At 49.0% G+C, this 143,425-nt stretch overlaps 5 protein-coding genes across 12 annotated transcripts; 4 read left to right on the top strand and 1 right to left on the bottom strand.

The window, feature by feature from the left end:
- The first annotated feature begins 1,634 nt into the window (after window positions 1–1,634).
- Window positions 1,635–9,583, top strand: LOC105181093 (uncharacterized). Its single transcript, XM_019840472.2, has 7 exons — window positions 1,635–2,281; window positions 3,497–3,752; window positions 3,846–4,012; window positions 4,465–8,055; window positions 8,211–8,247; window positions 8,941–9,129; window positions 9,212–9,583. Exons 2-7 carry the CDS (start codon window positions 3,561–3,563, stop codon window positions 9,245–9,247), a joined length of 4,212 nt encoding a protein of 1,403 aa, XP_019696031.2. The 5' UTR covers window positions 1,635–2,281; window positions 3,497–3,560; the 3' UTR covers window positions 9,248–9,583.
- Window positions 9,584–11,686: 2,103 nt separating this feature from the next.
- On the top strand, window positions 11,687–14,113 carry LOC105181094 (inositol-tetrakisphosphate 1-kinase). The gene is made up of 6 exons (XM_011137622.3): window positions 11,687–11,925; window positions 12,325–12,577; window positions 12,799–12,897; window positions 12,974–13,121; window positions 13,192–13,328; window positions 13,406–14,113. Exons 2-6 carry the CDS (start codon window positions 12,467–12,469, stop codon window positions 13,982–13,984), a joined length of 1,074 nt encoding a protein of 357 aa, XP_011135924.1. The 5' UTR covers window positions 11,687–11,925; window positions 12,325–12,466; the 3' UTR covers window positions 13,985–14,113.
- A 9,305-nt stretch (window positions 14,114–23,418) lies between these two features.
- Window positions 23,419–58,161, top strand: LOC105181095 (uncharacterized). Its single transcript, XM_025296595.1, has 5 exons — window positions 23,419–23,699; window positions 49,020–49,078; window positions 49,168–49,241; window positions 51,562–53,349; window positions 53,904–58,161. Exons 2-5 carry the CDS (start codon window positions 49,033–49,035, stop codon window positions 56,319–56,321), a joined length of 4,326 nt encoding a protein of 1,441 aa, XP_025152380.1. The 5' UTR covers window positions 23,419–23,699; window positions 49,020–49,032; the 3' UTR covers window positions 56,322–58,161.
- A 21,674-nt stretch (window positions 58,162–79,835) lies between these two features.
- On the bottom strand, window positions 79,836–137,476 carry LOC105181129 (glycine-rich cell wall structural protein). Of its 5 annotated transcripts, XM_025296578.1 has the most exons (6): window positions 136,611–137,476; window positions 131,551–131,644; window positions 88,433–88,593; window positions 87,628–87,669; window positions 83,920–84,303; window positions 79,836–79,999 (listed from the first exon to the last, which is right to left on the bottom strand). In XM_025296578.1, the coding sequence occupies exons 3-6, from the start codon at window positions 88,476–88,478 to the stop codon at window positions 79,869–79,871; spliced, it is 603 nt and encodes a 200-aa protein (XP_025152363.1). In that variant the 5' UTR covers window positions 88,479–88,593; window positions 131,551–131,644; window positions 136,611–137,476; the 3' UTR covers window positions 79,836–79,868. The 5 variants fall into 5 exon arrangements, with proteins under 5 accessions (XP_025152363.1, XP_025152362.1, XP_025152364.1 ...); XM_025296577.1 differs by lacking the exon at window positions 131,551–131,644; XM_025296579.1 differs by lacking the exon at window positions 131,551–131,644 and having other exon boundaries at window positions 83,920–84,300.
- Window positions 89,816–101,824, top strand: LOC105181096 (breast cancer type 1 susceptibility protein homolog). 4 transcript variants are annotated; one of them, XM_011137625.3, is made up of 8 exons: window positions 89,824–90,138; window positions 90,593–90,804; window positions 92,481–95,505; window positions 95,881–97,234; window positions 98,485–98,543; window positions 99,663–100,317; window positions 100,960–101,077; window positions 101,283–101,824. In XM_011137625.3, the coding sequence occupies exons 1-8, from the start codon at window positions 90,047–90,049 to the stop codon at window positions 101,465–101,467; spliced, it is 5,700 nt and encodes a 1,899-aa protein (XP_011135927.1). In that variant the 5' UTR covers window positions 89,824–90,046; the 3' UTR covers window positions 101,468–101,824. The 4 variants fall into 4 exon arrangements, with proteins under 4 accessions (XP_025152361.1, XP_011135929.1, XP_011135927.1 ...); XM_011137624.3 differs by having other exon boundaries at window positions 99,495–100,317; XM_011137627.2 differs by lacking the exon at window positions 99,663–100,317 and having other exon boundaries at window positions 89,818–90,138; window positions 101,283–101,474.
- Window positions 137,477–143,425: the final 5,949 nt, after the last annotated feature.

Genomic DNA, 143,425 nt, shown 5'->3' with positions numbered 1-143,425 from the left:
CGCATTACAGTGTATACCCGTCACAACTATACATCGCGGTCACTCCGCGATGACGAGATGTCCGATAACATCCGACACACACACACACACACACACACCGATAATTATCCTGTTTGTCTTTACTCTTTTTCTTCCTCTCGTTACGAGTGTCACCCGCGCGCATTGAATGAATTCGCAACGACACTTTTTCCGTGGTTCTTCTCTGCAATAAAGTCAAATCTAACGTTTCCTCTTAGCCGAAGCGGGTTGCATTTTGTGCAAATTAAATTGCTTGAATTAAGAAGGACGAACCTCTGCTCACCACGCGGTAAGTTTCGGCCGCGGGCGGCCAGTTCTTGTCATCGCGGAACCATCTTTCGCCTTTAAGGGTCAACATTCTCGACCGTTACTGCATAAAGACCGTTATTATGCGATAGCTCTCGGCGACCGCCGTAACAGGGTGACGAAAGTCGCGATAGCGCGTCGCGTAAATTACAGCCGTAGTGACTAACGCTCACCGCCGTCGCCTCCGCCGCCGCCGCCGCCGCCTCCGCCGCCGCCGCCGCCGCCGCCGCCGACAACGACGACGACGACGACGACGACGGTGTCGCACCGAGATGGAATTGCAATATCGGAACACGCGCGCGGATTTCTCTCCCGGTAACGTTCCGTTCGTTCCAATTACGTAAGGACTTCCGTCGCGATCGTCGACGCGACGACGACGACGACGAACGATCGCGAGGAGAGAAGGACCGACGACGCTCGGCTGAACGGTCCATCGTCTTTAAAGGACGTCGACGCATTACGTACCTTTGACGTACCGTTATTGATCACGCTTAGCGGACGAGGGAGCGCACGCGTTAAAGCGGCGAGCTCCTTGGCCGCTTAGCGGAGAATCGTTGACGTCATCCGACGTCGATCGGCTTTTCGCTAAATTAGCGTCGCTTCCCTCCTCGTCTCTCCTCTTCTCGCCCTCTGTGCCATCGGCCACGGCATGCGACGCTAATTCATTTTATTACGCAGCGCGCGCACGCGACATTTTCTTTGAAGGAGGCCAATCCCGACGATTGTTTTCCCCGTGGATGCGTTTTCAGATGCCGCTGCCGCCACCGCTTTCCCCTCGCCGCGCCCCGTCGTGCGATGACGCATGCTGAGACACGCGAGAACGGTGATCCGTGCGTAACGCGCGAGTTAATCTGCGCGGCAAAAAGCGTCGGCAAATTATTCACAGGTCAGGCGCGACGAACCGCGGTGCCGGGGACTGGAGGGGAAGAGGAGAAGAGATGCCCGCGCGTACAAGGGTACGTCGCGTCGTCGTAGTGAAATTCGCCAGGATTTTCGTTGATACCGTTGACGGCAGTGTGCGCGATCTCTTTAATCCGGTTTTGCGCTCCTCGCGCGATTCATCCGGCGAGGCGCTTGCATATTTATAAGTCGCTAAATTAGAAACTGATGCTCTCTTGTACGCGGTGGTCGCGCTGCTCGATTTCGACAGCGAATCGAGATCTCGTCGAGAGAAGAGAGAGAGAGAGAGAGAGAGAGAGAGAGAGAGAGAGAGAGAGAGAAGCGGAGATTTGCATATTTATAACTCTATTTCACTTGGACGCATTTTTCGCGCGCCGCGCTCGTATGTGGAATTTCGCGCGGGCCCGTCGCGACTCCACGATTAATTAAGGATTAATTAACAGCGTTGCACGCGCGCGCGGGTGACGCGACGGGAAACGGTTTCTGCTTGCAGCTGGCCGCACGCAGTACGGGGTGTCCCCTTTAAGGATCGATACCATTGCCTATAGAGACTCCGTTGGTTGCAGCCGGCCGGGATCGCGGAAGGTTCGACGACGTGGCTGTGAACGCAAACGCCGCTACGACGGCTTGATTTTCAGTGCAAGTCGAGAAAGAGAACGGAACGAGAGTGAGAGAGAGAGAGAGAGAGAGAGAGAGACAGAGTGAGTGAGAAGGGAGCAGAGGAGAGAGGGTGAATAGATGGGCGACCACCACCATCAACCACCCCCGTCTCCGCCTCTCAACCAAGAGACTCCGGGAGCTTTATTATCGTCGGTCTCTGAACCCGGTTTCGCACCGACGTAACGCCAACGCCTCTCTCTCTCTCTCTCTCTCTCTCTCGCTTCGTATGAGTTTGTAGCTCCTTCCATTCGATTCGATTCGACTTATTGGACGTGCGCGGAAACGCGTCGGATTTTCAGCCGCGTTTCTTTCTATTGGTAAAACACGACGCGGTGCATAACGCCTTCGATCGAAGCGTTCGCCTTTGTTATCCGACAGCACTTCTCCGCTTTCCCAGGTAATCTTTGCGATTATTTTTCGATCGTTTCAGGTGAGTTTGGCTGATCTTTAGATATTGCATTTATCATGTATTAAAATGTACTATATCTTCGCATAGTGTCTCGCAGTGCGCGATGTTTGTTCTTTTTTCTTGAGATTTTCTCGGTAAATTGGAAGCAATTTTTCGTCATCGAGAATGTCATCGAAAGAGGTCATTACTTAGGATAATTTTTCAGCTCGTTGCGTAACGTATTCTTTGCGAGTAAATTAAAATTTTCCCCAAGTCCACTTGAAATTATCGACGAGATCATCGGCGACTCGATTCGCTTTCGCAAAGCTTCGATAACTTCATTAAGTCCGCCGGGCAGCCGATCGTTGTCGAGAAGCTCGCTCGCTCTCTCTCTCTCTCTTTCTCTCTCTCTCTCTCTCTCTCTCTCTCTCTCTCTCTACGACTCGTCACGGGCAAACGCCACGCGTGATGCGCACGCACTTGTGCTGATGTGCACCTGTGATGATCCGCGAGGAATACTTTTTAATCGTATTCGCGCATTATCATACGTCCGGTATAATTGGGACTAAACGCCACGTGCGCGTCCAAGGACACGAGCCGGCGCGCGGCTCGTCGATTAATGCATATTTTAAAGCGCGCGATGACACGAACATTGTTAGGTCGCATCGTCGTGGCTGTGCCACAGTTATTTAGTATTCGATGTTCCTCGTTGCGCCGATACGCGACGCACGGCACATTGTTATGCGCGAGCGTGTGCATATTTATTGCATCACCTTTTGCTCACGAAAGGAAACGTGACACGGCGAGAATCGTGTGAACATCCAATGACACACGACATTATCCTTGTCGCTTCGATCGTTCGACGTGAGATTTCACGTCGAGATCTCTCGATAGAGCAATTAACGCGTCGCCTTTAGTCACGACAACGTATCAATCTATAATTATAGTTAGGTTACCACACGTAACTTAATGAGACGCTGTGCTATCATTATCAATGACCGATGCCGGTGACAACGTGTCAACATGTTGACCAAGTTCCTGAAAAAAAAAACCGCGACTTCAGTTTTCTTGTGCTCAATTAATGCTTTATCATCATGCGACACGTGGTTAGTCAATGTATTGAGAGAAAGAGAAGGAAAGGGGGGGAGGGGGAGAGAGAGAGAGAGAGAGAGAGAGAGAGAAGGGCGCAACGTCCCTCACACGACCCTTTTCTTTTCGTTGCAGAGAGAGTTCGAATTCTTCGGAGTCGTGTAACGGGCGAGTTTGCTCGGCGACGTCGCGTGGAGAGATGACTTCCGCTCGCACGTGCTACTGCAAACAAGAGGGATGTGTGCTTCGCGAGGTAGATAACGATACCGGAGTGCGTAGCGAGAATCGTCGTCCGATCGCAACCGTCGCGTCCAAAAAATCGACCGTCAAGCCCAGCAGCAGCGCAAGATCTTCCGAAAGAGCGAGGAGCATTGTCGTCGGCGAGAGAAAGGTATCGAACGTGGAATTGCCTCTTTTTCTTCTGTCGGTTCGCGTTGATGTGTATTTTTACGGTGAGTGACGTGTCATTTTTCGTCAATCGCAGCCTGACGCAAGTGGATCGATCGAAGCGCGAGCTTGCGATCCGGTCTTGAGTCCCGAGACATCGACCGCGCTCGAGAACGCCGAGAGGATCATCAATGACGCCAAGATACAACTCGCGGAGGTTCGTGTAGTCTCCAGCTTCGATTCTGCGCGGCGTGACAGAGACAGGTGAGTAAAAAGGATCGTCTATATCGAGAGGAAATAAATGTCGCTAAAATCATTTATTAAATTAATTATTTTTTAAAAGAAATATTAGTACCTCTTCCGTCTTCAATTATGTTTTTAGCAGACTGAATATTTTATAAAATACTAGTATGTCGCGAGTAATATTAAATCTTTCTTAATGACGAGTCAATTATTTGCTCGTAACGATAAATCGATATTGACACTCACACAGGTTTGTTAACTTTCCCTACAATTTTCTCCTATAATTTTTACCTTCTCCTATAATTTCATTATGCCAACTAAGGTCATAAGTACCGAGCGTATTTTCACAGTACAGATGATAAGTAGAAAATAATAATGTGTAACATTCATCTAACTAACTGTATATCTATCTAAAATTATGCAAGATTCCCTTTCTCCGGAATTGTCCGCTAACATAATGCACACACATCCAGGGACGTGGATGATCCACCGTTGGATGACGACGTCGAGGAGCTGCTGTACATCCGCGAGTTGGTCGCCTCCAAGTTTCAAGAGACGGGCTATCCCGAGAGACCCGAAGCGACGACCGACGAGGAAAACGCGCGAAGAGTCACCTCACGGAGAGTCGATTTGTCGGCTCCTAAATTTCGAACGTTGCAGCGCCTACGTGCCACCTCTCGCGCGTCCCTCGAGCGCGGAACAGACGAGCAGCGGTCACGAGGACGTGCATCGCTTTCGGGAGCATCGAAGGTTTCGTCGTCGAAGGACGACGAGGAGGCGACGGCGCACGACTGTCAGACAACTTGCAATGGTCAACGAGTGTCGTCAGCGACCCGATTCGGGCTTATTCGTGCAGATGATGGCGGCGCGTGCAGAATCCAGATAGGACCGACGGTGCACGTCAGCCGGGAACTCACGAGACAGGACCTGGAGGACGTGCACATATCGCCGGGACCGTCGCCGGCTCGCAAACGCGTGAACGCAGCCGTTTACGTTCTACGTCACGAAAGCAACGCTGAAGGAAGTCAAGCGGCTGCGGACAACAGGAGAAACGAACCGTCGAGAGTGCGACGTCGCGCGAGATTAGGCACATCTTCGAGGGAGAAACGTGAGAGATTGATTGTGACGGAAACTGTAGTCGAAACGGCGAGTGCTTCGAGAAAGCTGGGAGAGGATATTCGAGTCGTTGTAGACGACAAGGATTCTGATTACGAGCAGAGAAACGAGTTCGCTGAGGCGTCTACATCGCCGGCTCAAAATAGCGTTCACGAGGAAGAGAGGAGGGCCGAAGAGGTCTGTTTGCAAGACGCTGAAAATGCGAAAACACTTAAAAGCCCGGAAAGCTTAACAGACGAAGAAAAAGAAACGAGTGATAAAGTTCCAGTTGAAAGTCCAGAGCCTGTTAATGTACTCCAGGTTGAAGTGAGCTCCGGTAATAATGCAGAGCACCATTGTACGGGAAAATCGACGGGAGAAATATTCAGTAAAAAGAACGGCGTCGACAGTCCGGCTCGGCCGCAAAACGAAGAGAATGTCGTCGATAAAATCCCAGCGAAAAACCGAGACGATCAATCAAGGCCGCCGCTCGCCTCGGTTGACGTTTCAAGGCAAACGAGTTTTCTCCGGCGTGAAAATATCGCCCGGCTCTGCCGAACGACAACGAGTCTGAAACAATATCGAACGATTGATGAGTATCTTTCGAACACGTTCAACAGTCACGGCGGGCCGGATGAACCGTGCGACGTCGCCGAGGAGATACGTCGCTCACATTTGTCTTCGGATGACTTTCAAGCAAAGGACGACGCGAACGAGATTGAGCTGTATCGGCCGCGTTTCGACGAATTAGACTCGATCATTCTGTCCAACGAGAAGAAAATCGAGCGTGCCATTCGCGTTGCTCAGACTTTCTCGGAGCTATTGTCAAAGCCTCAGTTCACGAGATACAAGCTTGAGGAAGGAGGACGAGAGTCGCGACACGTGGGTTGCCAGAAACCGTCGATTGTCGAATCGCCGGCCGATCGAGATCACAAGTTGGCCAAGTTGACGAGTTCGCCCGTCAACTCTTTTGACACTACCCCGAAGAACCAGGTTCTGAGCGCCTCGAGCACGTCAGAGACGCGCTCAGTTTCCGGTGTAGGATCCCAAAAGACCTTCGCGGCCGCAACGACGACGAGATCGTCAAGCTTCGCGAGGAGAGACGTTCTTCGTCGCGACGATCGTTCGGGCAACTCCCCAGGTTCAACAGACCGACGTACGCCAACCATAAGCGACGGTTCTAGGATGTCTAGGAATGCCGAGGACGAAAGTCAACGGCCGAAGAGAAAGGCGCGCTTATTGGAGTCGTCGATAGACAAGTCGGACGTCACGACGTTCTCCAACTTACTTCCTGCATTGTCCAGCACGCATTGTACCGACACGCAGACGAATCATCCTCAGCAGGAGCAGATCGAGATCGCTCAGGCTCAGCGAAGCACCTCCGAGGACCGCTATGCGGTCGCGAATCGTTCCGAGAATCCCGCGAATAAAATCGCGGATCAACAAATGAACGAGAGGCACAACATCAACGACGTCTTCGTGCGGATTCTCCGAGGTCTTCAGGACGAAACTACGGATCGGTTCGTCGCTTATATCTTGCAGGATGAGAAACACAGTATCGAAGGTAAAATCGCGAAAGCCTTAAACGTATCCGCGATCACGCCCACGATGGTGGAGAAGCTTCTCGTTCTTCTGCAGGAAGCTGACCCGGTCAGCGACGGAGCGACGCGTCGTACAGAGACTTCGAATGTTCTGAAGGATATCCTGATTAGTGTTAAGAATCGAACCAATGAAGTCGTCGAAGACGATGAAGATGGCGAAGTTGCGAAGGAAGACATGTCGAAGACATCTTCGCGCTCAGAGTTGTTAAAGAGGATCTCCGACATCCTCAGCGATGAGGCGGCGAATTCTAAAGAGAATTCTCGTCTTTCGTCCGCGAGGACCATATCCACGAGGTCTCAAGTAAATCATGAGACCAAAGCCGATGGTCCCGACACGTTGAGCACGATTCAGGATAAAGAAAGTAATACAAATGATGAAAGGCGCAAATTTAAGTTTGATGAAGTGAGGGATGACAAGGCGGAGAATCCTAAAGAGAATTCTCGTCTTTCGTCCGCGAGGACCATATCCATGAAGTCTCAAACAAATCATGATACGAAAGCGGATGATCCCGACACGTTGAGCGCGATTCAGAATAAAGAAAGTGATACGAATGATGAAGAGTGCAAATTCAAGTCTGATGAAGCGAGGGATGACAAGGACCCTGTTCTTAGCGATCAAGTTACGAAAGGAAGTGTTGCACAAGCGACTCCAGATCGGGCGAGCGAAGCACTTTTGAATGTTCCAAGTGACATACTTGTCACTGTAAAGGAAAAAGGAAACAAGGAAAAAGATGAAAAGAAGAGTACAGCCGAGGAAATAACGAACGATAGCACCTCCTTGAAGACTAAGAAGATATCAACTCCAATCTCGGATGCTTCAGTGAAAAAGGACGAACAAACGCGATCGGGCATGGATAGATCGAGGATTGTCGACGAGACCTTGGCGAAGAAGGATCTCGCACGCTCGTTGATCGAGCCTCCGTGTCCACTGAGCGAAAAGGACATCGATAATTCTCGAGCGAGACCCGTAGTCGTGGAGAACGACAGGATCAGCCCCGCGAATTCGTGCTCGGCTGATTCTCTGCGAGACTGCATCTCGTTGCGCTCGTTGTCGAGCGCGCAGAGCAACGAGTCGCCCTCAAAGGAGACTCAGTTGCGCGGTAAAAGGACCTCTTTGGACGCCGTGACCGAGGACAATTCGACGGAGACAAGCAACAAGGTCGTCGACGTTCGTGGCGAGCCAGTGACAAACGGGACGGTGAAAAATCTCCAGAACAGAAATGAAGATTCGACACTTCCGGGGAGCGCGAGGGACGGCAGTAATAAGGAGCAATTTTTTGAAAGGAAGCCGATTGCCTCGATATCACTGAAAAGCCTATCCAGCTCTGGCTCGAATACCAGCAGTACAATATTGAATCACAATAGCGAGTGAGTGTAACAACATTCCTGGAATTGTCGTTGACGATTAAATTAAATTATTGTTAATAATTAAATTATATTAAATTACCGATGATCTAATTGTACGTAGTTTCTAAGTTATAATAATTGATTCATTAATAATTGCAGTGATCTTTTGCTTCTAGGTCCAACAACGGGACGTTTAGCGACAATACAAAAAGAGTAAGCAAACACAATGTTTTACGAAATAAGGACGATAAAAATTGACGATTATCATCATGTAAATTTCGCGTGCTCAGGCTTGTAATATTATGTGTAAGCGTAATGATATCGCTTATCTGTTATCGATAATTTAGAGCTGATATTGTTTTCTGGTCACGTAAGTACCGCATAGAGTGCAGCAATTTGGTGATACAAACTAATTAATATTATTGAATTTTAATTGTCACAGCTGAATGAAATTGGTATTTGATTAGTATTTGATCTTTTATTTTGCGCGAAAACGCACGTATCTCGTGCTAATTATTGCAATGGGAATATGCGTTTAATTTTTTCTGTGTTTGTTCATACCTTTGAAAGATTTTATTGACTATATGTGATTGTGACAATTAAAATTAGATAATAACTAGTTCATCGATATCTAATGATGATTGCTGTGATCTATGTAGCACTTGCAAAACTTACACGATATGACCAATTTAATCATTTACATCTTGGAAATCTCCAAATGACAGATTTTTAAAAGACGTAATAGTATAAGGGAAAAATGATGACTTTTTCTCAATTTCATTTAAAATTTATTAGAAATATACAATGTGTCGCCGTAGATTTCTGTCATTTTTCTGAAAAAATTACAAACCGATCACTTTCTACCGTTTTAATGATTTTAATATCAATCTGATTTGCACTTTTCAGCTTGCGATCTCTTCCGAAATGTCTCATTCTGAGGGTGAATTGTACATGCCGAGTTCATGTTCCTATTCTCTTGGGGAAGTGAGGATCTTAGAAAAAGACGATTTAATCGCGGACAGCACAATTGAACACGATAGTAGCGTAACGATTCTCGTTACTAGGAGTATGTTAACATCTTTAAATGATTCTTCGGTAAGTGTGCGAAAAAGAAAATAACAAGGGGAGAGAAAGAAAGACTGTTACGATATATTGAAAATTTTATCTTTTGTTGTAGACTACACCGGAAAGTATCGCACATATTTTAATATAATTCGCAAGATCGCTCGCATATTTCTCTCAGTACGATAAAATCCGTCAGTTTATATCCATGTTCTAATTTTGAGTATCTCTCGCGTATTATAACTTCAACAACTTTAATATTTAATCAATATAGTAAAAAAATTCTACATTCAAGAGATATCGTTTAATACGTGGCATTTGTTAAAAATTCAAACACGATTGTATTATCGAAATTACGGAAATACGGATTTTGTTATATCTGTTTGCAAAGGGAAGGACGTCACAGACGATGTTGCCATTGTGAGTCGTGTCAGTTAACGATTAAATGTAAGATTACAACAATAAAATACATATATCTTTTTTTTAATTAAATGCATTGTTCCTGCATTATAATGTCATATCCTAACCAAGTTTAAGTCTATGTGAAAAGATTTAATACATTTTATACAGATCCGAGCTTTACACGATGCATATTACTTAATTAACGGCATGATAGTAAGAGCCCAATTTCAAATAAATATTTCAACTATTGAAATATTTCTGTAAATGTAACGTAAAACTAAGCCACGAAAAGGTATACAATGCATGAGAAACTCAAAACAATAGACTAGAAGCGCGTAAAAATATAGGCTGGAAATACATAGAAATATTTACAAAAAGTACGACATGAGCAGCAAGCGAACCAACCAATCACAGTTGAGAACTGTTCACAATTAAGAAAATAGGCAGTGACGGCCGGTAATTGGTTGGTTTGCTTGGCTATGATCATTTGAAGGAAACCGTAAGTTTCCACAAGTATACGACGACTTTCACTCGCGTTTTTCTTTTGATTGAACAAGAAAAGCAGTACATGCCGCAAATGCTCTTTATTTGGTTTGAAACTCGACATGTTTACCACACGAAAAAAATGTGACGCTAACCCGAAATCGTTTAAACATCAATGACTACGTTTACACGGCTTCTAACTTCGGCTTACAAGGAGATGACGCAACCTGTTTCATCGATTTCAACACGAGTCATAGCACACTCGATAGCTATGATGCCGTGTATAAACGCCCTAACATAATATGCGTGAATGCGTCTTTGTTTACGAGTAATTTGCAGTTAAAGTTTGTCTCGCGGAGCCGTGCCGCACATAGGGCGCAAGTTACGACACTCTTTCACGAAGCGGCGTGGCTGATTGTGAGCAGACAGAGGCTCCCGCGCCGCGAACACTTTTGCGCCGACGACGGCGTTCGAGTCCCGCCGACGACTGGTTCGTTTTTTTTTCGTATGTAAAGACATGTAATAAATATTTTTATATTGTTCTTATGTATAATTCCTTTTTTGTTTCTCGCCGTCGTCGGCGCAAAAGTGTTCGCGGCGCGGGAGCCTCTGTCTGCTCACAATCAGCCACACCGCTTCGTAAAAGAGTGTCGTAACTTGCGCCCTACGTGTGGCACGGCTCCGCGAGTCAAACTTTGCAAATTACTCGTAAACAAAGACGCATTCACGCATATTATGTTAGGGCGTTTATACACGGCATCATAGCTATCGAGTGTGCTATTGACTCGTGTTGAAATCGACGAAACAGGTTGCGTCATCTCCTTGTTAGTAACTACCGTAGTTAGTGCAGTCTCGAATCCAATTAGAGTAAATTTTTAGATCTAAAAGAATATACCAATCGAATCAAAGAATTCACTAACTACGGTTGTTACTAATCCGAATTAACCTTGCCGTGTAAACTTAGTCAATGGCGTTTTGAAAGGTACTGTCATAGCAATAAAACGACATAAGAGGTTAGACTGTGAACCAATCCTTGTTTCCAGCGCCATCTCTTAAAAAAATTAAGAATTATTAACCGCCACACCTGGTACAAGGTGTATAAAAAGTACCGGGACAGTGAAATGTCACAAAAACTAAGCATTTTAGAAAAAAATGTTTCAAATAAAAATTTTAGGGTTTCAAAAGCCTCGTTATTTACCGCCTGAAAGTGGATGTAGCATGGACTTCCACCACATGTAGATTTTAGCGGGAAGCACACACTTCCTTACACAAAGGCATAATGCACAACGCATAAGGAAATATAGATCAATCAGAATCCTCATTTTTATTGCCGCGCTTAAAATGAAAGACTCTGATTCGTCCATTTCCTTATGCGTTGTGCATTGTGCCTTTATGTAAGAGTGTGTGCTTCCCGCTTTTGCCACCGAGACCTGAAAGTGGATGTAGCATCGTAGTTCCCTTCTCAAAATGGATGCAGATGGCGTCCGTTCCCAGTGCGGAAAGTCGGTGTCGCAGAAAATGCCGTGTTGGCTGCTTTCAGGGTTTGTCAGGCCGCTTTCTCTCTGTTTAAAAGCGACCGTTCCGATTCAAAGTGTATCCAACAATAGCTGTGTTCCAAAATTCACTGTCAGTACTGAAAATACATAGTTTGTGTCACGTATATTATAGATTTTCAGTGCTGGCATTGAATATTGGAACACAGCCAATATGGCGGCCGCTGCGGCAGAGCGTTTCCCGCGTAAACCAATCTCAACCTCGCGATTGGCTGAGCTACGCCAATAGTTTTTGGCTTCTGTTGGATCTGAAACAAAAGATACCTCTTCTAATTACTTGGAGCGACAAGAGAAAGATCATACGACGTGAACGTATGGGGAATATACTCAAGCAGCAGACGCATGACGAAATGTAAACAACAGTGAATTAGCGGTTAGGCAGTGGGAATTGGTGAGAGAAAACAAGAAGTTAGAGAGAATGAGAGAATATGAGGGAGAGAGAGAGAGAGAGAGAAAAAGAGAGGGAGTGAGAGAGAGAGAGAGAGAGAGAGTGAGAGTGGGAATGTGAGAGAATGAGAGAGAGTGAGAAAGGACAAGACGCATTATCTAAACGGTATTTCGAAGGACGTGAGATTCGGTGTTATTTTGAAAAACATCGTGTGTCGCGACAACGGACAAACGATTGTTTTGTATGTAGGAAGAATTCGAAGGTTACGAACAACAATCGACCGCTCTTCAAGGTCGGTGCCGCGCGAAACGTGACTTTTGAATGCGGCGTGTCTAACCTTGTCGCCCTGCCGTATACGCTACACAAGTATGAAAATCGGTTTATGGTGGATTGTTTGAGCAGTGACGCGAGATAAGAAGACGAAGAGGGTGAATCGTGGATCTCCGGTTTTCGGACGAGGGTCGCACACACGATCGAGATAGATCCGTGTCCTGCGAATCGATCGATGTGACGGCGTGGCGAACGAAACCGAATTCGAGAAAAAATGTGCGACAAGTATGTCATCGGTTACTGGGTGTCCGAAAGGAAACGACAGAAATTTAATTGGAACGATTTTGAGAACGTCTGCGAGAGCGAAGGATTTCAGTTAAAAATGGTGAGCGTTAAAAAATCGGGAATATCTTCCCGTTGAATTTCACTCGTATATGATAGGTTATGTTTGGGTAACCGGATCCTCTGAATTTATCTATATGTCACTGTAGTCAATTAGACGCGGATCGTTCTTTTTCTCTTGCTGGTGTGCAAACGTTTCCGCTATTTTCTCGATATACTTATTTCTCGTGATGCTCTATAAATTACTAGTTTCATCCATTTCAGGTTGATGTGAATTCAAGCCTTGAAAAGCAGGGACCATTACATGTTTTTCTACACAAACTAACAAGCACGCAATCGCGTGCGGAAAATGGTGATAAAAATGTATGGAAGAACGTTTGTCTGATATATCCATAAGTTTAAAAAAGATATTAATAATTATACAATATATTCCTTACAGGCTGAAGGTATATTGTCGAGACTCCAGGAATATATTGCTAAACACCCAGATCTGATTGTTATTGACCCTTTGGACAATACTAGGAACTTACGTAACCGGTGTAAATCTTATGAATTTATACAAGAAGGTATTAGAGAAAGTTTTAATGGTAAGTTTATCATGCAGTATCATCGAAGAAAGAAAAAAAATGCTATATATTAATCTCAATCCCTTTTCAGATATATTTACTCCAAACTTTGTAGAAATTAAGAGCAGGAATGTTCATGAAATATCATCAACTTTGAAGAAACATGGCATTAAATATCCATTTGTTTGTAAACCACTTATTGCATATGGCTTCAGCGATGCACATAAGGTATAGCTACTTTGCATAAGATTTGTGTGCAAAAGAATTAAGACTTGATAACATTGCTCAATACTGCCTGATTCTAGATGATGATCATCTTCAACGAAAAGGACTTGAAAGACTGTCAGCCACCTTGTGTTGCTCAGGACTTCGTCAATCACAACGCTATTTTGTACAAGGTGTTTATTGTGGGTGAGCATTTTCATGTTGTAGAGCGGCCCAGCTTGAAGAACTTTTATCAAGAAGACTGTAACTCATTAAGTACAATATTCTTCGATTCACACGATATATCTAAAAGTGGAAGTAAGTCCAAGTGGTCGATCCTGTCCGAAGAAGACATTCCTTTAACCATGAAGCCAAATTATCAAGTATTCCAGACGATCGTCAAAAGTATCAAAGAGATATTCAGACTCACACTAGTCGGAGTAGATGTTGTGATTGAGAATCACACTGGGAAATATGCAATCATAGACGTGAATGTGTTTCCTGGATACGACGGTTATCCAAATTTCTTCGAGCACTTGATAGACAGCATTAGGAAATTATTGGTGGAGCAAGGAGTGTGCAGGCAAAGTCTCAAGGGTTGCACACTGAAGAAGTGTCAAAGTGATGATCTGGATTCCGGTTTCGAAAGCGACGAGAAGCGAAAGTGTTCTATGAAATAAGCGCGTGACCGCATTAACACGTTGACTGCTATCATGGGATTATCGGTGGCCAGTGCTATGATTCCGCCACATCTTGTCGATTAAATGTACAGTCAAAAGGAAACGAATGCTCCCAATTAACAAATGTGTGCTATGTAATATTTATATATATATATATATATATATTACGTATAATATATATAATATATATATATATATATATTAAAAAATATAAAATATATATATATATATATAAAATAATATATATATATATTTATATATATATTATTATATATGCTACATAATATATTATAAGGTGTTTAAAAAAAAGGTTTCAGACATCCTGTATATTTATTGTAATTTTGTTTAATATCATTTTCGTTTATGCTTCAGTATAATCTGTGGAAATCAGCGTGATGGCAGTTAATGTGTTAAAGATGACATTTAATTTAGAGCTAGACTGTTAGAATAACAATTCCAGTGATACTTGTTAACATCTTATCATTTTGTTTCGAACATGTTTATATTTTTTTCTAACGGTGCGGTAAACGTGTGCATGGCTATTTCTATCTCGTTTTCTTTTCCTCAATGTTTTTGATAAACATACGACGGTCCCAGTGTTTCCGTTACGATAAATTACATTTGGTAAGTTTGTTTATTCTATAAACTAATAAAGAGAAGAAAACGTTTCACGCTTAAAATAAGCACCCGAGGATGTGTCAAAGGTAATATTTAATTTAGATAGAATTAAGGTGTTACGGGAATATGATTGGGTTGATGCCAGCGGTATCCGCGGTATTGTTGCGTACATTTTCATAAATCAATCATGATCAAGATTGCTCGGCTTTTCCGGCTCAATTTCCCGGAATTCTCATGAATATACAATGATTTCAATGTTTCCACTACGATTAATGAGGCACATTTGATAAGTTTGTTTATTTCTACAGAAGAATACGCGGGCCATATGCATTTAATCGTTCGCAAAAACTCGAATCCTATATTTGTATTTTGTAATAAATTCCATAGTACAATATGATGACTATATACATATATAATGTGTGTGTGTGTGTGTGTGTGTGTGTGTGTGTGTGTGTGTATAAAAATATATATACATATACACACACCACACACATACATACATACATACATACATACACACACGACTGCCAGAGAAGATATTTTGTACATTTCACGTATATACAGTTTTACATTTCTGCATCGACGTTATTATATATGGCTAAGTTGTTGACGATTTTGAATGTACATCATGTAAAACACGGTGATATAGAATTCATATAGAGAAGCAATCGGAATTACGTGTATTTCTTTCCGTGTCATGGTGAAGTGTGTAATGGGGATGTTTTCAGTATCTTTCAACCGTCAAAATCAGTAGTAATTTTTTTTTCAATAATTTTAGAAATATGTTAATCGCGTCGTTAAAAAAATATCGCGGCGACGTGCATGAGATTTTCTCCGATTACGGTTAAACGAACCGATTGTTTCTAAACATACTAAATATTAGTAATAAGTTTGGTGACTCCTGTAAGAGATATACTGTACATATACATATATTTTGTTTAGTTATATTGTATGTGATATGAAACATAACATGTAAAATTTAAATTGTATACTTATTTATATGTACATATATTTTGTATGAATAGATTGTACAGAGAGGTGGAAGAAGATATTTCTTGAATTACTGTTTTATTTTAATCAGTCGCAAACAGCGCAAATAAATACGTCGAGTAAGAGATTCAAATGTTTAACTATTGCTACTTCAACGTGGTAAATCTACATTAAAAATTAAATAACTCATGTTTGAATTTTTAGTTTAAGTTGCTTTAATATTTTAAATAATAATTTTTAAAGCTAACCTTAATCTGGATCAATATTTTATAGTTATTTTACACTCGTTTAATTGAGACTCAAACCTTTTTATCCAAGATTCAAGTCATTTTCAAAAATTTAGAAAAGTGCATTTATCTGAAGTTCAGCAGTTTCAGCGGCAAAAGTTTTTCCTAGCCACTGTTAGATGACACTAGGCAGTCCGTTAACCAACTTTTACTTGGAACGATTTGGTAAAAGACTGATTTTTTATTTGATAACAGTTTACAAATTTATCCTATATGGTCCTATATGATATATAAGCAAAAAGTGGTTCTTATAATATGTCAAAACGAATTTCAGACAATTTATTGAAGGCCAAGTCAAACTCTACCGCTTTTAAACTCATTGATTATTATAGATCTGGGGCGTATTCCGTACCTGCAATTCGACAGTTGTCGGTGTCGTTAGCGGCATTGCGCAGTTTTTTCATATAACAAAAAAGCTGTGCAATACTACTAACGACACCGACAACTGTCGATATGCAGGTACGGAATACAGCCCCCGTTATTTTTATTAGTTCCAAAATGTCCGCTACGAGTCGCCACCATCTTTGTCTAAGATTCGAGCTCGTAGTAGTAGAGCTAGAGCACAGGCTTTTGCATAACGCATAGTACACAACGCATAAGAGAATCAACCAATTAGTTTCCTTCATTTCCCTCCTCAGGACAGAAATGAAGAACTCTGATTGGTTGATTCTCTTATGCGTTGTGTATTATGCGTTATGCAGAAGTCTGTGCTCTGATCCATGGTCTCCCGTTTTAAAATAGCGTGACACGACTTAACTTAAAGGTATTGTACATTAGAGAAACATAAGCAAAATTTAGCATAACTTATGACTGGAGAAACTAATGATAAGAGCATGGCTCAAGAAGCATTTTATGACTTAAGGTCCCTAATTTATAGTTAGATTTATGGATATATAAAGTGCATTTTCACTTTTTATCATATTGCACGAATATAAAATGTAGTAGATTATGTCTGGCTAGCAAAACACAAATTTTCTCATAATCGGCCAATAATACGCGAATAATGTGACGCTATGTCACATTTTTTTACATGCACATCGATGAAAATATAATTCACAAAAAATGAGCACAGATAGAGATATTAATGCCGTAGCCTATAATGTAGAGAGCTACACACGCTCCGGAAAGTGTCCCACGGACGACAATTCGACGACGTCCGAATCCGAGAGATCCGAGGAACATGTGGAGAACGTCTTTCGATAATCTCCCAAAGACGTTACCTCAAGACGTCTTTATTCGGTTAATTAATCGCGCATCTCGCGAAGACACGCGCTCGTGCTCGGTCGCGACCCACTTCCGCCGCCGATAAACGATTTCTTCGGTCCACTTAGGAGAGACGTTTTGAAAGAAAAAGAGGATCGAAAAAACGGGAGAAAAAGGAGAAGAAACGGGAGGAGAGGAGCGACGGTGAAACAAGGCCTACGACGTCGCGTGCGACGTCGAGTCGCCCGAACGCACCGCGCGATGCGTAACTCAATTAACGTCGCTGCTACACGCATGCGCACGTGTATGCTCGTTAAGTATCGAATCTCCGTTGTCTTCGTGCGAGACGGTTTCGCTCGCGGGCCGCGAAAGCAAGCCGTGGAGAAGATCGACGACGATTTTACCTTTTCACACTACATTGGCAATCCGAAAGCGGAGTGCCTTTATTTCGTGATGACTTTCTCCGAATTCTGTTTCTATCGAGGAGCCGCTTCTTATTTTACTTTTTTCTTCACGCACAATTAATTCAGGCTGATGTATGGCGATAACGATTATTTACTTATTTATTCATACGGGATGAATGTTCTTAGCGCGTAAGGAAAGTAAATTAGCGCGAAACGGATCAACTTTCATCAGGGATTTTATTGTACACTGTTATTTTAGTTCCTAGCGTTTAACTATTATAGCATAACTCACAGCAGGAAAACTAAATGTACGGCACTGCTAGGATCATTTCTTTGAAAGTTACTTTAAACAGAGTGCATTGAATTAAGGAGAATGCAAGCAACTATGAAGATGCTTGATTTGCGATAAGCGAAACGCGCGTGTGAGAGCTCGCTTATTCTGCTACTTCTTGCGAATTAAATGTTATTTAACGATAGAACTTTCAACATTCTTTCTTGCGTATGTACCTACGGATTATGTCGGAACTGTAATTTTAACTTGACCAAAGTCTTTGAAGTAATGTGGAAACAATTTTTCCTTGGCGGAAACGTCGAGGGAGATTATTGTTTAAGGTGCAATTTTTATTTTCGACGTGATATATTTTCGCACTGTATACATACACGTGTATATATGTGTGTATATATAATATAAACAAATTTAATAAAAAATTTAATATAAAATATAAATTTAATAATAAAGATGTAATATAAAAAATTAATTTAATATAAAAGAAAATTTTAAGACTTAAGATATGTGTATATATGTGTGTGTATATACATAATATAAAACGTGTACATATAATATAAAAAAAAACATTTTAAGATTGAATCAATCACCGCATGGCCAATTCGCCCAACGGATTTCGTTCACGCAACCGGTGTCACTCGCGCGCGAGTGACAAAAAAGAAACGCAATTATTCCTCTCTTGTTACCTTTACAATCGACTGGTCAAACGATCGAAGCCCGAAATCGAGCCGCACTCTCCTGACCGGAAATCGCGCGTTCCAACGGCGGAATCGCCGATTTACGGCGCGGTCGGGCGCCGTTTACGGAATTGCCGCGCAATCACGGCGGAACGGCCCGGCACCGTAACACTGTAAACCGATGTTTAATTATTTTGCACCGCAATCGTGCACTTTGCCGCACGATGTGCCGGTTACGACGACGACGACGACGACGAACGAGCGAGCCGGACTCTGGTTACGAGGAGCAACGGCCCGTGGAATATAGCTCGGCCTGTCTTACCTTTTCCCTGTAAACCTCGTTTCGCACGGGCCAGCGATTAAACCTGTTAACTGGTCGTGCCGAACCGGAAACGAAAATGAACGCGTTTCGCGCCGGTTAATCATATCGGGCTGTGTGCGTACGCGCGTGTGTGTGCGTGCGTGCGTGCGTGTCTCATCAGTTCGCGCGGTTCGCGTCGAGCCCGGAGGACCGACACGGTAAAATGTGCTGCTCCTGGCGTGATCCTGGCTCAGCTGAAGCTCCGTGCAGCTGGCGAAATGTGACAAAAATATCTTTGGCGATTTGTAACGTGGGTGATTTCTTCTCTCTTCTCTCTTCGGGAGGAATAACGAGCCGCGGCTTTTCCGCGACAGGCGACGGCTGCGGCGAACGAGGCTAAACCGACACGTCCGCTAAGAGCGGTCGTAACGGCGAGACGTCGCGGCAATTCCAGCGAGAAGTCGGCGCAAAAATGATCGTGTGAGCGCCGGAAAGACAAATCCCGTGAAAGAGGCCTTCATGTCGCCAGGCGATCGGTTATTTCTCAAGAGCGCGGGGGAGGAGCGTGCTCCTTCGAGCGCGTGCGTTTCGCTCGTCGTGAATCAAGTACTCTTGCACAACCTCCGTGCATTTAATTGGATTATTTCACTTGTTCACTGGCTCTCGAAGATTAATAACTCAATAGCGAGCGTCGCAAGAAATATATATAGTGTTTTTGCGAGTTTCCGCGATAAAATCCTCGTGAAAAGGCGAGACCGCAAGAACACCATCGACATCCTCGAGGAAAGCTGATGCGCTTCGCGCATCGTGTTCGTGAAAACGCAATGTTGAGCACAGCGTATCCAACGCGGAAAGAACTTTTCCACTGAGCTATCAATACCCGTACACACTGGGAAAGTAATACACCGACTTTTGTCCGGCCAGGATGTGTTTGTGTTGTTTGAAATATCTGAAAGGGTAGAAATGCGAAATCGTCTCGTGTACACGGTATAAATTTTTACATTGCGAAATCAAAGAGATGTCCGAACAGGCTATTAATTATATAATTTTAATTACAACAAACTGCATTAATCGACTGCTGTTTCGTGTAATGTATAAATTCGAGTTTCAATATTACGAATGTAATATCCCAGTTGCGCGACATGGTATATTATTCAGTAAAAATTTTTCTCGTCAGTTAATCGCACATTGTATTAAAAGAACTGGATTTGTATCATCGTACCGCCGTAGAGCTGCTCGTTCACGGCTCGACCAAGTTTGTTAATCGAGTTAATTCCCGGTTATTTTTCATTTCCAATTTACCTCTCTCGTTTCGCACTACGTCGCGATTTTGCTGCGCGAGACTTTTATCACCGAGTTCGCGTTTATCAATTTTCTGATATTTCCTACGTTACCTTGCTTTTACTTTGTGTGCTTTTCTCTCATAGCATCCTCCAGGATTAATTAATAAATCCTCCAGAGGATCATCCATTAATCAATAAATATGTGTGCAATTCTCATCGCACGGTTTTAAGAGGCATCGTCCGGTACCGGAAAGGTTAAAAACCTCCGGCCGCGAAGTGGGGGAAGGTCATCGACGGCGCAAAAAGTCTGAAGACAAGCGCGAGGACCACGCACATACACACACACACACACACACTCACATGATACAATTATACATCTCCGTATAAAAGAGGAAAGCGAGCGAAGAAACCAGCGATTCTAACGCGGCGCCACGCAGCGCTACGCGCCGAGCGGCGACGAGTTTTGCGAAACGAACGTAACGGCACGGACTACTTCTCCGCTCGAGATGCTGCGTGTGCGTGTATGCATGTGTGCGTGCGCGCATTCGCATTCCGAACTTTCTTAAGCAATTATGTCATAACACACACAGTCGTGCCCCTCTTTTCTCAGCATCTCCGTTTCTCCCCTTCTCTCTCTCTCTCTCTCTCTCTCTCTCTCTCTCTCTCTCTCTCTCTCTCGCCGCTCAATCTGTCCCTCCACCTCGCCGTCCATATCCGTCTTCTCGCACAGGACGCGCGCGCGAGATCGTCCCGTCATTACTCGCTGGAGAATCGAATTTCACGCTAATGATCATAAACCGCTTGTCATTCGCGGCCGAGGTACAGCACGTGACGTCTCTCTTTCCGCTCCCCCCCCCCCACTCGATAAGCACGCGTAGCGCACGCACATGCTGCCGCGCGAGCGCGAGAGTTATTAACTCGCGGGAGAAAAGTCGCGCAAATTACGAAAAGCGTTCGCGGGGGAGACGAGTGGGGCGGGGGGGGGGGTGGCGAGCTGCGGAATCTGCGGCTGCAATTTGCGACGCATGTCTCGAGGAGAGTCTCCACTCGAGCGCCGACAGAGTGACGCGCGCGATCGTCCACCACCGTGTGTGCCTCGCCTCGCCATTTGTTTCCAATGTGATTGATTGTACCTTAGGTGTAACTTAATGAGACACGGTGGTGTCATAATTCCGGTCGTCGGCGGCCGGTACTCGGCAATCGACGCAATTAACGTGCGCTTTTCTCTTCAAGGGGAAACGCGGATCTTCCGTTTCTCTCTCTCTCTCTCTCTCTTTTTCTATTAACTTTCCTTTCCTCCTCATTTTTTCTCCTTCGCCATTATTCATGTCTCTTGTTTCTCTCGCTGTCTTCAGAGATATGCGCCTCAATATTGTACAATTGGCGCAGCCGCCGCTCGTTTGCGAGGACTTTCGTCAACTCGGAATTGAGACTCACGCTGTGTGTCAAATGGATTTTGTTCCAGACAAAGCAAATATCTACTTTATCTCTCCTCCCCCTTCTTGTCCTTTCTCTTTCGTATTTATTTAATTTCTCGCGTTACTCTTCTTCGCCGCTCCCTTTATTCTACTCTTTTGTCTCTTAAATTTATTCTTGCCACCGCACTTGTCCTCGTCTCTCGTTTCTTCTATCGTCTGTTCTTTTCTTCTCGCACTGTTATTTCTCAACGTCAATTTTTACTTTCCCTTTTCTCCTCCGTGCATATCTCTTCACGTTCACCTCGATACTTTTCATCGTGCGCATACGTCACGTTCTTTACATTACCCTTTCTCTCTGCCGTACTTCTCAACATCAGACGTTCGCCCGAACAAACATCAGTTCTTTGAGGCTAGAATGTTCATCAACGCTCTTATCTACGCCCATTCATCTACCTCCGCCGCTCGTCCGATTGCCTCACATCGCCTTCGCGGGCGAATAACAACGAGGCTATTCTCGCCGCCGCCGCCGCCGCCGCGAATCTGCTTGCGGGCTCGAAGGCGCTTAATTACCGAGCCGCGCCGAAAAGTCGGCCGGTTACGCGGTTAACACGGGCCACCGGCGACGACACGGATTTCGAAGGTGCGGAGGTGGTATCTATGTACGTTAATTACACGACGGTTCCTCGAACATCGATCCTTCGGGCAGCGCCCATCCTCGCCGGCGCTATCCGCTTGCGGTAATTCTCTCGTGACCTTCGCAATTAAGCGCGTTACGAGCGCGACCCCGAGCCTCGCGAATCTCTTCCTTACGACCCTCGCGGCCTGATTTACGATAATCGTCTCACTCACGGGCAACTTCGCCGAAAGGGAGAAGCGAACTTTCGCGATGGCGCGTCAATGTGTTCCTCTTCTTTATCAGCGTGTACATCGACTTTCCGCGCGCGAGCGCTTCTCCGCTACGCGTCTCTCCTCACCTTCGCGAGCGTTTCTCGCTAGGAGATTAGTGCTCCTGATGCTCGATTTCCGAAAAAAAAAAAAAAACAAGAAAAATATCGACTCTCGGACTTTCGACTGAATACGGCACACGTCGGCGGAGAGTCGCAAATACCGGCAGCCCGAAGAGAGGTCCCGACTGAAAATGGAAAGTCGCGCTCGGCCGGAAGGAAATCGTCGTCCGAAGAAATGGCGCACACGCCGCGCAGGACATTCGTCACACCATTAAGCCTCTTAACACGATCCAACGAACGAGAGCCTGATCGAAGCGCGAGCGAGTTTCGCGTCATTGCGCGAGGATCAGCGCGAGCGGCGAAACGAAGAGCAGCGGCAAGATGAGCGGGATGAACGAGGAGGAGGAGAAGGAGGAATAGTAGTAGCAGTAGTAGTCCGCGAGACCGCTGAACGCGATCTAGTGCAAGTATATGAAATTCAGGCGGTTCCGCGTAACGCACACGTGGACTCGCGCCGCCGCGAGAGATCGCGTTTTTCCGGCACGCTGATATCGCGAGCGCGTAACTTTCCACCTGGTGGAAAGCACATCGGAGCCGGCCGGCCGTCCGTCCGTCCGTCCGTCCGCTCGCTCATTCGCTTGTTCGTGATCGGCCAGGGTCTTTTTCGCGGCGAGTAATAGTGAAGTCGATTCACGGAATAAGAAGGGTCAGGCGAAGCCTACTTTCTTCCTCTCTGAATTGTCCGGCGACGGCGGCAGGTGGGGCGGCGATGAGGGGGAGGGGGGCGCACGAGAGCTCGAGTTCGGCATGACGGTGGAAACATTCACGTAGCAAGTGGAGGAGGAGAGAGAAAGAGAGAGAGAGAGAGAGAAAAAGAGAAACAGAGAGAAAGAGAGAGAGAGAGAGAGAGAGAGAGAGACAGAGAGAGAGAGAGAGAGAGAGAGAGAGAGAGAGAGAGAGAGAGAGAGAGAGAAAGAGAGAAAGAGAGAAGGCCACCTTCACGTCGACGACGGTCAGCCAGTATGTGCTGGTCCCGCGGAGTAGTGAACGCGAGGAGGCGGTAAACGTTTCGCGGCGCCGCCGATCGTCACTCCTGTTCTCCCGATCGTTCCTCGGATTCGGCTCAAACGACTCGCACTTTTAGTCGCGCGCGAGCGGTCGAGCGCTCTGTCGATCTCGCGCCACACGCGCTCCGTCCACTTGGTCGGCTTCGCACCCGATCGCCGTGATCCCCGTGGATACCCGCCGGAGACCGGAGCCCGGAGCCCGGAGCTGCTGACTCGCCGCGCAGATTTGCATAAGTGAGTAGACGATTACCGTTCGCGAGAGCATCCGCAGCGAGTAGGTCATAAGAAATTGATGAAAGAGAAATAGACGGAGAAAAGAAGCGGAGGAAACGAGAGACACCGGGCGATGAGTTGGAAAAATTTCGATAATTATCTCTAGAGACGGGGAAAAAGAAAGAGAGAGAGAGAGAGAGAGAGAGAGAGAGAGAGAGAGAGAGAGAGAGAGAGAGAGAGAGAGAGAGAGAGAGAGAGAGAGAGAGAGAGAGAGAGAGAGAGAGAGAGAGAGAGAGAGGTGCAATTTCACGAGTCGCGTGTCCGTCGAGACGCGAACAAGTCGGGCGGGGTAATATCTCGTCTGATGACCGGGAAAATGGGGGATTTCCAGCTGGGAAAATAATTAAGAGATAAACCGGCGGGGGGTGGGCAGGGGGGCGAGGGGCAGACGATTGCGCGACTGGAAAAATTGCTGTCGATGTCCCTCGGGATATGGAGACGGTCCGTCTTCGCATCCGACTGTCCTAGCTGGAAAAATGACGAAGAAATCGAGCGGGGGGATGAAAAGAGAGAAGGAGAGAGGAGAGCCACGAAGGGAGGTAATCCCGATTCGGAAAATTGCTATCGACGTTCCGTGCCGATTGTCGTGCAATCGGCAATAATAGGCGGTGAGAGCGCGGATCGATCGCTGATCTCGACGGATCTCGGCGAGACGGATCTGCAAACTCTGCGAGTATCGACGCGCAAATGGCATTACGCGATATCCGCGGCGCGTAACCATAACCCGGTTTACCGATTCGTGACGATTCCAACTCGGTCTTCTTTGTGTCTTTGCCTCGATCGACCGTTATTCTCGGACCGCAAATCAAGGGGAAAACTCAGGCGCGATCGCGTCGCGTTGCGCCTCTGCCGTTGCGCGGAAAGTCGCGCGCTCGACACGCTGAGATGTCGTATCGTACGGACGTCGGCGTGCAATATTCAGCAGCGCGGGCAATGCGCTATTATTCCTAGCCTAGCGTTGTCCATTATTAATCCCGTCCGCAAGGAATCCACAGGGCACATCGGATTGAAGCCCGTCACGTGACGGAGCCGGCGGATCCCGACGGGGCCGAATCGCCGTCTCGTGACTTCTTCATGCCGCTTGGAACCTGGGTAATTGTGATACGCGCCATATTTCCCACATCCGATGCTCCGTCTTTGTTTCCTGACAGCGGTTCCGAGGAAGAGCCGGATACGTGTCCGATCAAAAATGAACGGCAGACGGCAGCGTGTTCCGCACTTTCGCGCGCGAGCCTGTCATTTGCGTTTGCGCGATCGTAGATGCCTCGCGCCTCGTGAAAGATTCACGATAGGAGGGAGGGAGGAAATATAAAAGACGCTGCATAAACTTTTCGCACAGGCTGCTGGGCCGGGAACTGTCCTCGTGAAAATTTCAGTCGCGCGAAACGCGCGACCGAAATAACAGAGACGTCACGGACATCGCGATGTGTCTCAAATTTTCACCCAGGTCCGAGAACACGGAATTCTATCTTCTTCTTCCCTCTCTTCGCTTCTTCCCATCGTCACGTAAAAGTGTCGGGCGGCTGGAGAAGATCGTCCGGTCGCCCAAGGGCTCGGAAGATGAATCATGTTACGAACGTGGAGCCGGACAATAATCATAACAAATAAGAAGAAGAAACAAGAAATATCTCTCAAACAATCACTCGAAAATAATTCTTTGACAAATATCTCGTCCCGTTGTTATTTTTATTAACGACACAACAGGCAATTACTTGAGAATAAACGTCTAATAAATATTCATGACACTATATAAATATTTCTTCCGAAATGTTACGCCGTTAATGTACGGCTAAAAAATCGACGAAACTTTACGAGCCTCTGAACGGCGAAATGCGTAGATCGGACGCGAAACGCTTCAAGTTCCAAGATTGAAGGAAGCCGAGAGAGAGAGAGAGAGAGAGAGAGAGAGAGAGAGAGAGAGAGAGAGAGAGAGAGAGGTATCGGCATGTTACATCTCTCGAAGAGCAGAGCCGTATTCCGACGAGAATAAAGCCCCGTTTTGATTGAACATGAACGCGTCCGTCGTTCCGCACGCGTTATTTAACCAAAGAAATATAACGAAAAACGCGATGGGCTCTCTCGCGAATCCATAAACGAACCTATCGCGAAAAATAGATGGAATAGCGAGCGACTACACGCGAAGCAGAGAGTCTGGTCGTTGCTCGCGCGCGCACGCGCGCGCGATTACACGCTCGCAACGATAAGCACGTCGACGCGTAGTCGACGCGAGGTCTACCCTGGTCGCGGGTTGTCTTGCTTTTTACGATCGCGCATGAAACATTTATGATCGAGCGTATATCACGGACGAACCGATCATAATTCCGGATGCAGAGGCGCCTCTATCCACGGTCGGCTCTCTTCGCTTCTATTTGCAGAGGCGCGTATCGCGGCCATTTATTCGAGGCTCGTATGGAAGGGGACGCAGCCGACACAAGAAAAATGCACTGAAATATACGGCGGAGTTCAGCGAATGAATTCATAGCCGGCGCGCGCGCGCACGGTTCGATAATGTTACGCTTCATGTCGCAAATAATAGACGACGACGCCGAAGAGGGCGGCCGGAAGCTTTGTTCCCCGCCTGTTTCTAATCATATGGTCATCTAGGTTACATCCAGGTGTTACACATTTTGCACCGCTGCGTCCACGTCCTTCTCCTCGTCGTCGTCGTCGTCGTCGTCGTCTCTCTCGGCGTACTTTCGGTCACGCTTCGTAAATATTCGGTCGGGGCAACGAGTTTATGATAATTAGGGGCAAAAAATTATGCTGGAGACGGACGGTGATTCTCCGTCCGTCGAGTTGTTTCGGTGATCATGGCCCGAAAGGTTTCCTTTCCTTGGGGAGGGTGCGTCGAGAGTCGAAACTTGGAGAAATCTCAGAGTTCGATTTTACTAGAGCTCACTCCGCGTCCTAAAGATGATTGACGGCGGAGATTACATATTTTGACAGTTTGAACAATAACGGAGTTGATATTTATGATAGTTAATTGTATCCGCGCAAAGTTCGCCTGCCTCTCGAGGAATGAATAATATTACATAACGCGCATACACGCACCTCTCAAATACGCTTTTGAGGCAACGTATACAAAGTGTAATGTATGCTAAGCAGCGAGCGCGCGAGACGCGCGCGGTGTTTAATAAATATATACCTTACTTATTACATACCTATTTATTTACATGTTATGTATTATGCGGCATCTCGTCTCTCCGAACTTGCCACCTTAATTCCATCCGAGAATATTTCTCAGCAATTTCGAGTGAATTTCAACTCGGCGAGATTCTGGAGGGAGGAGATTATTACTTAGCTTCCGAGACACCCTGTATAATAGGTAATAGGTAACGTACGAATCAACAGATATGTGATATAAATAAAATTCAGGAAAAATCTCCGAGATGTCATTACATCTCCGAGTAAGCAGCCCGAGCGCGGCCCGTGTCGCACGTGTGGTGTCGTTCGTAGATGAGAAGATCGAGACCGCAACGTTTTCCGCAACGGTTTCGCAATGCGTCCGTGTAATGAGTCCAGTGTTTTTCAATCTTTTTTATCTCACGGCACACTTGAACCTATATATATATATATATATATATATATATATATAGTTAAACTTCCGCGGCACACTTAAATTATGATGATAAAACAAAAGAGTATAGAAAGGAATATATACCTTTTCTTGATTTATTTATTTATTAACACAAACAAAATGCACCATCACGCCGTCAAAAAATAAAACAAAACAATTTATTATAATTCGTGATAAAAAGATAACAATTAAAATTCTTAAAAATTTTCGCGACACACCTTAAATCCTCTCACGGCACACCGGTTGAAAATCACTGGTCTAGCCTAACGAGACAATCATTTCTGCTCTGACAATCCTGGCTACTGGGCAGGAGCGCTGAAAAGCGTGCTGAAACTCACAGGATAGAACGACCGATCGCGCGCACCCGCGTAAAATCGAAAAGTGCGTTTCGGAAAATCCAAACGGAAAGCGCTCGTAAAAGGAATTTCCAAGCGAGCGGTTCCGAAACGTTAATTCTCGCAGCGGATGGCAGGAGGCTTCGTAATCATTTCCGCTGTCGTCGCGTTGCGCGATCTCGCCGGCATTTTATGCCCGGCTCGAGTCGTTAGACTCGATTTAATGCACGCGTCGACGTCGACAGCCGGACGCGCGATCGCGGAATCGAATTTCATCGATCGACGCACTACACGCGGAAAAGTGGGTCACCGGAGCCGCGCGGCCGAGCGGCGAGGGGGGAAAAGAAGGATTTGGAATTTTCACTCCTGCGTCGGCCGGCACAAACGGATTCGCGTGTCCCCTGCCCTCTCCCTCCCCCGCGGTACGGGTTATCGGGGGATCGCTAACGAATAATAAATTTTTTTTTCTCGAGCTCGCGCGCCGGCAAATGGTGAGCCAAGCTTTTCGTACGCTATCGCTACATTCGCTCGCTCGCTCCAGACCGGATAACGTATATATATTCCCGCCGATGTCACGTACAGCGTATGAACCGCCAGCTCGTGCTGAAAAAAAGTGCCGAAGGGAAGGGAGAGAAAAGGGGAGCGGTTTGACGTGCCGCGGGGGAAAAACAGATCGGCCGGATACGCGCGGCGCGCGACGCGGCGGTTTCTCTTTCGCGGAAACCACGCGAATATTTCACCCTCACTTCCCCCGTCCCTCCTTCTCCCGCACTCCGTCTCTCTCTCTCTCTCTCTCTCTCCCTCGCACCACCCTGTCCTCGCGAGTGGGTGACGTTCTAGCGAAATACCGGATTTTCAGCGGCGACAATTTGATGAATTTCCCGAATTAGATTTAATTAACTCCGCCGTCGGACGTTGGGGCGCGGAGTAGGCGCTTTGAGGGGGGGGGGGGGGAACGGCGATGTTGACTCGCGATATTGCAATGTGCGAGGCGTGCGCGACGTTTCGCAAACACATGACCGAGCGAATAAATTATTCTTATCCTATAAATTATTTCAATTAGCCCTTTCGTAATATTTCGTATGGAAATCGCTGTTATCATTATCATACTGGCTGATGCATCGCGATATTTCGATCGACGGGGTGTGTTCCTTCGCCGGTCCGAGGGGAACACGCGTCAAAAATAAAGTCAAAATCCAATTAAATCGCTTCATAATCGGTCCCGAGGCAACCACTCTACCCCCCCTCCCCTCTCTCTCTCTCTCTCTCTCTCTCTCTCTCTCTTTATTTCCCGCGAGAAAAGCGTGTAACGCGCTTGTAGTCGCGACGGTCGAGAGAATTTTTAATTAAAATCTGCAGCCCACCCCCGGCGGAGCGAAAATCGGCCCGTTGTGTCTCGCGGCTCCGAGAGCGTGGTAATTGGCGGGAGTTAGTCCGCGGGGAGACTCGCGTCAACGTCAACGGGCTGTTCTTGCGTGTCGCGCCGACGGCGGAACGATCGAGATCGCGATCATCAGCCATGTGGGGGTGTAACAGCGGCGGCGGCGGCGGCGGCGGCGGCAGGTGAGCAGGTTTATTAGCCGCGACAGCATCGACGATAATTCCAGCTGCGCATGAATGGAACACGGTAATCGCCGCTGGGTGCAGCCCGCCCAGCGGCCGCTCACGCTCCCGGCTCGCACAGTCAGCGTCGCGTATGTCGTCGTCGCAGCATTTCTTAGGCCGAGAGATTTCAGCTCTACATGCATACGCAGTGAAGACATGTGCCTGATTCTCTCTCTCTCTCTCTCTCTCTCTCTCTCTCTCTCTCTCTCTCTCTCTCTCTCTCTCTCTCTCTCTGCAGACTCTTAGGGAGGATTCATAGCTAGGCAGAAAACAGACAAACAAAAACTAATTAGAACTCACGTGGTCTGTCTTTCTCTTCTCTCTCTCTCTCTCTCTCTCTCTCTCTCTCTCTCTCTCTCTCTCTCTCTCTCTCAAGGAAGAGGCAGACTACCGGGGAGAGTTCTGATCGATTTCTGCTTTTCTGTTTTCTGCTTTTCTGCCCAGGTGTGATTGTTTCGTCCTTAACTCTTCAAAGCTACCGTCAAACCAATCAGTCCAAGCAAACTTTTTTCTTGTTATTGTTTACAGCAAAGTACATAGGAGAATTGATTTGTTTTATCATAATATCGCTATTGATAGTGCGAATGAATACACCTATAAAATTAGCATCGTCAGGGTGCGCCCGCAGAATTGGGCATCGGAGCTTTTATTTTGCTTATAAAACCGAAGATCGCGTAACTCTCGAGGCAGGAAACGGTGTGGCATACATAACGCGATGTGCAGCGATCGATCGATTCCTAATACGCGAAATACACCGCGGAGAACACGGTCGGTCGGTCGGTTTTCCCCGTCACTTTCTTGCACCACGGTGGGTCGTTAACCCCTTCGCCCTCCCTCTTACAGGTCGTTCATTAAGCCGCAGCGCGAGCGCAGGTGACGCGGGCGACGTGAGGCGACGCGAGAATTTTAAGAGAGCGTGCCACTTTGCGCGTGTACCCGGTGCGCGATACGGTAAACGGTGTCATTAGAGTGCAGTCTTAGGAACTCGAAGCCAAATCGAGCGCGCTCATTCGAACGATGATTTGTGGAACGTCCGAGGAACGAGCGATAATATTGCGCGTCGCGAGTCCGATTTCCATCTAATGAGACGATACACTTCCAGATAAGTCGTATATCCGTCATTTGCGCGGTGACGCGGCGCATTCTCGTCGAGCAACATGGGGAAACTACGTCGACGACGACGACGACGACGATTAGTCCCCCCGGAGTCCCCGCGCTCCGGAGAGCGGGCGAGAATCAATTTTATGACCTCGTCGAACGTGATGAGACGTCGCGATTTCCGAACGCGATTACACGCGGGATCGCGCGATGTAAACGCGGAATAAAAACGCGAAAGCTACACGCGCGTGCGCGCAGGAGGGGGGCCGAGGGGAAAAAATACGCGGCGAAACCGCGCGTAGACGATATTTTTCCGGTTTAGACGGTGTTTTTCGCCCGTTAAAAAGCAACGAGAGTAGCTCACCGCGGCGAAAAGAGAGAGAATGGAGAAAATATGTTCGTTGCGCGATATCACCTTGTTATTGAACTGCACCGCTGTTTGCGGCGCGATTGCGGCCTGCGAGCGCGAACTTTCCATTTTTCGCGATGTAAAATCACGATGTGAAACGCCGGCCGGACGGTCTTGCAGCGAGAAGGAGAGACAGAGAGGAGAGAAATAGGACAACGCGAGAATTCGCGATCGACACGATCGTGACATTCATTTCTCGCGCGAATTCCGAGCGATCGGTCTCCGTTGAGCTGCGCTAATGACGATCGACTGACGACGACGACGACGACGACGACGATAATCAGGTTATCATGACGACGACGATGACGACGACGGTGTCGGTGCGACGAGAGCGGCATCGATATGGCGTTATTCAAAATTCATGCGTCTCTGTCTGTTGCGCTCCCGAATTCAATGGCGACCGCGGTGTCGCCGGCTAGCTTTCTGACCCGCTTCTTAACACGCGAGCGCGCATTCATTCCCGACTGCGCTGCTTTCTATTACAAGAATATTATGATGTCCTATGTCCGAAAGGCCGCGAGGGGAAAGAAGAGAAGCGGGAAAGAGAGAAGGAGAGTGAAAAGCGACGCGCGAAAGACGCGCGCGCCGTCGTGTATTCAGGCCGCGGCACGGCCTGATCGTCGCTTTCATAAGTCGCGTCCGCGTTCAAAATCATCGCGCTCGCGCATCGTCCTCCAGCCGCGGGACGAATAGAAATGATCATAATCTTTCCCAACGACGCGCGTAAGCGCGTCAACCGTGCCGATCGCACGCCGCTTATCAATCGCTCGCACCCCCCCGTCACCCGCGCAACCACGTGTTGACTCGCGGCGTCGGGACGCGCGCGGGGGAGGATGATGTCGTTGGAATTAGCGGGGCGTCGCGGACAACGTTTGCGTAATCGCACTTTCGCGAACGGTCGAACAGTCGTTTAGATATCGCCGACGTTCTCTCCCGCGAGGCTCGTTGAATTTCGAGTGTTCCTCTTCACGGCCGACGAGCGTGCTGAACTTCTCGCGAGCGTATTTCTGAAGATTGTTTCCACTACGGAGAGTGAATATTACGCGGTCTTGTTATCGCGTGTAATTCATTTCGATTTTATCGCGTTACCAGACAGAGGAGCGAGCGCCTTGTTGCGGGAATTTATCTCGCATCGTAACATGCGGCTTGCGAAGTTTCCAATTATTTAAGTATTTTAGTTGCAAGTAGGAAGTCAGCAGTCGCGCTTCCGGCAAAAATCTCTCGCGATCCGAGTCAGCGAGACCTCGCGTAAACGAGTAAACGATCGCGGATGTTCGCCGTCGAGGACGAGAGACAGACGACAGCACGAGAACCCGGACTCCAGCCGGCGCGGCGCAGCGGAGACTCCATTTTGCCGAAGCGCGATTCACGGAGATTCAGCGAGCGTTTTCTATGTAGAAGGGACGTGGCCGGAATTCCACGCTATACGCGTTCGTTAACGCTTTTACGTACGTGCAAACACGTGCACGAAAGAGAGTTTCGCCGTGCCGCGCGGCTTTTTCCCGAGTCCGCGGAAAATTCGCCCTTGCGTGCCGTGCGCGCGGCGTGGCGTGCGGAGACCGCAGCTGAGCCTCCGTGAGAGAAATGATCGCACTTCTTAGAACGCGGAGAAAGTTCTCTTTTGCTTGTTTTTCTTTCTTCCCTTTTTTTCCGCCCAGCGCGGGAACTATCGTTCCGATATAATCGACGGATGCGAGAGAGACGTACGCGAGTTCGCTTGTCGGAAATAACTTCCGCGACAACTCGGCGTTTTCGCGAGCGCGAGTTCGAGGAAACCTTACGTGCCGCAAATGATACGCACGTACATATACGCCGACGAAGAAGGAGGGTGTGTGTGCTCAAGAGAGAAAGTCTAGTTTCGGAACTGAGGAAAATGCGACATTCCAAGGTCTCTCGCAGTCGTGTTCTTCGCGCCGGAGGGGGTGGGTAGGTGGAGGGGAGGGGAAGCGGGCAGAGTTCCATTAGCTTGTAAGGTGCGGGAAAAAATGAGCCGTCAGGTCGCCATCGGGAAATCTGCAAAGTTTCTTACAAGCCACCACGCGCGATGCAGAACGCATATTAAACTGAGCGGGAGGGGGGAATGGCGCGACAAAAAGCGCACTATACGTGTGCTCGGCGCTCGGGCAAGATTAGCGGACAATTTGCGGACTGGCGGCGTGTCAGGCGGCTGAAACAGAGATATAAATTAGCGTTCTAAAGTCGGAGGAATAAAGTCCACGGCTGAGACCGAGTTGCTAACAAGCTGCCGAGAGGGCGAGGGGGCGAGCGCGCAAATGAGAAGCGCTAAAAACGCCGCTGAACTTCGCCCGCGAACTCTGAGCGCCCATAATACTCGCTCGCAGCTCGCGGCGGACGTCTTACGCCGAGGGCGTGCGGGTGCGCTCGCACGCCCATGTGCCCTGAAAGGGTCAAGGGTCGGGACCTTAATACGCTCGTTAGCGAGTGCGACGCGCCGATTCTCACCGCGGCGACCGCGACGCGGACGCGACGTCGCGCGCATTTGGTCATTCCGCGTCCGCGATCGGCTCCGTGCTCGCGACAACGTTAAATGAGAGAAAGAGGGAAACGAGAAAACACATGGGGTGGACGGGTGCTTTGCAAGATGAACGGTCGTGTGATGGGGTCGATCGTGTCGACGTTCGCATGCGGCAGCGATAATTTTTCATTCTCCACGCGGATAAATAAATCAGCTGTTTGCGCTGTTGGACAAAGACACCGGTGTCGCGCCAATTATGACAGTGACTAATTCTCTTTTCCGCCGCCACGTTGTCAAAGCGGATCTGTTTCAACGTAACGTGTCGCGCTGACGCCAAAAGAAAGAGAAAGAAACATACGAGGTACAGTCTACGGCGGGAATTCGCTAAAGAAACCCTGTCAACCCTGTAACCGCCGGCGAAAAATTAACGTGCACATCGTCAAAGCGAGTCGCCCCTGCAAAATTACTCCGGCGAAAGATACGATGCGACGGGCTCGTCGGCCGGGTCGTCCCCCGAATCATCAATCCCACCGCGGGCGACGTGTTAAACAACGCGTGCACCACGCGCGATCGAGCGTTGCGCGCCGCGCAACTCTCCGCGAATTCGCCGCGGCGAGACTGACGTGAGAGCGCCGAATTCGGACGCGGCGCGTGTGTTACGCGTGTTACGTGAACCCGCGGGAATTACGCGAGAAACGAGACGGCCGGTAAACGCCGTTACGTGTAATTTCGTGAGAAAGAACCGCGACACCTCCTATTGTTCTGCCGAGCCGCCCGCCGCGCCGGCGGGGCCGGTTGGAGAAGCAAGTGGCGTTGCTCTTTATCTCCGCTCGCTTTTTTTCGGCCCCGTCAAACCGGATATCACAATGTGAGAAAGTGCGCTCGAAATACCTCTCTCTCTCTCTCTCTCTCTCTCTCTCTCTCTCTCTTTCTGTGTGTGTCCCAGCGTTACGTTATTTTTCATATTATTCTAGACGGTCGGACTTTCGACGAGCGGAGCGCACGGAATAAGATCGCCGTGTCTCCGTGACGATAATTGCGCAAAAGAGCGACAACAAGGCAGATCGAAACGCCCCTAATCGCGATAACGCTGTTCTCGCGACCGGTTCCGCTATCTGCTCGATAAGCGCTCATTATTTTCGCATTTGGCCCCGACGTGCCGGCATCAACAGATTACGGCCGTATCATACTTGTCCTTTTACCGCGCCGTATCTTACGTAACCGGTCGACCGACCAACCGTTCGTTCGTTCTACCGATCTCGCGATTTCTTCACGAGGAAGCGCCCCATATCCGCGCTTAAACGCGATACAGATAGATAGAGAGAGAGAGAGAGAGAGAGAGAGAGAGAGAGAGAGAGAGAGAGAGAGAGAGAGAGAGAGGGGGAGGGAGAGACGGAGATATAAGTTTCGCACGGGGGAGACGCAGCGATTCGCAGCGCTTTCGAAATAATCGATTCAATTAGTCCTCGCGTGTAGCAATTATCGAGAGTCGCGCACGGTGAACGGTGCGCCGTGATCTTACTTAACCCCCGACTCTTGCATTATTCATCGGCCGTGTGCGTTGAACCGCGGCGCGGCCGGCCACGCGCTGCACTTGCTCGTGCATCGAGGTCGCCCGCGACCGCGACAAAGACAACGACGACGTGGACTCGACTTCGCGGCTTTTGAGACCGTCATAACTTTCCCTTCGCGACCCGGCCGGCCGGCGCTTTTCTTCATTCGAGTCGCAATCCGCAGGACTCGGCCGCTCGGCGAGGTATGCATATTAAGTCGCGTGCACGCACGCACGTACGCATCGTCGTGGTCGTGGTCGCTCGTCGTATCTAGGCGTCAAGAGTTACGACGACCTAGATCTTGTTCCCATCGGTTCCTCCTCGGCAGGAAAGCGCGCGAGCGCGCACGACAGATCCGCTTGATCCAATTCCCGACTTGTAATTGTCGTCGCGACCGTGTCGCGGCCGATCGAAGAACACGCGCAGAACACGAAGAAGAAGAAGAAGAAGAAGAAGAGGAGGAGGAGCGTTTCCCAGTCGTAATTATTCCGCGATCACGGCTCGTCAACGGTGACTTACGACGTGTGCGATTGGGATAATCCGTAAACCGCCGGCGTGGTCGGAGTTTCTGGAGCGGCGTGCTCGTGAGCACGGTTCCATCAGCTTTATCTGGTACGCGTTGAAGCGCGAGAGCGGTTTGCTCGCCAGCGCCGTTTTCGGTGTGTGCGTCGGTGTGTGGGTCTGTGTGCGTTCGTGTCTGTTGACTGCGCTTTGGGATCTCGCGGCATTACCAGAGTAATACCGACTTGTTCCGCAAGATCCGGCAAACTATCTCGGTGTGCCTAGAGGAAAATAAAATATTCAAACCTCAGGCACGCTCGCAGCGAGCCGCACGGCGAACGGCGAGCCCGCCTTGTTTAACTGAGTAAGTGAGGCGCGTTCGCGAAATCTGCAGTCGTTATTTTGCATAAATGCGCGCGCGTGAAACGGCAGCCGGTTTCGAGTTGCCGGAGTCTGCAGCGACGAGTGGACGAGATAAAGGAGAATATTCCAACGGGAAGACCTCTCGATACCGTTCGACCGATCGATAAGCAATTTACTTAGCCAATGGAACGTTTAGTAAAATTCGTCGGACGGCTTCTGTCGCGAGGCTCCGAGGCTCGTATTAATACGTCGTCGCTTGAAACTTGTGTCACGTGAAATTCTGCTCACTCAGTGCCTGAGTGCCTTGAGTTGGGATGTTGGTTTTGCAGTTGAAGTGCAATTATAATTACGTAACGTCGCGTAGTGTCTCGTGTGATCGAGCTGAGGAATTCGGGTGTAATTCTAAATTCGGATCTGAGCGTGTCGCGCGCGGGCGTGACGCGAGTTTCCAAAGTGAGAGATGTGTGTTTCGAGTTTAGAGAGTTAGAGCTAGTGAATTGTTCCGCGAACAATCACAATTACAAATATGACGTCAGGATGTATCGTAGAAATTTGCTGGAAAAAATTCGGATCTAATTCGAAATTCAGATCCGAGCATCTCACTCGAAACAACTTTCAAATCAAATATTCAGTTTCGAGTTTCACCGGCGGATGCGAACTTTTTTTCAGCGGAATTACAATTGCAAATACACGATGTCGCATTCGTCATACGATTCAAGCGAAAAATTCGGATCTCATTTCAAATCCAGACTGAGGCGGAGTATCTCACGCGAGGCAGTTCTCAAGCAGTCACGACTGCTAACATCGGCCGAAGCGTGCGACTCTTTTTAAAGAAATTTCCAGAGAACTCGCTCGTATTTTGCATCTCACAGCGCAGCCCACCTTGCGCGATGCGCGTCATTGAGCATGCGATAAACGCGTCGAACGGGCCAATTATCGATTATAGAAACGAGTCGCCTTCGCACGGCGATCTCTCTCTCTCTCTCTCTCTCCAACTAAAGAAAGCGCAAACGAGCGCGGGAGAGGTTCCTCATTCTTTTCGTTTTTTCTGAACGAATTCGCCGTTTCACTCGGTAGCCACGCGCTACCGCGACAAGTTACGCGCCGCTACGAGGTGCCCGAGCGCAATTAATCGTATCCGAGCGCGATCGTTAAATTTCTACGAGGATAGTGGGACATCCGCTAATGAAATCTTTCACTCGATCCACAAGAAAGCGCGACGCGCGGAGGCAGATCGACCTCCCTCACCGCGCGCGCGCGGCGCAGGTGCTCCCGCAGGAGAGCGTCATTTCGTCATTACGCGCGGATACTCTCGATGCGTCACGACATCGAAAGTACCCGGCCGGCTATTTCCATCGGCATATCGCCATTACTTTTACTTCGCGTCGCCGCGACACGCGCCCGACCCGTTTGGCACTCGGACGTCTCCATCGAGAGCACGTCACGTTCTATTAGTCCCGACGGCGCCGCCGTTTTAGAAAGGCTGCCGAGGAGACAATGTCTCACCGACGGCACGTGGCGCGAGCCACTTTTGCCCGGACGGGGGCACCTGTGCGCGAATGCGAATTTCGAGCACCGTCATCGCTGCTCGACTTCATCGACGCGACGAGACAACGCACTCGTCGACGTCACATTGAAAAGGGCTCCGAGAGCCCCGCGCAGCTCTCGCAGCTTTCTCCGCTCTTGAGAATTGCCGAATTGTCGCGCTGAGGCAACAAGTGCTTCATTTCGTCGCGGATTACCGTCATTTTCACGGAGAGAACCGTACGTGGTGCTTCCAAGAAAAGAAAAGAAAGAAAAACAATAGCAGCGGACAATACTCACGTAGGTATGAGATTATCACGAACGACATTGCGGTGTAGCGTTCACCGCGAAAATCGGCCCGCCGCGCCGCGCCGGCTGCAATCATTTCTCCGCGGAATTGCAGTCACAAGCACCGGAGTACTTTGTTGTCGGCGCGTGCCATTCAACGTTCCATCCTGCATGTGTCGCGTCGCTGCGTATTTGAATTGGCCGCATCGCGTCCTTTATTCCCCGAAAACGAGAGTCAACGTCAAACGGATAGAATTAATCGCACAGGTAATAACCGCCGCGTCGCGTCGGTCGCGAAAAAAAGCACCGAATCATCAGAGGAAGCGCATAATGCACGGGCCAATCAGCAAAATCCTGGCAAAATGGCAACGATCATTTCGTGACGGGACTTTAGAGTTTCGGAATTTAAATCGCCGTTTTCACGAGGGGATTTCGATCAGGGTCGATGAAAGCGGATGCTAAGGCTGCGCACATCGCGCACGCAGTAGCCCGGCTAGACCTTTTATGAATTTTCAAATTATTCGCCAGCCTCCTCTCCCCCCCCTCTCTCTCTCTCTCTCTCTCTCTCTCTTTTCTCCTGATGAACACGTACGCGTCGCGTGCGTCGAAATTCAATTTTTCCTCGAACGTATCGTGCGCGCGCACACGTACACAATCAAACATCGGTCTGCCGTAATAATTATTATTTTGTACAAACATCGGCGTATCATAAATATACCATTGTATTGTTATACAATTCAGCGCGGTCGTGCGCGCATTCGTTGAATAATAAAGGCAGGTGCGCGCACGCGATTACGATGCGGGTAATTGATCGCGTTGTCCCGAGTGTAATTGCAACAAATACGACTGCACGGTTTTCCAGTCGACGCATCCGCATTATCGGCTTTGAATAGCTCTCGCGGTGACGTCATACGACAGTAAATTAATTTCGTTATACTGTTTGTTGCACAAGCCGTTTTAATGAGCATTGCACATTGGCATAGTGAGTAATTTGTTGACACGCCCGATCGGGCAATCGGGCGGGACGAATCGGGCGGGATTCGATCGCGATTGTTACATTCGCGGCGACGTCATCGATCGGCGAGAGGTCGGGAGCGTCGCGAAACTTCATTCTGTTTTCCTACTCTGTGAATTTCTCCGTACGCTCGAAACTCGCTCGAAACTCGAGCGAAAATTCAGCCGAAGCGAATAATGAGAGTACTGTTGCATCAAAAAGTCACTCAAATGTTTCGCTCGAACCTGAATGGACGTTTAATCAGAGATGTCAATTGCACGAAACGAGTTTCCCGAGTTTGGCGAATGACTTCGTCATTGCAGATGTGACCAGATTACTGATTTTTCCAACGAGTTAGTGTTAACTCGAACAAAGTCAGTCAACATTGCAGCCTCGTAGCTATAATCGTGCCTTGTAACGCAATCCGTAAAGCCTCTCGCTATTCTAATCTAACAGCCGTCACACTACAGCACAAATTACTTTTTCGAGCCATTGATTTCCCCGATAAATTCCAACAAACAACGAATGAATGTGACGCAGACGCGTGACCATTTATCAACCGGTTACTCGCGTAGCATCCGCGGGTGTAGTAGGTACAGTCGGCTGATTAAAGGTTGCAACACTTTCCCTTGAACTGACTTTCCTCTACGTCACATCCTTTCCCCATCCAGTGGGAACATATATCTGCCGAGAGAATTAGTAAAAAACAAATTATCCTATTGGCTACGGGATGCGTTACGAAACGTTACCGGGGATCGCAACCGGGAGTGTCGCAACCTTCAATCGTCCGACTGCAGCACCGAGTAGCACCTGCGAGTTTGCGCACCCCGATTTCGGTCAGTATGAGAATATTCGAGAGCGATAACAACAGGGCCATTTTTAGTGCGTACAAGTGATTCATTTCAGTCGATTCGAGGGGATTTCCCCGATTTAGGCGACGGAGCGCAACAAACTTACTCCTCAGTTCCGAATAAAAGTACACATTGCATTCATTCAACGTTCCCGAGTGGAAGAATTCAGTCCGCGCGAGTAAAAAGTCACTCGGTCTTGAATGACTCGGCGGCTGACGCTGTGCTGCTCTTCAAGTGCAATTTCACTGGAAGAAATCGAGAAGAGAGAAGGAGAGAAAAGTATGTCTTACACATCTCGCGCGTTTCACTGCTTTACACGTTCGACTTCGCCGTTGCACTCGCAACAACGCCAGCGGGACTAGAAGCAAACGATACTCGATAACGGCAGGCGATATATACGCATGCGAGAGTCTGAAAGTTAATTAATACGATGCTCACGCGAATAATTACAGGTATCCTGTACTTGTTGTCGGCTTTATCTGATCGCGATACCGACGACACGAGAGACCCCGGACGGCTTCGTAAGATCGCGATTTCTCGCGCGATATCCGCTCCTCGCGATACATCCATCACGATCGCCATTGACAAATTCTGTGTTATTCTTACTGCACGGAGATTGTTTTTCTGAAAGATCTCGGGCACTCGCAGAGCTGCTAAAAGACGCAGCATTATCGACTTTGTCCGGCCTGAGTAGCACGCTCGTGTCGTTCGAGATATCTGAAAAGGTAATATATAACATGGTGAAATGATCCCTTTTGTGTGATGTTATGCGCAGCAAATTGTCGCGTATATTATTAATTAATTAATTGATATGACTATAAATTTCGGTTGTGATATAATCGCGCGATTCGCGTATTATTCACCAAATTTCTCCGTTTTAATTCGCTTATCGCGCATAATCGGTTAAACAAGTTGCATAATTAGTTGCTTATTAAAATTGAAACTAAACGCGATTAAGCGGTCGAATATTCGGGATAATTGAGTATCAAATAAGTCCGAGGCGAATATTCACCTGTAGCCAACGGCTTTAGCCGTTGGTCTACATTATCTCGAACCGTTGTATTTTTCAATCGTTCCTTTTTACATCTGACACAATAGCCTCGATTCTTTTTACGCGCGAAGCAGCGGCCTGGGCTCTCCAGCGGCGAGCGTTTGTTCGCGCGATAATTTTGCAGTGCCGGGAGTGTCCGTTGCATCGTGCGAGACGGGAGTCGTTCTCCTTGGCGTGAACACGTTGATCTATTGCAGCCCTGGAACTTCGGGGCGGAATTCACAAAGGCGACGAGAGCGCATATAATAATCCCCTTTGTATAAATTATACACAAGTGTGATGGAGTTATCGATCTAGCGTGCGACGCGGACCGTTCTCCGGTCTGTTTGGTCATGGAAGTTTCGCTAAACTGCGTCTGCTCACCGCGTTCTCTCTCTGTGTGTAATTCGTCCCTCCCTGTCCCCGCCTCCGCCCCGTCGCGCTAAGTTAAACTGCCGTCAAGCTTTGATCATACAAATATGATTTATACAGAGAAATCTGATTTATAGAGAAAATCAAGTCACGTGTGCATAATGAGGTACACACACACACACACACACACACGTACATACCGAGCTCGCAATTGGAAACTCGTCGAGAGTTGCCTTCCCGGATCGCACGTCGTGTGCGATCGCGAAAGAGAGAGACGGGATTACAAAGTTCTCGCGACCGTCGCGGGAAGGAAACCCGTGAATTTTCCAGGGATCGCCGAGCGGAAAGATGAGAAGAGAGGGAAGGATACGAAGGATTGTGCACGAAGAAATTAGCATAAAGTTGTCGACGTCACACGGAAGTGCCGACGTTTAGAGAATCCGATATTTGCCCATCGACAATTCAACGGGTAATTTAATTCTAAAGCCCGAACGCGGCGTGATTTGATACAGACCGTTTTCAACGCGTTGTTCAACGCCGGCACGCCGGCACAGCTATTCTTTCTCCCAAAATGCAAGGATTTAAATATGAGTAATACACAAGCTATTTATATTTTATTTATTTAGGCCGCGTATTTTTTTCGCGCCACCAATTGTCCCGAAATCCACCGAGGTTGGATTTTTTTAATCGCGACGCGATATTTGTTCCTTCAAATTCAAATTCAAACGCGCGCGTTTAAATCAAAGCAAATGATGTTACATTCAATTCGTATTCGAATAATCCGCGTTTCAGGAACATTAATGAATCAGAAGATCGATCCCGACCAACGGTCCCGATGTACAAGTCACTCTGAAATATTCCAGCTTCGCCCGCAGTGATGCGCCGCGCCGCCAACAACGTCCGGTCGACGGAAAACGCGAGTTTCCCCGCGATCGGTCAACGATGTGTCCGCGGCGTCGATTCAAGCACGTCGGAAATACTTTCGTGCGTAATCGAGAGATATCTCGATTGCCCAACAACACGCGTCACTAACGTATCGCTCGGTCGGTCGGCGTCGGGTATTATCAAGTTACTCGCCTGACATTTTCGTCATCTTACGTACACGCGTACTTGGCCGCGCGCGCGCGCGCGCGCGCAACTTCCCACCTTTCACTTTTCCATAACGAGCGAGCTTTCCGGTAACGGCCGGCCGGCTCGGCGACGACTTAACATCAAGACTCGTTTACGTATCATTTTGCCGCAACGAGAGTCGCGTCGGGCGCATTGCACGTCACAGTGAAAGTACGTCCCATTCGAGAGGGAAATGCGAACTCGTTGTGCGAACCGCCCCCGAGCCGCAGTTCCTTCCCGCCCTCCTGTCCTGAGAATTCGCGGGACCTTATCCGCCTCGACCCGACCTGTTATTTGCTCGTTAACGCATTCCGGCGTAATTCAATATTACTCCCGCGCCGGGAGCTCTCTCGCCATCAGCCGGAGCCCATCCTCAACGGGGAATCTCTCGCATGCGCATTTTTCCCACGCTCCTTCCTCCGCGACGGGGCGATATTACATCAGCGTTAACGAGGACCGTGCCCCGCGATTTGATATCCTTTGACGCGCTTACGTCGTCAATTACATCGCGGCTTAGATACTGCTGATGCCTCGCCCATTGTTCACGACACGCTTGCTTTAATTAATGGCGCCGGCGTGTGCGACATCTCTTGTTACGCAAGGACAGCAGGATAATTATTATTATTATTATTATTATTGTTGTTGTCGTCGTTATGCCCGAGCGCGGCGAGAAGCGGCTCTTCACTTATGGGGCACAAATTCTCCGAGCGCATCTCTTGCATTTTTCGCGCATTGGAGCGCGTTGAAGCGCGATGCTCGAAATTCTCGCCGAAGAATCGATCGCGCTCTCCGTTCCGCGCGCGTTTGCGTCTCCCGTGCGCCACTGTGCAATGGCATAATTAGTTGGCCCGCTGATCATTAATCTGCCATCTGTATCAACAAACGAGCGTGCGGGAATACGCGTGTTCGGAGGCCGCGGTGCGCAACGGCTGGCGAGACCGTTATCTCGGGCAAGACATCGAACGCTGCTCGTCATTGTTACAATGGGGAATCCCGCGGCTAGGCCGCGTGAAGTCTTGGGAAACGCGTTTGTCAGACGCGATTGCGACAACGCTCGCGGGCCCTCGGCTCGCGGCGAGCGAGGAGGAAGCACCGCGAGAAAGAGAGAGAGAGAGAGACAAGGGTTGAGCAAAGTTTCGGCCAGAGTGCGAAACGCCCAAATCTTCCGCGGTTCGCTAAACGCGAATGACGCACGCGCGCGGGCGAATCCCCTCGCTCGCTTGATTCACCGTGAATTTCGACGAGGGTCGCGATCGCTCGGCCGCGAATTTCATCGTCTCGCCAAGGAACGACGCAGTCGTCGTTATATGCGCGCGCAATTTATCTTTTCCTCGTGTCATCATACTTAACCACCAGCTAGTTTATCTCTTCCGGAGCGGAGCCCGGAAGCCGGCTGAGGATTTTGCAAGAGTCTAGCTACCTCCGGCGGAGAGAGACTAGCGTATCGCGGTGTCTCTATCAGCCGATACGACACGCATGTACTCGTACACACACACACACACAGAGAGAGCCGAATTTTCCGCGCAAAAGCGCCGACGCGGCGAGCGTCGGCGAGTTGAATAAAAAAAGCGTCGTCATCGGTGGTGATTGCACGTTGCACGCCGGCTGTGCGCGAAACGGGATCGGCCGTAACGCGGCGTAGAAACGACCGCGGTTTACAATCGCTGCGGCGATTAATACGTAACTCTTATTGCAGTTAACCGCACGTAACCGCGCGGTGTGCGCGCATAACACCGTCGTCGTCCGTTGATTGGATTTCGTCGGGCATTCGCCGGTGTGCGGTGGCGGTGTTTAATGCGCGAAACGCGGCGACGCGAGCCCGGTTTTACGCCAAAGCGACTGACAATTAATGCGTAGGCACCACCTCGCGCGCGCGCGCGCGCGCGCGCGTGTGTCGAGCGGAAAGCGAAAGGCCGAGCGAAGCAGAGCGTGAACCTCGTCGTGAGAGATCAGCCCGCGGGAGAAAAAGCGGCTCTCTGAAATGTTATATGCATCGTACCGGCCCGTTCGCCTTTTCCGAGAGTCGGCCAGCCGGCCGGTTTATCCGCCTCTCTAACACGCGGAATTCGACGTTCGTCGTCGTTATCTTTACGCTGAGATATCAAAGGCCGGCTCGGTCTTTGGTCGCACCCTCGCGAAATTGCGAGCTGTACGTGCCGTTCGATCCGCGACTCGCGTTCCGAGATACACGGAACGAACGCGAGTCCCTTCTCTCGGTCGAGACGAACGACTTCGTGATACGCACGAAAGACTGTCCCGCGACTGAACAGGTTCTGAACGTGTTAGAAAGATACGCGGCCCTGTGGAATTTTTTATCAGAGTCGTATGAAATTTTTAGCATTTTCTCTCTCTCTCTCTCTCTCTCTCTTTCTCTTTATATTTGCGAGGTACGTGTGTGTGTGTGTGTTCGATAACTTGGAATAAAAGTCGATAGGTGTGACTCATACATTATTACTCGCGCGTCTGAAAAACTTGTGTTAGAATGGAAATCGTGTTTCCTCAGCAATTTCCCTCTCTCCTCATTTCCTGTTTTTTCCTCTCGGTAAGCTGCAAGAAATAATAACGGACGACTCCAAGTCCGAAAGCTCGGTTTTAACTCAACCATTTTCCGAGCGCGTGTTTCGCGCGTGTGAAGGTACATCTACGTGAGTGCGTCGTGTATTAACCCGCTCTCAACGGCGTCCGCCCTTCCGAATGACGATATTAAAACGGTTCGGCTTCGGCAACGGAAACGACGTCAGACGTGACCTATGTCGCGTGACGCGAATGTCGCGCGGCTGACTCTCTCTCTCTCTCTCTCTGTGTGTATTAAAGCGACGCGCATGTAAAGTAAATTTCAATCCATTAATGCTAAAAGGCTGCTTTTGAGTGTCGGCGGCTTTTTGCCGATATAATGCACTCGCGTCGTTTAAGCCGTCGCGGGGAGCCGGCTCAATGTTGCTTCGAGAGCGTCCATCTAGCGGGCGATGGTGCGCGCACGTGGAGCTCGAGCGCTTATTAAATGCGGCCACCGGAGAGAGACTTCGCGCTGTGGACGACGGAGGTTCCCGGCGATTAAAACCACCGGGAGTCCGTTCGCATCGAATGTGTCCCTGGCTAGAAATTAACTCCGAGGAAAGAAGCGTCTGGGATCGCGAGACTTTGATGTTTCGCATCAGGCCGCCGCGCCGGCACCGGCGCCGGCGTCGCCGGGGCTTTGGCGGAAATTATCGTGACGAAGAGAAATTGATTTATTATCGGAAAATATTATTACGAGGAGAATTATATCATTCAGGCGGATTATTATTATGAGAGGAATTTTTATCGCGGGATCTCTGCGAGAGGAATTAGCATACAGATGAAAGTTCAGCCGACGCCGCTGGCGCTCTTCTTGTCGGACGTCGACAACGAGAGAGAGAGAGAGAGAGAGCGCGACTATTTTGGAAATTCCATTTCTGACGGAATCTCGACTGCAACGAGATGAAGACTGAATTGATCCCGGAGAGAGAAGAGCGATGGGTTCTCTCGGAAGCAGATGTACGAGCGGATTATAAGCGTGTCCGCACGGATCGCACGTGTTCGTCGACGGAAGAATATTTTCAATTAACTACGAAAGGTGCATTTCAGAATGCACGCACCGAGATGAAAGTCTCGGCGCTAAATGGGCAGCGTGGGAGCACGTCGCGTCGCCGGATCGGTGGAAGGCAATAGCGTGATCGTAAAAATCAGAAGCAACGGCGTTAGCTCGTATTTCATCCGACTCTTAATCGAATTATGCAGAACCGTGCGGAAGGAATCCTTCAACAATTCCCGTTTCGTATAAATTACGTTTAACGAGGCAAGACGGACATTGCTGCGCAACTTCGATTTACATTATTACACGTACTATTTCGCACGATTTGCCGAGTCGTAATAACGGCGAATTACTGTCGCTTAGCGTGCCCCACCGTCCGTCGTCGTTCTTTCTCGAAGATGAAGAGAAGCGCGATCGTGCGAGTCGATATTCTCTTTCCTTTTCCTCCGCCCTTCCCTCCTCTCTCTCTCTCTCTCTCTCTCTCTCGCGCTCTCTTTCTTTTCTCTCACTTTTCTTCGCTTGAAAATCGCTCGATCGCTCTCGAGATGTTCTCGTCACGCTATCGTTATTCATTCAACGCGACAGTGGTGAAATATTTTTCTCGCCTCCCTATATACAAATCTGCTTACTCTACAGCGACATTCGAATTAAAGAAATGATTGATAACGAAATACGAGGGAATCTATTCAAAAGTCGCACGCACGCGCGCGCGCGCGCGCGCGAGCGAGCGAGCGAGCACCGAGCTGCAGCTCTCGGCTCTATTCATCAAGCCCGTCGCGAAATACATCAACCCCCTTGGGAGGCTTGGCCAGCGACATTTATAATTAATTCATCCGGAAGCGAGCTTGAAATTTAAATGTAACCGGCGCTCTATCGATTTTCCGTGCATCGCGGAGTGCTTCTCGCCGTCGCGGTGGCAGCACCGGGCGATGGCGTGCACGCGGGCGAACGCAAACACCGCTAAATTGTTTTTCGCCCCCGAATCGTCCGACGAAATATTCTTGATGAACGGAAAAATAAAAGGCAAACCCGACCAATTTCGAGCACGTCAAGAAAAGTTGCGGAGTTACTCGTGTGGCCTGAAGCACTGACCATGCAAACCGTGGAAATGAATTTAAACGTCATTTTTCATGAGCGAAGTACAATTTTTCCTTATAAAAAAAAAAAGGAAAAAGAAAACTGTTTCACTCCCCCTAGACCCATTACCGTCCAGAGTTCCATTTGCGAAATACCCCTCTTTTATCGGGAGCAAAATTACTCGATGGATATATTTGATTATAGTTTTATATTTCCAGCGCTCGATTTCCGAGTCTTCGATAAAAATCGTTTTATTGCCAATTTTAAAGCTCTAGGAAACAAACAAACAAACAAACTGATTGTTTAATTAAAACCACCCGTGGAAAAACTAATTACAGCCTATAGCAGCTGGAGGAAATTACAGGTGGTACAGGTAAAATGCGTGTAATTCAATTTCGCCGATGTTTTATCATCGCGCGATAGGTAATTATCGATATATGGAACAATCGCATCGGCTGGTGCTCACGAGAAACCTCGTACATTCGATGGGATGCCACGTACGAACGTGTACGAACGTTTGACAGAAAGAAAAAGACGGCGCGGTACGCGCGAGAGCGAGGTACAGTCGCGCGTGATCGTCTCGCTCTGTTTGCCCAAGATCGAAAATGAGCGGAACGCAGAGGGAGCGCAGATTTCCGCGCTATGTATAAAGCTGTCGGCGCGGCCGATGATGGGTCGTGCCGTTAAACGGCAGCTTATAATTGCATCGGAATCGATGAGCGACGATGGCTTCACGCGCCAGCCAATTGAATTTTCACTCAGCGATGCCGCGCGCGAGCTAATTGCCGAGCTAATTTCGAGAGCGCCGCCGTCGTTAAAAGCGGCTGCCGATCGCGGAAACCAAATTTCGATCGCGCCCGCGCCCGCGCGAACTGCGTTTCGAACTGAATATCGGCGGGCGTTGCCTTTACTTTGATTCCGCTTCTCGACAGAGAGAGAGAGAGAGAGAGAGAGAGAGAGAGAGAGAGAGAGAGAGAGAGAGAGAGGATGAGAGGGAGAAAAGAGGAAAAGGGTGCAAAAGTATCTATGCAAATTCGACAACTTGCACACCCCCGATGTTTAATGAATGAAGAGAAAGTGGCGAGTCTTAGCATCACAAATTTCTACCTTTTACCACTTTACATAACACGCTTGTTTTCCTGCGTATTTTTCTTCTTTTCCTTCCACGCATTTGGGAAGTGAATTACAATCGCGAGGATGTCCGCTGCGCAAACTCGCGCGCGCGCGCCAACGCCCGTCGTAATGTGCGTTTGTATTCATGCGTGTTGAGTCACGTAATGCACATTTTCTGTCATTCGTTTTGCTCAATCAAGCGGCGCGCACTCACAGAGTTGTTACGCACGCACAGATTTTTGCGGGGCCGGCGGACGGGGGGGGGGTGGATAAGACGGCGCAAGGGGTGATGTAACAAGGTACAATGAGTAATAAACAATATCACGACTGCGTTCGAATCTCGTGATTTTCATAATTCACTCGATTTGGACCATTACGACGGACATTTGCGGCAATAATGGCGAGGAGGAGAAGGGACGGAGGAGCGACGAGGAGGAGGGCGGGCAGTTAAAAATTTATCGTTCATGAATATGAATGTTCACGAGCGACTTCGTAATACGCCCGATACGCCCCCTTCCCCCCCCCCCCGCGCGCGCGGGGGTGCACGCTCCGGCGAAGTTTTATTGCACGTCGCGATCGCGATAACTTAGATCGTCGCTGCGACGAGAATTTCTCAAACGAGACGAGACGAGACGAGACGGGCGAGTTGAGCTCGCGGTTCGCTAAGCTCGGCAGCTCGAAATTGCGAGACGCGAGCGCCCACTCGTCCTGCGCGTTACAGGTAGTTTACACGAAAGTGCGCATCGCGCACGAAAGATGCCGCGTATTACGGCGGAATTGCTCGTAAAAAGAGAAATTTTGCCTTCCCCTCCCCCTCTCACTCGTTTACCCCCCTCGCCACCGACCCTTCCGCCACTCCGCAGTCGTGCTCTTGTCCGCGCTGGATTTCGCTAATATCGCGATTTAAAAATGAGAAAACAGCACGGAAACGATCCGGGAGATTATGATCGATGCGCGACGCTTTCTATCCTTCCTTTCTCTGCGCGCGCGATACACGTTACGCTTTTCTCGTGTTCAATGTTTTAACAGTTAATTCACCTCGCCGTGGGATGAGATGTGTGTGTGTGCGAGAGAGAGAGAGAGAGAGAGAGAGAGAGAGAGAGAGAGAGACACCGGCCGGTGTTCTACTTGCGGGTCGATCGACAAGCGCGATTTTTGCGAGCGCGATCTCGCATGCGCGCCTGCGACGTTGCGTCGCGTATGGAAAAGTGCGGTTAAAATTATGATTATTATTGTCATTATCATCGTCGGAATTTCCCTGGGAGAGGAACTTTCATCCACAAGCCGCAATCTTCGATTGACAGAGTGTGTGCGTGCAGTCTCGACATGAAGGCCCGCGAATGTTATTTCGAATTTGTGACATTTTACCTGCGGCGAGTTGCTGCGCGAGTTGGAAACTCGCTCTCCAGCGAGACGTCGGCTTTTTAACGAGCGACTGCTTTCCCGTTGCAGAATCCTCGCGTGAATGACCCCATGCTGCGCCACGATGTCGCCGGCGCTGTTATTGAAATGTGAGTACACGCCTCTCGCCCGATAGCGCAGCGTTTCCAGCTGCTCCTCCCTAGCCTGCCTAATAAAAAGTTCCATCGCTCGCACACAGGTATCCTGGCGACGTGGCTGTTCATCAGCGTAGGAGCCATCACTGTATCGATAGATCGCGCGGACATTAAAGCCGTAAGTACACAAGTGACACTTTCTCACGCATTCCTCGTACTCGATATCTCCTCAGGTGGAATACATCGAGATAGCGACGATTGAGGGAGGGAAGGGGGAAAGAGGGCCATTAAAAGGGGATTTCAAAGTGTTGCTACGAAGCGGAGAGCTTCCGGAGAGAAGCGGTTACTATAAGTCGTTTCTCAAATGTTCAAAAATTTAAGTTCGATTATAAATTAAAGGATTTGCGATATCCTGCTGATATAGCTGCTCCGTCAAAATATCTGAAACCTCTAAAAAGTAGAAAAAACCCTAAAAGTAAAACAAAAGAAATATTTTAAAATTTAATCCGCAAGTTGAAAATACGACAAAATGACTTACGATTGACAACTGTTCCGGTTTTCCGGCAATCCGGTGACGGCAATCGAGAATACGAAAAAGACGAGAGAGCGGTTGAAAATGAAAATGCCGCTACTATCGCGTTACATCGGGCGAGCGCTGAATTTTTTACTCACACTTTTTAATCACCGACGTGTTTTTAATGTTGCGACGGTCTGCCGGGATTCCTTTCTTCCCTTGCCGCAAGGCCGCTTATAAAAATTCCGCGCGGATGTCGATAAAATTTTGATTGACAATGTCCCAAGGTAGCCCGCGCGATGTGTATCTCTTACGCGCGTTTTACGTTTCACTTCATATTTCATTCCCGCCGCTTCCATTTTACTGTCGCGTGATCGCTCACGCGGACGAGCGTGTAGCTTACCTTTTCCCTCTCTTGCCTCTCTCCCCCTGCGTCTCGACTCGTCTGGCGTTTTACGCGATTCGACAGCCGGAAATGCGAAGCGCGAGGACTCCGATTTATTGTCTCGCGAATCGGACAACTTGGCAGGTCGTTGCCAAGATAACTCGCTGCGCCGAGGTCTATTACGTTCATTTTACGAGCACGACAATGCGCGCGCGTCCGTCCGTCTGTTCCGAAACTTTAGATTTTGATTTCCCCCGGCTATTATACGAGTTCGAGCGCGCGCGCGCGCGCGGAACGTCGGCTGGGAATAAACGGAGCGAGAAAGTTATTTGGAAATGGCGCGCGTTCTACCAAGGCCTCGCGCGCTTATTTTCTGATTACACCGCCGCCGCCGTTCGCCGTCTTCTCGCCGCCGTGGCGGGGAGTAATAGTCTCACTTACAATTTTCTCGGCCCGTCTCGCGGTGAAACTGGAACAGGAGCCTGTTCCATTAAGCTTTTGAGGAAGTTCGAGTATCCCATTACCGTAGTTGTCGTCGCTTTGCGGCACGAATGAAAGTTGCGTTTGATGCTCTCCGTGTAGACAAACGTACGGAAAAGCGTTCGTGGGAAATGCACCGCGCGAGGCTGCGTCGCGCCGCGCCGCGCCGCGGGTGTCTCAATCACGGTGAAGTACTCCTCCGAGGGTGGCAGGCTTCGAAGGGAAATTTATAGAATAAATAAAGGCACGAGGAGCGGAGATCTCGCGAAACAGCGCGGGGTTGCGAGCGGAGACAAGGCCGAGCGAGGCGGCCGACAGGCGCGCGAAACCCATCGATTCGATCACCCTCGTCGTCGAGTCTCGAGATGTCGATCGCGAGAGAGCGAGGCTCTCATCGAGTGCACTTTGTCGGCTCGTCGCTCGTGTCAAGTTTGTTCAAGCCTCCCCCGACGCGGTCATCTTGATTGATGACGTTAGAGGCGAGAAAATACACGCTCGAGATCCTTGCGGAGTGGAGATAAAAAGACGTGTCCCAAAGACAACACACTCGTGCTCTTAAAATATCTTCTTATAATTGTCGAGTGGAATAACTCGGCATCATTCTGCTCGGCAAAATTGCTCGAGAACGGCTCAAAGATTTTCCTCTTGTTGCAACAATCAAGTACCAACCGTCGACATTCACGTGACGTGTGTGATCTAATTTTTAACTGTCAATTGCTTTTATTTACAATACGTTAATTTTGCGATTATTCACCGGAGCATTGGAGAACAAAGGGAATCCGGGCTCTCCGGATATTTCACGAACCCGATCGATCAATTGTAAATGTCACTTTACATCTTTGTGTGTTTCAACCTGTGTATCCCCTTGCAAGACTTCGAGCTTGCATCTTCTCACCTCTGAGGTGAGGTTATCGACTCGAATGACCCGGACAAGAGAAAGAAAGAAAGAGAGAGAGAGAGAGAGAGAGAGAGAGAGAGAGAGAGAGAGAGAGAGAGAGAGAGAGAGAGAGAGAGAGAGAGAGAGAGAGAGAGAGAGAGAGAGAGAGAGAGAGAGAGAGAGAGAGAGAGAGAGCAAGCGCAAGAATCTCAAACCCTAACACTCGAGTTCGTTTCTCGCAGCCACCCACTCGGTCATCAATGATCGCGAACGGATGGCGGCCGTTGACCAACTCATACGAGGAGACGATCGGCATGAACGTGTCGCCGTCGAGCCAGCTGGAGAAGAACGTGCAGGTGCACCCGGTCCTGAGTAAGGTGCAGGAGCACATGGCGACGTCGGAGAAGCTGAAGCCGCCGCGCAAGGGCAAGCCGCCGATGCACGAGTACAATCCGCCGAGCATCCTCGGCAGCTTCAGCGTGTTCGGCCACGCAGCGACCAAGGCACGCGGCGAGACCAAGGCGCCGAGCAAGTACGTGGCCTCGGCGACGCAGGAGTACACCTTCCTGATACCGCCGCCCAAGGACGCGTACCGCTTTGAGGTGAACCAACACCGCAAGCCGATCCTGCGCGACAACGCCAACTACCTGCGCCAACCGCAGCAGCCGTACGTCGCGCCGCAGTCGACATCGGTGGTCCATCAGCAGCAGCAGCAGCAGCAGCAGCAGCAGCAGCAGCAGCAGCAGCAGCAGCAGCAGCAGCAGCAACAGCAACAGCAACAGCAACAGCAGCTGGAGCCGATACGCGCCGGGACCTACTACATCAAGGGCTACACCACTAATCGTCCCTACGTACCGCCCTTCGCCATGCCGCAGGCGCTGCAGCCGCCTCGTCACCACCAGGCGAAACCGTTCGAGTCGCTCAAGGTCGGCGGTAACGCGAAACCGTACTTCCAGCCGCCGCTCGCGGACGTATCCGGCGACTTTGGCAACAAGCAGAAGACCGGCAACGACCGTGACGCCTATAACGACCACCGCTACCAGGTGGTGGCGCAGTCGCACAACGCCCAGGTCCTCAGCTCGGCGAGCAGCGGCAATTTCTACAGCCAAATCAACCACCACTCGCCCAGCCACTTCAAGTCCACGTACGAGCGAGACCCGGCGTTCCTGGTTCACGAGAGCCACGAGGTGAGCTACGTCACGCCGTCCGGCACGTACAACGCGTACAACTTCCGGCCGTCCTTGCCGTACGAGACCCTGTTGCCCCCGGCGGTTTACTCATCCTCGTCGACGTTGCCGCCGACCACCACCGCGGTGACCCCGCGAGCCCCCGCGCGAGAACACGACTACAAACGAACGGACCAAGCAACGAGGAACAAACAGGACAAGGGTGGTCACACCGAGTTGCCGAGCTCGCGGACCACCGGCACCTACTATGTTTCGGAACACCGGGAACTCACACCGTCGTCCACGTGGCCGAAGAACAAGTACACGTCCGACATCAACGAGGTGCTGCCGCGGGAGAATCCGCCGGGCAAATTCAGCCAAGAGATCGATACCCAGAATCAGGTCGCTTACCGCAGACCGCACAATCCCTACGAGCCGGTCGAGGTTTACCCGCCGACGACGGTGGAGTACGAGACGCCGGAGAGCATCTCGTTGAAGCACTTCAACGAGCAACAGTACCTGCTGCAGCAACAGTTGCTGCAACGCGACCGAGAGCAGCTGGCGGAGCAGGAGCGCCAGCAGAAGCTGGAGATCGAGCGGCAGCAGCAGGAGGAGCTGAAGAAGCGGCAGCAGGAGCTGAATCAGCTTCTCCAGCAGGAGAAAGAGGAGCAAGAGGAGGAGGAGGCGGCTAGGTTAGCCGCCGAGTCTGCGAAGAATCAGTCGCAAGAGCTCATCAAGATCAGCGATATGCCTTACACGATTCAACTGGCGCAATTTGAGCCGCAGATCACCACCGCCGATCCCAGCATCCTGCTCTCGCAGCCCGGCATTTACAACGTCGAGCAGCTGCGAGTCCAGCCTCAGGTAAGGTTTCTGCTTTCTGCGGCAAAACCGCCGATTACACGCTCTGTTGCGCGTCATTCTGTTTCCGTCATTCGACTCGAATCGACGGCTGTCGTTTACGTGCCGGTTACGTGCGGGTCTTCTCAGCCGGAGCAGGCAGACCGATGTATCGATCAAACGGCTGCCGTTTGGCTCGGCTCATTAGAAATATCAACGATTAACTGCGGAATTGCAATGCTCGCGCAGTGCTTCTTTCGTTTCGGTCCACTTCGGGCTGAAACGATAATGAGACTACTACTGCAAGCGGAAAGGAGATTCTTCTCCCTCACGATCGTGTCTTCCTTCTCCTCAAAACGATCTTGAAGTCGCGTCAGATTTTCATTTGGGAGCAATCGCGCTTCGAAATTAAGTCGACGGAAGCGGTTGAATATTTATGTTCAAGTTTACCAAAGTGAGAATTTCTCTCATATTAATTTTCTCTCGAAACTCCAACTTTACTGCATACCACTTTCTCTGATCGGCGAGTTTCTTATGTGCGACGTGTGAAAACATTGCAAACTGCTCGTCTGTCGCAGATCCCGGAGAATCAAGTGAATTACCCGTATCAGCAGCACTTCCAGAACGAGTACCAAGAGCAACAGGTCGACTATCGCGACCCTCAAGCTGAGAGCCGGCCGTACCGTCCGCAGAAACCGTCTCGCGATCAGCATCGTCGCAAAAAACCGACGACCGCTTCGACCTACGAGCTCGCGCCAACCGAGCCGCCGAGCCAACAGTCAGACACTTCCGTCCCTTTGACCCTGCACGTGGAGGAAGTACCCGTCCAAACGACCGTAGCACCGGAATCGCAAACTCTACCAACGGTGACCACGCAAAAGTCCTCCAGGACTCGTCGGCCGGGTTCCTCGCATCGACGGAGAAAGCCGTCGACGACCACTCAAGAACCCGTCACCGAGTCGCAGCACGAGGAAGACTTCCTCAAGTATAACCGAGGCGGCGAAGACACGCAGGCGAACCACCATGAATCGTCCCGAAGAAGACGCATCAAGCCTACCCAGGCGACTTACACCGGTGACGACACCGGCACGGAGAAGAGAACCAACTCCAGGAAACGACCCAGTCACCGCACGAGAGTGAACCAGCTGAGCGAGTCGTACGACGCGCAGGTCGTCACCGACAACTCGCAGCCTCTGACCTCCTACGGGCACGAAATCGTGGAGGAGTACAACAACGAGAACAAGCAGTTCGCCACCAGCCAGCCGAGCGTCCCCTACGGGACGGCTCAGCAGGATGAACAATACATCACGAATCAGCCGATCAATCAGTACTACGATTACACGTCACAGCTGAGCGAAGGCTACCGCGAAGAGCACCGCGAAGACACCACCGCGCCACCCGTCCAAGTGGAGTATTACGGCACAGAGCGCAGCCGCGACAAGGTGGTCGAGTCTTACAACGCCGGCTCGCGGCAGCAGAACGGGAACATCGTCACCAGCATACCGCTGGAGGAGCTCTACGTGCGAACCGACGACGGTAATTATTACGACCGAGCGACCACAGCCGCGCCGACGAGCACGACCACGACGACGGCGACGACTACTACCACCACCACCAGCACCACGACCACGACCACCACCACTCCGCGACCGACGACGCAGAGCGCCCAGGTAATCTCCTCCACGCTGAGGTCTCACAAGATCCGCCCGTTGAGGTACGGCAATGCCACCAGACCGCGCTTCAGCATCAAAGACTACAAGAGTCGCTTGGATTACAAGAGCAGAGTGCAACAACAGACCTCGACAACGGAGTCGCCGTCGAGCTCCACCACGGAGACGTCTATTCGATCTCCTTACAAGCAGAGGACGTCGAGCGCGAGGACCCAGCAGCAGCAACAGGTTCAACAGCCCACTGCTGCTGCTGCTGCTGCTGAGCCCGTGAGGGAGACCACCGGTCGGTACAAGTACGTCTCCAGGATGAATTACCGCAGCACCACGCCCGCGAGCGGCGCGACGAAGGAGCACGAACGGCTCCTCGAGGAGAGCGCGTCCTCAACGACCGAGAAGAGCAACAGGTTCGTGCCGAAGAGACGGCCGATCAGCGGCAACGTGTACCGCAGCAGGATCGCCTCCACCACGAGCAGCCCGACGCGGTCTCAGGTGAACGGCGAGACGAACGCGCGACAGAGCTCGGTGAGACCCGAGAACGTGTACTCGTCGTCGATACGGAGGCGACCAGCCGCCAAGAGCCGGCCGCAGCACCCGCACAAGGAGGCGGTGGCAGCCGCGGTGGCGAACGCGCACCCGGAACGGCGACGGCAGCAGGAGTCTACGGAGATGGCCGCTGAGGAGACCAATTTCTACTCGGCCATGAGCACGACGGCCGCGTCGACGACTCGTCTCGTGGCCAACGAGATCGTCAGCGAGAAGGGGGAGGCCGTGACGTTGGACACTCACCCGGTGAAACTCGGCGTGCAGGAGAACAAGAACGAGGGTCAGAACCGGCTGCAGCCCAACGGCAGCAGCATTCTGATGGACGAGGAGAAGGAGGACGAGAAGCAGGACAAGAAGAAGGAAGAGATGGTGGTGGTGGTGAGAGCTCAGTCGCCGGTCGAACCGAGCGGCGATCGGCATGGCGACAGCAAAGTCCAACCGACAGAGCCAACTGCCTCCGAGAACGACCGCGGCGAGAAGGCGGAAGGATCGCGGAAGGAAGCGGAGGCGAAGGCGGAGGCGAAGGCGGAGGCAGAGACGGAGACGGAGATCACGACCAAGTTTGACGTGCGCTCGAGCGACGAGGAGGAGCTGTTCGCCAAGGCGTCGCAGAGCGTGGCGGATCTGACGAGCTCCGCCTCGGCACTCTACGACAAGCCCGGCATGTTCAAGGCGGTCTCGCCCGAGAGCCGGCTCGTGTCGCCCGCGCACTTCAAGATCACCACCGACGAGCCGACCTTGCCGATCGAGGCATTCTTCCAGGAGCTCACCAAGAAGAACTGACGTCTCCTCGCTCTTCACGGGCTCGGAGCGGAACGATTGTACTTTGATTACCGGCGAACCGCGTGACCCCGACAATCTCGACGAGCGGCGTGTGACTCCAAGGCGGGAGACTCCTCGCTGGAGGAGGCGCGATTAGGGCACGTCAGGGGGACTCGACACATGTCGCGGTGCGCTTTTCAAGAGTCGTGTCTTCCCGACGCGGCGCACGGAGCGACGGGAAGATTTCACACGCCGCGTTTCGTGTCGGTCGCTTAGTCGTTAGTCCTGGTTTCAGGGTACCGTGAGGGACTCGCGCGTGCGTTACATGTAACATCCCGAGCAGAAGTCAAATACGGCAATTTTTTATGCCTGATATGCCTGATAAGACCAGGCAGGTCGTAAGAAGGCATTTCGAGTGGTCCTTATCCGGTCAGAATGTTGGCAATTGTCTTGCAATATTTTCCGGATTATACCCTGACCAGCGATGACGTCATTATTTGGATGCCTGATTTGGTCCCCTGATTTGGACATTTCATCAGAGGTTTCTCGATTTCGGGCAATTTTATCAGCAGTGCGTTTCACTCCTTATCACGTGCCGGATCCGATGAAGTTATCCGGGCCCTATTTGAAGTTTCGAGGCCGGATGGGGTTTTAATACGGCCGTGGGACGATGTTCTGCTCGGGATAGTAGCGTGTGTCCCCGTTTTCGCTTCGAAATTATCGTCATCGCGCCGTTTCCTGCGCCGTGCGAATCCGAGAACGTCTCGGGACGCGGCGAGCTCATGCGCGGGATTCGTCGCGTCCTGCGTCTACAGATACTCGAGATACACTTAGGGAGAAGCGTTCTTCACGATCAGACGTTGTACCAAAAGAGAAAAGGGGAAAAGGAGGGAAGAGCGGTGTCAGATCTGCGGAGCAAGCGCCGCCGACGAAGCAACCCCGGAGACGAGCACAGTCCTTCGTTCCTTCGTTCGCGAAAGGAAGTCTTGGCAGGACCTCGCGGGATGTGCAATACTTGCGAGAGGGTGATCCGATTTGCTCGTAATATATTCGTATACGTCTCTTTTTGTACCTTTGTACCGTAGATTAATCTCGCCGGAGGGAAGAGGGAGAAGCGAGAGAAGCAGAAGAAGAAGAAGAAGAAGAAGAAGAAGAAGAAGAAGAAGAAGAAGAGGAGGAGGAGAATACCAAAAGTAAATATCGCGCGAATTCGCGAATGGTGTAATGTAACAACAACGACAAGCACGGATATAACTAACAATCAGGAAGGTCTCGTTAGCGTAGTTGTGCGAATCACACGCCATCGTATTTATTTCAAAGCGTGCGACGTCATTCTCGAAGTCATCTCGCTCCTAACAAGCCACGTTGTTCCCGCAGCACGTACGTCGGGATACTTAACTTAGCTAGGAGATAACGAAACACACGGTCGATGTACGCTCATTGTTCTTACCATTATTTATATGTACCCAATATAATCTCGTTTTGTACGTTGTAAAATGTAAATAAATACATGTCCAAACAACTAAGAGAGGAACAGTCGTACTTGTGTGGGACGTAGGGGCGGGGGGCAAGGGGGAGATTTTGACATTTACCTCGCGGCTGGACGAATCAAGGGGATTGAGGGACGCTTGGAACAACAAGTCACACGCACACATCGAGGAGACACCACCGAGTCTTGATTTGATAATTCGTTTAATATCGTTCAACCCTATATTCGAGTCACGGCGAATAGTTACATTGCGCATAATCGTCAACAAGTAAAATATTATTTCGCGACTCACAACGCAGGAGGTCTCGGAGCGGCCCGCGAGCTCGTTGCGTGAATATTTTAAGGAGGCTACTCGGCGGGATTGGAAAAAGCTTACAAATTCCAGCTTCGCGCGCGCACGCGCGCGACGATAAATACATATCTCGCAAGTTCCCGTGATAAATCCCGCTAAACGTATCGTGCTCGTAGCCGCGGAATTTGCTCGGTCCGTAAATCAGAATCGGAGGATCGCCGAGGCGGCGATCGGGGACGCTAAAAACAGCGCGCGGAGATACCAGGCACACACAAAGATACGTGTCTCGCGTGCAATTAACAATTCCCCGCGCGACGCTCGAAGATGAAGATGACTCGGGAACGAACGGACTCGCGAAGCATCGTCGTGCGTTCCAGATGTACAAATTAATGCTCTCTGCCGGAGGTAAATTTTTCAGGACAATTAATCCTTGCATAAATCGCCGTGGACTAAAGAACGAGACGGTATTTTACCCGCCTCGATGATCTTAGAAATAACTCTTCTTCTCGATACAGATATACTTTGCCCCGCTCCCTCGGGATACGAGTCGAGTTACGTGCGTCTCTTTCTCTGTCCTTTCCTCGTTTTCTTCCCTCCTCGCTGATTACATACGCATAAAAAGGAAGGGCCTAATGAATGATTACTTCGAACGTACCTAATTTAGAATTATGTGCAGGCCATACATTTCACATTTATATGTTACCGGCTACATTACGCGCGTCTCGTGCGTCGCTTCACGTCACACGTAGTACACATAACGTAGTATACCTACAGCATATATATATATATATATATATATATATATATAATTTCTCTTCTTCCTTACGCCGGCTTTTGAAGTTTTGTGTATATCATAAAACTCCATATAATTGACAGTTAAAGTGTTTTACAGTGTATAACTCGAGGTACAGGTCGCGTATGTACAATAGTATCAAACTATAAGACGAAGTAGGCACACGCACGCTAAAATATACGTATATCATCGTACATGTAAATATATATATATTATTATTATTATTATTATTATTATTATTAGTATATGTATATATGTACACACACTATATATCTGCCGCCACTGCGCCGAGAGTGAGCAAGAAACAGTGCGGACGTCGCGGCCAATAAATGTCATACACACGTCGCGCGCACCTCGGCACAAGAGAGTCGCGTTTGATCACACTGGGAGGCAGCCGGCGGATGCGAAACGGCAAAATGTCGCGCATCGGCCGGCTCCGTGTCGCGTGCGAGGGCAAGTACAACATGTGTACAAGATGATCGCGATACCTCGCGAACACCTCGAGGGGATTCGCTTCTGGCGCAAATCGCTTCCGGCGGGGCTCCGCGGCGCACGGTCTTGGCGAGAGAATACGGCGGTGTTTGCTTGGCGCGCGTTCAAGCTGATGGATATATCGACGAGAACGGGACAGACGCGGTGCTTCGCAATAGACAGTACGACGACGACGACGATGTGTGATATCTCGCGGAGAGTCGTGTTATTCGGCGGGAGAGAGTCGCGAGTAATTTCGCGGGGGAAATCGCGATTTCTCGATCCGGTCGGAGAGCGCGGAGCCGCGAGGGAAAGAGAGAGAGAGAGGAAGGGAAAGAGAGAGAGAGGGGGAGAGAGAGAGAGAGAGAGAGAGAGAGAGAGAGAGAGAGAGGGAGAGTGGAAAACGCGGCAAAGAGCGCGCTGCTCACTTGGCGGAAGTTGGGATATTAATCGCTCGAAAAACTTCGTCGTATCGTATCGTCCGCGCTTTTGTCTCTGCGGCGAGAGCCGTTAATATTCGGTGGAGACAAAAGTCTGCCGCAAAAGCCAACGTGTGAATCGCGCAACTTAAAGACATACCTCTCCTCCGTGTGCACGTAAGTGTGTGTGTGTGTGTGTGTGTGTATTTGCTCGTAAGATTAATCGTTATGACGAGAACAACGAAGGGACATTAGCGCGCCGAACATGAGATCGCGTGCCGAAAGAATAATTCGCGCGCGCGAAGGATCTCTACGTTCAATTATTTTCCGCTTCATCGGCCTCCGGCCGTTTATCGCGGAGGGGGGGGGGGGATTTAATCCGCCGTCTGATCCGCCTTGGCGAAAAATGGAACAAATCACACAAGCCGCTGATTGCGGAGTGTGGGTTTTATATTTTCCTCTTCTCCTGCCAGCGTGCATATCTCCCGATAAATCGCTGCAGTGTGTTTCGCGCACACGCCGAACGCGCCGCGGAATATCGTCCGCGGGATTGCGCCGTGCACAATTTCTGATTTATCGCCGACGCGCTCGCGCATTTGCGCTCTCTCAAATAAATGTATTTCCATGCTTAAACTGAAAAACGCTCGGCGCGCTTCGAGCGCGCCGTCGCGTCGTTCGGCGGAAGGGCTGCATGATTTATCCGTAAATGTATGGCCGGGAGCTCTTAAATGAGAACGACAGTGGCTTAACCAGCCGATAATGCTGCTGCTGCGCGCCGCGAGCAGCGAGCGCGTAAATGACTCTCGAGCGCGCAAAGTGCATCGTTCATTTTTCATATTTCACGAAGAATTCGCGAGAACGAAACCCGCCCCCGGCCGCGGCGGTACGACTAGTAGCGCGTTCATCAGTCTAATAGTCGTCTGGTTACACTTTTCGTCTAATTGAAATGTCTACTCGGTTACACACCACCAACAACGCCCCTTGTCTCTATTTTAGTAAAAATATAAAAAAGTAGCATATGTATGCGCGTGCGTGTGGGTCAGTGAGTGAGTGTGCACGTACGATGCGTATGTGTGTGTAAATGCGAGTGTATGTGTGTATGTGTGTTGTGTATTGTGTATGTGAATAGAAATGGTAGTTTAAAAGGTACTAGAAAAGGAAGGTTGCTTAATGCCTCACATATATGTATATGTATATAATTTATGGAAATATCACGTATGATAAACTTTTTAGACAATAGTACGAGTCTCATATATCTATGTATTTAAATAGCTCAAGCTGATATATCATTAGTTTCCCTATCTACGCCTATTAGCGATCGACCAATCGGCATACCGAGTCGCAGCGAGTTTCGCGCTACGGCACATCGATCTTTTGTTATCGGGAAGATTTGCGAGCTACTAAGCACGCGCTAGGGCTCGCATAGCGGCGCTCGTAAGACATGTCTCCGATTGAAGCGGCAACTTTTTTCTCCAACATTGTTGGTTGTTGTTACGAACTAATATGAGCGATAAGATAATTTATCGTATCGTTATACACACATGTGTATATATATATATATATATATATATGTATGTACGTTATATTTATATTTATGTTACTATCATCAGATGCGAGAAACTTTATGTACACACACACACACATATAGCGGTATAGCTAATGCAGTGATATAGAATATCAATCTCAAATCTAACGTCAAAATGCAAATTTTCAAACAATTGCAGCGCGTCGATGTACGCAACCATAAGAAAAATAAGTCCACCTCGTATCGTTGCATCTCTCTCTCTCTCTCTCTCTCTCTCTCTCTCGTATGTTTTTTCTGTCTCCACTTGTTTATTGCTCTCAGCCCTCCCGCTGTCTGCAATCAGGCCCACGTGTGTTACTTTATAAGCGATCACTTAAAATTCGGACCGCCCATCTCTAGAACTCTCACTGTCTACAGAGTTGTGAATATCGCCTCGATCTCTAACTTTAGGCATTCATTGAAGAATTTTCTCCTCGACTCTGAGAGACAAGATGTCGTTCTTGGGATGGCGATCCAATCGGACTGCTCGCGTCACTTTGCGCGTTTTCTCCTGTGTTTTCATGCATTACATTCATTTGCATGTACTTGTCGCGATTTCTTTACGTTATTTTGCGTTTTATTCTGTCGCCTATCTCTTTGCGTGCTTTTATTTGCGCGCATTTCACATGCTGTCCCTCTGCGCATTATCTTGCGTCACTTTTGCAGCACTTTTCATTTTATTAAGATATTCTGTAAACTCTAAAGGGTTTTGAACCCCTGGATGACAATAAAATTCTATATTCTATTCTCTTTTTCTCTCTCTCTCTCTCTCTCTCTCTCTTTCTCTCTCTCCGAGTCGACATGAAGCGGAAACAATGTGTACAACTCCCCCACCCGTACGAAAGTGTCAAAACACTCAAAAGACGTCGCGTAGTTCTAGATTTCCAATCACTCTTACGCGCTTTACCACGTAGATTTAGAATATATGACGCATGGTCTATTTCCCGCGCGCCCTTTTGGGACTGCGGGACTCTTAGACGTATCCTTAAGACAGTACACACTCGCATTCACACACGCACACACGCCGTAAATATGCGTGACGCACTCTAAGCGAGACGCCGCGCCGCGCCGCCTCGTCGCCATTTTTGTTTTTTTTCTTTTCCTTTTCTTTGTATTTACAAAATTCCCACAAACGCACTCCCACAATCGATCCTGGGGAACACCATATCCGCAGGGAATACCATATCGTTACACACCCGAGTTACACTTCGCCGGTCGCGGCGGATCGCAATTGTCGATATTTGCGAACGCACCAGCCGCGACGTGTGTACACGCCGTTGGCTCGCGGCGAATTCTTCATCGCGACGAACGCATCCGCTTCTTCGCGCTCATGTCGCCGCTTCAATCGTCGAAATGACCTCTCCGCGCGGAAGGGACCGACGGGACGCGATCCCGCCGGTCGGCCGATGGGTCGACGCGCTCCGCGCGTGTACTTATAACACTTTCAAGCGGGTCTTCCTATGCTACGACCCTTTTTAGAATTTCCATATGTGGCTTTTTTCACGTTGGTCCACTTTGTTTTAATACGTTATTATTATCACCTTTTGTATGTAGATAAGACGCCGCGTACGGAAGCGCACGCGCGCTCGAACGGTTTTTATTTATTTATTTTTTCTCTTCCCTCGGAGTCTACAATATGTTAATATCTTGATCTCTCTGTCTGTCTGTCTCTCTGTCTGTCTGTCTCTCTCTCTCTCGCCGCGGTCGCAAATGGATGACGGGGCGGGAATCGGAAATCGATATCAATCCACCCGAGCGTGGGCTTGTAATCGTCTCGCGGAGGGAGTCACAACCGCCACGTAAAACAATAACTTTTAATCGCGTCCGATCGCATAAATATCGCGCCGGGGGAAGCTGTATAATAATCCGATACTGTTAATCGCATCGGCGCTGTTTCTCGATATCGCATGAGAAGTGACGTTGTTTAATCGCGCTTACGCAACCGTCTTTGTCCAAAAATTAATAAAATAAACAATAAAATAATAAAATACGTGCGTGCGTGCGCGCGCGCGCGCGCGCACGCATTATTCGCCGTCACCGGAAAATCATTCGCGTTGCTTCGGCTGTGCGCGCAATTTGCCCTCTCCCCCCTCCTCTCTCTCCCGCGTTCACCGTTACATGTCGAATTAATACTCGCTGTAACGGAGCGCGCCCTCGTCCCGATTGTTCGCGGCTCGCTCGCATCGCGATTCACGCGGATTCCCCCCGATTGCACGGGCCAATTCAAATGAAGGCAATCCAAGTCGCCGCCCCCCACCCCCCGCGGCCAGGCCGGACTGATCAATCACGGGGACCGCGGGTGACATCGATTCCCGATCCCTCGGCTTGACAAACGACGCTGAAGCGCGAGTCGCATTTCCTCGGCGGGGTGTGTCGCCGATCGATGGCGCTCGAATGTTTCCGCTCGAAATAAATCCGTCGCTCCTTAATTCCTGCCGGATGCGTCGGAACTTTGTTAATTACGCCTGTATCTTATCCGCAGGGGGCAGAGGGGAGGACGTCCCGCGAGCGACGCTGTTTAACCGTTTTGGTTTGAGCCTTCTCGCGACGCGTCGCCCGCGCCGGAGAGATCGACGGAGATCTCTCGCCGTCGGGGCGACGTCTTTTGTGCGCCCTCCTCCCTTCCCCTCGTCCTCCATCAACGGCCAGAGAGGACGTCATTAACGAACAGCAATTATTTTCGAGGGATAATGACGCCACGAGGACGTCGAGTGACGCTCGTTTGCGATAAACGAAGAGAGCGGGGGGAGAGAAGAAGAAGAAAAAGAGGAGGAAGGAGAACAATCGAAGAGAAAGACGCGCGACTATGCGGCGCGCAGCGCAAACGTGCCGCGAATATTAACCCTTTGCGGCCGGGGCTCGAATGGAGTCGCCAGAGAGCGTTTTCGCCGTTTTGCTCACTAAGCGAGAACCACACACACTCGACACGATCTGTTCGTACACACACCGCGGGGTAATACGATACATTCTCTCTCTGTAAGGTATTAAGGTGTACGCGGCGGCTATACATGTCGCGGTAGCGGCTTTGAAGACGCTTTTGTCGGTTTCAGCGCTTCCATTACAACGAAAGAGGAGGAACGGCAAGTGAGAACTTTGCCGCACTCGCCTTCCCCCCTCCGCTCCATGATAATAATACCATATTACGATAAACAATTAATTAATCAGACAGCCGTAATCAAACACCGGTGTTTCGGCGAATGGGTCATCTTCTTCGATTGCTGTACAAATGTGTGTGTTAATTATTTGCTACGATTACCGCGCGCCGCTAACCGCACGATCGACCTTTCACGATCGACGCTTTCCTGTCCGCGTTCGATTTTACCGTATTATCGAAAGAGCCGTATTTAACATCTCTCTCTCTCTCTCTCTCTCTCTCTCTCTCACTCTCTAATCCCTTATTTCAGGGGTGAAACTAGGAGAAACAAATAGAACGTACTTGACGATAAGCGAATCTTTAGCCGAGACCAACCCTCTCCGAGTGAATTCCAAATTCCCGGATGTGGAGAGAATATAAGAGAGATGTCTGGAGTAACTATTGGAAGCAGAGCGACGAAAGCCGACGGAGCAGATATGGAAAGAGGTGTGAGATGTAGAGGTAGAGGGACAGGTTGTGAGAGAGGAGGAGTCCACCCGCACAGCGGGGGACTTGGACTTTCTTTTCAGCAAAGACGAAGGGAACGGGGGAGGGGGGGAGAGAACGACGGTCGGGGCCGGCGAGGAAATGCTAGGAGGAAGCGAGAAAGAAATCGATGAAGGACGGGATGTTGTCAAAGCCTATGCAAGAGTTGTCATCGGTCCAAGATCTTGACGAGTTATGTACTGCCTGGTAGCTGGTCTAACGAGCTCGTGAACAGCGCGAGGTTCAGCTTTGCGACAGGGTAGCTAACAAGCCACGCTGCCCTGAGATCTCATCCGTTTAATCCCGACCTCACAGAGAGCACGGGGAGGGCACAGGGTGCGTGCTGTACATATTGCTGGGCTGTCTTCAGCAGCACCGTCACGTCGTGCGTTTTCGAGGGAAGTTCTGCGAGTGTCCTCGCGGAGTTGGATGAGCCGCAAAAACATCGCGCAGTTATAAAATATGTATCAAGTATAAAACTTCCATCTGAAAAACGTGCCTCTCGCGTATCCCCTCTTCGTCGTTCGCGATCGAACGCACGTCGAATGAACGTCGAGAGGTCGTTTTTACGCAGGAGAAGCCGCCGGTGAGAAATATGATTCTCTCACTTTCGGCTGCATATTCAAAGGATATTCATGATAATCGGGACACTTGCAGCTTTTCCCGTTAAAACACAGGCCACGTGCCGTCGCTATCGCGCTCTCGACCGCAAAGGATTGCTCGTTTATCGCTTATTATTCATATCCTGCGCGCTATCTAAGCTGCAACTCTGTATCGACATAACGAGTCATTAATTGAGAAATGTAGAATGGAAGCGATATTTTTTAGCGTCCGTGAAGCGGAGGTTTGAATTTGAAACCGCGCAGGTTTGAAAATATTGAACGACAGCCTCCTCCACCCCCCCCCGTTCGAGGAAATGCAAAATAAATAAGTCGTGTTTGAAATAAATGATATTGCGACATTTGGACGAATTTACAGCGACACGAAATGTATCAACAATTCTACGCGCGCACAATTCTATAGATAACGTACGAGATCTTGTGAAGTTTGCGAGAGAAACGACTCTGTCTTAACGACGTACGACGCTAGATGAGATGTTATTTCCAAGGAACATGTGATCCCCCTCCCTCCCTCTCCCTCTCTCTCTCTCTCTCTCTCTCTCTTTCTTTCTTTCTCTCTCGCTCTCGCAGGTACTGCGAGAGAAATTTAATTTCTCTCCAGTCAAGTTCTCCAAAGTTAAATGAAGGTCTTTGAGAGCGGTCGAGAGACCGCTACGCCGAGATCCAATTCAGACGCGCTAATCGCTCGCAAATATGTGCGATACCGATGGAGAAGTTGGGAAATTAATTCAATCACGATCGATAATCACGTCGCGCGGTAACTTTAATCCGCGAGTTCAAATCTCGACCATCCAAGTAATATAGGCGGACTGCGGACAGACCTCCGTTTCATGCGCGTCAAGGTACCGCGCGATCACGATTTCAAATTCCAAAATTTGTTGAAGGGAGAAACTCTCACTGGGAACGCGGAGACGCTCGGCCGGTGTCGCGTCCGTGTCGCGCGCGCGCGATCAATCGGCATCGGGCCGATCGCGAGGAATTACTTGGCGTTACTTCCGCGCGCTAAAAACGCGCCGAGATAGCGAACGGGACGAGTGCCTCCGCGATTAAAATGCAAACAAGAGACTGCCGAGCGAATAATTCGTGCTTTTAGCCGTCGATCTCGCGCAAACAATAATCGCCTGTCGGATGCATCTGTGCAGCCGGCAGAGGCAGCTTTCGCAACGCTTTTATCTCGATGAACTTCAGTACAATATGTCCGACATATCCAACAGGAAAATTTATCTTCAACGAATTACCGAGAAACGATTTCCACGAATTGTGAATAGGATGGTTACGATATTTATTGAAAGACGAAATAAAAAGAGAAACGTCGCGCGAGCTTTCTCAGTCACTGACCCATACGTGCTGAGAAGAAAGCTTTTGTGTGACCACGGTAGTAGACTGAGATAACTCTAGTCAGGAGAATCCTTTCTACAGGGTGTCCCAAAATTCACGCAAGATTTGAATTTTGCGCCATTTGTGCGGTAAAGTGTTGCCAACGAAAAAAAAAGACAGCGTGACAGCTGACAGTTTAAGGTCTTTAAACTGACCACGCACAGCGAAGAGAGTTCGTTGAATGGATTATGGAGCAACAACAAGTGGATGCTGATTTCTCGAACAAAATTATCTTCAGCGATGAGGCTCACTTTCATCTTGATGGTTTGGTTAATCGACAAAATTGTCGCATTTGGGGATCAGAAAATCCACGAGTGATTGTTGAGAAACAAATGCATCCACAACGTGTCACTGTTTGATGCGGATTTTGGGCTGGAGGCATCATCGGACCATTCTTCTTCAAAAATGCGGCTGGTCAGGCAATAACAGTTAAGTGGTGCTCGCTATCGCGACATGATAAACCAGTTTTTTGTGCCTAAATTGCAAGATATAGATGTGGATGACATGTAGTTTCAACAAGACGGTGTCACATGCCATACAGCCCGAGAAACAATTCAATTACTGCATGAGTCATTTCCTGGTCGTGTAATTTCCCGTTTTGATGATCAGATTTGGCCGCCCAGATCATGCGATTTAACGCCGTTGGACTTTTCTCTTTGGGGTTTTTTGAAATCTAGAAAGTTTATGCCAACAAGCCCACGACCACCCACGCCTTGAAGGAGGAAATTGAGCGCTGTATCAACGAAATTCAGCCACATTTATGCAAAACGCTCATGGAAAATTTCAACAAAAGAGGCCATTTATCCGATATGCTATTCCATACGTAACTCTATACCGTATACTTTATGAATCAATAAAAAATTTACAATTTTTAATTATAAACCTGTGTTTTCTATCAAAATTACTTCTTGCGTGAATTTTGAGACACCCTTTATAATAAATACTCTTGCAATGTTGGTGATAATAGCCTTATACGTTCATCGTTACTACTATTCTTGTCATCGAAACACGAACGATTAGAGTCGTTGCTATAAAAACGGCAATAATTTTTATAAATTTAATGGCCGTTGGCCGGGCGACCGTGTCTCATTAAATTCCGCATAAAAAGTAACCAATGGAATATTACATATTAAATAAGCGATCAATAGTGAGCCAATGACTCGAGCTAAATATGAATCGCGAGTAGCATTTATTCACCGTATCTCCGGTTATTCCAGCTTCAGCTGAGCTTTCATGTAATCAATAGAAATTAGCGCATCAGTCAACACGCGTCGAGAGCGTTTCTCTGCTCTCGGTGCCGCGGGAGAACGAGAAAGAAAAGAAAAGACAATCGTTGGAGGATTTGCACGCAAACTAAAGGAGAAACATTGACGCGAGTAAGCGTCTCTCGTCCACCCTCGACTTCGCACGCTTGCGATTTTCTTCCCGGATTCAAGTTGGCGCGAGCATCATAACACCCGCGATCGAAAAGCCGGCTCTTGGTCGACTCCCCACGGGGAGCTTGAGAAGTTCGCCGCTATTCCTCTCTGTCTGCGAGGCGCTCGGTATTCCGGAGTCTTTCACCTCGATTTACCTTCCCTCGCGAGAGTCTGACGTTTCTAAATGTGGTCCGGTACTTGGCTGAACTTGCTACGAGTGAGGTGCTACGCGAGAAGTAAGCTCGCGCGCCGAAGCACAGACTACTCGCCGTATGAGCCGCTGAAAAAACGCCTCTTCTCGGACGTGTGTGTGTGTGTGTGTGTGCGCGAGCATACGTGTCCGGATGTGTGCAATGGCATTTAACTCTTTAGCGCCGCGTCTCTTTCACATCGACACGGGAAAACCGTCGAGCGGTCGTGTCTACCATAAAACGGGCAATCACAAACGTTCCTCTCCTTTTTTCTCTCTCCCTTTGAAAACGGAATTACAATTCAATATCCACACACATTTATGGAAATATTGCGTTTATAAAAGTTAAATAACCGAGCAAACAAACGGACTCATTGCAACGAACATTTCTGAAAGAGGGCAGAAAGGTTATAAACGATCTTTCGGGAAATATCGGTCGAAACAACGAACGAATCAAATAAATGCTCTCTCTCTCTCTCTCTCTCTCTCTCTGTCTCTCTCTCTTTTGTGTTTATTGCGCGTCCTAAATTGTCTACGAAGCCGCTCATGTGAGCATCTACGCGCGGAGCATCATTTCAATCTTGTCTGTTCCCGTGTACGATGCTACGTATGAAGCGCGCATGGCGAAGCCTGCTACAGTATTTCCACAACTCAAGAGCTACCTGTGAAATTTTCGTGCGTACATGGCGTTTTCAGAATTACAAGGACAAGGACGTAACCGATCAATCAAATTTGCGAAGGAGGAAGAAGCTTCCCTGCCAAACGTATATCTGTACGGGAAACACCTCCGGAATATTCGGCTTTTTATTTTATCGATTTCATGGACTATCGACAAATTGTGTGGAATTCAACATGTACATACCCAACCCATGTTTTGGACATTGTCTCCAATATGTATAATTTCGCGAGGCAAATTAGAAGATTAATTTTCAAACGTGCAAGTCCAGAGAACTCCGCGTCGTTGTTATTATTATTTTCGATTATATTATATAATTTTGTGATTATATACTTTATATATTCTCCATCGCGTGGGTCAATTTTCGTCTCAACGACTGAAAACGACCGATATCTTTTACGACGAAAGTTTAACGTTAGAAATTGTTTCCGAGGCAAAATTACGCGTCTGTCGAAGGCGCGGAAGTCTCAGTTTCCCGACAATTTTTATTTCAAGTCGCTACGGTTTATAGGAGCAAGGAAATCAAAAGCAATAATATATCGAGTCGCGCGAGTCGGACCTCGGCCGACTCAGCGCTAGCGCGCCGCGAAACCGGCGGAATCGGCGATGCTAGTTAAATGGCTACGCGGCTATAGTTGTCGTAGGTCTGGGTTCGCCTCGCCACACGTGTTTACGCTGCACAGATGATGCGCGGCCTTGCCCCCACTCTCGCGCCTATCAGCTGGCCGCTGGACGCGAGTCGCCCGAGCGCGCATGGCTTCCACTCACGCGAGTACGCGACGCGCCACAGCAGAGGGCGCCAGAGTACAAGATCGCAGCAACATCGGCCGCGGCGTTCAGTAGAAAAAGCTGCTTACTATGCGCTTAGTGATTATTATCTATGATTGGAGTATTCTTTTAGATCTTTAACAAATTTAGGGGAATGAACCAGTCAGAAACGATAATCACTAAGCTGCTTACTATGCGCTTAGTGATTATTATTATCAATGATTGGAGTATTCTTTTAGATCTTTAACAAATCCAGGAGAATGAACAGCTTTTGCTGCTGAACGCGGCCATTCGCTGCATAACGAAAGCTTGCGCGAGCCGCGCGTAACTGGCGAACGGATCGACGTAAAGACGCGACGGACGAGAAACGAAGTCCTCGGTGCGTGATGTCACACGTGTATTCACGTGTTACGCTTTTATCGATGATTCTGATCGGGCGATCGACTTGGCGATCTCAGCTCAGATGTAAATATATGTATATAGTCTCGTTGAAGATCTTATTTTCTAATTTCTCGAAGCGTGAAACTTCTCTCTCAAGGAAAGTCGCTCGAAGCGATAGCAGAAAATAGTAATATCACTCGGAATCACAAGAGCGTGAATGTTTAACTCAAACCTAAACGTGGATTCTTAATTCACACGAGTGAAACGTACGTCAGATTCACTGTTGAATTCTGAACGAAGACGTTCACTCGACTCGATTCCAAGTGAAAAATGCACTCTACACCAGCGGAAAGCCGGTCGAATTCAAGTGACACGGCAGTCATTCTACTGTTGCATTGGCTAAAAATAGATTCGCTGCCGTCATAAAATAACGAGATCAACGTTATTACCAACGTTATTAACGACTTCAACATTTCCCCGAGCAATCAGACAATCGGAACGCGATGAATTTTACGAAATGTGTACGAATACGGAATACCCGAAGGGAGGAGCGATCGGTTCGTGAAACTACGTTTATCGAGCTCTTTTACCGCGCAAAATCAATTAGCCAGTCGATTCCTCGGCTGTAATTCTGCAACATCCTGTGAAACGAAGCGGTGAAAGGGTTGAGCGAGCGCGCGATGGCTTCGTATATCCCGAGCGATATTCGCGAAATTTTCGCGCAAAAGATCCGCGTGGAAAATTCAAGAACGCCGCCGCGAAAGTCGCGGGGCATCAACTCTTTCTGCTTTACATTCTTCTTCGTTTTCTTGCGTGTTGTGTACGTATGCGTGTCTGTGTGTACATGTTTGTGTGTGTGTGTATTTCTTTTTTATTCGCTGCACTCGGACACGCCGGTGTGAAGCGGTTGGAGACCGCGCACGGATAAATCTCGATTTGCACGGTTGCATGAGTCCTCTGACGGCGCGGCGCACCGAATACGTTCCGCGGTACACGCACGTTATATAAATCATGCCCGCCGCCCGCGAATTACTCCGTTCTACGCAAAGTGCGGAAGCGCATCGGATATAGAATATATATCGTTTGCATCCCTCTTTCTGTCTCTTCTCTTGCACTTTTTTTTTTTCGCCCGTCCGCACGGCGCAGAGTCTGTTCCCTTTTGCGTTTCATCGACCCACGGTCGATCGTTCATTTAGAAAGTAGCGATTAGAGCGCACGTCCAGTCTTCAAAAATCTTACCGGGTCATCCGCGTGATTAATAGCCCCGACGATTCGCTCACGGCGTCGTCGTGACTTTATTCGAAGACTGAACTGGCACTTTGCTCTGGTAGATAAGCCGCTTACATGCGGCGTACTCGCGTTTACTATTACACGCTTACACGAGAAAAAGCGAGAGAGAGAGAGAGAGAGAGAGAGAGAGAGAGAGAGAGAGAGAGAGAGAGAGCGAGAGCGAGAGAGAGAGAGAGAGAGAGAGAGAGAGAGAGAGAGCGGGGGGGGGGAGAAGAACGTTCAACCGTACAAAACAGAATTTTATCTCCGCGACTAAGCGCGTCTCGGGTGAGGAGCTCGAGCGGGAGCGAGCGTATTCTCGACCTTTGTGTCGAAAACACGCGATCCGGATGCTCCGCTTTTCTTAGCTTCGCTTGCGCGGCCGCGAGAGCGTATGACTTCACGAGTATGGCGCACTTCGCCGCCGGCGACGGGCGGGATCGCGGAATCGCGAGCCGCCGCTAATTCGGCGTTATTTGTGGGCGAAACTCGTTCGGTTCGCGTCTCCCCTTCAAAGACGGCCGAGAAATGAGAGGCGAGTCTCGCGAGACACGCTCGTTCGTTCGTTTGTTTGTTCGCTCGCTCGCTCGCTCCCTCGCGGCAAAAAAGATCCGCTCGTTGAGAGCACGAGGAAAACTTCCGGGCCAGGCAACTAACAACGACAAGCCCCCTCCGGACGAGGATTTTCTTTTTGTACCCCTCTCAAGAACCCCGCCAGCATCGTGGCGATTTCTTTCAGGACACTGTTTTGTCGCAATTACCACGTAACGATCGCGACTCGGTACCGAGCGGACGGTAAACGCTCGGCCCCGCCGTTGCTCGACTAATCACGGAGGATTCTTCGCGCGCTCGACCTACATTCCTCCGCTTTCCTCCTCCCTCCCTTCCTCCCTGTTGCCCTTCCCGCCCCCCTTCGAGGGTGATACTGTTATTATTCTTATCTAGTCGCGTTTCGCGACTCTTCTCGCGAAACAAGATCGCGTTATCGCGTGCGTCGTTCCTCGCCGTCTGGAGACTCGCGACTCGACAGAGAGTCCGTTTTCGCGTCGCCTTCGTGTCGTCGTCGCTCGTGGTTTCACCACGGACGTTTCGCGTCCGAAAATCACTTTGGGATCATCTCTGAGTGTGATCTGAGAAAGCAATCGGTTCGCGGGTTGTCCTCTCTCGAATCCGATCGACCGACTGTCCCTAACGGATTCCTTTCCCTTCCTCCCGCGGAGCGCGGTTATCCTATCTGACACGGCAATCGCGCAATCTTCCTCGTCTCTTTCCTTCTCTTTGTTTACGACAATCTGCAGGTCTGCTCGTCAAGATCGGATTCGTCGCGGTGAAAGAAACGCGTAATCGGTTCTGCGCTCGCGCTCGCGAGATTGGATTGGGTGTTACGGTAATTGGCGACGTCGACGAGCTCCGTTCGCCGCACGAACTTCGCTAATCGAACGCGATTCGAATCGCGAGGAATGGTCCTGCGGTTGTCAGTCTCCAAGGGTGCGCCTCTCTTATTCCCTTTTGTGGGCAGGGTTTTGAAAGCGGCCGCGACGGTGCGCGGCCCGCGCTCGAGCGCATTGCGTCACGGACGTAGCCGCGCTGGCCCCGCTCTCGGCGAATCGATAGATCGCAATCGCGAAGCGAGAGTATAGTGCGAGCCGTATCGACGCGGAGAAACTCCGCTTCGCCAATTGCATTTTATTTTCGCGCTGCTCCGAGCGGAAAACGACAAAACTCCGCGAGATTACCGTGCAGCGTCGCGTCGCGTCGCGGCGGTTTCCTTGAATTAATCGCGATCATCGAGGTAGAATTCAACGCGACGTATCGTTGCAGCGCAATGTCGCCTGCGACGTTGCGATATATTCAATTCGCGAGGTCGGTGAAATAGTAACGGAGTCAGAGACCAAGACAGCAGAACACATTTGTTCTCCTGCCTCGCGCGTCTCGCTTCGTCTGATTAATCTTCGTGTACACTGATTGAATGAAAAGAAATTCCCGGGTGGATATTTTTTCAAATCTCGCCCTCGATCTCCGTGGTTCAGAAGGAAGGAAGCACATTTCTGTGCTTAGGTAGCGAAAATCTAGCAAAGTCGCCAAGAGCCTAAACGTATTTAGAAATATGGAAAGGATTTTCGGAATCCTGGATATTCATCGATCCATCGCCTGGCAACGGTAAATAATGATAAATAAATATGCAATATGCGCAACGATCGTGTCAATCCATTGACACGAAAGAAGCAGAGATCTCGTTAGAAAGCGGAAATAATAAGACCTGTAATTTTATTATAAATACCGTCCTCCGTGCTTCTTGTTATATTTAATTATATGTAAGATACATTTTCCTCAAACAGATATCAACGCTACATTTCGTCTCGTAATATATCCTTATAAAGCGTATTCCAGAGAATTAAATATGTTAAGTGCTCAGGGGTGGCACGTATCGTTCACAGAAATGTCCTCACAGGACGTTCTACAAAAGCCGATTTACGAAACGTTACACGCGTTCGGCGTGTGAAGCGACACGTGCCAGTGGGTTCATTCTTCAGATCGCGTCACGCCTCCGGCACATCATCGTCCGCATTTTCGCACACAAGGAACACACGACACGCCAGTGACACGCGGTTTCAGGCCCAGCGGGTGCGGTCGTGTTACGCGACGAATTCTCGCGCCGGCGCCGCCGCCGCGACAGATCATCGAGCGCGGCCATATAGTCTGGCTCATCGAAATTCAATCAATCGATCAAGCGACGCGCGCGCATAACCGCGAGCTCTCGTCGGCCGCGGGTATAAAATAAACGCGGCGCACTGGAGCCTGCCTGGAAGAGGGAGACCGAGGAGAGTCCGCTCCGGGTTAATTAGTCTGTCAATACGACCCGCTGCGACTCGTGCGCGACAACAAAACATGAACGAAGCCGCTACACGCGCGGTTCATTCGGACATTCGGATCGCATTCGTCGCGATCGCGATATATCGCGAGCCGCGTGGACATTTATATCTTGCTGTTTGTTTCGTTGGTTTCGTCGCGTCACGGGCGCGCGATTCCCTCGCGATTTCGTCTTTCTTTCTCGCTCTCTATTCGTTTCTTTTTTCGTTCAGCGCGCGCGGCGGAAATAGCGAAAGGGAACACGCACGGTCTATTCGTCGCGGTGGTTTCTCCCGGCGAGATTCTCGCGCGAGAATGTCCAAGTTATTTCGCGAGGGGCGAGAAACTCGCGTGAAAATCCTCGACTGCGCTACCGGGAAATGCGCGCGAATGGGAATTCAAGCGGGCTCGTTTCCGCGAGTTCTCGTCGACTTCGAATGTCTCCTCTCGTAGAAAAGTTTCCCGATCGGTCTTTCGGTGCCTCCCTCAGCGTTCATGATGTGACCTCGTTAATTGATTAATTGATTGACTTGTCACAGAGTCGCTCGATCGCTCGATTTTTGCGGGAAAAATCTGACGTGTGTTTGATCGGTTGTCGGAGGGAGGGGGGAGGGGCGAGAGATCAAGTTCTTACGTCGCGACGCACCGAAGTTGAGAAACATCGCGTTTCTCGGCGAAACTCCCATATGCCTCGTCTCGCGCGGCTTAATTGCGAGCACCCGACGCTCGGTCGATTTGAGATGTAGCAGAGATCCGGATTCCATATCGAGCGACTCGTCCATACCTTCTTGTTGCCTGCGTCTACAATTTTTTCGCTAACCGGATTTCACCGGCGCGCGCTCGCCGATAAAACCGCGTAGCGGAAACTACGATCGTACGGTTCTATCTCGGGAACAAGTTTCGCGCTTTATGCGCGAATGCAACGGGTTCTCGTGAGCAGACATTATCGCCGTTACAACGACTCCATTGACGAGCGATACCGAGCGCGTCTCCAATGTATGCGCCGATATTAATTTCCCGCGGCACAAAAGCGCGAGTGCTAAATCCACCGTGGACGCGCACGACGGAGCGTTATCTTATATAGAAAAAAAAAGTAAATAATATACCGCATAAAGTCAACGCAAAACATTGCTTGAATTAAAATTCCGATATCGTTCGATGTGTGCACGCTCCAACGTTGACAGCAAGATGCAAAACCGCCGCGGTGAAATCGGATGAAAAGTTAAATTAAAAAAAAAAAAGAACAAAATAGACGATGAGATGGAATGAGCGAAGAGTCGACGGAGGGGGGGGGGAATTATTATTCGAAAATGCATCGAAGGGCGAACGGAGAGCGCTCCGAAACAAAGCGCGTGACAAAAACGCACTCGCGTGCCGCGGCATCAAAGAGAAGCGCGCGACGAGCCCGCGCGTTCCGTTTATTGGTTTTCATTAATCCCGCAAACAATCGCGGCGCACGTGGCAAAGTACGCCAAGTGAAAGCAATATGTCCCTTCATCCCTAACACACAGTTCACAGTGAATCGCGAACCGAGTCGCTCGCCGTGGCAGATGCTGCAACGGCTCTCTATAACGCGGTAATCAACTGTCGCCGAGTGACAGAGACGGTCCGACGACGTCCAAGACACAGTGTAAGAAAGAACAGTAGGTTCACTCGGTACAAAATAGTGCGAACAGTCGTTTGTCGCGCATGACCGAACTGCACAACCAACAATATGGCGGCCAATGGCTCAAATGGTCAAAATGTGTAAGTATAAGCAACGATTAACCGGATATGACCGGATTTTTAATATAACATTGTTGTTTTATCAAAATCAGTAAAATAAATGAAAGAGGTGGACATAAATGTTGTATAATAAACTGCAAAAGTGCAAATTTAAATTTGCAAAGTGTAAAATTTTGTTTTAATCAAAATATGTTCCCTTCGAAACAATACAATATAAAAAAAAAAAAGGCGGACTTCAATATCATTTAGCTTTCGAGATTTTTTACCTGTTACGTTTGAAATTTAGCACCCTGTATATATCATATATACATCTTTCTACATTATGATTAGTAATATGCTATATATTATTAATTATAATATTATTAACATATTATATTAATAATAGTTCATATTTTTATATTATTTTATAATGTATATTATAGATTTGACAGTAAATATTGAAAAACAGCAATAAATCTGTCTTAGCCACTATTCATTGTCATTCAAATTATAACCCGCGCCCAATCAATAACATGGCGGTCTTGTAGCACCTGAGAGTCAAAAGCACCGCCACCGAGTGAACCTACTGTTCTTTCTTATACTGTGTCCAAGATATGTTTGATCGGCTCTCCGTAACGAAGCGCTTGATAACTGCGGTCATGATAAATCTCAATAACGCGAACGAGCCCGACGGGGTCCGACTCCCGGGGCGGGGGGGGGGGGAGATTTATGGCATAGCTGTGAGTTATCGAGGGACGAATCGTCGTTGATAGTTCGGATGTGTTATTCGGGATGCGCGTCGAGAAGAGAAGGGAAGCGAAATAACTATAAGCGGGCGAGCCATTTTTGCAGCAGGTGCCGCCGCTCTCTGCTTATCGATAACACCCGACCCGTACTTTGTGATCGTTGATTTCGCGGATTTTGTCCGGTGTGCGGCGTTGCAGTTTCCATGAGGGAGATAAGATGTGCGGCTCAAGCCGCAGAAGACGCAAGTTTTTCGGCAGCTTGAGAATTTGTTGTCTCAGCGCGAGTTTCCCGAGGAGACACCGAGGAGCGCGGAGACAAGTCGAGAGTCGTGCGCGAAAGTGTGACAAGTTTATCGAGGATGTAGCGACACTCTCGACGACCATTAAGAATTCTTATCGGGGGGTGTGTCGTCGGATTAGAAAACGCGCCGAGACGGTTCTCTCGGCTTTTTCAGGTCGCCGGATCAAGCGTGATCGTGATCTGTTCAATTAGAAAACGTCGACGCTCGAATACTAGATCGCACACGAGAACTCGTCGAATTTCAGCAGCGATGACGCGAGAGGAAAATGAAGAAGAGAAGGAAGAAGGACTAGAAACAGAGAAGTGCAAGCGGATAAAAGAATCAGGCTCTTAACGACATGCCGGCTAACGAAGTTCGGAAGCTAACGGAGATCGAGGAGCAATTAGATCGCGGAATCGGTGCGGAATGCGGAGAGGTATCGAGATTCGCGGGAATGTCGGGCGAAAATTGCGCGGGTTCATCAAGAGTTAACTTGTCAGAGCTATTCTCGACACACACCGGCGGGAGCTGGTTCGTAGCAGTGACGTCATAAACACGCAACGCGATGATTAAGACATGTGGGCGAAGCTATTATCCACCCTGCGCCGCCTGTGTGTACGTGTGAACTTTGTGAGTGTCAAGTACGTGTATGTAGTGTGTGTGTGTGTGTGTGTGTGTGTGTGTGTGTCATATAGAATCGGGCGAGCGCGAGTGCCTCTCCGCTCGTTCCGATGCGATACACTTTAATGATGTTGCGAGGCCGTCGGCGAGCAGGCAGGGGCGAGCAGCAGCAGGCAGGTAGACCGGCAAGCTGTTGACCCATTTTGGACTTTGCGAGCAGCTGCAACGAACTTGCAGCCGCGATCGCCGTCCGATGCGGTAACTTTGCGTATTACCGCAATAAGAACTTGCTTCTCCCGCTGCCGCCCGCGTCGCTGTGGTCGCGCGCATATGAGCTTGCGAGCGTCGAGAGAATCCGTGGATCCCGGATTTCGGAATCGAGAGTTCGAGTGTTGACACTCGCTCGCCCCTGCTCGAACTCACCACTTTCCAACGACTCGCTGTCGATGTCGCCGCGGCTCATAAAATCGCCTCTCTTCGTCCGACTTGGCGGGCCAGTCGGCTGAAGGAGGTGAAAGAGAAGGAAAAGTCGCGAAGACTCTTCTGAGTTCGTTTGAGCTAGTAGCAAGGATTCTCTGATCCGTGAGGGGAAAAAATAGCAAACTCGAGGGCAAAAATTTCTTGAATTTCTTTCGATTGTGTATTGATAAGAAAACGACGGTCACAGCGTATAGTAGATAACAAACTCTTTGTCGAAATAATTGGCACTTCGCTTCGAACATCTTTCTCTCTCTCTCTCTTTCTCTCTCTCTCTCTCTCTCTCTCTCTCGTCTCTCTCTCGTCTCGATGTTTATAATTAATCAGCGAATCGAATGATCGTGTTATTGCAGAATTACAACTGTCAAATACAATTGTCGATCAGAATTTACCACACGATATGCCAGACGGGTCTCCGGACAGATCTGAATTGCGCTTATCCCAGTTTTCCACTTCGCGGTTGAAGGATTAATTATCTCCCCTCCTTCTTCCCCGTCTACCATTTCCCCCTTCTCCCGAACCCGATCTTGAAACTTATCTCTTGATTGTCTGAGCGACAATGGCCTTAATATCGACATCCATCTCGAGCGTTTCATAGCGATGTGCGTCCGACACGCCGTTAATGCTCGCATTTAATCACATTACACACGTTAATTGCGTTAACGATTAAATTACACGAGACACCGCAGTGAACGGGCGGGTGACATCGCTGATGGTAACCGTGCGCGTTCAAAATCAGACTTGCCTCGATCACGTGTGTGAGTGAGTGAGTGAGTGTGTGTGTGTGTGTATGTGTGTGTGTGTCGATCGTGCTCGGAAATGTCCTCCTCCATTAATTAGGATCCGCAACTGCGCGAGAGGAAGGAAGTGCACGAGCTAGCACGTTCGCGGAATCAGCGCCGAAAGAATCGTCTGTTGCATCCGCCAGCGACGCAGCAACGATGTTTTTCGGTCAACGGCGAGGTGTCGCGACGCCGACACCTGATTTCCGATGATGAGCCAATTATCGCTGGCACGGGAGAGTTTGATTCGTCGACTGATCGGTCGCGGCTACGAAAATGACGAGACACGCTCGAGTTTCGGGAATATAAGGAGATCTCTCTCTCACTCTCTCTCTCCCTCTCTCTCTCTCTCTCTCTCTCTCTCTCTCTCTTCACCTCTCTTTACCTTTCTACTCTCTCTTTCTCTCTTTCCGTCTCCCGGGAGACGAGAGTCTCTTACAAGAACGTCTCCTCCTCGACAAGCAGCTCTGCTCCTGAGTCCGCTGACACTCTTTGAGATTCGCGAATGGGTATCGAGATCCTCGGCAAAACGACGCGTCTCTCGGCCGAGGCGCCTCTCGGCGGCGAGAAAGAGGTCCCTGGCGCGCTCACACGCGCAGCAGCGTGTCATTGTCGTTGATGTCGAGCAACGGTCGGTGATTCGCGACGTTGCCCACGGGTGCGTTACGTTGATCCGAGTAGCGGCCGAGGCCCTGGAGAATCCTGTACGAGGGGCGTCGTAGTAGTTGTTATCGCCTAGAGGAACGGAAGTCGGCACTAGGCTATGCGAGGGTGACCACTCCCTCCGGCTCGGGTGACCAGCAGTTGTCGGACAGCCAGCAGCCGATCACCACCGTGACGAAGCCGATCAACAGGGCCACGATGATGTAGATCTCCGCCTTCCCTAGCGAATCTGTTCACACACGTGCTCGTGTAACGCACCCTCTCGCTATTATGTGCGACAAGCTCGCGTGCTCGCGGTCAAGGAGCTAATTAACGTTCTCTCGCTGCGGGCGCTGCAGCGGGCTACGAGCGGACGGTGCTGGCCATGCATTGTGGGAAGATCGCTGAGGTGCATATACGTTTAGGTGCTAAAGCATGCTTATTGCTGCCAGCCCTCCAGGTGTAATTTGTTATCTCGTGGCCGCGTGGCCGTGGACGATATAATTGAATTAATTCGTAGACGTCGCGCATTGTGCACGGAGGAGCGCCGAATGCTGGCGCCGGGGAGGATCTACCGCGGAGTCCCAGGGACCGCAGAGGTGCGCGGAGCGAGGTGAATGCAACAAAGCTACATGCAACTCTCAGCTAGGGTGCATTCTTTCTTTGCGATTCGTCGGGGGCCAACGTCTAGAGATCTCTGATCTATGTGTGCGCTAATTGGCATGCCGCGCGAGTGAACGGAGAGCGGCGACACGTTGAATGCCGTGTGGAGGGTCTCCGGTGACCGGGGCATTGTCATACCGCCGCGCCTTGTTGACGTTACAACTACCAAGTGCCTACGAATGGTCGCTTTGCGATTACAAAAATTATTCACATTTTTATAACCGTGCGTTTTGGATGTTGGATAAGAACTAACAGGGACTGAAAGCGGTGAATTCGTTGCATATCGAGCACAGCACATCTAAACAACAAAATCTAAAACACCCAAAAAGTTTAGAAACGAGCAGAGAGTCAAAATGAAACTAGTCGAAAAATGTCCGTATTCCCCGAGTCGAAATTTAAAATCTGCTATAAGCCTATCTAGTACTAAGTTGTATGCTGTTAATACTCACTATGCTACAAGTTCTACCGTATTATTTGTAACGCTGCCTTTTGGACTCTGTTTAACTTCATGTTCCTATCGAAGCCGATATTAAGCTTCAAAAAATATTTCTTTACTTTAACTATTCTGTAACTGCTCATCACTGCTCTGTCCACTCAATGCCATTCTTTCCGTCATTATAAAATAAACATATCTTGTAATAATTAACGCAAATTAATAAAATAACATTAATAAAAACATTATGTTTATGTTTCACACAAAAGAATTTATGTTTAAGACTAATTATATATATATATATAGTTATAAGCCCTATGCTATAAGCATTTTTTTAGAAGATATAAAAAAATTATTCAATATTCATTTTTATCTTATATATATATATATTCCCTACTTCAGATTTTAAATATACAATTTATTAAATTTTAGGAACAATGCCAGACACTTGAATTATTAATAAATATGATAATACGAGTATCTGACATTCTTCCTAAGTTGTAATAAATCATATATTTTTATAAAATCTAGGTAGAGAGAATAATATAAAAGATAATTGAATATTAAATAATTTTGCATATCTCTTAAAAATGCTTGTAGCACAGGTTATGCAGGCGTTCTGGAGGCGCGACATAGGATTTGAAGTCGTTTTAGAGGCTTTCAGCCTCTAAAACGACTTCAATGTCCCCCCTTAAACCTTAAGTTGGTAAAAACGGAAATATGTACCGATTTGTAGCAGTAAAAGAAGGCAAAATGTTTTCTTGTAGCATGCAAGGAGTACAACATCCTATATATTAATTTTAGATACGGAGATCCGTCAATAGTCCTATAAATCCTACGGAATTTGAAGGCTCACAGTAGAACTTAAATTTCGACTCGGGGCGTTTTTGAAACTTGCATTTTTTTTAGCGCGTCCTTAATCGCTCGATCGATTCAGTCGACGTGTTGATGACGCACTTCGTGCGCAGTTACCGCGTTTCCCCCCCCTCCCCCCGAGAATCCACAAAGATCCTCGGCTCCTCTCACCGACTAAGTAGAGCCCTAATCTGCGATGAAAATCCGGAAAATTTCCACGGCGAAGAGCGAGGCTCTTCGCGGTCAGGGCCGTATTTGAAAGTTAAAGCGGTCTTGAGCCGACGCGAGGACGCCGTTCCGTTTGTTCGTTTCATGAATTTTTCACAGCCGTTGCCATCCCTACCCTGTCTTGCCGCGCTCATGTCTAAGACGTGGGTAGCTCGCGGCGGAAGATCGCCAAACAAAGCGCGGCCGCTCCGCGGAGAAAACGCGTCGCGTAACGTTTCCGACGAGCGGCTTGCTCGCCAATAGGAATTCGCGCGGGGAATTAAACGGATTCCGATGCGGTTATTTCTCTCTCTCTCTCTCTCTCTCTCTCTCTCTCTCTCTCTCTCTCTCTCTCTCTCTCTCTCTGTTTCTCACTGCCGTTTCCATTCGCGGTTGTTTCAATCAAAATCTCCGCGCGGTGTTGATCTCGCGCTTCGCGATCTGCGAACGCACGAGCGATGGCTTGCTGTCCATAACGCATAAATCGAGATTTATACATAGAGCGCGCGGATGAGGGAAGTTTGTCACATCGCTCGCGCTCGCGCGATAATAACGGCTTCTGCTTGAGATTTCGCGGTAATTCCCCCGGCGGTAAGAAAAATTCTCCCGGTTTAGTACTCGCGAGCGCGACGCGCACGATCGCGGACGCGGCAAACTACTTTGCGCGAAATTGCGGCGCCATACCGCGAGACGTGCTTTATGGTTCGACTATCGCGATATGAGATTTCCCCTGCAGCGGCCCACGACACCGTCGACACAAAGTCGTAAAACTTAAAAAGTTTCCCTCGCAAATTGCGGCCGTGTTGATCCGGCGAATTGACCGGCTCTCTCGTACGGGTCTCCGGCACGAGGATGTTGTGCAAATTGTGCTCGCGTGGCCATTATCCGTGAATGCGATTCCTGTGCGGCACGCGCAAGCTTTCGCGATACGAGAGATTCGCGCGTGAGAGAGAGAGAGAGAGAGAGAGAGAGAGAGAGAGAGAGAGAGAGAGAGAGACGCGCGAGATGAATGGCGTCGCGTTAAGTGCTCGCAGCGATCTGCAGCTATAATTCAACCAATTTCGAATTAATCACGAGGCCGGAACGAAAGGAGGAGCGGAATTGTCGTTCTGTCGAGCGGCTTCAGGATGCTTTCATGCAGGACTAATTACGAGACAGATAACACTAGCACACAACTATGAGGTGGGTCTGATTACATGACCGAGTCATGACAGAGGATCGATCACTCTAAATGCGTGACTGGCAACTCCACAGACTCCAATAGCCGCGTTGGAGGCTTAGATTGCGCGAGCAGCGGCAGCGAACAGGAAGGCGGAAGGAAAGTGTGATACTACTCGATCCGTCATCCGCGTATATATATATATATATATAGATTTACACCCTCGTGCGTCGCTATCAGAAGGAGAAACGACACATCGAGCCGAAGTCACAGGATCGTGAACAACAGAACAGTGGGGAAAAAGGAATGCAGCCTGCATGCGCGCTGCCGACCGCGCTCACTTGTGCCACATTGCAACAACAATAACAATAACTATTTCATCAACAGTTGCGCGAAAACGAGCAGAAGCCATATCGTATGTTTCGTGAGCTTGCAATGCTGAGCATCGGCGAAAGGGGAACAGGAGGGAACGAGAAAACAAGTCGCACACATATAGCTTTGTCTATGTAGCTTCGTCGGCACAACGAAAGCGCACAGCGTGGAAAATAATCGATCTGAAGGGAAACGATTCAACTTCGCGACGTCCACGTATCGAGCGTTAATTAACACTCCATAATCAGCGTCGCTAGCAGCGTGCCGACACGCAAGAGATTTTTACGTGAAATTAAATAAAATTCCCTGAATTTCCAGTAAATAAATTCTCTCCGCAGGCAGCTCTCCGCAGGAGAGCCCGATGAAAAATGTCTCACGTCTCAATTACGCGAAATGAATCCGCGCGCACAAAGCAGGAAGAATGATATTTCCCTTCAGATCGTACGTGTTTCTCACGCTGCGGAGCGGCGTGAATCTTTACCTAGCGGACCCTTCGACTTCCACAAGCCCTTGATGAGAGTGGGGTCACCGCGGCGCCAATCGCGCCAACCTCGACCTCGGCGAACTGGTCCCGAGGACCAGCCGGTACCGGAGGCGGCAGCACCACCCCCGGCACCGCCACCGGTCGAGCCACCACCGGCGGTGGTAGCCCCACCGGTCACGCCGAGGCCGAAGGACGGGACTCCGGCAACGCCAGTCGAAAAACTGGTAGCACCGCCGCCTCCGACACCGCCGCCGCCGCCACCGAAAGCACCACCGCCGCCGCCGCCGCCGCTGCCGGGGCTCGGGGTGCTCGGTGGACCGGCTTGCGGCTGACCGTGGGTCCCTGTTCCAGCACCGCTCTGCGGCAACGGTGCTCCCGCTGCTTTCCCCGTCGGTCCCAGGATCACCAAGAGGCAGCATGAAAGACAAATGAGGTGTGCGCGGTTAGATGATTCATCGACTCGCACCGGCTAGTCGATCGGATGGAAAAATCGGCCCGGTTCGATTTTCTGACTTGTTCGACGGTGGCAAGCGGTCGCGGTACACTCTAAAGTGGGGTCTGCAATAAAAGTCGTGTAAAGTCCCTAAGTTGCAAGGTCGAGAGAACATTGACCAATCGTAATTGATTGTTCCTCAAGCGCGAGGAGAATAATCGACTACGATTGTTTAACAAGAGATTAATTCTCTTACGACCTGACGATTTAGAATTTTATGACTTTCACTGCAGACCCCGCTTAAGGATGGTATCTATTCACAGCCGGTTCTTGTACATCAAATCGTCTCGAGTTTGTCTCATTGTCTAGGAAGAATCTAAAGGTGAATTTGCGACGATTTCTTATCAGTACACGTGCAACGTCTGACAAGTATAAGAAGAGAGAATACCAGCCCAAGTTTCAATAGTCTTAACATTTACTTTTGTTCAATCGATTTAATATTATTATTGACATTTACATTTACAACTTCAAGGTTTCTCCAACCGGCTCTCATCGTGCCTGAATATCATATGATACATACGATAATATTGACGATATACGATGACAAGCTGTCAAGACGGCAGCTGAGCTGGATAAGCAATAGCCATAATGCATACGCACACGTATTGGCACGATGAGAACGATTAGAGGGATTAACGGAGTTTTGACTCGGTAAACGTTAAGGCTTTGACTTGGTTTGAAACTTAGTGTACATCTTCCGCGACGGAGGTGTAATACCGTCGGGACTTTGTGACGAACGCGATTAGATGTAGACAACGATAACGATGATTCATTGATGAATTATTCTTTCCATCCGTCCGGTGCGATGTAAAGTGAAATTCGACTGGAAAATCGAACCGAACTTTTTGACTGAATCCATATGTACACTTTTTGCTCTTCCACCCCCGTTCGTCCTCGCTTGTCCAACGCTTTTCCCGGGGATCTCGCGCTGGTCGTGCTCGTTATTCCGAGCCGGTGAGGCTCGATCGACAGCGTTATATTCTTACTCAGCACTGGCGGCGTCGGAAAAATGGGAAACGGGCGGAACACGCGCCCGTCGCGCTCGTGCTTGATGGAAATTTTTATGAGAATCTCTTGAAATTGCGTTACAGTGATTTTTCACGAGAGATCACCACTGCGCCGGCTTGGGTCGCGCGTCTCATTCGATTTCAAACGACACGTGCTCAGGTTTTTTTTTCTTTTTTTTTTTTTTTTTTAGAAAAAACGATAAATTTCGTTGATCAAGAAGCCGATGAAAAGCCGGCTACTCCGGCTTATCCGTTTTGGTGCATGAATATCGAAGGAACAGATCCCCTGTGGGATAAACGTAGTGGACGAGCGAATAAGAAGCGGGATGCCAGAGCGGAGAGGGCGCGGGACTTGTGAGTTGAGAGAATGTTCGGAAAGATCGATAGATCGTGTGGTAAGTGACACACAGGGGCTCGCTCGACACGTTCGCTGTCGATGTGTCACCAGCGCATTTATGCATTTGGCATAAATAACTCAGAGGAGCCGGAATATCAGCGGTGATGTATTCAAACCATATAAAGTAAACGTAAAAAAAGAGATATATCTCTAACGAGCGTCATTTTTATTTGCGACCCTCCAGAGGAGGACACAATTTTCCCGCGTTCCCGCATTTGTCCGCGAATGAACAAGTTTCGCTCTCGGATCGGAGCTGGACAGCCAACGTGTTGAAAACGTGTCGAAAAGAATTGACTGCCTGCCGCTCGATAAACTCGGCCGGCAGTTTCTTCTGATTATCACAGATCACGATCTTCGATCGATTGTCACAGATACGATTACAACATGGGGAGCACGGGGATAATGGAGACGCTTCGACAAGTGAGGGAGTGAAGAATCGGCGGATGGAGAATAGCGAGACGCGATATTCCCCGCTATATCGGGAGATATCCTACGGGCTAATGCATGTGCTTAGAGTTCGAGGGGATATGTGTGTCCGTCATGGAGGGTCGCGAGGGGGGTGACGTTGATGGTGACGCGGCGAATGGATTGACGGGCGATCTACAAAGATGAGAGATGAATCGTATTTTCGGCTCCATTCGGTGTGGACAGGTGACAAGCAATCATCAGCGATCATAACAATGATAAAGAGAGATATACGTGGAAGCCGTACAATTCTACGATTAAATTGAATTCCTTTGCGCGCACGCGCGCGTGTAATAATTGTCACGGTTAATTACACGGCTTTAATTGCACGGCCACTATATAGCATATATAGCATGCTTATTAGTGAATAATTATTTGTCGCCATTGTCGGATAATAATTCCGCAATTAAATATTGATTTAATATAAATTCATTAAATATAAGCGGCTGCAAAAGACTAGCGCCATTGTTCGCCCTCGTTCGTCATAAATGTACGAACGTAATCCATTTTTTATTCGCTCAACGCGGCATTTTCAATCGAATTTGCGGGAGAATACGCGTGACGTCCGCAATGTTCTGTGCGTTTAATTAAAAATTTCCCCCGTGATATTTAATTGTTGCCGAACCGAGTCGTGCGCGATATACGAATGCGGCTGCGCGGCGTTTCGACTACCGCAATACCGCAGACAGCTGGATGTCCGTTTCTATGAAACCTTACGAGCAAAACTTAGTGCTTAGTATCGTGAGAAGCGAATCCGAATATCTCTCAATATTAATTTTTCGAAATACCGCATGAAATGCGCGCGCGGCTGCCAGCAGTATTTGCGGGTCCAAGGAAAATGGTCGGAGAGCAATTCCGCCCGTTCAATAATCCTCCACCTTCGAATACGAGAGTATCGTGGTCCGCCGGTTTCAAAACCTGTTGCGTTCTTTTTGCAAGCCGAATTTAGCGAAGCGCATTCTCCCTCTCGCGAAAAATAGACGATGCAAAATAGACGATGAATATTCAGCTTTGTCGTTTAACACGAATAACCAAAAATTGTTAACAGAGCCTTGGGCTGCGGAAACACGAAATAAAAATCCCCCCTTTGCCCGACATGTTCCCTATTCCATCTTTTCATCCTATATCTCGTAGTCGGCTCGTCGATTAACCGTTCGACAATTTACGCTAGCGTCTCGCGCTTGTAATTGTAACAATAACCTGCGAAAACAATTGTAAATTGACGATCGTCAAGCGCCATTCCAGTCACGCAACCATGCAACAGTGTCAAGAAGGTGTGTGCCGGAAAGGAGTCGTTTGTGTGACATAGCAAACGCAAAACGGAAACAAAGTGTTTTCTTTACCCTCAGACTTGCGAAATATGCGATTGACGTTTTCGCAGCACCCTTTTAATAGAGAACTGTGTTAGCGGCTTAGCGAATGCGAATTTTACGATGGAAACTTCTCTCTTTCTTCCCGTCTCTCTTTTCTACGTCGCGCTACGTCGCGCAACCGAATCGAATAATATTGAGAAATCTGCATATGCAGATGAAAATTTGTCGGTTCGTCGCGACGCGCGGCGCCGCGACGAGTAACAGCGAGAGTCTGACCGCGAATAGAAAATCGATAATTTTAAACGAAGTATAATTTGAACTCGAACACCGCAACGGTCTCTTCTATCGAGGTCGGCCGAGTTATTGAAACCGCATACGCGCGCGTTCATCCTTTCGTATTCTGGCCACCGGAATTACAGGAATTGTAAAAATTGGAGGCACGCGCGCGCCGCCTCTGCTATCGATGACCCGGTAATTTCTCTCATCTCAATTGTTGCAAATAATTTTAATTATCAACGCTTGCGGAATGTCCAAGTTTCGCCGTCAAAAATCGCCGAGAAACCACCGAGAAATCGTAAAGTTCAGCCGGACTTGCAGGATCGCGGCTTATCGGACCGAAACCTGAATATTCCGCCGATAAAATTATTGAACACCATTTCTCGCGAATTGCGATGCAAGACTATGTTCGCCGACCATGGAACGACGTGTTCGTCGTCTAGCTTGCGACGTTTGCGGCAGTCCGTGTGAAGCGTGAGAAGCGTGTGAACTAACATTTCCTGACATTACGCGTTCTCATATATAAAAATCCAGGTAGAATCGGGCTTTTAACACTTACCGCATAAGGAGAGTAACAAAACACCGACAAGAAGGAACCAACCCATACTTCGTCAACAGATCGCGCCGTGGGGGATCATCTTACATAGCGATGTGTCCTAATGCCTCGTAACGTGGGAACCGTCCTCCTTGACCAATGTTGCGCGTCGCACAACGAGAATCCTGCAAACCAAAGGCACAGAACTTACGAGATCCACCTCGCATCCCCGTTGTTGCCGGTGCGCCAAGAAAATTCGAGTGCATCCGGCACAATCTCGCGCCAGTAACCCTAACCTAACCCTAGCCTAACCCTACGAATTATTGAAACGACCTATTCCTATTCGGGACGCGGCCTTCGCGAGAAACGCACGCAAAATCCGCCGCTCTGTATGATGGACCGACGGAATAATGTATAAATACGTGTGCGTTTCGAGCGAATTCTGACGAGTCGGACGTTTCCATAAAGTAGCGAACGACTCGCGCTATGTACGAACGCGTCGGAACAAATCCTGACCCGCTAGCGAGATATTCGCATATTCATATTCATATTCGCCGAGCGGTGAACGTATCTTGCATTTTCGTCATTCGCAGCTCGCGCAGCTACCGCATCGAGAGAATACCGAACCGTTAATTTTACACGTATACTCCTGCCTTGGCGCCTTGCCGCGCGAGTCATTCTTTGAGTTATTATTCTTACCGGAGCGATCGGAGCCGATCAACGGGACGAAAGGAGAGACTGAGGGAAGTAACGACGGGGAGAAATTGCTCTCGGCCATTACCTGGCAGCCGCTTCATCGAGCACGGAAGACATCGTTGACGCGCGCGCTTAGTACCAAAGTTCCGGCAGAGACAATCGCGCGGACGCGTGAAATCGCGCCATAAAGTACGCCATATTCCCGCCCGGTCGGTTGGTCACGTGACGCGCGGCGCGTGCCGCGCCGCCAACTTCAGGCGACGGCAGGGCGCGCACGCGTGCACGGAAAGTAGTATAGTAGCGCACTCTAAACACCGCCGACGACAGTTCGCGGTAGAGTTTTTGCATGACGGACGGGCAATACATAATTGCACTCCGAAACAAACTCTGTAACAAACCGTGAAATACAATCGGGTTGAGAATTGCAATTCGAGAGGGAGGCAAATTCGTCGAGCTTCGTTCGCGCGTGCGCGCGATTCGGTAGCCCGTTTGTTCCTCGTTTATGTCGTAACGAGACTGTGGTCTCGGCGAATTTGCGACGAATAAATAACTGCAGATACGATCTAAATGCCGGCGTTTCGCCGATAGCGTCGATGGACGCTCCGTTACCCGGCGAGCTCTCATCTCTCTCGAGCGTTCGCGATTATCGTACGAATACCGTACGCGCCATTGAGTTGCTTCGGACTAGGCATTCAAATAAACGGATTTGCACTCGACCACGGATCTCGCCGCGGAAGAGAGTCGCGACGATCGACATCTCCGGTGGCGCTCCGCGCTCCCGCGCTCCAGTGCAGTTTCTTTGTCAATTTGAAAGGAGTACCGCGGTCGGGCGTGTCCAGCGTCGTGAAGGAATTCGCGGGTTTGTGTACGCACAAGGATAATTGCGTCGTTGCGCGAACGTCGCTCGCGAGGTCTCGCGACGATGAGCTGTCGTGTGTCGAAATGACGACGCTGCAGCGAAGCTGGATGTCCGACATCGATCGACTTTCCGAGGCGGTAAACAGCATACAGAAATGTTTGGAATGCGCGATATGGTAAGTTCGCGGTAAATATGTGCGTGCCCGTAATTAGAGCACCATCAGAGCCCTGTCGAGTCGGCTCGTGTGACATACAGACGCGATTAATCAGCTGCTCTGGTGCGCAATGGTTGGCGCAGTTTATAGGTTAGGATTCCAGTGATGCAGCAAGTGCTCTCTCTGTGTTGTTGTAGTAAGCATCAATCAAATTGGGTGAAATGCTTGTCGGTTCAGGTCGATCTCATGTGGGGAAATACGATATTCACTCAATCACAAGTGCTTTCTTTCATTTAATGCACATGAGATTCACTTGTGGACTTTCTTGCATGTGAAAGCGAACAAGTGCAAGACTAAAGTCATGTTTTGGGACATAACTTTGTAGTACTGACTACTTGTAACTTTTCAACATTGTTTGATATTTCAATCTCTACAGTCTACATCTGTGAATGACCATCATTTTGTGTTGTTTCAGCCTGCAGCTTATGACAGCACCTGTCAGAACAAGATGTGACCACTCGTTCTGTCAGAAATGCATAGGAAGGGTCTTGCGCAAGAACGCTCCTTGTCCACTGTGCAAGGAGGTCCTCAATAGACGCAGTATATTCAAAGATGATCATCTGGAATCGTGTATCCACAAGTTCCAGAAACTGGTGGATGCCATTCAAACTGACAGTCACATTGACAGTAAGTACACCGTAACAAAAAGTCCCTCGGTCTCAATCTGTCGCTTGGATTCATTGATTTTCAACAATGCCTGTGTCTGCACGATATAAGCTAGAGCATTCTCATCTGAGTTATCATTAGCTGATTGCACTGGAAATATAAGAACTTAATGAGAGAGCAAAGCTAGCGATAGAGATATAGCTTCAGCTTCCCTGGGGAATGGCTGTTGCACCAGCCGAATGCCACGATATTGAGAATTATTGCCGCGAGCTTCCGATAATGGCCATGATATCTCGGGGCTATCGATCGCGATCCGCTATTGTCTTATTCAGCTGTGAGTGGAAGTTAAGAGCGCAGTGCGGTAGACGCCCGCGCCGTAAAAGTACATTAAGTGAGATCAGCATTACATCCCGCGCGGTGGGCCTTCGTGGCCGGCAGGCTTGAAAAATTGAATTCTCGATACACTGGGGGTGCCTCGATTCACGCTGTACGTTTTAGAGAAAGCTCAATGTTTTACGAGACCCCGGCAGTTTGGGTATCACGTATCTTTCCGGCGCCGTGCGGTATCTCGCGTTAAATATTTCAGCCGCGCGTTTACCGTAAAATTTTTTCCCCCGCGATGCTGCTTCTGACGCACAGTGTGTGCCCGATAAATCAGCCACACTTTGTCACGATTCGATTGAGTTTAGAAAAAGGAAACGATTACAAGTTCTCCATTACTATTAAGTCGTATCTTATCGCATGGGATTATTGAAAATTAAGAATTATCTAAGCGTCTATCGCGCTCGTTTGAACGTTGAGCCGCTTAAAGTCTTGCTCGACACTAAGAACTACGTAAGAACGCGCGATTGGCTGAGTCGAAAACTTCCTATAGAGATTTTTCTCAAGTTTACATTTAGTACTTAGATCCAAGATAAAGAAAAACCAAAAATCAGTGACACGGTCGAATTTTCCTCCATTCTTTCATAATTCTGTTCTATAGCGACATTTATTATTTATTATTTCTGCTCTCGTCGACAAAGTCCAAGAGATTTCTATGTGAATCGAAATATGTTTGTTTGTCTGCAAATCAATCGTCAAAAATAGTCCATACGAGACAGACAAATGCATTGTTCCTCGAGAAAGCGCGCAACTCCAGATGATCACTCATATCTGACCGTACGATGGGCTGATGTACGCGGCATTAACGTCACGATCTGTCATGAAAGTGTTACATCACCCACGCAAGATTGCTTTATCTTTATTAAGACTAGAACATTTTTTAAATTTAATTTTTCGCATTTATTAATATAATAAAGATAATTACATCGCAAGGTGGGATTTGTTAGCGCTTTTTTTATAAATGTTATAATCGTAGTTTCCTGGAAATTTTTATTCTCATAGGTCTGTATCATTAGCGAGGGAGTATGTGATTAATAATTGCCGAGATCCCCGACATATTATATGCAACTTTGATTATATGCCAGGCTAATAAAAGTATATGATTAGAGTGCTTTGGATTTATTTCCCCCCCCCCCCAGAAACGTTATTAAACACCCTCTTTCTCATAAAAATGATATCTCGCATCTGAGATAGCACAAAGAAGATGTTCTTGTGTCTTAGTAATCTTAAGTAATACTTAAAATAGTTCTTTTATCGACGTCACTCGACTTAAAGAACGTCGACCATGGGGCGATAAAGCGGTCTCCGTGTTACAGTACAGTCGCACTTGAAGCAGCCGCGCGACACGAGAGAAAGCTGCTCGAATTCGGGTAGTAGTCAGTCTAAGGTCTCCCGCAAGAGGAAAACGACAAGGAGACAGTCGATTCGCAGTGACCACAGTGCCTCTAAGACAGACAGGCCGTCGTCAAGCCGGAGAACTGACTGCGATAATTCACGATATGACACGGACTCATTGATCCGACAGTCCGATTCAACTTCATCAACCCCGACCGTCCTTCCCATCGACGAGGATGATGTGCGTTACGATACGTCGGAGGCTAAGGTTCGTACGTGGATACACTCGTTCATCGAAGAGTCTGATATTAATATCGAGGGCAATGCGGAAGATGAGACGCGTCCGAACAAGGAGAACATGTCCCGAGCGAATAAAGGCGCGAAGAAGAGGCGGCAATCCGGTAATGACGTAAAGAACAACGATCCTAACGCAAGTAATTTAAAGTACAATGCGATCCATGCTAAGACACGTTCGAAGGATCGCAAGAGGTCCGCGAGCGCTGGGAAATCGAACGTCGAGGACCGCGTCGACATTCACCGGGAGGATTCGTCTTCGTCAGCGCTGGCGACGGCGAGCGCGCCCGCGATCGTTGATAGGCCTCCCTCTGTGGATACTTGGACTCGTGTGATGGAGGTCGGCAAGGAGATGCGCGGGAAGAAAAAGAAGATGAAGAAGTTGAGTGTGAGTACCGAAAAGAGTATCGAGAAGAGTAGCGAGAAGAGTATTGACAAGGATAGCGAGAAGAGTGTTGACAAGGATAGCGAGAAGAGTGTTGACAAGAGTATGGAGAGCATCGAGAAGCGTCTGAAGAGGAATAAGAAAATCCCTCGCATAATAGAAGACGTTATGCTGTCACCGAGTAGCAAATACGAGTCACTCAATAAGAGCGCGACGTATGACGACACGATCAACAATGAAATGAATGTATCTAATCAGCAGCGGGAGTCGACCGGTTGGCAGCAGGACGTGACTGATAATAAGCCGGACTTATCGGTTGTAAAAATAACACAGAGAGCATCAGTGAGTGAAAGACCAGCTCGCAATCGGGAGAAATCGTTCGCCAATGACAAAACCAACTCTTCGATGCTCGAAACTAGTTATCACTCGGAGACATCGTTCATCACGCTGGCGGAAGGTGAGCAGACGCGTATAAAAAATCTCAACAATCGTCAAATGAATGAGATTATCGGCTTCGAAGCAGATTCTGACGGGCTGACGGGCAACGACGCGAACGTTTCGAAGCGAAAGCATCAGCTCAAGCAGAAGAAAGACGAGGAGCAAGAGGAGGACACGAGGATCATGATGGAGCCGTACGTCGATTCGCCGTCGTCGCATCAGCAAAGATTGATCATACTGACGCCGGAAAAACTCAACGAATCCGTGCTAAAAAACAGAGTGAGCGACTCGCGAACTTCCGTCAGCAAGTTGATGAGCCCTACGTGCTTGCCGACGACCGAACGAACGACAGCAGCAACGACTCCGAGAGAAACAGAAGTAGCAGTCACGTCTCAGTCGCGATCATGGACACCGAACAAGTTATCCAGGCTGTCCTTGAAGAGATACTCCAAGAACATCGAGTCGCCGTTATCGAGCAACATTCCGCTCTCGGTCAACGACTCGAGCTCGAAAGCTCCTAAGAGCGTTGATTCATCAATGTCGAAGAACAGTCAGACCTTTGAGCGACTGGAGATTGTCAAACGCGACTTGAGTTCGCAGATTGACAAGGATTTTCCGCAAACCGGTCAAGCTATCGAGGACGTACCGGTTACAGCCGGTACGTCCTCGAAGAACACAATCGTGATAAAGAAGGATAACAACGGACACGTTGGCGGGACCGTTCACCAAGGCGAGTCAAGACTCACGTTAGACTCCACGAGGTCGAGAAAGTCGAGAGACATTAATCGGACGCGAAAGAACCAAGAATATGGTTTTCCCATAAAGTTCACGCAGTTAGGCACGCTGGTCAGACGGCGGGACATTAAGTATTATTATCGGGGCGTGCTAAAACACGAGCAACGTTTACCGGGGAAGATCCGAGTGAGCACGGCATACAACATGCAGCAGTCGATCAGCAAGAGCGAGATGACAAAGCCTCCACACAATTTCACGTCTTCGCCCGCTTCTTCGAACGATTCGCAGAACTCCACGGGCGGCGTCATGCTGGAGGACGTTCGCTACATGGACAAATCGGTCTCGAACACGAACACCGTCTTGGAGGTTACGAGGCTCAGCCGCGGAGTCTCGGCGAGCTCGACACCGAAGAGACACGCGAGTTGCACGGTTGATCGCACGGTTGATCAAGGAAACTCACCGAGCGCGAGCAAACCACCGGTCGCGGAAGAAGCTGTACGATCGCCTCGTACACCTCGCGCGGACCGAAGCGCGACGAAGAACGTTACAAGCAACTCCATCAAGCTATTGTCACCGGACAAGGACTCGCAGCTCAAGTTTCTCACCATAGACTCGCCGATGAGTCAACACGGTCAGTCTGAACTCGCGACTTCCACGCGAGTTCTACCACCGGTAGAATCCGAATTCGAGAAGAAAAAAGGCCCGGCTACCATCAAAAACAGCAAGAACCTGGCCGAGACGAAAGACTCGCAATGGCTCACCGACGAGTTCGGGCCTTCCTCTGGAAGCTCCGAATTCCAACCAACAGCGAACACGAAGAAGAGAAGCAGACGTATCTCTGAGGACGAGAAACTCGAAGGGAAAAGCGACGTCGACGACGTCGAAGACGACTCCAGCGACTCGGTGGCCAGCATAAATAGTCTATGCACGGTGAAGCTGTCCAACAAGAAGACATGCAAGAGCCAAGAGAAGACGAGCTCGATCGACAAGAGGCGTCGCTTGAGCTCGTCGCGCAATCGAGTCGACGACATGGTCTTGGAGCCTGACAACCCTACGAGACAAGCGCACGAGAGAAAGTTCAGGAGGATAGTCTCAATCTCGGACTCGGATTCGGAGTTGGAGTCGTGGACGTGCGTCGCGACCAAGTCTCACAGGTATGTGCGATTTCTGCTGCAGATTTTCACCCTCGTTGATTTCTAATCCGCGACTAAAGACCGTGTCTACCCGCGTTGTTGCTTGCGCGCGCGCGTTTCATTTGCCCCGCTCGCTTAATTCTGACTAATTACCGCTGCACATCCTGTTTTATCGCCCTGTCCCTTCTTTCCTCTGTGGTTATTCTTTTTTGAAAAAAACTCTTTACTCTTTGGTGGGCGACGCGATAGAGACAGAACCGCGGCGCGTTTAATCGCAGAAGGACCTTTCTCTTTCTCCTTTTGTCGTGTCGCTTGGGAGCCCGATGTATTTTTTCCGGCTTTTGTTCTTCAATTTTTCATTTTGTACTTGTACGCTTACCCGTGTTCTCTGTGAAGAAACACGAGCGGCGATCGATACGACCAGAGAAACGCGTCGATCGTGAGCACACCCACGAGGAGATCGGCGAGGGAGGCTTCGGACGAGGACCTCCGTATTCGGAGTATAGTCGACAAATGGAACAGCGAGCACAGCGCGGGGCAAAAGAGACCGGCCGAGGGGACGAGGGTCGCGCAGGGCACTTCAAAGCGGACGAGACTCACTTCCGAAGAGACGACGACGAGCCACTGTCGCTCTCTCTCGACTAATTCGTCCGAGGGCCAGAGACGCGCCAAGTCGAGCAAGAGCACCGTGACGAGCGAATCGGACCCATTCTTCGAGAGCAACAGCGTGTTCAATTCACAGGGCCTACATCAACTCGCGTGTCATATGAATGACAAGTCGAGCAAGAGCCGGAAGTCGCAGAGTTCCATGGATCCGTTCAACGACGACATCATCAACCGAGTGCTGGAGATCGACCGGTCGCCGAAGAGCAATCACGGCGCGCGTCGGTCGACAGGTGTCGCCTCACGGAACAATAACGACGACGACGACGGCGACGACGACGACGAAGGGGCGAGTAGTCAAAGGGGTAAGAACGAGCCGGGAAGCAACTTGCTGCAGGACAATTTCGACGAGATCATCGCGAACGTCGAGCTGCCACAGAGCGAGGACATGATAGCCTGTAGCGAGCTGCCGGCTCGCCGTAATTCCGATCGCAATCTCAATCGCATGCTGACGGAACAGAACATGTCGAGCTGTCCAGCGATGACGAATGAGTCGCGCGACGCAGTCGCACGGCACGGCCAGATGATAGCCGCGTCGTCCACCGCCGACATCTTCGAGTGCAGCGGTTACACCGCCGGCAAAAACGTCAAGAGAACACACTCGAGTAAAACCTCGGCAAATTCCGACAAGGAGAACACTCACTGCCAAAGGAAACACGCGGATCACGCGGCGGAGGAGGAGCGGAAGGACAAGAAAAATGTTAGCGCCAAGAGCCCGGACGCGGTCGACAACAAGACGGCGTTGAAGAAAAGTGCGTCGCAGGAGAAATGTAGCTTCTTTGAGCGCGCCGCGGTGACGGAGAGAACGCCGCGGAAGGAGAGGGAAATTAACGTTCCAGCGGCCCCAGCGAGTCGGCACCGAGCGAGCGACTCCGAGATGAGCGCGAAGGATCTCTCCTCCTCCGAGTACGACACTCTCATGAACATCACGCTGCAGCAGGCGCGACTAAGGATGATCGAGGAGGATCTGTTCGGCGGCGCGCCCGGCCGGGTAGGGACGAAGACGGAGAGGACGAGTGCGCGGAACGATCCGCTTCGAGAGGAGCAACGCACCCCGAAGAAGAGGAAGAGGAACGCGACGTCGGGGGTAAGTGCGATTCTATAATTCGGCGTAGTGACTCTGCAAGTTTTCGTTCACAATTTTCTCTTCCGCGGGATGCTCGCGAGTCCTCTAGAGAGTCGGATGTGAAATTGATCATGAGCGATCTGGATGCGATTCCGATTTTTATTTGCCCGCGAATGCTTGCTATCCCCCCTCCCCCCTCCTCCCCCCCCAGGAGAATCTGATGTGAAATTAGTTGTAAACGATTTAAACGTAATTTCAATTTTAATCTCTATTCATGACTCTTCAATATCCCTTTGGAGAGAGATACGCGAAATTAATTATAAGCAATCCTGGCGCTGTTAAATCGGATAACGTTCAGAGTATCATAGCTTATCATCGCTTTCAACCGTGAAGATTAAACGACCGATTTTTATGCATTATTCGTATTTATCTATGCCTCCGGCAATCGGAATTACTTTTCTCATTGGCTGCGGGGATATTTTCCCGGTCGTTTTATTTGAAATTCTTATCGGAAGACGCGCGAGAAAGAAGGAAGGGAAAAAGAAACAGCGGGACAGACAGGACGAATTGAATTTACATCCTGTCAGCCTGTGCGAGTCCCGTTCCTGTGCCGCGAGAACGCCACGGCATAAACCGCATCGCGAGCGGATTCCCTTCGGAGAGCAGCTCCTCCGGTCTCTCGCCGAGATAATTACAACTCTCTCGTAATTAACCTTTTCGGACGTTCGCGTGGAGTTGCGATCCATCGCCGATATTAAAGGCGCGACGCGCGCGTTGCCTTTTATATTTGATCAAACTTGTGTCGAGCACGAAACACCCTTTACGATCTCCGCTTTCTTTACGATCCTTTTCGCGCGAGTATGTGCAACGATAGAAGCGTAGGAATAGCGGCGAATGGATCATGAAGTAGCTAGTTTTATGCGCGTATCATCCCGCCCTTCACAAACTTGCGCTGCAAACTGCACGTCACAACTGTTCGTTTAAACGTTACTTTTCGTTATTCGTAATTACGGTGCACACACTTTGTTCCTTTGACGTGAGATACGGAAAGAAACGGACTTTTCGAGACAAAAGAAGGGGGAACGAGAGAGAGAGAGAGAGAGAGAGAGAGAGAGAGAGAGAGAGAGAGAGAGAGAGAGAGAGAGAGAGAGAGAGAGAGAGAGAGAGAGAGAGAGAGAGAGAGAGAGAACGATAACAAGACACTCTCGGAGAGAAGTAGGGGAGAAAATTCAACAGACTTAGCGAGGTTCATATGGAACTTTTAAACGCAGGAACACTCCGCCGACGAAGACGACATTGTGGAGAACACTCCTGAGACGAAGATGAGGAAGTAAGTACCTCACAAACTCCTAATAGCGCATCCCTCATGCATGTGCTTACGCGTGTTTGCCGCTCGGATGATATGCTCGCGCACATGTCGTACGTAAATACCGTTGCATGCAATTCAAACTGCCGAAATCGCGTCCAGCTCCTCTTTCGATTTAGCTTCGCTTCGGCTAGAACCGCATACAGCGTATCGCGAAGCAATCGGAAGAGAGAGAGAGAGAAAGAGGAGAGAGTCGCAGAGTCGGTGAAAAGGTAAAGGTATGAGGATGAGGTCGAAGAATTGTGAAGCGCGCGAGAGAAAATGCTCGTAAGGAGCACGTTGCCGGTGGAGAGAACATGAAGAGAAGATCGACGGACTCCGATGAGAGGAATCGAAGGATTCCAAATATTATAGATGGTTTTGTGCGACAAGCGTGAGGTCCCGACGTCGTCCTCCGACATATTCGGAAATATGTCGGATGCTCCGCAAATGGAACATTTGTTAACACAAGTCGACACAAGCGTCGTTCCGTCTCCGTTCCATATTCAATGAGTAACGACGACGAACAGGACGATGCTTGCGTCGACTGCTGTCTCACTAAATGGAGAACACTCATTATTGCTGAAATGTCGAAAGAAGCGAACAGCCGTTACCACCGCGGCGCAGATGTACGAAACGACGGAGCTTGCTTGAATTTTAAGCTCTCCCGATAAATCACACTTCTATGCCGAAGATTACACTGACGCGGAATGGCGTCGCTGGCTCGAGCGCTCGAGTCACGCGCGATCTCCTCAATCTTATAATTCCTCCTCGGGCTCGCGTTAATCTTACCAGCCGATTCTCTTCCCGCGACAACGACGTCGGCGAACGGAAGCCGTCGCTCGGGATCGCAAAGCTGGCAGTGCTTCCGCGTGCTCGCGCTCGTCTCAGACGTGCCGTGACGCTGCGAGAGATGCATCGTCTCGACTTTTACAGCAGCGGCAAAACATCCGGCGGCTCGAGTACGCGGCGAAATCTAACGGCCCTGTACCTGTCGCCGATCCCCAGCTCGACCACGTCCCCGCGCCAAAGACCGACGTCGAGGAGCGAGCAGGCGAACACGCCTCACTGCCAGACTCATCTCATGTATCCGCTTTATCAAAGCACACCGAAGGTGACGTCCAGCTCCATCACCGTCCCCGCCGTCACCACGACGACGACGACGACGACGGATAGCTGTCGCAAGGCTGGCGCGTCCACGACGGCCGGCAAAGGGCGGCAGCTCAACAAGCAGCAACGCGCGACGACGAGCGGCGCCGCGTCATCGTTGACCAAGCGGACGGCGGACGGCAACACGACGAAGGTCGACAACACGACAGCTCGACCGGGAAAGAACGCGCATCGGCGGTCCGACCTGGGCAGGCTGCGCTTCGTGTGCAGCGGCTTGACGACGACTCAGATCGCGAGCGTGCAGAAGTTCGCGCGGCTGCACGACGCTGATTACGCGAGACAGTTCGACCCGGACGTCACACACGTGATCGTCAACACCAGCGGCGCGGAGAACATGGCCAAGAGCACGCTCAAGTACTTGCAGGGCATCGCACATCGCAAATGGGTCGTCAGCTACAAGTGGATCGAGGACTGCGCCACTGCCGGCCGCAAGCTGCTGCCTGAGGCCCCTTACGAGGCGACTACGCAGAGTGCCGACGTCAACGGACCCGGGCCCCGGAATTCGCGGCTGAGCGACAAGGGCCTCTTCCAGGACTTCACGTTCTTGTGCGTCGGCCCGTACGACAACGTCTCGTTGAGCCAATATCAGGTCGGTTGCTTTGGCTTTGCTGCCGTGTTCTCCTTGACAGAGCTTTGCTGGGCCGCCCGGGAGAGAGAAGCGGGTGGTCGCGGGGAAGGTTTTCATTCAAGACGCGAGGGTTCCCGCGTTGATTAGGCGAAGTTTGCTTGACGCGAGGATTAGCGGAGGCGGAAGGTAAAGGCGGAAGATAAAGAAAGGAAATTTCAGACGCGTGTTTCCCTCTTGTTCCTTGGTTTCTCTCTCTCTCTCTCTCTCTCTCTCTCTCTCTCTTTTTTTGTTGATCGCATAATCAATTTATTTTGATAACCCCAATTAGCGTCAATTGACGTCGATTGTGCCAAAAGTTTAACCGAATTGCCAGAAATACAGCAAATAGAGAGTGACTCGAGACGCGTATGTTTCGTGGTCGGCTTTTTGTCCGACGCGTGTAACCGATTTTCCTAGTGATACTTTATGAGACACGGCGATCTTCACAACGCCAATCACGGTGTTCAATGTGTTGAAACCGATTCGCCGCCGACGGAGAATTTCTATTCACGCTCTTTTCTTTTCGTACAATCACCACCGCCGCCGCCGCCGCCGCCGCCGTCACCAGCCGTCTCTCAAGTTGGACCCCGGCCAAAGCCATCTTAAGGATATCTTTGGTTCTAGGACTTGTTACGCGCCACGGGAGCCACTGTGGTTGACTCTATGGAGACTCTCGCCGTCCAGAAGAAAGGTTTGAGAGGCGTCGTGATCCAAGGCGACACTCAGGACGACAATACAATCGGTAAGCACGACGATCGTAACGTTACGTAACACGCGCTGCGTATCCTTGGAGATACGTCGCTGCAGCCGCGGATGTTTGATATTTATCAACCGGCGACACGTTGATATTTCTCGATCGAACGTACGGCGATCCCGACCCGTCGATCGGGTCGAGAGATACACAGAGGACAGCGACGACAAATCGCGCGTTCGACTTTTGCCCGCAGAATATTGGTACGAGAACGCCCGGGCGGCGCCGATTCTCATCGACTGGGTCGTCGAGTGTATTGGCCACTACAAACTCTTCCCGCTCATCCCCTACATCCAGACGCTGTCGCCGCAGCACTACTGCGCGATCGGCTACCCGCGGGAGATCGTCGGGGACGACGAGTACAGCGACATGTCCGGCTGATGCGGGAAACGGTTGCCTCCAGCCGGCAACTCGTTCATTGTTCCGACAGCTTGAGTTGACCAAGCGACTGCAATAATTGTTTTCTTCTCGCGTGTCTACTGTATGTGTGTGTGCCGCTAAATCGTTGTTTCATTTGAGCGTCGTCAGCCCGTCGATGCATCGAGTGCGCCTACGTTACACGCGAGTTATCGTGTCTGCGGATCCGGTATCGCAATTTATAATTTCGTTTTCATAATAAAGAGTTATCTAATCATAATCTAATAACGACCGTCTGTCTAATCAAAAACCCTTGTTTCCTCCCCTTCGCTGGAACCACTTTTCCTAGTATCCTCTCTCGTGCTCTTCATCTCTCTCTCTCTCTCTCTCTCTCTCTCTCTCTCTCTCTCTCTCTCTCTCTCTCTCTCTCTCTCTCTCTTCACTACCCGTCTCTTGCTCGCAATTTCCTCGGCAGTTTCAACAACCTTCGTTGTCCGATGTACTCGTCGACTTCGTGTCTCGCCGCTCATCGTCGCGAGTTCGCCGTCCGCTTCGCGCGAGTGGTCGGCGGCCCGTCTTACATAGCTTTCCAATTTAGCCTCGAGAGATCCCCGGGACTGCGGTTGAGGCCGTCGTGAGACGCGTCTCGAGATGTTTCGCCCACCTCCGCGGGAAGTACACACGAAATCCATTCCCGGTTCGTGCGATCGCGCGAGCCCGGAGTATAGTCGCCGCGTGGCGCAACCGTCATCGTCGGCGTCTTCCTCGAGATCGTAACGCTCGTTTGTCCGTGAGGAACGCCGACGTTTTATTCGTATATTCACCCAAACACGCGTACCATATTGATTCGCCCAAGACCACCTGTAGCCAAGTTTCTCTCTTTCTCCCTCTCTCTCTCTTTCTCTCTCTCTCTCTCTCTCTCTCATCCGCACGGCGCTCCTGAATCCCGGCCCAATCGCGCGCGAGCTCGGCGAAACGATCGCTGCGTGTTCCATACACATACGGGATACTCTTGATTTCGATATGAATATTGCAGCGACACGCCGGAAGGTCGGAGTTCACGAAATTCGCGATTTTACAACGTTCGCCAGCTCAGCTATCCGCGAGCGTTACGGGCTGCATTATACATTATGTATTGTCTAATTCGCAGATAGCGCGCGTACGAGCCCCCGGCCGCGTGAATATCCCAGCGTGATGTCGGATATATCGGGTCGTTTTGTCAGTTCGTAAGGATTTTTGCGAGCAATTGAAAGTCGATACTTTCATAGTCGGGCATAACTTTGCTCAATAATGTACACCTTGATCATTTTTCCCTTGACAAGTCGCAAAAAACCAAAGAAACGAACCTGTGCCCGGGACTATGGGATTATCGGCTTCGAGTTTCTCGTCAGAATCCATTGTAAACTTATCGAACATCACTCGACACTCTTTGCGATGGAGATTACGCTCGTCGCGGGATCATCGGGAGTCCTTTGTGTTTCACGTTCGATCGTCACTGCGAGTCGCGATGTGTCGCTTGGGATTAAAGTGTTGGTTCGCGCTCGACACCTCTGCGCATATAGTCATTCGCGCGAATTAGACACCTTAATGGCGTGCCACGACTGTTGTCGCAATAAAAGCTCGTTCTATCAGTTCTACCTCGACGGCAGTTTCCACGCGCCGCAGGTGCGGAGCAGGTGCACCGTGGTCGGCAGAAAGAGCGGTAGTTCCGTAGGAAAATTCCCGCAGATGCGTTGTAATCGATCATTCCAGATAAAGTTCCGGAGAGGAGCGACAATTTTATTGACAATTTTATTGGCAAGTTTATCGCGAAAGTTCGCCGGATTCTGAGGCATGCTTCTCTTGTCAATGACAACGAAATCGAGCGGTGCACGGAGCTCGATGCTCCGTAATTAAATGTATTTCGACGTAAAATCATTTTCCGACTCAGTATAGAATTATTAATAATCTGACGAGAGCTTGCGCAAGCTTTTGATATCGAGTCGAGATATGATACCGAGATTGCCGAAGCACGTTGCAGCGAAGAATCGCAAACAACGGTGGGCTGATCGCCTGATGAATAATTTGTTCCCCCCGCGCAATTTGGCGCAATGTAAATTCGAATTTTCCCGAAAAATCGCACGGAACTTCTCGATTCAGTCAATACACACAGTTTGGAGTGAATGAAATCGAAAGCAGCTCCCGCGAGTTGCTCGTGCATCACCGAGGTGAGGATGTGCTTCGCTCGCTTCGCGTTTATCATCGCGACATCGATGGATTTACCTTGTCTATTTCACAAATGCACGCGGTGGAAACCTGCGTATCTTCGCGCGTTCGTGCGTCGCATTGCTCTGAGAGCGAAGCGCGGTGAATTTTGATCGAGTTGAACAAGTTGCTCGGGATTTAGCCGTCTCCGTTGCAATATATATATATATATTGCAACGGAGACATATATATATATAGGGATTCGATTACGCCTTTTTCCCCTCCATAAAGCTCGCGCGCTCACACACGCGCTCGTACGCAACGCACGCATACACACAGATGCGCATCCTCTAGCTACGTAACTTGGGACTGTTCAAGTTCACCATTGTGTACGCGGTCTGGTATACCTGTGTTTGCGAATCATTCTCAATTGTGCGGAGCATCGAGGACTCTATTGTGTGTTCTCACTCGGCGGCGACGCCACTCGGCTGTATGCGCCACGTCCAATCGTGTCGTCTGCAGACGGTAAAATAGCGGCACATTATCGCCTTCGAGTGGTCCCCCGTATTAAATTGAAAATCATTTTGACACGCCGCGACGGGCGGGCGGAATACGCGCTCCATCGTCCGTCGCGTCCGCTTCTCGAATCTCGCATCGTCGACGAGATGACATAGAGAGACATATCGAAGGTACCGTTAAAACTACTTTCAAGTTTCAAGCCCGTCGTATCGAGAACGAAATTACAAATTTCTCTCTCAAGGGGTAATTGTTTCGCGATAATATTCTCGAGAAAAAGAGACACGATAAAACGAAAAGAAAAAAGAAAAATCAAGGGTAATTCCCAGCTAAAATATATAATGATATTTTAAAGTGTGCTCTACTAACATCTTGTCGGACAAAGATGTGGAAAATGTTTGAGTTTTGTTTGCAAAAAGTTGCAATAAGTTAACTCTTGTTCGTTCGCTAACTCTGGTTGGAATTATTTCGATTATGCAACAACTTCCATATGTAAAAGTTACTCATTCCGACGCGCGTCTATTAAATTCCGCCCATTAAATTTCCCGACTTCTTTGCGTTCGACTGTTATTTCTTTCAGATTTTCATCCTCGGACTATTGTCATAAATTGTGAATCTTTGCGGCCGCACTTAAAAATTTGAATGATTAATAATTTCGACTTTCACAATGCCGGCTGCACGCCGGTCTTTCCTGTCGTAGCAGTTTTCATGAAAATCTCAAGTACACTTTGAGGAAGAGTTCTAATTAAAAATGAAACGGAAACTTTCTTTAATGCAGCGTAAGGACGCGTGTTCGAAATGTCGAAGCCAATCTCAAATATCCCAACTTTCGAAAAATTTGTTCTAATTGCGCGAGCGCTTAAGCAACATTTCAATTGGTATGCAGCCTAGCCTAGAGTGAAATTCATTTCGCGCGAGACAACTGACTTAAAAGAATACCACAAGTGCGCAGTGCGACACCGCCTCATTTAAATAGCCGCGACTGTTGCTCAGAGTTCGCGCGATATTTCACTTTATATCGCGAACCGCTAGGAACGCTTTGTGCCTAATTACACGGTCGTTTAGCGAGCGTCCCTCTTTTTTCAATTATACCAACGCGATACCAACTACGATTTTAACCGACTTGTAATTTCTTCGAAGAATTCATCCCGACGTATTCCGCGTATTTCATCGAGGTTGAACGAAACGAGGAAGAAGCAGCGAGCAATCATTCGTCCTCGCGCATCATTTATGCTTCTCCAAAAACCTGTCGTTTCGAGCGCTCCGCTGGAAATACCGCGTTAATCGTCGGTTTCGTAGTTTCGTGTTAACCGCGAAACTTCAAATGGACTCCCCGACGCGAAGCGAACGCTTCTATCGATTACAGCAAATTTGTCCCGATGACGGTACTCGAGTACATACCGCGCGGATTCGCTCCTCAATTCCGACTCCGAAAATATTTACCCAACCATTCAGAGCGAAGAGAACTCGCCCTGTACGATACTGGAAAGTCATACTCGAATTCGAATGACATCCTACCTTCCGAGTGGAATTTCGCTCCAAGAAATCCAACGAGTACCTCCGCTTCCCTGTCCTGCTCGCTCGCTCGCTCGCTCGCTCGCTCGCGCGTGCGCACTTCTCTTAATAACGGAATGAAAATATCGCCTCCCCGAGGACCGAATCCACGTGAACGCGACGAATAAATCAGCAGAGAGAATATCTCGCGCACGAAGCCACTGATCAAACACGTGTTGATACTCGGGCTCATCAATAATCACGGGGGCCATAATAACGCTCTCATCAGACATGCTCGCTGCATAGGCCGGGCCTCCTCGTTACAACGCGTCTCGTATAATAGTAATGCTCGCGCGACGTATATAGCTACATCCGTTACAGCGCGGCTCGCTATATCGAGTATGGGCAATAGCCGCGCGCACTTATGGGTCCCATTTAATCACTTGACAAGCGTAATGAAGTTCCCCGCTGTTGTTAGCGCTATCGCGTCCGTTAGGCGTTTACATTTTGAGAGCGCGCGGATGCGTTTATTAATCCGATAAAGTCGCGCAAAATGTGCGCGACTGCGTGCGTATTTGCCTTCCCCGCTCAGAATTTGCCGCGGCCAAACATCATCGCGGCGCACTCTAACGTCATTTGGCTTGGAAACGTCATTCAAACGTTAGGCGCGTTACGTGGGCTTTTTTCTGTTTGCCGCGGCGGATTGTATGGATCGTGCGACGAGTGGGAGAAGATAAACGCGAAAAGTAATTGCGGCTGCCACGGGGGAATTATGAATCTTTCGTCCTCGACTCCTCTTCTCCGTCTATCGCGGCGGGTCTTTATTTTCCCCGTTTCACCGGCGGAGAGGAGGCGCGCGATGCGACGATGATGGCGCGAGAGCACGCGAGTCCGAATGGGCAATATGGGGTCAAAGCGGGTTAATGCACGTCCATATCGGGAGGATAATAGGGAGCGCCATCGCGCCTCCGCGCTTAATCCGCGCGTTTCGAGCCTGAACAGTCGCGGCTCGTTTAATCGCCAAATTATCCGTACGAATTACAATCGGAGAAAAGTGCGGCGATAAGTCACCGCATATTCGCTCGCGGATTGTCGTTTCTCGTTGAAACAGCTCGTTTTCCAGTCAAGGGATCGCAATCGTAAAATAAAAGTGGATGCATCGCCCCCGCCCTCCTCGCCCCTGGTGCTTCTAGTTTCGCTTATTTCGTAATAAGAAACGCATAAAGATGAGGAGCGAGCGAGGACGAGAGAGAGAGAGAGAGAGAGAGAGAGAGAGAGAGAGAGGAGGGGGGAGGAGGAGTATTGACGCACAGAAAATCCCCGACAATCGCGCTTTATAAAACGATGTGTCACGGAGCGGGAAGAGTTAAAATTGAAACGAGATTTTTATTGTTTTTTCTCGCTGAAAATTGAATTGTGTCGATATATGGAGCTTTGCGATCTGCGATCGAGGATTAATAAATATGGGGCGTTGTCGAATCGAACCGGTTTCGCGAACAAACCGAGTTGACGTTAGCGCGAAATTTTTGCAGCTTCACAAACCGACGCTAATCGAGCTCCAGGCGAAATTCACTCCCTTTCCCGGGGGAATTTCCGACGCACCGACCGTCCCTCTTTTAATCGCACGCTCGTCTGAACACGCGCTCGCGATCGCCGTGAAGAACCCCATGAAGAAACTCGGTCGCGTTGCAAACGAGATTTTCTTTACGAGATTATCTACTAGTTTATATTGAGGAAGAATATCTACTATTCGTGATTAGAATAGCTTGGTTGGAAATAATAACTCTAGTGTCGGAGAGAGATGGTTTTTGCTGCTCTAATGTTGGCGACAACAACGTTGTTACGTGCATATCGCTGCCATTACTTTCTCATTGGAGCAACAAAGAATACACCCAAAAAAAAGTAATTTCAGAACAAGCGGAATCATTTGAATTTTAGAGAATTTTAATTTTTTATATATGGCCTCAAGAGGATTCCTCCAAGATTAAGAGGAAAATATTATAAACACATTATTCTTAAAGTTAGAGGGATTGGATGTTATATGTATAATGCAAATCTTATTGATTTCAATAAAAATTTCCTTTTATATACAGATTATTTAATTTTGTTTAAAAGGGTTATTATTTATTCTTACTGTACTTTATTCTTACTAGTTATATTAGTTAATTTGTAAAAATTATGATAATGTATAGCGAAAAGTAATATATATATATATATAGATGTATTTCGGCTCCAGTTCTACAATAAGTAGGCACGACTAAAATAAAATTATCGTAACAAATAAATTTCTAAAAAGTTTTATTATGGACTTCATAGACAACTACAAAGATGTTCATCATAACCAATTGTATGAAATATAGTTAAAGAAAGAATATATTATTCAGCTTCTTGTAACAGATTATAAACTGTATTTTTCATATAAGAAGAAAATTAATTGATACAAGAGGAAATCCTGCTGAAATAAGAGGAAAATAGTTGGAATAATATCTAATAAATTTTAGATGAATGATTCACTTCAATCGCTTTATCGAGAGAGGAATCTTTTTTCTGCAAGAGGCTTCGCTTAGAATATGAGACTACGGGAAAAATCACTTTACAAATAGGATACGTTTTTTTGGGTGTATAATTCAAGATTCGTCACGAAACTGACCACCTTCTCCTGCCAGTGCAGCCTCCCTTCGACCGCGAATTCGACGACGTAATTTCGTTTTCGTGTCCCATACACTTTCGCCCCGTCATGACAAAGTAACCTAACGCGCCGCAGCGTTCGCGCGATAAATAACAAACATCTCTCGGCGGTGATCCACCATCACCACTGCCAGGCATCGCCAGCAGCAGCACCCCGCCGTCATCTCGCGCGAGCAATTTCACGGAACGTCGCCCATGTCCTGCGGACAACAACGGAACCAGAATGCGGCTCGCGCGCTGAGAATCCGACGGCTCTTTATGAGCAATTTCGCGAAAAGTGCCGCTGCTGCTGCTACTTTTTACCCGCGGCATTCGGTCCGCTATGCTTGCTAAATTGACAGAATCGGGAACCGTTCAAGGAACGAACGACGGTGGGATGGCGGAACAAGGCAGCGGGAGAGCAAGGGAGGAAGGACCGCTCGTGCTTTCGCCGTCACATCGTTTTCTTTAATTGGTAATAACGGAAGTACAAAAATCGCGGACGCCGCCGCGCGCCGTGACAATAGACGGCGAAAACAAAGGCTGCTCCTCGATATACCGGCGGAGATTGCGGAAATTTCTAAAGACGGCATCAGCATTCGCTCGCTTTACTTCACCCGCTCCGGTCGACCGTCTCCGGACAGCGGTTCGCGCGCAATTAGTGTTTCGCGAGCATGCATAACGGCGCGCTATGTGTAACGGCGACAAGTGATATGATACGGCGACCCTCCCCCCCTCCCCGCAAATAATATGCGAGGCCTCCGTGAAGTCCGAGCTGTGCGGATTGCGGCGAGGATGAGGTCTCGAGTCTGGGATTACCTCGAGCTGCGGGATACGTTGTCGCGAGATATCGGGAGAAGAATCTACCACAGAAAGAGAGTGAATGAGGGGGGAGAGGAGGGTCGGAGACGCTCGGTCTCGGCGTGTCCGAGAGTAACGAAATTACTCGATAATTCAGGGATCCGTAAATACACGCGGGAAGCTCAAATCAAACTCGGGATCGTTATTGAGATTGATGATAGCGGAATCGCTTTTCTCCGCTTCGAACCCTTGTCTCTCCGCAGCACGTCCCTCGTCCCATCGGTCCCGAGGCCGACGAGGTCGCGTTCTTCGACGGGCACAAAAGCGAAGGCTGAAAACAACGGGAAGGTGGCGGAGCAGCCGAGGAGCATCTACATGCATCTGCGGATTCGCACAGAAGCCGCATCCTATGGGGAAAGATTCGCGGCACGGCACGGACACGGGGGATAAAGGGTTGCTCTCTACACAGCCCCTGTCCGCTCTTTGCCAATTAACAATGGCAAGTGCCGGGCGAGCGAGAGAAAGAGAGAGAGAGAGAGAGAGAGAGAGAGGGAGAGCGACCTTTCCACTCTACTAATTTGCTCTGGATTTAACTGCGGCGCACTTGAGTCGCAAAGGCATTCCCGACGAGCTTGGCCGCGGCGCCTGCGAAAATGGCTCACCTATCTACGTGTTCGCAAATTGGTTCACGTAACTGGACGAGAGAACCGTTTTTCCCCTACCCCCAGTTGCAGCTCGCGACTTCTCGCATCACGTGGAATCGAGTGGGCGGCCGGGGTGTCGGGGAAAAAAAGAGTTAATTGGCTGAAAATGGAGGACGGTCGTTGATCCGACACACGAAACAGAGGCTTGAATCGAAAGCGCCCCCCTCTCTCTCTCTCTCTCTCTCTCTCTCTCTCTCTCTCTCTCTCTCTCTCTCTCTCGATCCCATTCCGATATTAGATAATACTCGACGTTACGAACGAAGCGATTAGAGGGCGCTTCGTGATTCCAATTTTCCCAGCCGAATGTTTCTCGCTAGGTTTTCCGCTATTGTTGTGTCGAATATCGGACAATCTTCATTTGACTCTCGATGATTTTTATTACTCTCATCTTACCATTGAAGGACACTTCTGAATGATATTGGCAAATTGAGAGAGTATACCGGTTTATCCAGACGAGATGCGTTCAGATCGCTCGAAACATTCGTAGGTGATATAGAAAAGTATTTTCGCACGTATGCTACACTTTGACATCTCCAATGGATACATGTGCAAACTACCGATATTTTGTTACAATCAAACTATGTAGCAAAATTTGAAAATATGCAGATACATTTGGCTTCGATACGAATGGATATCCTATTGAAGAAAAATTCTGCCCATCTGTTCTGCAGCGAACGAAACTCGCCAATTTATTTGGAAAACTTGGCGCTTTTTCACGCGAACGCGCCAATGCTGACTAGTTTAATTTAATCTCCGAGTAATAAGAGCTATCTCTCTCGCGACAAGAGAGCGTCACGTTCGGTATATCGACGTTGATCGAGCCGATACCATGCTCTCTCTCTCTCTCTCTCTCTCTCTCTCTCTCTCTCTTTCTTGCGGTCAACTGTCCGGTTTCCTGTCAACAGATGTCACGGGGCAGGTCAAGCGGGCTGACGAAATTCTACGCTCGTCGCTTGAAGCGCCGTTGCAACGTGACTGGCGGGGCCGCGACGAGATGTAGCGGCTCGGAATTTACGTGAGCGAAATTCGCAAGCGATTCAATATCTCTTGCCTGACTTAAATCGAATGAACCCCGAGGATTGCCGCGAAGCTCGCGGCGCGAAAGCGGGAGCGCCACTGCGCGCGCTCTCTGATACCGAAATTTTGAGATAACGTATACGCGCGCCTTCGAGAAAATTCGCGCCATATCGGCGAACATATTTGTACCTTTTCGCGCGTAGCTCTCCCAGTTTTGCGACGCGAACTTTTCGATGAAGCTGAAAGCACGGAAGAAAGGAGTACTATCCCGACCGACATTGCTTTGATTCTTTTAGCGACATTTCTCGCGTACATAAGGAATTTCTAAGAGACACTCACATATTACACAGTCGATTAGATATTCAATCATGATAGAGTGGCTCGACCGAAAGCGAACTGTAAAATCCTAGCGCGCAAGCTCCGTTAATCGCACCTCTTCGAAAGAATGAAATCAACAAATTTTTGTTATCGAAATTTTATCCGCATCGGTTTTATCTCCCCGATTATTTTCTCGTTGATTTTTAACCAAACTGCGCCCCAGCTCTCCCCTCTTAATCGTTGCAAATAAATCTGATACTACGAAAAATATACCGAGACAAAAAAGCTTACACGCGCTTCTGATTTCGAAATAATAAATAAAATTATCGCATAAGCATATAACGCGAATGCGTGCGAGACGGGCATTATTGGAAATTCCGCGAAGAAGCATCCGCGAATAATTTTAAATCAGATGCACCGAGGGAAATGAGGAGGCAGAGGATCTGCCGATCGCGGATTTTGCTTATAAATCGCAGCCGCCGAGAATACATATTCCGCTATCAGGCCGGACAGACAGATCTCTCCAAAGTTTCGCGGCTTTCGGCGCCGCGAACTGGCGCGGGCATTCGCGGAATCCGTGGAATTAATCATCGGCCGGCCAGTTTGCGGGACGGAGTCGGCGCAAGTTGAAATCCGCCCGAATACCGCGCGTCCACTCGCGGCATTATTATCACATTAATGAATGGCAGGGCAATGGCGACGACGATGAGAGAAACGACGATGACTGCGACAGGAAGGAAGACGGGACGCGTTTGTCTGTGTGTGTGTGTGTGTGTGTGTGTGTAAGTGACGGCGGTATGTACGAATAATTCACGAATTATTATGCGAAACAGACCGGGGGTGTACGCGATATCCCTAACTTGCCACTCCTATTGGGAGTCACGTCGACGCTTTGAGCAACGAGCATGTAATTTCATCTGCACCTCCGGCTAGACATTTGTCGGCACGTATCCAACGTTGCGACTTGCCGATCCGCCGAGAGGGTGGCTTGCAACCCTGCGTGTCGTACCCCTGTCGGCGTGGCCCGCCCGGAGCGTCGGTAAATACCGTAAGAGTAATCGAATAACGCTCGGCGGGCACGCGAAAGCACACCGACGTACTCCGTAGGGTTTTAGCGCTCGATATTGTTTTCGCAAAAGCCAAGCGGCGGGAAATCGTTCTCGCTCACTCTGCGTCACTCTCTGTCACTTTGTGTCTCCCTCTGTCTCTTTCTCACCGTTCTCCTCTTTTCTTCTTTTCCCGTAGAAAGTAACGAAAGTCGTTCTTTTTGCGCTATTTCCGCGCGGCATCCGGAGCTTTTGTTTGTCACGTTAAAGTTTCGTTCATGGAGACTCGTTCTCTTTCTTCCCCCTCCCCCTCCCCCTACCCCCTCTCTCTCTCTCTCTCTCTCTCTGTCATTGTTTCTGTTTCCTTTTAATTTATCTTTCTCTCTTCCTCTCTTTCTGTGACAGAGATTTATTAATGCATTTCCAAATGAAAAAATATGAACGGTCGGACACGATGCTTTAGGAACGCCGCGTTAAAGTCACCGCGTAGTCTGAAGAATACAAGTGCGATAAAAGTAACGATTAATCACGCGCGCGCTCAAAAGCATCCCCTATGTTGCTCATTTGAGACGTCGTGTTTCTCTCTCTCTCTCTCTCTCTCTCTCTCTCTCTCTCTCTCTTTCTCTCTGTTTTCTCTCTTTTTTACAGCGCGATTAGTGTGCGCGCTTTCCAATATATAATATTTGAACAGTCGGCGAACGCTTCTTCCTGCGCTATTTTCCGCGCGTGACTCTTGTTCTCGCTACAAGTTTTACAGATGTAGATGAATTCTACCGATTTGTCTCAAGTTCGATACGTCGCTCTTTATTTTCGGCGGCGGCGAGCTGTAGTTCCCATAATTCCCGATGGTTGTAAAGTGACACTGCGGAGAGAGTCAAATGGCTGAGCCGCGCGCAAAGTTACAGCGTTTCGCGAGCCACGATAAGCGGAATATTTCCCAATAGACAAAATTTACACGCGTCAAAGCGCCGACCACTGCATACGTTTCGATTTCTCGGGCAAACTGAAAACGCGCTATCGAAAGGACGAAACGGGTTCGCCCGCGCGCGCCGCTCGGCCGTTCGAGCTTCGAGACTTTGCATTTGCGAGAGTCAAGTAGCGCCATTAGCGCGCATGTAAAACTAAATTACTCTTGTATCCTCTTTACAATATCGCCGCGCGCGCACAGTTTTTGCTCGTCAAAATTTTTCCCGTCGAGTTTCCTTCGCGCGTCTCCACCTCGCATCGGCCAATGTTGCATTTTCACGAGGAAAACTGTCAGCGAATTTCTTTCTCCATTTCTCTCTCTCTCTCTCTCTCTCTCTCTCTCTCTTTCTTCCGCTTCCTCCTCGCTCAAGCGTCGCAAACTCGAATATTTATGAGACAACGATGTGAGTAAATAGGTAAGAGTGAAAAGCAAAGTCTCGTACGACGCGAAGGCTGAAGCGCGCAACATTATATCTATAAACCGAACAAAAGTCGATGACGCCACTCTTGCAGCCACTTTAAAATGAATTAACGATTCTCCCGAGCGACTTCTCGCGTCGCTTCATCCTCGCGATTTCATATTTTACTCAAGCTATAAATGTGAACAATGTTAGGCCCACGATAGATTAAAAAACGATAGATTAAAAGTTGCTTCAACGCTCAACTCACCGTTGCGTTTTCAGAACGCGGAATCGGCTCCGAGGGTTGCCAATTGATGGGCGGGACGGGTTTCGGGGCGATAAATTAATAAGAATCAACGGCTGACAGATGATGCGCGCTGACAAAAGGCGCACACACAAACAAACAAACAAACACACAAAGAGCGAGTCGGTATCAACGTCCACGGCCGGTTGACGCGCCGCAAACGCGCTCGGTCCGGCGAAATAGCGAAATGTCGAAAATACCCCGAATATCAGCGAGGCGCAAAGTATCAATATTGCAACATTGTCGGATCGCCGAGAGTACACCCGCAGGGAGTGCGCGCGCTGTTTTCCATTTTGCGCCGGACTCAGCGCGCCGTAAATCCGCGCCAAGTTTGATTAAAGCGCGCTGGCGGCGGCGCGCCGACGAGTAATCCCGCGCAATTCCGCCTATTCGCGATTTATTCGAGGAGGAGCGGATTCGGTTTTGCGTAATGCGCCGTCGGTGCGCCATCGCCGGGCTTGCGGCAAAAATCGCTAGCGCGCTCGCTCGCTCGCTCGCTCGCGGCAGCTACCGCGACCGCCGCGTATTTACGCGGGAAAAACGAATAACCGCCCAAGTTACGGCTCGTCGATTCGGCCGACCGCTAACAGATCCGGCCATTTCGACCGGCAGCGAGCGCTACCGCCTCAAAAACAACGTATCGCCAAATATCACGCAGCTATGAGCGCGAGTCGGATAATTCTCTCGTTTTTTGGGGCGTCGAAGAGCGGCAGCGGGACGAATCTCCCGAGTCTCTTCTCGAGAATCTGCGAATAATAATCGCGCTTCTCGCGCGCGCGCGCGCGAGTTCCGCGTTCCGAGTTCCAAGTTTCGAGCTCGTGGCGGCGAGCCGATAAGACGAGCCTTATTGTCCCCCGATTTATTACGCGCCGGTGACGCTGCGATTTTTCCGCCGTCTCTTCAGCGAAGATTCGGGGCGTTCCAAAGTTGCCGAGCGGAACTCGCGATAATTAGATCCTCCGGATAGCCGCGGCCGTGGCGCGGAGGCGCAATTGACTCGTTATTAAATCAGAGGCGGGAGTTATTTTGCGAGAAACTCGAACGGCCGAGCGATTCGGCCGAATTCACTCGAAAGAGCTCATTGCGAGAGCGGGAACGGTGAAATACACATACGTCGCTTTGTTATACACAGAGCCAGATATAAAGTTGATTTGGCCCCGTGAGTGCGTATCAAGTATCGAAATATCGCCCGGCATGGCACGGCGGAGTTCGGAATCGTTCGCAGTTGAGCTCTCTTCTGCGAACGCCGCGAATAATTTATCGTTTGACTTGCGCTTTTCGGCGAAGAAAAAAAGGAGAGAGAGAGAGAGAGAGAGAGAGAGAGAGAGAGAGAGAGAGAGAGAGAGCGAGGGAAAAAGAGGAGGCTCTCACGTGTATCAAACTTCAACGAAGCCGTAATACCTACTGGCTCAAGGTGATCCGCTAGTGATTTGTAGCCGTTCGTATCTTGTCTAATAAATACACTATCGACAGATTATTCCGCTGTAATCTCTACCTCGGTTTCGTTTTTTTCTTTTTTTTATTGACAACTTGATGGTATGCAGAATTGGTAAAGTTAGTCTGTAAAATAACTCGTTACGGTTACGGTCATTTCGAACAATAACTCCTCACCGTTATTACTACTCAAGTAATAACGAGTTCCTTACAACTCCCATTATTTTTCCCGCCGAGTCTTCGAAGAGACCATTTTTTTACGATTCATCGCTGTCCACTCAATAAAGACACAGGACGTGGAGTAACCATAAAGGCGATTTTATTCCTTATTCTTACCCAAGACACGTAATCGCATTACCGATAACGACACTAATAAAAAAAAAAGACGCTGCTATTCACCAAGCTGTTGCTGAAAAATGCACGTCGCAACGGTAAGGACATTACGAATAAAACGTTACTGTTCCATCTTGATCAATGACGTCGACTATTTTGACATATCACATCGTACGATATCGTATTACGGTCAGATCTGAACACGATGCGAACGGTTTTCGCGAACATGATTTTTTGCAAAAAGCCGCTTTCGAAACGCGCCAAATTTTAAGGCCTTATTGAAGCTTGTTGTTGCAAACACATGTACGCGAATGCTGGCACGTGACATTTCAACGCGTCGATGTGTAATATCTAAAGCACCATTCGCGCGATCGGGAACGCACGGGCGCGGGTTGCCTAACACACGTCCGAGCGGCGGCTGAGCGTTATTAAAACGCGTCACGCATCACTGGAACACATGGCGAGAACAACGTTAAAGCCGCCGACGACGGTCCCGCTAATGTCCAGCGTGCGGTGCTTTCCGGCGCCGAACACCCGTAAAAAAACTGTGCGTTATCGGCGCCGGGATTACGGCGTCCCGATTTCCGCGGATTTCCGCCCGCGTGCGTAGCGTACTTAGCCGCGCGGATATCGCGTGATCGAATCGTTCCGAGAGAAAGAGAGAGAGAGAGAGAGAGAGAGAGAAAGAGAGAGAGAGAGAGAGAGAGAGAGAGAGAGAGTGAACGCGATCGAGTAACAGGATTAGCGTCATATATTTCAACTATTATTTCACTGGAGAACCGCGCTCTAGGTGGCCGGAGAAATCGCATTACGGAAGAAACGCGCGCGCAGCGGGCGCAGCCCGCGCGGAGAAGCTCGCACGGAAGGAGGCCCCGATCGGCCTCCTCGCGGCTTTCCGGACATGAGAGATCGAGTCGAAAGACCTCGCGGTTTCTCCACTTTCTCTCCTTGTTGCTGAGACGGAGAAGAAAGAACAAGCTACACCAGCACCCCAACGATCGACGTCTCGAAAGTCGACTCGTCGGTTTGTTCTTCCGTCCTGGAATTTCCCGTGGACCAAGATACAGGCAGACGAGGGACGCACGGACAAAGTCGAGTCATTTCGCTCGTCTCTTTATAGGGAATAGTAAAAACGCAAAGGGTAAGAGAGAGAGGTGGAGAAAAAGAGAGAGAAAGAGAAGAAGACGCAGGAGAGTAACTTGCCACTCGACCCGCGTCGCGCCGCGCACGGCGATTCTCCTCGCATTCGCGACGTTATTTATCGGCACTGCTGGCGAGCCTGGCGGCTTTGTGCAATTCGCAGACTGCCCGGGGGGATACATCCGCTGCGTTACCTTCACGAAGAGCCGCGTTGTCGCGCGGTATGGTCTGTCCGCTTGTCTCTGTTAATAATGTGCCCTTGTGAGCGGGGGCGTTAACAAGATTTCCCGTCTGCCTGTGCGCTCGCAATCTCGCAAGATCAGAAACTCGCGAAACGACTTGCTATCGCGCGGATAGCCCCTGTAACCCCGATAACGATGTTCTTGGGGGAAAATGTTGCCGTTCGTCGACACATCGACGGGACCGGGGAGAGCTTGTGTGCAACAACAGCGACGGAAAGTTTATAAAAATGTATGAGCCATCGCACGTGCGCGCTCAAAGGACGGTTTTGTCGTGCTTCTCGACAGCAGGAGCTGGGAGAATTGAGATCGATTCCGCCCTTCATCACTCTCGCCGCGGGCAAATAGACGAGAGAACGGCCGGATTCATCTCCGTGGGCCGTCGCCGGTGCCGAAATTCCTAATTCCCGCACGGCGCGAGCCACTGAACTGTACTTTTTTCCGAAAGGAGCGAGCAACGAACGGTACAGACGGACGAGTCGGAAATAGCGTGTCAGCTTGGCTAGGCGCGATGCGTCGGCGTGAGACGAAATTAATGCTAATTAGCCGGAACGCGCAAATAGCAGCGATTGGAGCGCGAAATGATATGCGGGTTGTAAAATTGGCAAGAACGGCCACAGAACCGAGCGTTTGGTTTCCGGCGGTTAACACGAGTGCAATCATCCGTGTTCATTTGGGCGCATCGGTGCGAGCAGCGAGAGAGAGAGAGAGAGGGAGAGAGAGAGAGAGAGAGAGAGAGAGAGAGAGAGAGAGAGAGAGAGAGGGAGAGAGAGAGAGAGAGAGAGAAGGAGAGAAAAAGGGAGGGAGGGAGGGAGGGAGAGAGAGAGAGAGAGAGCGACGACGATCTACGGAGTAACGCACGCTCGCGCAATATGGGAACTCAAAGTTGCGCGCAATTTCATTATCGCGATCCGCAAAGTTTAATCGATCCGCCAGTGTGACTAGTGTTTAACTTAATTCGGGCCTTCCTGCACGCTCCGGCAGCATCTTACGTCACGATCGCATGCATGCATGCATGCGGCATACATATACCTTTACACGCCAAGAGACTCATGTATACGCACCCTGCCGGGATACCGATGAGGGAGAGGGAGAGAGAGAGAGAGAGAGAGAATGAAATTCTATTCCACGTTCTATTTCCGATATCACGCTCACAGAGATTTATCAGCAAAGTTTCTGATACATCCACCGGTCGGTCGGCCCGGCCGGCGTGTAGCAAATCTTTACGCTATTCGGCTCTGCGCCCAACTTATACTTTCCCGGATAAATGGAGAGATAACACGTCGTATGCGCGCCGTGTATACGCGTCGAGTTGTCTCTCCGGTGTTTGCATGGACTTCTCTCCGCGCCGGAAGAGCGCTCGCGATATGCCGAATGTTTGTCGCGCTTCACAAGGCGAGCCTTCGACGGAGAGTTTCGATAAAGATCCGACGGCGAAAACAGAGAGAAAGAGAACTGATTCGCCGCGATCTCTTCAGGGAGAAACGGAGAATCCCTGATGCATTTCCCGCTGCCGATGGGGAATCCCGCATGGAAGACGCATCTTGATTTTTCATTTTACGCCGTGTTGCCAAAGCAAATTCCCGTCGAGTTTGCTCTCTATGTTTGAATGGTAGCACTCTCTTTGGTCTTTTTTTCGAGAGTCAAAGAGGGAGGGAGGGAGAGAGAGAGAGAGAGGGAAAGGGGGCGGAGGAGTGTCTGCAACATTTTCACTATAAATGTCATTCATCAAACATGCACTCAAATTAATAAATTGAAGTTACGTGCTTTCGAAAGCTTTCGCCGAGGATCGAGTGTCGAGTTAAAAAAAGCTACCGCCGGTCTTTAATAATTCATTAATAACCAAACTTTTATATCGCGCTACTTTATCCATCGTAGCGCGACGTAGCCCGGCGGTGTTATTCATTATACGAGCGCGGCATAAATCTCGGAGGCTGCCGAGATACAATTCCCGCCCGATGGTCTTAATTCAATTTCGCTGATTCAATTCACCGGTGTTCTTTCGCGCGCTGCGTGTATCGAATTCGCGAGCGAGGCTACGTGCCTTGCTTTCTCGCCAGGGTTTCCTTTGGTTTCTCCGCTCGCGTGAGCGCGACGCGTTATGCAGTCTAGAAAAATATCCGCCACAAGAGCGCCAACTCCGACGAGACAGGCGCGTCAAAAACATTGGTAACTTGCTCGATAAATCCTCCCGCCTCGCGACTCGGATCGGAAATCGCACTCTCGAATGAAATCTTCCCTCCTGCGTGGGGGGGGGACACGACGACTCGACTTGTGTCGAATGCAACGCTCAACGCGAGCGGCGGCGGCGGCACTAAGACGGTATTAGCGAAATCAAGTTTTGCCGTTTCATGCTTAATACTTACTAGTCCGCTGAATTCTTAATTGCCTCGAGCAAACTCCGGCGGATCTCTCATTCTCTGCGCTTTAGAGAATGCTTCGTCGCGGAAATTGAAAGACAACAGTCGTAAATGGTCGATTGTTGCGCTCGAGTGCGGAACGGAAACGATCGCTGCTTTGCGATTAGACATACGTATAATACTTTGTTCGCGATCCTACACGAATTTCAGAGGGTTTCTCTTTACGCAACGAGAATCGTATGATTTTACACACACGTCACTGAATAACGTGAATGCTTGCAAGTTTCCAACGAATTTTAGTCTAAGCGATCGAGCGGACGAGACGAAATCAGGGGATGTTGGGCCATTTAAATTTCTCGGAGCGGAATCTCAGTGAAAATCTCGCTGAGTGGAAATTTAGCATGCAGCTAAAAAGCTTTGAAGCGTCCGATGAACCTTGTTTCTGAACGACCAAATGAGACGCAATCCGAATCTCGTGCTCTCTCAGTTTCTTCGAGTGAATTCTCGTCGAAAACGAGTGCAAAATTTGCCCCGAGCGACAGCGCGGCTGGATGTTCAACTGAAAGCTCGGAGTGAATTCTTGAATCATGCGAATGAATGTTTTCTGCCGATTAAAGCAAATTTAATTCGGTAACAGTGGAGTACACCACCGATTCACCCTTCAATTTCGAACGAGAATATTTCTTCCACACAAATGGAAAATTCGATTCGAAATCCAGTGACTCGGCTGCTTTTCACTGACTCTGTTTTCTCGCTGGGATTTGTCTCGAAAAAGTTTAGAGAGTGAATAACTCTAAAAGAGGGACACACCACCGCGTGTAAAAAGTACCCGATTACTGCCGCGTGATCCGATATCTTCCATTTTCCGACAGCTCTTTCCCCCCGTCGCCCTTCCTCTCGTCATTCGCGTTCGGAACCGCTTCGCCTGCCGGAGACGAATTATACAGGCGTGTGCCGCGTGTCACAGGGTGTCGAATTTGTGCAAGAGCTACGCTCGACTATGAATAAATTTGGCGAGAATGACAGGCGGTTAATCGCTCGCCGTACATTTCCGCTATCGCTGCCTATCCCCGCGCGATCATATGCTCGACGAACCTGAAATTCTATCTCCTGTGCGTGAACCGCGACGGATTTGTTGGGGAAGTTTGTGATATCTCGACTCGTCGATCGTCTGTGGATCCCGGGGTTGCAGTATTGCGACCGGCGGCCTCGCGGGGGAGTATCAAAATTCGCTTTTCGATTACACCGGCTCCAGGGCGGCAGAAAGGAAGAGAAAACATGCCGAAGGAACCGGGGAAAAGGGAGGGAGGAAGAAAACGAGGGACGTGATATGATAATATAGCGAAAAATGGATGAATGAACTACGTGTTCTCCGATCTGCCTTAATAATAATAAAAGCCGCCGCGCGGAGGTTCGTGTTTTACAGCGCCTCATACAGTTTTACGGCGTTTCGCCGCTTTAATCTCCGCCTGTATGAATATTCCACGCGGGCGGAGCCACGATACATTCGAAACACAAGTCTCTTCTTCTCCGCCTTGCTGCGAATAATAATAATAAAAAATAATGAGCGCTGTGAGTCTGTGGGCTGTTTTCTTCCCTTGGGAAAATTGTGCATCGAGTGCGTGCTCCTTCGTCCGCAGCGACACGTAAAATGTGCGGGACAGTCCGCTTGTCGTACCGCAGAGACGTCTTTCTGGTATTAATTATGTCATACAACCGAGAAAGAAGAGACAGATAGGGAGATAGAGCGAGAGAGAGAGAGAGAGAGAGAGAGAGAGAGAGAGAGAGAGAGAGAGAGAGAGAGAGAGAGTGAGGAAGAAAAGGAGAAAGAGAAAAAGATGGACCCAGCTTTTTAATTAAGCATGCTTTTGTCAAGATTTTCATTATCACGCATTGCGCCATAATGGACGGAGGTGTTCTCCGGTTTTCAAGTTAAATTACAGAGAAACGTAGGTTTTTACCGAAATTTTTGATCGAATAAGTTGGTAACGCTCAAATGAAATAATTAATTCCTCAATTGGCAGCCGTGTGTGTGTGTGTGTGTGTGTGTGTGTATGTGTGTGTGTGTGTGTGTGTGTGTGTATGTATGTGTGTGTGTGTGTGCGGGTATCAGCTATTACGGTTTGTATCAATTAATATAATTTATTTCGCATATTTCGCATGAAAGTAAAGTGCGAGGAAGAAGGGGAGGAGAGTGGCTGCTGCGGAGGTCTTTGTATGAATAATTGAATAAATAATAATCGTCGCGAGAACTTCTGGCGACCGTAACGAAGAATTTTGCGGACGCGTACGAGCACGCGGAACATTATGATCGCGGTCGGCGAGATTTCGTGATACTTTCTCACCGACTTAGACCGCAACGTCCTATTCGATTTATCTGTCACTGGCGACTTCCACAAGTTCGGGATTTATCTCTCGAACCTGCGTCCCAGGTGCGGCAAGGGGACAGAAACGAGGGAACTCCCTCTCCTTCTCTGTATATATATATACATATATATATGCATCCTTCTTCATCCTTTTCTCTCAAGAAGTTTCAATTTCGATGATTAAACGCGAGCTCGAACAGCACTCGTTCAGTATCAAGAGCGTCCCCGTTTTACATACCTTGTTTTATTTCGTAGGCAAAAACGGTAAATCACAGGGCATACGGACTGTCGCGCGCGTCTTCGCATTTCGTCGGAAGGCGAACAATGTACACACGACCGACCAAAGGGACAAGTCGCGAGGAGGAGGTGCGAATGCCAAAATGCACCTCCGCGTGAATTCTCCATTAGGAATCCGCGTGAGAGGACCTGCGGTGTACAACAGACCATAATGTCGCGCAAGACGAAATTTTTATTCCGAGGAAAGAGCAACCGGAAAATGAATGGAAAAGAAGAGAAGAGAAAAAGAGAGAGAGAGAGAGAGAGAGAGAGAGAGAGAGAGAGAGAGAGAGAGAGAGAGAGAGAGAGAGAGAGACCTCCGCTCGTGCCTGTGCCGAGCCGAGAGCAATTTATCACATAAATGAAATAATAGATCGTCAAATAAGATTCACAAGAAACAACCGGTTCGTACACAAAGGTTGCGCGCCATTTACATTGTTAAGCCGGTCGCTTTATTAAATACCAGCGGATAATACCAAAGGTTCGGTAAGTGGAGCTGATTAGAGTATATCGATTATTTCGCCTTGCTGGCTCGAACGGCTTTTGCGAGATTGTGTTTTATTTGTCGGTAATCAAGCCGCACCTTGATGAGAGAGCGTCACGGGAGAATTATGGTCTCTCTCTCTCTCTCTCTCTCTCTCTCTCTCTCTCTCTCTCTCTCTCCCTCCCTTTCTTCCTTCCTCCCGCGCTTCATTCCTCACTCACCCTCTTCTCGCAGCGGTTGCTAAATAATTATAGCAAAAAGCTTGATCTTTCAGCGTCGTTCCACGGAAGTTTATCGGGTGTGCGCGGCGCGCAAGTAATGCACACGAAAAGAAGTGTTGCTGAAGATAGATTGCAACGTAGTATATACGCCTACACATGAGCGGTGAACCGCCTTGTTGTGTGTTTATGTCTATAAATATATATATTTTCCTTTTCTCTTTTTTTAGGAAAATCTTCTATATATATATTCTTGAAATGAAATTTCAAAATTGTCACACCGTGAGACTCGCGAGAGAATAGAAAATATTTACACACGGAGAGGGAAAGAGAGCCTTTTGTTCACAAAACAGGGAAACTTTCAAGTATGTATATAACTATATAAATAAATATATATATGTGTGTGTATATATATATATATATTTCTAGAAAACCTTTTATACATATAATTTTCTTGAAGTGAAACTTCAAGCAAATATAGCAAGACTTCCGCGAGAGAATAGAAAATGTTCATACACGGAGGAGGAGAGAAAGCCTTTTATTCACACAGAAGAGAGAAGCTTCCAGCTGGTTCGCGCGACCGCGAGGCGACTTTTTCGAGAGAGCAAACTTTTCCCGCGAAAGCATTTTTTCCGGCGTTTCCGATATGCGCGTTTGATGGTGTGGCAATGCGTGCGGCAGCGAGTATAACGCTAAACGGATACAGTCTGTATATTTATGAATACGTCTGAGAAACACCGTGAGTGGCTTAATACATACGACGTTGTCTACGCGCTGCGCACGGCGAAATAAATGGATCAAGAACGCCGGAGAGGAAGAAATGTTGAATTAATCATGGCGAGCTGATATCTCCCTCGCGTGCGCGCACTTTTCCTACTCCGACCGGAAAAATGAGTCATTCGCTCGGCCAAACGTGAAAAACAACTCCTCTTCCGGCGGCGGCGTTTCTGGCGGTGTTCCCACTCCCGTTCTTCTCTTTAGGAAAATTTACCGACAATCTCGCATGATGACGTAGCGCGCGGTAACGTTGCCGCGAAGTGCACGGGGAATTATTGTCTTCGCTCAAGCAGCGAAAGACCTCTTTCGATCGGCGAATAGTATTTCTCGAGCCGGGGAGAAGGCTTCCGCTCGCGCACCGTGACGTACGAATCGACAGATTTACCTTCGCCCCCCTCGCTCTTTCTCTCCCTCTCTCTCTCTCTCTCTCTCTTTCTTTCTACCGTGCTCCAAACGATAAAGCTACGTGAGCGTCGATGTTAGCGCGACGAGTAATAAAAATTTGATCGCACGGCTACTTTGCGGCTCCGTTTATTTTTCCGCGGAAGTGAACGAACGGAAGAACATGCGTTTTTCTTCTTCCTTTTCCCCTCTCGTCTCTCCAGGCGTGTATAGTACTTTTCCCGACGCACTATGACCTAGGAAATTTATCAGGACGATTCGCGCAGTTTTCGCACTGTGAAACATAATCTTGTGAAAAATTTAACGTAAAAAAAAAGCGCAGGGTGCAACGTCGTATTTCACTGTTAAATTATTCAACTGTCAGCAAAGCGGCGTGTATACTATATACACGTACACACACATACACACACATACATATTCGCGCAAGAATTGCGAGTCTTCCTCGCGCATTTTTCGTTTAATTTTCCACGCTTCTCCCCGACTTCACCTAAGGTTTCCCCAAAGCCGCAGATTTTTAAATTACAAATATGTTTTATTCAACTCGGCAGGATCTCGGATTAGATGTAACGAAGAAAGAGAGACGGAGACAACAACTAATTTCGGAATTGAATAATTCATAAGAAAATGATAGAGTATTAAAGATAAGAGAGTGGCCTGTCGCGTGGTGGCGCGAAGAAAGTTCAGTTTCGCCGACGAATATCTTTTCCGCCGAGCATGTCTTTTTCGTCGCAGACGTCCGTGACGTGAAAAATCCTCCCGCGCGTGTAAATTCGTAAATTTAAACGACATTAGCCTTAACGAGGCGACGAGGCGGTCCCTCCAAATAGCGTGCGCGCCACAATTAGGGGATGCGAGGCGTGCGCGACGGATTGAATCATTACAGAAAACGTAGAAGGAGCCGGGTCTTCGTCCTAATGCCCCTCAATTTATCTCTCGCGAAGATCCGCGTGTCGTCCGCCCACTCGTGATCCTAACGTCGGATCATTAACCTCTCCCTGTATTAGCATTACAACACCTCGCGGCGAAATGGCTCGAGCGCGGAGCTCTCACCGTTAACAGCCGTTTTGCGCAAATCGCGGCCAATTTTTCACAACTGTGCCAAGTTACCTAAACGAGTAACCGATAATACGCGATATATTCGACGATAAACGTCAAATATAAATTCGCATTGACGCGAAAAAAATCGGGGTGTGTGTGTCTGAAACATCAATAAAGCCTTGACGTTTGCATTTATTTGTCTAAATCTCACTAATCTTTCCGATCATTTGTATTATATTTATTTAAATACGCATGTGCGTTATTCGGCTCGATTATTCGACTAATCTGTTATTTTGACAATCTGACAGATCATGTATCATATTATATTGTACCGTACGGCATCATGTCAATATCATGCTATATATTGCATCGTATCATGTTATATGCAAATGGAAAATGCATGAGGAAAATCATTAGAAACACTGCCGAGTTTTGGTCCAATGAACGTTAAGACTTTATTGAAGCTCAAATACGCGCCGTTCCGAATCTTTTCAAGTCCCAAAGGGATGTTTTCAGATTAATGTCAACGGATTAAGCACATTCTCCCCCTCCTCTCTCCTCTCTCCCTCTCTCTCTCTCTCTCTCTCTCTACTATTTTCTACTCTTCTACTCGTTCTTGCTCTCCATGTAAGGGAAGTTGCATCGTACGTAACCGAAAAATAAATCACGTGCTTATTAGGGAAACCGGTTGCACGAAGTGTTGCTCTGGAAACGCCCAAGCTCATTAGAAGATTACGCCAGGCCGTAGTAGGATTACGCTAGATAGAAAAGAGAAGTTTCTCATACTTAGAGACCACGGAAGCACGGACGCAATTTCGCACGATGTGCGTCGACAACACAATGTAGACGGCTTAATTTAATTAGAGAGATATTTATTCAATAAAAAGACCAGTCAACCTTCCTTCCTTCCTCCCTCTCTCCGTCGCACCCACTCTCCGTCTCTCCGAGAGCTCTCGTTTCCTCCACGTGCTTATTACCTCGCCGCACTAACTCCTCTTATGGTGAAAAAAAAAAAATCGGTGGCGGTGAATCGAGTCGCTTTAGCGTGGTATTTAAACGCGTCTGCAAACGGGGGGCACCGTCGAGATCTAAGCGTCAAAGCGCAGAAAAATGGTGAGATATCTGGTAAACGACCAGATATCAGGCGGAAACAATTAGTCAATACAATTGATCTTCATCGTCGCATATAACACCTCCTCCTTCCTTCTTCCTCAGATTGGAAATGGAAATGGATGATCGATAACGGCGCCTGATGTGTAGGCGTGAGGCAGAGGATACTCACACTCGATGGAAACTTATTTATACCTCGCGTGTCGAGGTAATACCTTAACGTGATGCGATTTGACAGAATCGAGATATATACGATCCGATCGTCCGCGCGAGCACCTCGCCAATGGAACATTATTGACGTCACCGACACAAACTAGAACGCTCCATTGCGAACGACTCTCTTTATGAAGAAAAACGTGGAATTGCAGCAAATGCGTCCGTAACGAGGAAAGAACGGGATGGAGAGAGAGAGAGAGAGAGAAAGAGGAAAAAAGGAAATGGACAAGTGAGAGACAAAGAAAGAGAGGAAAAGAGAGAGAAAAGGTATCTGCCGATGTCAGGAAATCGGCAATAATTGGAAGTAATTGAGTCGAGTGTTTCGCAAGATGGGAATAGACTCGTTTCTCTCACTTCCCCTGCTTCTATCTCTCCATCTCTCCCTCTTGTCCCTCGTGTCCGCTCTCTCCATTTTTGAAGATTTAATCCGTCGTCTCTTACGTCGGTCATTAATTACGACACGGCTGGCTGCTCGCTCTCTTTCTCTCTCCCTCTCTCACTCCGACTCTCCATCACACCATTTATAAAATTTTCGCCACGGCGTTTCGCATTAATGGTATGTATATACAAGTAGAAGGAGAGAGAGAGAGAGAGAGAGAGAGGGGGGGCAGAGAGGGGCAGAGGAAATAGGGAAAGAGAGATAAAGGGTGGATTTATATCGGCACGTTCGACGATTCGCCGAAATATTCGCGGACACGCGCAATAACAAATATACCATTCGTCGTTAAAGAGACCGCCGTTCGCGGAAATATACGAGCTATGCAATTTTTATCGGCGCACGCCAGCGACGGGGCGGCGTATGTAATTTATGCGCGTCACGTCTCACGCGAGAGATTCCGCGATCCCTCACGCAACTTATTCGCGCTGAAAGTGGCACGGACAATCGCACGTGAATCAGACATTTCTCTAAAACGCGTTAGAGGCGGCGAACACGAGCGCGCCTCACCTTCGCGTCGCTGCTTCACTCCGACCGGTCGCTTCTCGCGCGACGTGACGCAAAATGAAGAAAACATTACGTAACGCTGAAGATATCGAAAAAAGCGCGGGATTATAAGTCGCGCTCGCTGTCTGCAAACGCGAACGAAGAATCGACGTGTAACATCCCTTCGTAATTTTCTACGCGATACATGTCAGCTTGTTCCTCCCACCTCCTATCTCTCTCTTTCTCTCTCTCTCTCTCTCTCTCTCTCTCTCTCTCTCTCTCTCTCTCTCTCGCTTTCTTTCATTCGATGCATCGATACCTCGGGTTGCTCCGTGCACTGCGATACGGACACGTATTAACGCGGTAACAGACAGAGAGGACGGCTTTGATTAACGATCCGCAAGGTGACGGACGAATTAAACCGGACGAGAAATAACGGACGAAAAATAACGCACTCGTTAACCATACGTCGCGCGACGAGCCGAATGCGATCACTGTCACAAATCCTCACGGCTTTTTGTGTTCCCGTTATTGTCCCGAGTCTGCGATGTTGCTTCCAACATTTGCGAGACTGACCGTGCGCGCATCAATTTACAATTAAAAATGGCTCGGACGATAAGTCGCGCGTTTCGCTCGCGCTCTCCACCGATATTGGAAAATAATTCGACGGGAGGCTCGGTCGAATATAAATTACTCGGTAAATATTTCAAGCGAATAAACGGATATCACTACGGAGGGAAGACAGATTCCGCTCGCGGGAATTATGCGCATGATCTATCCGCGAATAATTCAGAGGCCCGGCCCGCCTCCTAACACGGGCGTCAAACTTCTCACCTTCGCCCGGAGTCCGCGCAATTAAATGTTAAAGAAGCGGCGGCGGCGCACGAAGGCAAACGTCTTGCACGCATGCCATCTTGGAGCATCCTTATTGTCGGTCGTTAGCCGCGCGACGAGAAGTCGTTAATTTCTTCGACTTCCCGACGGTTGCTCCCTGCGTAACAAAGGAGGAAACTCGCGCCGCGATCACGCCTGCCGCTGCTACCCGCCCCGTCAGTGTGACGCCCCGTTCAAATTTATTCAAATGCACGCTGACAAATGGAATATAGGCATAAGCAGGCGAATAGAGAGACTGAGGCGGAAGGAGCGAAAGAGACAGATGGGAGAAGGGGAAAAGAAAGAGCGAGAGAGAAACTGAGAATGAGACGAGTATTCGCGCGAAACTCATCAGAGTGATGGCCACACAGAGGAACTGTCGGTTAGGCAAGCTTGACTGGATTACAAAGACACGCTGGAAATGCGCGAATCCACCATGCGCTGTGCATCGCATAGCTGTGTGGAAATGGCGTTTCCACCGCTTCGAGACGTCACCCCGGATGTTAAATCCACGAATTCTCACGTCAGTGCGGAAAGTGCTTATAAAATATCAGTCTGCGAGATGACAGATCTTAACTCGCCGGTAGATGTATTTAGATAAGGCCGTAAAACGAGACGAGGCGAGACGGGGCGAGGCCAAAGAGTGGGTGTATGAGAGAGAGAGAGAGAGGGGGGGCGGTGCGAGAAAATTGTCAGTGTAATATCCTCATCTGAAATTCCTCCGGAGAATATTCGGAAACGGAACTCGGTAGTAGAAAACTTTATTACTACGGCCGGCATGACAGTAATTATATTCCGCGGAATATAATTATCGCGAAGCGCGATAGCCTCCGCGCCAAGTCCGATATGCATTATTACCGTAGGGCGTATCAAATTGAAAACGAGCACTCGCACGGACCGAGGGTAAACAAGGAGCGTTACGCGAATCTGCGTAATTACGCAAACGGGCCGCAGGAAGAGATCGGCCGTTGCAATCGGGCTTTCTCGACTTTTAATTCTAATTCCGTTGCATCAATAAACTCGTCAAAAGTTACGACCTCTCTCACGACCGTCAATCCCACCACCATTGTTCCACAAGAGACGTAAGCGTGGGCCGTCTGCAGCCGGAAGCGAGAGTTACGCTGAAACCGTTCGCCTCCGGACGTCGAACTTACGCCCGACATGAATATTTATTGAACTGCGAATTATAGAACGTGATTAACGCCCTTTGCGAACGAATTTTTCCTTAACTCCAATTCCCAGCAAGTCGAGCATATTCTCTATACAAAACAAAATTATACATAAAGACTTAAAGATTGGAATAAAAAGATAAAAAAATATATATATTGCTTTATGAAAACCTTCGCGAATAACTTCGCGATGCCTTAAAGCATCGCACGGCTTTCTGAGGCGTACATGTAGCGATGGCTATAATCATCTCACGGACTTAGAAGGTTAAATTCCCGAAGCTGCAGCCGCGCGCGCATTATGGCGAAATCCAATGTGAGTTTCCTTTTCTCCCAGCGCGCAGAGCACCGTATATTTTTCATATTATTATCGAGTTGTCGGAGCGAAATGTTGAGTTGTTTGCACAAAGTGCAAAAGATCAAAAAGCACACGGCCTGTCTCTCGCGTTTCTGATGAAACGGGAGGCCTCTATTTATCCGCGGGGTTTGTATTATATTATTATCAGCCGCTGCGTGTTTCGATATACCGCTTGAGTACCATTTCACCGTTCCTTCTTGTGCGGCTCTTTTAACGCGCGCACGTCACGTGTTTTTCGCGAAACAGCGTTATACAGCGCCTTCCGAAAAATGAGACGGTTTTTTATCGGACGGAGGCATCAACTCGTTAAGCTGCGGAATGGCCTAAATTATCCCCGGGGGTGTAATTAACCCTCAGTTAAGAACGATTACTACCGCCGCAACTTTCGCAATAAATAACCCGGTCGTAAACACGACGAAAAAAATATTCACCCTCGTCGGGATCGTAAATGCGCTTAATCGTCCAAGTATGCTCCCCGTCGTTACATCATTCGCGGGACAGACGCACTCTCGCAAGTCGCTCCGGTCGTTCACGTGCGAACAAGCAAATGCGAATCCCCCCACGGAATTTATTACGTCCCAATAAATTCGCTTCGTGTCGCTCATTAACGATCCGCGGCTCGGGCATTCACGACAGCGTCCACGGACACCGGACGTTCTCTCGTCCTCGCGGACGACGAGCGCGCACAAAGACAGCCGGCCGTTTTCTTCCTCTCCGACGCGCAATATTAAGCAGTAATATCCTTAGAACATCTCGTTCGCGTAATTTTCTTACACGCGGCACACGGGTGGTAACGGCGACGGTGGAACGAAGCCGCACGGTAGGAAAAATTAAAAAGGACACATCGACAAAGAGAAAGAGAAAGAAAGAGGGAGAGAGGGGAACAGAGAGAATATCCGGCGATCTCTCGCTTCGTCCGAATCACCGGAGTATCGTCGTTCTTAACGAGAATGCCGCTCGCAGCGACGAACTCGGCCATCTCGGATGTACGGCTGTCTGTCCCGCTCAATGCTCTGCGAGTATTATTCGCAACCGGGGATTTCTGAAAGTTTCGACAGGAGAGACAGAAAAGAGAATTAAGGAGAGAGTTCCTGCGAAACCGCGAGAAACTTGGCAATATTTTCAACGCCTTGGAAAAAGGCTCTAATGAGATTAACAATGCAATTCGTGCACGATGTTCGCATTATCCGCGCACATTCTGATAGATCCTGTCCCAATAGACGCTGAAATAGACTTTCGAGACTCGCGGCGAGATTTGCGTGCGTGCGTGCGTGCGTGCGTGCGTGCGTGTGTGTGTGTGTGTGATCGCGAATACTCGGAAGAACTTTCCGGTTCCGGCTGATTTTCAGGGCGAGTCGGATCTTCATACGTTCGAATTGTTTGAAAACTTTCGGGAAGGAAGGATATTCGAACGGCCGTCGTTACTCTTCGGGAAAAGAAGCGGCAGAGAAAGGGGCGGAGTGGATAAAAGAAGAAGAGCCTCTGCGTGCGTCTACTCGACGCGCCGGCCTATTCATCGAGCTATATCACTTGCCCCGCGTCTCGCCGTATTAAAGAACGACGCCGACGTCGAGAGACTATCGGGAGCGAGAGAGACGGAGAGGGAGAGCCAAGAAAGTGCCGGAGAGGAGTTATTGCGGCCGCGTTAAGCCCGTTTTAACGGCTTAACGAAACTCGCCGGCGGCACCGCGCAACACGTCTTAACAGCAAAGCCGATGAAAAAAGGCGAAGTAAACGCGCCGTCGGGTCAGAAATAAACGGGACTCGTCGCGACGCACCGACGCGGCTCTCACTCCTACACATTCATTTGCTTATGAGCTCATTTCGCTTCTTCCTCGTCGCGGATGCGAAATATCTCGCAGACGCTCGTTACACTTTACGACGCTCGCGAGCGAACGCGAGCGCGTCTCTCGAAATGAAATATGAAGAGAGAGGACGTAGTACGTATTGTATACTCGTGCGCGTTTTGTTACTTACCGACGCCCAAGTTAATGTGCAGATTAAAGTCGAGCTCGACTGGCGAGACGCGTGACTAATGAGTTAATTAAAATCACAAGGGCGGTGAACTGGGCTGAAAAGAGAAAAAGAAAAGAGGGTAGGAGTACGTCCCGCTGAGAATCGCGAATGTCATCGCTGCGTGTATCCCGTCGCGCGCAAACAAGCGCACCATGTGGCGAATTCTCGAAAACATCCGCGGACAGCGCGAAGCGCGCGATTTCGCCGGAATGCAAGCTGGTTATCCATCCAGCACCGTTATCCGATCCGAACCCGCTGTGCGACAAACCGAAGAAGAAACATCGCAGCAGCTTTGATCGAAACCACGAGAGAGAGAGAGAGAGAGAGAGAGAGAGAGAGAGAGAGAGAGAGAGAGAGAGAGAGAGAGAGAGAGAGAGAGAGAGAGAGAGAGAGAGAGAGAGAGAGAGAGGCATACGATCGAACAGCGGGCTACTCCGGCGCATTTGGCAACGTTGAATTTTTTATCGACCTTTTCAAGCCCGATTGTTCGCGATCGGAAGTTTGTTCCTTTTGTGAAACCCATTTCCATACCGACGCGACGTCAAATATTTGCCTCGACGGCGATGTTTCCAACTGTTATATTCTGTATTTAAAGTCGCCCAATAATGACACCCCGCACTGTTCGCGTTTTACTTTTACATAAAAAAGACTCAATCTTATTGAGATGAAACTGATGAAGCCAAGTCGATTCTTTTACGTCGATAAAGATGTAACAACGTTATCTATCCCGCGGTGATCGACGCGCGATGGCGCGGACGATGACGATGACGACGACAACGATACGTTTTCTCTCAGAAACGATAATTTCATACTTGATTTTCTTTTGAAAGCCCACAGCACGTAGTGTCATATCAGGATCCATCGCGCGCGCTCTGATGTCTGATATGAGCTTTTAAAGTTTACATCGGACCGGCCGCGTCACGAATTAATTTTCCTGCGGTGAAATATATACGAGGAAACTTTTTCATATCCGAAATATAGCCGAAATAAGTCCGGCATGTGCGCTTAGCGCACGTTTGCGCGCAAGCACATAAAGAATGAGTAATAGCCGGCGAGATACTCGGCAAAGACGCGTAAAATAATATAACTTTCCTTATGAATCAATAATATAACTTATAATAAATGTCTCAAAAGAGAGAGAGAGAGAGAGAGAGAGAGAGAGAGAGAGAGAGAGAGAGAGAGAGAGAGAGAGAGAGAGAGAAAGAGAGAGAGAGAGAAAGTGCCACGTGCGAGTACCTTCGAGCATTTGCACGACCCCAGCAAGTTCTGCATCGCAAAGGTGTAGCATATATCTGCACGTATAATCCAATTTGCGTTTATTTCATTCCCGTGCGCATAACATCGGAAAATCGAGTCGAAGGGAAAAACGGAAGATCCTGCGAGATCCTCGCCTCGCGAATCTCCCTCTCTCATTTTCCCTCACTCCGGCGGAGACAATTCATTAGGCTGACCTTCTTCTCACGCGATGAATACCCCATGCTGGCGAGTAGTTGCCGAATTACCGCCGCATTCATTCATCTTTAATCCACCTTTATGTTAAACGCGGGGTCGGAAATAAATTGCGCGGAGGCTTGCATACCAGCATACTGCTATATCCCGTAAATTTCTGCCGGCGCACTCGCGGCGGCGACCGGCACAATGATCCTCGTAGGACATTACGCGAAGGGCGCATTTCACCGGCGCGGAAATGGATGTTATTATCATGCCACGGTTCTTCGTTCCGATAAAGCACGCGCGCGTGCGCCCGCGACATTCTCGTACCGGCGGCTTTTCCATCGACTCACGCGGCACGTCTCGCACATAAGAAAAGAAAACGCCTCGAACACGACAGTGTCTCGGCGAACGACCGGACGGGTCGGAGGACGACGAGAGGAGCGCGCACAGCGTTCTTCCACCTTCCATCGTCCGGACACGCGGAGAAAATTCCGTCGGGAAGCGCAAACTTCGCCGGAAGCGCGTCGTCTTCGGCGTCGCCAGATCACGAGAGATGCGCGAGCGATGAATTATTTACACATTACGCAGCGCGCGGCGCGCCCGCGTTTACCATGCAAATTACAGCCAAGTAATGATCAACCGGAGCCGTCCCGTCGCATTCTGATGCTCGTCGTCGGCTGCAACCAAGAGAGCGAACGACGTGACGCGACGCGACGCGACGCGACGCGACGCTCGCGGAAAGAAGTCCGCCCTCGCTTCAACCTCGATCCATGTAAATGAACAACAAACAGCAGCACGGGCGAATAATAAAGTAAAACGACGACGGAGGCTCGGCGCGCCCCGCGGCTGGCTGCTACATTCACCGGCCAATTAGGGGATGCAAATAATAGTCCGATCCGACCGAAGGAATTAAGGGGGACACCTGGCCGATTTCCACGCGTCGCGCCGCGCTGAAATGAGGGGAGAGCTCATTTCCGCGCGATGCGCGCGCGCGCGCTCGCGCGCATATACGAATTGGTGTCGTTGCGCTCCTTCTTACATTTTACATTACCTTTGTATTTGTCATGCGCCCCTGCGAGCGCGACAAAGCTACTTTGTTGCTGCTAATTGCTTCACGATCAACAAGCGCGCGCGCGCTTATATAATCCCGCGGCGAAACTGCACACGTCTCGTGCGATGTAAGGATACACACGCGTGCACGCGCGGAGGTGCAGGGGGAGACAGAGGGGACTGCTGTTTGCACGTTCATGCGTTTATACAGACGCGCCGTCGATAATTCTTCGGCGTCTCTGACGTCGAAACGCAATTAGCGTAATCGCATTTGCATCAGCGCAATCGCAAAAAAAAAAAAAAACGCGAAGAGGGCCTTCATGCGCTGCATGAACGTTGTTTCCTGCTTTAAAGCTTCCCTTTCCATATCTCTAATGAATTCGACGTACGTATCACGCGTGCCAACATCTCGCAATAATGAGACGGAAAGTTTACGACTGTGTAAGTTAGTAGACGGCTGATAATGATGCGTTTACACGCACCGTGAGAGCTTACGTGTGCTTGTTAAATGTTGTTATTGCAAACAAGCAGAACTTGATACTTTGGATTTTTCGGAGAAAACGGTCGGAATATAGTCATCGACGAGTCGGGAATTTTCATGTCGCGTATAGCTCGACTCTCGACTGCAAGGGGTTCAAGAGAAGACAGAAAGGCTCAAGATCTCGTCTCCCTAATTGATACATTGTGCTAGCGCTCGTGTCCGTTATCACCCTATCAGTGCAAGTTGCGCGTGATCTCAGCGGAAACAAGCGACTTATCTCGCATTTATCTCGCCGAAAACACCGTCGGAAAGCTCCGAGCAGTTACTAAATTGCACTCGTTACCGTTTATCGCGAGCTACGGCCGCGTAATGTACGTTCCAAGAGATGTCTTCCCTCGCAGAAATCGCGCAGTTTCTGATATCTCCTTACGATAGGAGGCAGCAAGTGCCAATAGAACGAAGATATCGGACGTAAACGAGGCGTGCAGGAGCCACGTCGTGTGACCAGAATAAAAACGGGACATATATTTATATATCGGAAACTGTTAACCTTTGACCGTAAGCGACCGTAAGCGAGGAATCTCGTCTTTCTCCCTATCCCTCCTCTCCTCCTCTTGTATCGCGCGGCCTGCATTTCCAAAATGCACTGACCGATCGGTTTTCGCCGATCGGGGGAAATTTATGTATATACGCAGCGCGCGATTACATCCGCGGTGAGTTTGATTTCTCGTTTGTCGAATTGAAAGTCGATGCACGTTCGGTTTCTCGGTAACGACGATAAATCGCAGATGCGAGTCAGGAACGAGGGATGATTTCCATAGAGCGGAATTATTATTTATTGCTAATTTAATTAAGAGACCGACCACCGTACGAGCGAATAAATAATTTTCATACGCGGTGTGATCATCGGAGCGGAAATAATAAGGGTATACGCGCGAAACACCGCGCGCGCTCTCGTCGATAGGTGAGCGCGTACGTTGCTGCAAATTAATTTACGGTTACGGTGGCTGTTATGATGTCGAAAATCCTTATTAGCGCGGTCGCCATAGTTCGAGCAAATGCAACGACCGACACGAATAATGAGACGAAAAGCGTTTTTCGTTCCGGGGCACTCGGCGATCTCTTTAAGCAAAAATAGACAATGAATGTAAAGGCAGAGAGAGAGAGAGAGAGAGAGAGAGAGAGAGGAAGAAAGATAATAAGAAAGAGAGACGCGAAAAAATTCCTAATGAAATTAAGTCATGAAAAGACAAGTGAGAGCATCGTTTTCTTTCCTTTTCATCTTTAATATATCATCTGGTTTCTGTTACGTTAATTCGCTACTGTACAGCATGGAAAACCGAGACAAAATGAGAATTCGATCGTGAACAATTAATTACTTATCACTCCCGTGTACGCGAACGCTCGGTATCGACAATCTCCCCGAATAGTTCGTGTTTCCCAAATACCGATTTGCATTCGTGACTTTTCGCTCCGGCTAAAATGCAAACGTCGAAATTTCACCTGTCCGTTCGCGCAGCCCTGGGTCGGTCATCCCGGATATTCTCTCTTTCTCTCAACTTTTTCCTCAACCGCCTGAGTAATCCTTCAGACAACAGAACAGCAGTGAACCTTCTTACTTTTTTATCAGTAACGGCGTATAAATCGCGTGATTCTCTCCACGATATCGCGTTCTAATTTCCCTTCCTCTCTCTCTCTCTCTCTCTCTCTCTCTCTCTCTCTCTCTCTCTCTCTCTCTCTCTCTCTATCTATCTATCTATCTATCTATCTATCTTTCTCTCTCCCTTGTCTGATACTCTCCAAATTACGCGGACATCCGTTCGTTGGACCTTTGCGTCTTTGTGTCTCTTCGGAGACGCGAGCCCTAATCCCGTCATTTCGAATTCTCGGCACGACAGAATTTAGATCGTTCGACAGCCGGTGATCTTCTCAACGCGATACCCGCGGTCTTCCCCACGTTACATCGCTCGCGAGTTCATTGACCGGACCACTGCCGGCTTGTCTTTTCTGCCTCGACACTAACTCGCCCCAAGGATGTTGCTAGTCGTCCACTCACCGTACGATCCGTCGAGACGCCCGGCTCTTCTCCCGTGACGTTAGGAGGACCAATCGCCTATCCGGCTTGCCCACGTCGCGTCGCGCTCTTCGTGATACACCGGAAACGCTCTGGATCTCATCCGCGCCGGCTCGATCGCGGCCGGAAGTCAACCGGGGGGTGTTCGTCGCAGCCGAAATTCAATCTGTTTTCTTCTCCCTCTGTTTCCTCCCCTCTCTCTCTCTCTCTCTCTCTCTCTTTTTTTCTCTTCTTTTCGATCCTACCGATATCTCGATCTCACGCACTCGCAGTCGCCGGGCGGCGAATTCTCTCTCTCTCTCTCCCTCTCTCTCTCTTTCTCTCTCTCTATCTCTCTCTCTCTCTCTCTCCAGCCGAGCTCGATCACCTCGAGAAGGAGGTACCGTCCGCGCACACGCTTCTTTCGCGGGACCGTCAGAAAATCGCCGAGCGATCCATGGCCGATCGTGGTCGCGTCAGGGCCTCGGTGCACACGGGATCCAGCGTGACCGGGCGCGGACGCGCGGATTAACAAGGCCGACGGACACGCGCGCTAGGGACGACCGGGATCAACGCGAAGGATCTACGTAGCCAACGATCGAAGAATGCGTACGTACGCCGAACGCGGAACAACGAGCAAAGAGCTACACCGCACGCACGTACAACGAAAGCTGCCGGCCGGTACCTCGCGACGTCGGACCTCGTGGATGCTGACTTGTTGGCTCCCGAACGGGAGAGAGAGAGAGAGTGTGGGCGGAGTGCGCACCTCGCCGGGCGGCCAGGTCGGCGACCGTGCTCTCTCCTCCGCGTCCTGCGAATGGCCTGTACCGGCGGCGCGCTCGCGACTGGGATCCTGGATTTCGGATGAGAGCTCGCTCTCAAGAATCAGCACGCAGGCGCCGCTCGCTCGCCGTCTTTCTCTTCTTCATGCGCCGACTCGCCTCGCCGGCTCCCTCTCTCACTCTCTCTCTCTCTCTCTCTCTCTCTCTCTCTCTCTCTCTCTCTCTCTCTCTCTCTCTCACCCTCCCTCTCTCTTTCCTACCAGCGTGCAGCCGGTGCTCGCCTGCCTGTTCCTGCTTACTTGTGGGGCTGAATGCAAGTAACCTACCCCTGGCAACCCCCTGCTCACCTACCTACCCCTGGCTACCTGTCTGACCCTGCCCGTGCGCTCGCTTGCCTATCTACCTGCCTGCCTCTGCTTCCCGGACGCGCTGATATCTCGAAAAAGACGCGGAGCGGGCTATAAATAATTAGCTCGATGACGTGGTCTCTCTTAACGACGCGCGGCGAGAGTACGTTACAGCTTGCTGACGTTACCGTTCGGTTGATGACGCTGTGAAAGCGCCGGCATTAACGCGGCGCACCTCCACGTAAATGCATCAGGCTAATCGCGTCAATCTGCTCGGCGGGCCTCGAGTGGAGCACGCCCGCCGTGCGCGAGAATGATTAACGCGTTAAGTGAGCGATCGCGACGGCGTGCAAATTGACGGCGCACGTAAGAGGAGTGACGACTACTTTTGCCATCGGCACACTCTTTCGCGCGCGCAATCTGTCCCTGTCCCCCTTTTCTCCCCCTTTTCTCCCCCTGTTTTTGCGGAGGCTTCGAAATTTCGTCGACGAGGCTCCGAGCATTCGTCCTTTTTCTTACTTTCGATCGATTAGCGAGCGAAATAGCGCGACGCGGCTAGTGCGCGTCTTTACGACGTCTCGCGTGTAATCGCGAACCTCTTTCTCGCGAAAAACCCGGCGGGAGGTCTTACTGTATGTGTTAACTATCGTTATTCGCGGATGTACGTGCGCGCAAACATATTCCCATTCTCACTAGCCTCATGAAAGGATCCTCTTCCCCCTTGCTGCACCTTGTGAAAGCAGGTTGCCGGTGCGCAAAGGGCTACGTGAGTCTCGCGCGCGCAGCTGAGGGTGCTTTTATCCATCTACTTGCCCTAGCCCTTCGTGTCTTGTATATTTTTGCTGCCGGCCCGTGCACTATCTGCCTACATCTTGACATTTATACCCGCCGCCGACGCATCACGACCGCGGCGGCTGCTTGCGCAAGTCCGTGGACTTGTTGTTCGCGCAATTTCTAATACTTCCGGCTCGGCGAGATCGGACAAAGTTTCCGCATAATTTGTCGTCAAAGTAAAATGTCAGAGTCAAGTAGCCGCCGCACAGTGGACCAGGAGCCCCGTTTAAGTGGACAAAACCTCTTCTTGGTCGAATTAATCGTCGGAGATAGTTTCTACTAATTTGTAAGTATCTTAAAACATGCGTTTTCCACTTTTAACAATCATAGGACTTTGTAAAAAAGAAAAATTTCTTAACATATGAGCGTATAAAAAAGGAATTAAATATGCTATAATCGTAATTTTTTTTCTTTAAATATGAGTTTAGAATTAATGTACTAGACATATTTTAAAAGCATTTCTAAAAATTAAAAAAATTTTTTTAATTAAAAAAATTTTTTTATGTACAGAAAAATGAATATTTTTCGAAAAGGAGCAAATATGAGCAGATGCACTTTCGTGTACATCTTTTTAGTACTTTTGTCTTCCTATTTATGAAGGAAACAGAGTGGGATCTCGCGGAGCTTTTTTTGCAACTCTCGAGAAATAATTTTGCTATTGTAACGTACATCGTTACAACAAATTAAAATTTTTTTCTTTATATCTACTCGATATTCCATTTTATCGCGTAATAGTTTTAAGATAAGAAGGTTTAAGGAAACTAAAAAACATTACATTGCCTTTATTGTCAATGTTTTCGCAAAATGCCAGACAATCGTATTACTACTACAATTCATGAAATGTTTCGCAGTCTTCCACAATCTCGGACTTCGAGCATGGTTTTATCGTCATTCTGACGATGATACTCAATGTGATTTATATTTGCATATACTTTGGATATTTCTACGTAATATTATAGTAATTAGAAATCCTAGTCATAACTTTCATTTTTGAGGTTTCGTCCATTGAAATGGGGTTTCTGGTCCACTGTGCGCTGTGATGCAACACGAAAGACGCTCAAAGACGCGCGTGCGGGAGCGACACACGTCGATGAATAAAATGTTCTTGCCAATGTGGGACCGGGAGGGGAGGAAAGGCCAAGCGCGGATTAACCGAGATGCGGATAATAAGAAAACCGATCGAAACTGACTACCGAAGTTGTTTCGAGAGCTCCGCGCGCCGAGTATGCCTGCTGAGTTTCTCCCGCAGAATAGCCTGAGTGCTTTGAGTTTTGCGTAACAATAATGGTAACAACGGGAGAGAAAGAGGGGGAGGGAAGGAGGGGGAAGAGGAGAGAGGAGGGGGAGAGAGAGAGAGAGAGAGAGAGAGAGAGAGAGAACTGTGAGCAAAGCTCGACGATTGTAGAATGGCCTCGGATTCACTTGAGACAAACAATTATACTAATGCCGTTCTAATAGCGGCTTCTCCGCGAGTGCATGCGAGATTACCTGTGTACGCATATCAAGATCTCAAGAGCGCCATACAGGGCGCCCGGGAGTCAATGCAAACTTTGCTTAAATCCCGGAGTTAACATATGCATTCGAGGGACACTTCGCGGTGACTATATACCCCGTCCCGAGGTGTGTAAAAGGGTGAATTAACGACGGAAGCTTTGCTCGCTTCGGATCGCGGAAGATCCCCCCCCCCGCAGGAGAGACCGCGACGAATGTAAACTCAGGGTGTTACGACGCGAGCCTGACGCGATCGATCTATGGCGGATGATAATAAAAGGGAGCGTGCGCGATTCGCATGACTAATAATCGCTGTTAATAGCGCCTCGCGGAAAATAAGTGCTTCAATCGAATGTAACGAATACAGACGGTGGTGAAAATATATTGGTGGTAGCAAATGCGTATGTAATTGGAGTAACATTTCGTGCCCTCCCAAATAAGCTGTTCGATGTAACGAATACATCGAATGTAAATATATCGGTGGTAACAGATGCATATATAATTAGATTAATGTCTCATGCCCTCCCGAATAAGCATTTCAATGTAATAAATACGTTGATATCAATATATTAGTGGCAATGAATGTACATACATGTATAATTATATCATCAGTGTTTCGTATGTCAAGCATAAATTTGCAGATGTATGTAAATTGCACGATATATAAAGCAATAGATACATGCATGTATAAGTATAATTAAAAAGCTTATGCATAAATTCTTAAATTCTCCAGCAGACCCGGATTATCCGGAGAACTCGCACGCACGTGTGCGTGCCTCAGCGACCGAATAATCCAGACACTTCGTGAAAAACCAATGCGATTCACATCTACGCATGCACTATTTTAACAGTATCAAGGTTGTGTCATTTTATTCACCGTTACGTCGCGTCGAGATGCACCGGCGGCGTTCAGCTCCTTCTCGCCCGACAAGCCCCGGCCGCTGCACTGCAAACTGCGCCTCCAGCCTTCTCAGGGTCCAGCCTGCCCAAGTCCCAAGTCCGGTCGATTTTCCACGTCGTCCCTCGTCGATCGTACTTCGTTCACTTCATTGCACTCGCGCGACTCGACGCGATCGCTTCGGTCCACTTTAGTCAACGACGTTCAGCGATTCAACGGGAAGCAGGATGAATTCGCGAACTTCTCGAGGACGTACTCGCAAGTCGCGACCGCGAATCGCGATTAACGACGATCGACAGCTAACACGCGGCTATTATGCGAAGCGAAAGAACGACAAATCGCGAAACCTGTCGAAACGCGTCGTACTTCGCGAGCTTCGGAGCGTTTCTCGGCGCGCGGATCGCTTTAACGGCGTTCGGAGATTCAACGGGAAGTACGGCGAAGCCTGCACTCTCGCGAATCGCGGCTGGAAGATCGTCGGTGAAAACTGTGAAGAACGGTTGAGCGAGGCAAACGCCTCTCTGACTAACGACAGATCGTCACGTCTGTCGAAGGCGCATCATTCGTGTCGTGATACTCTCACGCACAGTAGTTTCGCGATATCTCTTCGTGAAGTTCGTTCTCGATTGTGCGCGCGCGTAAGTTTAATGCACGATACAATTCGCGATTCTTTAAAGACGCAATTTCGCGCGCGAACGCGGGCAGAGAGAATCAGAAAGAGCGACGAGCTGGAAAATCGTCGCGAAATGTAATCACGAATGAGAAATGTTCATCTCTTTGTAACGGACACAATCGCAATGCGTAAACAAATGAGTAACTTTAATTCTCCGTCCATCAATTTCCCGGTCGAGATGGCTATGCAAAAAATTGAAAACAAGACATCGCAACGATCGCGAAAACAACGCGTCCGAGAGTTATCGCACAAATCATTTCTCTCTGCCGTTTTATTTACAAAAGTTTATTTACGTAATCGCGACAGCAAGCACGTACGTGTAAGCGCGACGATCGTGGAAGTTTTCAGCGCGGCCGCGTAATTGCGGCTACAGCGCAATTTCGATGCGTCTTATGCACTGCTCAAGTTAATTAGGGAATTCACATTGAGTGACTTGTATCGGATAATTTTGTCGCTTCTACCAAATATAATAAAGCATGACTATTGTACGTATATAACATACGCATTTGAAGAAAATCGTGTTTAAAGAAGTAATAATATTCGAGGAAAAAAGTAATGAGTTGTTTGAAGGTGTGATTCCCTAATTATTCTCAGCGGTGGCATGTAATTTTCAGCATGTGAAATCTAATCTTTTCAGGGATGTTGGAATAAATCTATATGCTCAATCTCTTTTTCTTTCAATCCAAAAATTGTATCGAGCAATACCGTGTTAATACATATTCGTTATAAAATTGTACAAGGAGAAGAAGAATCTTGTCAGATAATTGACGTGTCATATTTATGTAGCTTTAGAATTAAATCATTTCTTTCCGATTTTGATAAATTCATCTCTGAAGAGATTACACAACACAAGCGTATGAGTAAAACTCAGCATGCAAAAAAGCTACAAACAAAGTAAATAGCATTGGTTTTCACGAGATTCTACGAAAATCCACCATCTTAAATCCCTTTGTGTTCTTCATCTTATTTTCGTATTCTCATCTTTCAAACTCACCGACATAGCAGGAACTCAGAACCAACCACGTTCTGCTACTTTTATCTGGAGCAAAATAATAGATTCTTTGATTAGATATAAGAGTTCTTAAGGAAGAGAGAGTTTAAGCATTTTAAGACAAGAACCAGACTTGACGATTTTTTATTCTGACAAATATATCTCACAATTATCAATCGTAGAGGGTTAAACAGTTTCAAGATAATCGACCTACCTTCGAGCCGGTTCTGCTTGACCCGAACCGGGTCCTCCGGTGCGGCAGCCGCATATTCGAGCAACATCCTCTGGAACAGCATCTAAAAAATAAATCCCTTGATTAGATCCAACAGTTTTTAAGAAGAGCTTAATCATTTTAGCTCAAACCAAACTTGACTATTTTTTATCTTGACAATTGTATCTCGCAATTGTCGATCGACTAAAAAGTTAAATAAAAGTTTAAAGAAGATCGATAAACTTACCTCCGAACCAATCCTGCCACGCCCGAACCGGATCCTCCGGTGCGGCAGCGGCACATCCATGGGAACAGCGTCCACTGTGTGCTCGTTCCTGTTGTCGGATCTGAAACAAAGGAAATATATGTCTCGGTTAATTATATACTTTGTTGTTCGACACGTTAAAGAATATGAAGAATACAATCGTACTTTTCGCTGTTGAATTCGAAAGCGGCAGTCGCTTTTTATATTTCAATCTGTCTGCACTCGCGATGATCCTAGGTATGACTATCGTACATGCGACGTATACCGTAATTTAACCAACAGTCGTATTGATCAATCGCAAAATGTTAGAAAAACACGCAACGCGA

Source organism: Harpegnathos saltator, unplaced genomic scaffold (assembly GCF_003227715.2).
Source record: "Harpegnathos saltator strain DR-91 unplaced genomic scaffold, Hsal_v8.6 scaffold15, whole genome shotgun sequence".
In the NCBI taxonomy this organism is placed as follows: Eukaryota; Metazoa; Arthropoda; class Insecta; order Hymenoptera; family Formicidae; genus Harpegnathos; species Harpegnathos saltator.
This window is presented reverse-complemented; position numbering and strand designations above follow the sequence as displayed.

Excerpts from the sequence above, each read along its gene's own strand:
- LOC105181095 (XM_025296595.1), top strand. The coding sequence starts at position 49,033 with ATGACCCCATGCTGCGCCACGATGTCGCCGGCGCTGTTATTGAAAT. Across the intron at positions 49,079-49,167 it reads GCCGGCGCTGTTATTGAAAT|GTATCCTGGCGACGTGGCTG; the intron begins GTGAGTACACGC and ends GCTCGCACACAG. Across the intron at positions 49,242-51,561 it reads ATCGCGCGGACATTAAAGCC|CCACCCACTCGGTCATCAAT; the intron begins GTAAGTACACAA and ends CGTTTCTCGCAG.
- LOC105181129 (XM_025296578.1), bottom strand. The coding sequence starts at position 88,478 with ATGGGTTGGTTCCTTCTTGTCGGTGTTTTGTTACTCTCCTTATGCG. Across the intron at positions 84,304-87,627 it reads CATATTTCGCAAGTCTGAGG|CAGCGGGAGCACCGTTGCCG; the intron begins GTAAAGAAAACA and ends CGACGGGGAAAG. Across the intron at positions 80,000-83,919 it reads GAAGTCGAAGGGTCCGCTAG|ATTCGCTAGGGAAGGCGGAG; the intron begins GTAAAGATTCAC and ends GTGTGTGAACAG.
- LOC105181096 (XM_011137624.3), top strand. The coding sequence starts at position 90,047 with ATGACGACGCTGCAGCGAAGCTGGATGTCCGACATCGATCGACTTTCC. Across the intron at positions 97,235-98,484 it reads AGAGGAACGCGACGTCGGGG|GAACACTCCGCCGACGAAGA; the intron begins GTAAGTGCGATT and ends TTTTAAACGCAG. Across the intron at positions 98,544-99,494 it reads CCTGAGACGAAGATGAGGAA|CAGCGGCAAAACATCCGGCG; the intron begins GTAAGTACCTCA and ends CGACTTTTACAG.
- LOC105181094 (XM_011137622.3), top strand. The coding sequence starts at position 12,467 with ATGTGCGACAAGTATGTCATCGGTTACTGGGTGTCCGAAAGGAAACGA. Across the intron at positions 13,122-13,191 it reads TATTAGAGAAAGTTTTAATG|ATATATTTACTCCAAACTTT; the intron begins GTAAGTTTATCA and ends ATCCCTTTTCAG. Across the intron at positions 13,329-13,405 it reads GCTTCAGCGATGCACATAAG|ATGATGATCATCTTCAACGA; the intron begins GTATAGCTACTT and ends GCCTGATTCTAG.
- LOC105181093 (XM_019840472.2), top strand. The coding sequence starts at position 3,561 with ATGACTTCCGCTCGCACGTGCTACTGCAAACAAGAGGGATGTGTGCTT. Across the intron at positions 8,248-8,940 it reads TTAGCGACAATACAAAAAGA|CTTGCGATCTCTTCCGAAAT; the intron begins GTAAGCAAACAC and ends TGCACTTTTCAG. Across the intron at positions 9,130-9,211 it reads CATCTTTAAATGATTCTTCG|ACTACACCGGAAAGTATCGC; the intron begins GTAAGTGTGCGA and ends CTTTTGTTGTAG.